Raw genomic sequence first — 144,179 nt, forward strand, 5'->3', positions numbered from 1 at the left:
TGTGCGATGTTGTGAATAGCGTCAAAAACCAACTTCCTACAATGGAAAGGAACAAAACAACGCAATCAGCTATGCGCAGTGTCAAAGCAGATAAGAAAGCTGCATTCCCGTCCTTTGCTTCGAAAGGAACTAATGTAAGTTCTCGTCCGTCTCCTGTGCCGTATGTTGATTCTTGCAAAGTCGTCTGCAACTACGTAGTCAACTCCTTGCAGGTGACGGATATCGGAAGTGAATTGTACAGGAATGCTAACTTGCGAAACTGCCGAGGTGAGCAGGAATTGTGAGGGTATTTAAACATCAAAGAAACAGGTTTATTGTCTGAAAAGACAGTGAAGTGGAATGCCGCACTTGTGGTCGGAAATGTCAACTGGTACGTAGATGGTAACAGTTTACAGTCGTAGGCACTCCATGTAGTCTGAGCATCAGACAACTTGAGGGAAAAAATTGAGGGGCTACCATCACCCTTTTACCTTCCGTTGTAGCACGACCCTGTAGCCACCTTACTAGCGTCTACGGCCACAGCCAAAGGCGCTGAAGGAAGAGGGTTAGCAAGAAGTATTGTGTTTCGCAATGAGGATTTGCTTTGTGAGAAGCAGATAACATTTCAGGTTAGAATTCCAGAAGTGTTGCCAGAAGGTGCTGCTGTGAGCGCTGCCTGCACCACCGCTGCTTGTGGTAGGTGGCACCGGTAGAAATCAGTCATGCCTAAGTGTTGACGTAATTGCAGATATGTTTTGAGTAGGGGAGCCGATTAATACAAGTCCGCCTTATACTGTAAAGATTTAATACTATGGGAGTCACCCAATTTCCAAAAAAGCACACTTCCTGTCTGCAAAGCAAGCACTGTTTGTCTTCAGTCCATAATCTGAAAGCCTCTCAAAGATGGTCCTTAGGTGAATTTCGTGCTCAGCAGCAGATGCAGAAAAAATTAACACATCCTCAATGTACACAAAGCAGACTGTGGAGAACCTCGCTGACAAAACGTTGCCATGTTTGTGCAGCATTCTTAAGGCCAAATGGGATCCAAACGTATTCAAAGAGCCCAAAAGGCTTGACTGCTACTATCTGGTGCCACCAGAATTTGATGATAGGCCTTATAAAAGTTATATCTGCGAGCTTGACAGAGTGGCCATAAAATCATGTAAGTGAGGAATGGTTAGCACTCTGGCGTGGTGCGCGCATTCAGGATCTAACAGTCCCCACACAGACCTCTTACACCGTGTTTCTTTCAAACTAGATGGGGGGAAGCCTCCCACGAGCTGTTAGAACGTCTGATGACCTCCCCTAGCCAGGAGTTCTTCAAACTGAGCAGCATATTTACCAGGAGCCAACTGACGGGTCTTGTAAGCAACTAGTGCTTCCAGCATAGTGGGAATGGATGTATGGTAATATGTTTTACTCAAAATTGTTGTACTGGCTGGTGTTCTTCTGAAAGGCCCGAAGTCCTCTAGTGTGGGGTATGGTTGATGGTTCCTGCTGAACTGGAAGTGTTTCATAGTATATCCATTTACAATTGCATTGTTCATGTACAGTGCAGCCTCCAATATGGACACAGTTATGTCATAACAGTGGGAAAAATCCACACTATGTATGGGCTCAGTTACGTCCTATATTAAGAAAATCTACTGAAAATTTTGTGAGATTCCTAAATTTACGAATGCATCTTGGTGGCTGAACATAGGAATTCTCGAATTGTTTACTGCTATAAGCCACGATTTGACAGAACTGCTTCTTGATGTTGCAGGGAGCACACTAATGTCTGAATCTGTATCAGTCAAATAAAAGAGCTTGTTCCACCTATACTTGAGGTACAGCCGATGTGACGTTGGATCACTGTGAGGAACAGAGGGCCCATCAGCTGTGTCTAAGACAGGTAGGTTGCCAACACAAGGGAGTATGCTGTTTTCGTGTAGTAGAGTACCGGCGGCATTCCTTCTTTATGTGGAGGCAGAATTGTTTGCACTAGTAGGTAGGCACTGTACAGCGGAGCTATTGGTAATGCCTAATTCCGATTGCTGCCCCCAATTGCCTAATCACACAGCTGTATGTTTTTGTGCATCAACTGTTCAAAGACTGAATGATACCAACAGAGTTTGGCATTCATAATTTTACATAACATTGTTGGAGAATAGCGATCTTTATTGTCATAAAATTGTTTAAAAATGGTCTTGATCGCAGCTGATGTTAACTTCCGACCAGTTTCGGCCTTTTAATTACTGGCCATCATCACCATTTGCACTGTAATAACAATCTAAAAGTGCTATATCACATAGAGAAATCAATGATGTAAAAGTAAATTCTAAAACAATGCGTCATTACCCAGCTGGATTACGACGATGGCGCCAGACCCGCTGTGAAGTCCTCAGTAACTGATGCTGATGGCCGAGAAGCCATGAGTTATATAGGGTAGAGAGAGTGCACTCCACAACCTAAGGCATCGCCATCAGCCAATGGGGAACAACTTACATAAGTTTCGTATTAATACGCCATACATTTGGTTTTATTACGAACAAATAGAGTAGCTACAGAATTATCTATCTTATAGTGCTAATTACTTCCTCCAGACTACACCCTGGAGCTCAGTTAATGAACTGCACTAAATTTTAATGCATTTTATGAGGCTGGCTGTAGCATAGATCATCAACCAAACATGAATACAAACTCCTTTTTTGATTAGTTAAATATAAAAGAAAAATATTTATAAATGAAGACTCAGCCATCAGAATCAGTTACAGTGACTGAAGTCTCCACAGCAGATCAGGCGCCATCGCCATCATCCAGATGGGTAATGATACATCGTTTTAGAGTACACTTTTACATCATTGACTTCTGTAATACAGCTCTTTTGCATTGTTACTAGGCTACAGTGGAAAGTCTGACAATGGCCAGTAAATAAAAGACCAAAACCGGTCATAAGTTATATCAGCTGTGATCAAGACTGTTTTTAAAGGGTTTTGCATGCTGGATGACGTTACCTAATGCAGTGTGCCATCTGGTAAGCTGAGTGCTGCAAGAAATGTCTGGAGCTCCTCTGAGTTGCTGCTGAAGAGCGTAGTGAATTCAGTTGTTTTGAAGTGAGAGCTGCTGCGACTTAGCAGTGGCATCCACAACCATACTGGTTCAATTTGTGAGGGCTCACTTGTCTCCTTGAGGATAGAGCATGATAAATTTAATTCACGATCAGTAATTGCGAGTCAAAAGGTGAGAAGGTATGGGGAATTGCTGTGTGTTTCACCGCAAATGTTAACTGACTTGTCCAAATCTCTTTGAAAGTGGCGTCAAAAATCTCAGTTGAGGAAAACAGTGATTGTAGATGATGCCAGGAGTAGATGGTGCATTTCCACAAATACGAGGGGAGACCCAAAAGTAACAGGAATCGTAATGCTGCACATCGTGTACTTGTAGTAGCAGGTTGCGCTTCCAGAGGGTTGTAGTAGGAACTCTGGTGAGTCATTCTGCCACGTGGCGTCACCCAACAGCGAGAAGTGTGGTTTCTTTGGCAGTTCTTTGAGTGTACGTACAGTGCAGATGTGACACGAGGAAATGGCTAGTTCTTACGAACAACGTGCGACAGTGAAGTTTTGTTTCTCGCTCGGCAAGAACGCAGCAGAAACTGTTGCTATGATTCAGACAGCCTATAAAGACCATGCTCTTAGTAAAACGCAAGTGTACGGATGGTTTTCTCGGTTTAAGAAAGGAGAAATTGTGGTTGAAGATCAGCCCCATTTCGATCGACCTTCAACTGCTCGAAGCGAAGACAACATCGACAAAATCCGTCATCTCATCAGTGAAGATCGACACAGGACAATCGACCAACTCGAGAACTTGTCCGGGTTGTCCTGGAGCTCAATTCAGCGCATCTTGACCATCGATTTGGGGATGCGAAGAGAGGAAGCAAAATTCGTGCCGAAGCTTCTTACCGGAGATAAAAGGGATCGTCGCGTTCAAGCCTGTCTCGAAATGAAGAATGCGTTCAAAGATGATCCACTTTTTTTAACAAAATCATTACAGGTGATGAGTCATGGTGCTATGGGTATGATCCAGAAAGTAAACAACAGTCAACACGATGGAAGTCTCCTGGCTCACCTCTACCAAAAAAAGCTCGACATGTGAAATCGAATGTGAAAACGATGTTGATCTTTTTTTTTTTTGACATCAAAGGGATCGTACACTCTGAATTTGTCCCTGAAAACCAGACAGTAAACCAACAATTCTATTTGGAGGTTATGAAACGGCTTCGCAGAAGTTTGTCGCCAAAACGTCGGGCTTTGTGGGATTCTGGCGTGTGGTTCCTGCATCACGACAACGCTCCCGCTCACACGTCTCTCAGCGTTCGCCAGTTTTTGGCCTCAACGAAGACGACTACCTTGACCCACGCGCCCTATTCGCCGGATTTAGCACCCTTGGACTTCATCCTATTCCAGAGGATGAAAAGAGACTTGAGAGGGAAGTGGTTTGTGGATGCGGAAGACGTAAAACGCAATGTCATGAAAGTGCTAGTATCAAAGAGGACAAATTTAAAAGGTGCTTCGAACACTGGAATGAACGTTTGGACAATTGTATTAATTCTAATGAAGAGTACTTCGAAGGAGATTAAGGTTGTATTTGAAAACAATAAAGTATACGCTTTCTAGAAAGAAATTGCGGTTATTATTGGGTCCTCCCTCGTAGTTTCACCTTGTAGCACTTGTTGAAAGCAGATGTTTGCAACTTGGCACACTTGGTGAAATACACTGTTCTTGTTTATATTTATATTCAGGAGACATTCCAATGAATTGCGTGTTGTCATCTAAAGTGCCATAGGTCTCAAAGGAGAGGTCAATATGTCGGAACCAATGATCAGGGTGTTGCAGCATATGTGATGGTGCGACGAATTTAGTAGATGGCGCGGAGGGCGCGATGCAGCTTGACAGCGAACCATGTGTGGGCTGTATATGAAGTAAAGCGTCTCCCACTTACCCAGAAGTTAATACTGGCTGTGGAATAGTCTGAAGGTCTCCTGTAAAACACGGTAAGTGTCTTGGAGGTGTAGTGACTACATTGATAGGCGAAATGATCCTGCTCTTGATTAACTTATCGTCTTTTATTTCAACACAAACGGATCACTGGTAAAAAGATATCGTAATTGAAAGTTTTATCATTACTAACATCATCAATTCTATGACATTTAGTATGGATATAGATTGAACCCTAAAGAGGAACATAGTCAGCTTTAGAAAGTATGTAGTACAAGATATTTATTGATGTGAAGAATGTTACATGAATTAGTGAAAAATATTTACTCTTTGATAAAGCTACTTACACTTTGACTTTCGATCTTCATCACATTTATGAACATCCGTTTTTGGGTTGGTACATGCTACATATTACACTTCAAATTAATTAATACAAATCTTATACAATCTTCAGTGTGTTTAATGCATACTTCCACACTATTTGTTGCATAATGTACACATTGTATAATGTACAGCTACTTCAGTAGAACAATGTGTAGAGGCACGCACCTGCCCTTGCCCCTCTGTACGAAATGCTTTTAGCAGGGCTGCACACATGCTGGTGCTCCATGCATTGGGACAGCTTGGGAGGAAGGGGGGGGGGGGGAGAGTGGGGCACACATAATGAGCTAATACTTACCCAAACAGACACACAAGTAAGAACAGCTGATGTTATATGTACAATAGGTTACTTACTCCCTGACAATCATCAAAACTTTTGTAATTGTGTCAACAATATATTTCCTGTGTGAAACGGCGACAAAGTGCATCATGTGGAATAAACAGCCCTCTCTGGTGCTGTTGTATGCTTTTAGTTTCATGTGTGAAATGTAATGTTGCTTTGTTGTTTATAGTGTTTGATGTATTTTACCTGGAAGTGCAAATATAGTTACTGGCACCAAATGTCTTTTACTCACTATTATTTATTCAACTGTGTCGACTCTAATAGGTTATGGGCCCAGCGATGCATTTGGAATAAGTATATACATAATATAATAGTGACAAAGTATTGGAATATTTCCAAGTAGTGCACTTGCATGAAGTACGAGTTATCCTCACGAGACGAAAGCAGCTCTTTTGTATTATTCTGCGGTACTATTATTTACTTCTAAGAAAAAGGTCAAAGTTGCCATTAAAATGAACGCATCACAAATTCTGCAGATTAAAAGACTTATGGGCTGCAAACACTGTGCAACGTGGAAATTTGCAGTAGAAGCATATTTATGTTTGGACGACCTATGAGCTGTGGTGGATGGACAATGAAATCCACAAATCAGAATTATTCAAGTAAGGATAGGAAAGCAAAATCAAAGTTGATATTACTGGTTGACTCAGTGAATTATGTTCACGTTGAAAAAGCTGCGACAGCAAAAGAAGTCTGGGACAAATTACGAAGTGCATTTGAGAATGGAGGTCTTACAAGGAAAGTAGAACTATTGCATAAGTTAATTACCACTCAGCTGGACAAATCCAAGAGTGTAGACGAAAACGCCAACAAATTAATAGTCATGTCGAACCGATTGAGAAACATTGGGCTTGAGAGTGTTGACGAAAGGATAGGGACAGTACTGTTGGCAGGACTGCCCCAAATGTATGCGCCTATGATTATGGGGCTGGAAAGCTCAGATATAACAGTCACGGGCGACAGTGTTAAAATGAAAATCCTGCAGGATCTAAAGAGTACTTCAAGTTGTCATATATTGGAGAAGGAAACTGCATCTGCTCTTTATTCAAAAAACAAAAAGAAGAAATCATTGAGGTGCTATAGATGTTAGAAGCATCTCAGTGCAGGGAAAAAGTAAACCCCACATCAGACATGCAGCAAAAGCGGTATATTTCTGATAGCCCAGAGAGAAGGACCAATAATAAAGGTAAGGCACTCTCATGTTTCTATTCTGTTGGAGATGTGGGTAATTGTCAACTGGAATAGATTTTAGACAGAGGTGCATCTGTGCATATTGTTAAAGACAAATCCCTTCTTTATGATTTTAAAGATAAGGCTCATATGGCAATATCTACTGTTGATGGCAACAAGCTCCAGTGTCATTTGGCTGGGGAACTAGACCTACATGCAAGTGTAAATGGTGAACCCGATACAGTTACAGCACATGATGTTCATTATGTAAAAAATGTTGCGACTACCTACTGTCTGTAGGGATGTTGTCAAGAAGGGAAATACAGTCATTTTTCGCATGCACAGAGCAAGAGTAATCAATGAAAACAGTGAAGTTATAAGTACTGCAAGTAACAAAAGGGTTATTTTTAAGTTGGATACCACTGACAATAAACATAGAAAAGTTTGTTATTCAGTATACTCAGAGGAAGGTTTTTTATGGCACCACAGTATTGGACACCTAAATAGAAAGAGTATGTCTTTAATAAGGGATATGGGAAAAGGAATACAGAATTATAGTGTATACAAGGACCCTTGTGAGATATGCATAAAAAGGAAACAAACGAGGCTACATTGTAAGATTTGTAAAAGTAAATCTACAGAGGTCTTACAGTTAATCCATACAGATGTATGTAGCCCAATGGAGTGCGAATCCATAGGTGAGAGTTGTTATTTTCTTACGTTTATTCATGATATACTCATGTTTGTTTTCTTAGTTCCAAAGACCAAACGAGTGATATTTTTGAGGAATATCTTAATATGGTCGAAAGGTGGATGGGAAACAAGATTAAGATCATTAGGTCTGATAACAGGAGAGAATATAATTACCAGAAACTGAAGACACTTTGGTAAAAATGGGAATTAGGCATCAAACTACTAAAAGGTACAGCCCATCCCCAAATGGGGTTGCTGAGAGGGCTAATAGGACCATTGTAGAAAAAGCAAGGATCATGCATGATAACTGATGTTGGATTATCAAAAGATTTTTGGGCAGAGGCGGTGTCAACGACCGTATATTTGAACAATAGATCATCTACAAAAGCATTAAAGAATAAAACCCCCTATGAGTTATAGTTAGGAAAGAAACCTGACCTAAGCAATTTAAGGGTTTTTGGGTGTGATGCAACGGCGCACATTCCAAAATGGCTAAGAGGAAAATGGGACCCAAAAGGTAAAAAGTATATTTTTGTAGGCTATTGTGAGAATTCAAAGTGCTACCCATTAATGGATCCATTGAATAAAAGGGTAGTTACAAGCAGAAATGTAGCATTCTTTGAAAATAAAAAGGACTCTGATGAGAGCAAGACTGCTAAGTTGGCTGCACCTAGTTCCGAGATTGAAACCTTATGTGAAGAAAGAGAAAGTGAAAAAAGGAAGAGCATAGTCAAAGAAAAATGGAGACTATTTATGATTACAAGGAGTCTGAGGACGAAGAAAATGAAGAGAACAATGTAAGGCGTTCTTTTCGTGTACCAAAACCAAAAGAATATCCAGATTTTGAGATGTATGCGGCCAAGTCTTTTAATGATGAGCCAGCAACAGCAGAAGAAGCAATGAGTAGCATGAACTCTCAAGAATTGAAAGAAGCGATGGAGAGGGAATTGGAAAATTTATCTCATAACGAAAGCTTTGAATGGGTAAATATGCCAGCAGATAAGAAACCATTAGAGGCAAGATGGGTATTCACTTTGAAGAGCCCTGAAAATTCATCACCAAGATATAAAGCGCGACTTGTAATAAAAAGATATTTGCAAAAACAAAGAAACTTTTTCACCTGTAGTCAAGTATGCCTCATTGCATTATCTTTTAGCCTTTCAGCAAAACGAAATTTAACAATTCACCATATGGATGTAAAAACAGCATTTAAATGGGAAATTGGAGAAGGAGATATATGCCATTTCACCAAGAGAAGTCACGAAAACCAGATCGGAAAGGGACAAGATTTGGCGTTGGCGAAACAGTATTTATGGACTTAAAAAGAGTGAACATTGCTGGAATCGATGTCTACATAAAATTCTAATAAATATGAATATGAAGCAATCGAAGGCAGATCCCAGTATGTTCTATAAAAGGGGAAGTGAAGAGATTATAATAATGGCAATATGGGTGGACGACTTCTTTATCCTGACTCAAAACGAACGCCAAATGAGAATTTTTAAGAAACAGCTGCAAATCAAGTTTAAGGTGCATGATTTGGGAGAAGTTAAACGTTATTTAGGTATGCATATCACTAAGGATGAAGAGGGACAAGAATTGTGCATAAATCAATAATCATATACAGAAACAAAATCTTAAAGAAATTTGGCATGAGTGATTGTAAAACCGTAAGTACTCCAATGGAAGTAGGGGTGTAGTTAAATATAAATGAGATAGATGTGGACTGTGCTAAGATTGTTCCATATTTAGAAGCATTACGGAGTCTGACATATTTGTCTCAAATGTCACGACCTGACATTGCTTTTGCCACCAATGCAGTGAGCAGATATTGCAGAAACCCAAAGGTAAAACACTGGAAAGCTGTGAGAAGCATATTCCGATATCTAAGAGTAACATCAAACCACGAATTAAGATACCACAGAGAAGGTAATGCAAGACTAGAAGGCTACAGCGATGCAGACTGGTTGAATGGATTGGGAGATAGGCACTCCACAACTGGCTGCTGCTTTAAATTAATGGGCGGCCTCATTTGATGGTCCTGTCAAAAGTAAAAAAAACTGTTGCATTGAGTACCATAGGGGCTGAGTACATGGCACTATCTTACACCATACAGGAAGTATAGCGGTTAAGAACATTAATGTGTGAAATAGAACCCAATTCAATATTGGAACCAATAACGATCTTCTGTAACAACAAAGCAGCCATTAACCTAGCTAAGAATGATGTCATTAGTGCTAGGACAAAACATATTGATATAAGGCACCATTTTATTTGAGATCACATACAGCGACAGAACATCACTGTGGACTACCTGCACACAGAAGACATGTTGGCTGACCTTCTGACAAAATCTTTGGACAAAGAGAAGTTTGAAAGGATTGTGTGGCTATTTGGTTTATCTCATGAAGGCAAGCCACAAAAATATGTTCAGAGGGGGGTGTTGGAATTGTGTGAACAATATATTTCGTGTGAGATGGCGGCAAAGTGCATCATCTGATATATAATAGACCTCTCTGATGCTATTGTACACTCTAAATTTTATGTGTGTAATGTTGCTTGGTTGTTGTGTTGGTTGTATTTTACCTGGAAGTGCAAATATAGTTAGTGGAACTAAATGTTTTTTACTTAATGTTATTTAGTCAAGTGTGTCGACTCTAATAAATCAAATCTACTGGCATGTGAGTGCTGCCCTAGGTAACAGCTATTTTATTAAATGTACAGATGGAAGTTAATAATTCCTACCCATGTCCTTTTACATATTACAGTAACAGAAATTCTTTTCTGGAATACGAGTTTCCAAGGAGAAACGTTTTCATTTAGTTTTCATATCTCTCTTTGTTGTCTGTCAAACATTTCATTTCACTGTGTAACTTATCAACAATTTCAGATGCAGCGTTCTGCATTGCTTTTTGTGCTAAAAGGAACCTTAAGGGGGTAGGACGTCAAACAGGCCGACTTGGAGCAGTAGAGGCACCACAGGACATTTTATTTTATACTGACTATACTTTTACAAATAAATTCATAAAACTTTGTCAGCATGACCAGGAAGGATTCAGGATTCACACTCATAGCAGTAGAAGTGCAAAAACATAACAAAATAAATTTTTTTAGATATGAAATTTCATCATTTTTTTCACTTACTATTGGCTGCATTTGTTGCTATAGGTACATTTTTCTTCACAAGTAAGAGAAATTCTTTGATGAATTTTGCAAAGCATACAAACCATACATACAGGTGTATGAAACTCTAGAATTTTCCAAAGCAATTAAAAACTGTGGTAAAAATTGAGATAATTAACTACAAAATTGGATTTTTTTCTAAACATAAAGTTTAAAACGTAACAGCTCATTCATTTTTTCATAAACTAAATAGATTCTAGAGTTTTAGGAACCTGTAAGTGTGGTTTGTACGTTGTGCAAAATTCATAGAACAGTCTCTCTTACTTATGAAGAAAAGTGTACCTATAGCAACAAATGCAGCGAATAGTAAGTGAAAAAATGATGAAATTTCATATCTAAAAAAATTGTTTTGTTATGTTTTTGAACTTCCGCTGCTACGAGTGCGAATCCTGAATCCTTCATGATCATGCTGACAAAGTTTTATGAATTTACTTGTAAAAGTATAGACAGTGGAAATTTAAATGTCCTGTGGTGCCTCTCCTGCTCCAAGTCGGCTCGTTTGACGTCCTACCCCCCTTAATGTGGAATAATGAACGTCATTTTTCCTTCTAGTATTGTAACTATGTGTATCATTATCCGTTTGGAGCTGCACTGAGTTATTTACTATGAACTTCAAGATGGAATAAAAATACTGTGATGCAGTAGTCAGAACGCTCAACTCCTTAAACAGATGTCTACAAGAAGATTGTGAAAAAGCACCATATATTATTCTTACATGGAGCTAAGTATTGTCAAGCACATTTTCTACAGTGTTTCAGCAAATAGATGCAATTTCGTTTCCACAGTTGAAGATTGAGTTGGCCCAAATAAATACTACTCAATTCATCACATACGATATCTAGTGTCAACAGATGTTATTGGTTTGTGTCCCTTTACAAACAAAATGATTTTTAAAACAAAATTTTAAATGCCCATTCGATAGAGCGGTCTCATACTAGTCTTGTGCGATATTTGTATCACTCATAAGTATTAATAGGTGCAGTAAAAAAGGAAGAGTTACCAGTACTGCACCAACAACTGAGTAATGCTACTGCATGGTGGTAGCAGACAGCATGGGGCAGTGCAGCACATGAGTCACTACAAGAGCACTGGTTATTCCTCATATTTTACTGTCTGTATTAACAGATATCTATAAAATGAACGTCACACTAGACTAATCATGGACAGCATAATAGGATGAGCTCAATGAGCTCATAAAATTTCGTTTTATAATCGCTTTGTTTGTAAAGGGGAATAAATCGACGCATTCTGTTGACAGTGGGCATCGTATGGATGACACAATGAGCTGTATTTGTTTGGGCTGACTCCATCCACACGCGACAAAACCGAAATGTTTGCAAATATCTGCCAAAACACCAGAGACAGAGTGCCTGACAACTCCAAGGTAGACACACCCTGTATATATATAGCACAGTTATTTTTATATGTGGTACTTTAACATGTACAGGTATCAGTGTGTTGATTGTTTTTCTGTGTGTCAAACAGTATAGCCACAAACACGTCACATGATTTACTACCTGATGTCCTTTGTATGGTCCCAAAAGCACCACTAAGTGGACTACACGTTTTGGTACAGACCAACCATTTTACATCCACATGTCACGCTCCAACACCTGATCTCCACCCCAGAGGAAATTAAGCATTAATTGCTTGCTATTGAAACTTTGAGACACCAGCCACCCTAAAAACATACTACTGCTAATAGCTATAGCAGTTAGTCTGCAAATGAGATAAATACTAATGTAATGTTGTTCAGTACACCATCCTCCGTCACCAATAGAAATATCTGCACTTATATCCATTACACCCTGTATACACAGTGTGAATTACCTAAACCTTGTACCTAGATATTGTGGAAATGGAAACTGCTATTGATGTGTGGTTTGCATAGAATGGATTGATAGTTAGGGCCTTGTATTGGTAGCCAAAAAACAGATTGTAATACTTACAAAGTGTATTTTTGTGAAAACATAAACTTTTTTAAATGGAACTATGTCTACTGACACTAAATAACTAAACGTATGGTTTATTAGAATTTCAATTGTGTTTGCTGCAGGATTCTAGTGCGAGTTGTTTACAAGTTATCGTATTTTGAAAAGTTTCCCCACCAACACTTTTTTCTGCCATTCAAACTGTGTAGTTGCTAGTTATGATGTTGCTATGTTTGCTTACACTGTGCTTGTGTGATCCTTGAGTGCACTACGATTTGCTGCTCAGTTGTGCGACAATTCAGGCAGTGGGTCGTGAGTGGATGATGGGGTTTATCAATGCAGAAAAAGTCAACGTGTTCATGGTACATGGAGAGTGAGGAAAGCATGTAGTTCATTCTTCAAATGGTTCAAATGGCTCTTAGCACTATGGGACTTAACTTCTGAGGTCATCAGTCCCCTAGAACTTAGAACTACTTAAACCTAACTAACACACCCATGCCCGATGTAGGATTCGAACCTGCGACCGTAGTGGTCGCGCGGTTCCAGACTGTAGCGCCTAGAGTCGCTCGGCCACCCCGGCCGGCAGTTCATTCTTGTGCGGTGTATGTGACAATAGATGTCAACTGTCTTGGCAATTATTTATCAACCTCTCCAACCAGTTACGTGACAGTGGTTACATGATATATAGACAGCGTGACAGGAGGAAACAAATGACGACAGGAGATAGGGAAATGCAAGTTCTTGCTGCTGTTGTAGTTGATCAGCACTTTACATCCTGCAAAAGCGCATGAGGAAGTCGCACGAGTCATGCAAGTGTCCTACACGTTCTCCATCGACACAGATTCCATCTCTATCACTTCTCTCTGTTGTGGACTGGCAAGACAGCCAATCCACTAGGAGGAAGCCGAAAGGCACGTGTTTAAGCTCACGCAGGCTGGCGTGGGGTCTGGAACAGGACAAGGACTTTAGACTTCAGAAAAAAAGGAGGTAACTGGTAGAATACTTAACTTTAATCCATTATCGCTCTTGACGGTACATGTTTTACAGCATGAATAGTAACTGGTAATGGCGCCTTGCTAGTCGTAGCAAATGACGTAGCTGAAGGCTATGCTAACTATCGTCTCGGCAAATGAGAGCGTATTTTGTCAGTGAACCATCGCTAGCAAAGTCAGCTGTACAACTGGGGCGAGTGCTAGGAAGACTCTCTAGACCTGCCGTGTGTCGGCGCTCGGTCTGCAATCACTGACAGTGGCGACACGCGGGTCCGACGTATACTAACGGACCGCGGCCGATTTAAAGGCTACCACCTAGCAAGTGTGGTGTCTGGCGGTAACACCACACTCTCTCCATAAACAGGTGCATGGAAACGATTAGGAGAATCATGTTAACTTCTGCACTCCAGATGAATCACGTATATTGTTTAGTGATGAAGCCACATTCCACAGTCATGGGCAGATAAATCTCTGAAACATATACTCTTGGTCTGTTGACAATCCCAGTTGGCTTTGTCAGGTGAAACGTCAGCGTCCATGGAGTGTAAACATGTGGTATGGTACAGTGAACCATCAGCTCAAAGATCTGTGTTTCATAGATGGAACACTGCATTCACACGTTCACAGATTCCTAATTGATCATCTTCCACTGATACTAGCAGACATTGCAGACTAGGAAGAACCTGTGATACCAACGATGTATTACTGCAGCCTGTTCGAATATCTCTGCTAAAATGCTAGCATGAATGTAACTCGTTCCATATCACTCTGGAAGTGTGTATTGCCACTACTGGTGGTCATTTCGAACACAACCTTTGAAGGTCAGTTGTTTCATTGCTGCCCAGAATCCACATATCTTGTGTATGCACTTATGATGTTTTTTAGTGTGTGCTACCACAGGTATTATACAATGTCGTTGTGTAAAATTTTCAAAATACGATGTCTCCTAAACCACTCATACTAGGATCATGCAACAAACACAAATGACATTCTAATTTACCTTAGTTTTAGTTTGTTTGTGTCAGTAGACATTGTTCCACTTAAAAAGTGTGTGTTTGCACAAATAAACTTTCTAAGGGTTATTACAACCTGCTTATTGGTTAACAATTTGAGCCCCTGACTATCAATCCACTCTTTGAAAACAGCACTTTCCATTGCCACAATATATGTGGTGCAAGTTTTAGGTGATTTACCTTATAGAGATATGTGTGTGTGTGTGTGTGTGTGTGTGTGTGTGTGTGTGTGTGTGTGTGTGTGTGTGTGTGTGCATGACAAAACACATGCTACAAGAATATGGAAATGAAGTCTGTTCAAAGAAACTATCCTGGTATTCACCTCAGTGATTAGGGAAAACTATAGAAAAACCTAATCAAGATGGTTGGACCCAAATGAAAAGCCTACTCATAGAAACTACATTTAACTGTCAGGCACTATTTAATGAAAATTTACTGCTCACGCCAATATTGTAGCAACAATAGGAATAACGATATCCCTGCAAAGAACGAAGAGAAACTCAACACACCACCTCTCGACATCATACTCATATCATATTTCTTTTTCCATAGGTATGGGCAGGTACAGCTACCAGTGCATTTGAAAACGAACATGCATGCAGAAAACAGCAGTAACAGGCATCCTTATAAGCTATTTTATGCAAGACTTGCCTGCTATTATAAATTAAAAACAAGTATTCTATACAGGCACATAAGAAATGAGAGTCAGGTGGTGCTTTAATTTACTTTTTCAGGTGGACAACACTTTGCTATTCTTTGTGTTATGTGGGAGCTTATAGTAAAGAACACTTCATGAAACAATTATGTCTTTATCCATTAGTTTTAAATACTTGCTTTGCAAGTGGTTACCATTTCTGTTTCTAATATTATCGTCACATATACCCCCACTGAAATTGATTTAGTGGTGAAGACTTACCGAAAGAAAGGCTTCTTATATGTATAGTGGTGGGAAAGTTAGTATTCTAAGATCTTTAAATTTATTTCTATGGGCATTTGTAGGAGATACATTTAATGGATTTCTTTTGAACCTTTAAAATTTTTTCATGCACATCTGCAGCTCCACTGGAAATCATACTGCAGTATATTAGTTGTGGTTATATGAGACTAAAGTACATTTTTTGTTTACTATACTAGCAATTTTCCTCAGAAGAAATACGTAAGAGCTAATTTTTTAGCAAATCTTGTCTATGTGATTTTCCTAGTCATGTAACCATTCAATGCCATACTCAGAACATTATAACTGTATGCCTGCTGTAGGGCTGAGTTTCGAAGACTAAGTCTAAAGCTGTCAGTATGGAGTAGTCTGCTGGCATGTATATTGTTTTGCTTCCATTTATTACAAAAAATGCTTTTTGAAGTTCATCAACTGTGACACAGCAAGTAATAATAGCAGAGTCATTAGCATATATTAATGACTTTGTCTTGTTCAACAATATTTACATCATATATACACTACTGGCCATTACAATTGCTTCACCAAGAAGAAATGCAGATGATAAATGGGTATTCATTGGACAAATATATTATACTAGAACTGACATGTGATTACATTTTCACGCAATTTGGCTGCATAGATCCTGAGAAATCAGTACACAGAACAACCACCTCTGGCCATAATAACGGCCTTGGCACACCTGGGCATTGAGTCAAACAGAGGTTGGATGGCGTGTAGAGGTACAGCTGCACATGCAGCTTCAGCACGATACCACAGTTCATCAAGAGTAGTGACTTGCGTATTGTGATGAGCCAGTTGCTCGGCCACCATCGACCAGATGTTTTCAATTGGTGAGAGATCTGGAGATTGTGCTGGCCAGGGCAGCAGTCGAACATCCTCTGTATCCAGAAAGGCCCGCACGGGACCTGCGACATCGGTCATGCATTATCCTGCTGAAATGTAGGGTTTCACAGGGATCGAATGAAGGGTAGAGCCACAGCTCGTAACACATCTGAAATGTAACGTCCACTGATCAAAGTGCTGTCAGTGCGAACAAGAGGTGACCGAAACGTGTAACCAATGGCTCCCCATACCATCACGCCGGGTGATACGCCAGTATGGCGATGACGAATACATGCTTCCAATGTGCTTTCACCGCGATGTCGCCAAACACGGATGTGAGCATCATGATGCTGTAAACAGAACCTGGATTCATCCGAAAAAATGATGTGTTGCCATTCGTGCACCCAGGTTCGTCGTTGAGTACACCATCGCAGGTGCTCCTGTCTGTGATGCAGTGTCAAGGGTAACCGCAGCAATGGTCTCCGAGCTGATAGTCCATGCTGCTGCAAACGTCGTCGAACTGTTCGTGCAGATGATTGTTGTCTTGCAAACGTCCCCATCTGTTGACTCAGGGATTGAGACGTGGCTGCACGATCCGTTACTGCCATGCAGATAAGATGACTGTCATCTCGACTGCTAGTGATACAAGGCCGTTGGGATAAAATACCGCATTCCGTATTACCTTCCTGAACCCACCAATTCCATATTCTGCTAACAGTCATTGGATCTCGATCAACGCGAGCAGCAATGTCGCGATACGATAAACCGCAATCGCGATAGGCTAGAATCCGACCTTTATCAAAGTCGGAAACGTGATGGTACTCATTTCTCCACCTTACACTGGGCATCACAACAACGCTTCACCAGGCAACGCCGGTCAACTGCTGTTTGTGTATGAGAAATCAATTGGAAACTTTCCTCATGTCAGCACGTTATAAGTGTCGCCACCTGCGCCGACCTTGCGTGAATGTTCTGAAAAGCTAATCATTTGCATATCACAGCATCTTCTTCCTGTCGGTTAAATTTCGCGTCTGTAGCACGTAATCTTCGTGGTGTAGTAATTTTAATGGCCAGTAGTGTATATAAGGTCTGTAAAGTCATAGTTCAAGTACTGAACCCCAAGGTACTCCAAACTTGACTTCAAAAAATCCAAAGCAATATTATCTGTGTAACCTCAGTACTTTGCTCTCTCTGTTCCACAATAGCTTATATGCTGACTTTCTTCTTACATTATAATGGTGAAGTTTCTGCACTAGTGTTTCTTGACAAACACAATCGCAATCTCTAGAAGGTCAAGAAAATACTTCCTGTTTTTTAATTTAATGCCTTTGAAATGAAACGTAAAATGTTAGTTGACCTACATTACCCATATACAAGCCTTGTCTGACTTAGAATATTGTATCTTTCTTTTAAGTTAAATAACTTGTCTTTTATTACTGTAGCCAGTATTTTTAGCAAGACATGGTTATGGGCCTACGGTTTAATGGGTCAGTTTAGTTACCTACCATATATAATGGAATTACTTTTCTCTTTTGTAATTATTCAGGAGAAGTACCTCCTTCTGGAGTTAGGTTTACCTAGAAAGTTAATGGTCCTACTATCTACTGAACACAATGTTTAATTACCCTTGAAGATATACTGAGTAGCCCTTCTGTGTTCTTAGTTTTCAAAGGTTTACTATTTATTATTTATTTTTTACCCATGTGTTGGGAATGGAAACAGGCTTTCTGTTACTTCAGAAGTGTTAAGTTTTACCTTGCCTTTGTGGGCTTTGTAAACTGCAACTTTGCATACAATTCAAAGGCTTTTTTGTTGCGACGAGATCGTTGCACGAAATTTCAATCTCCAACTTTCCGGTCTGAATAGAAAACTATTATGTTGACACTCACTGACTTAGGGAGACTTGATATTTTTAATAAAATAAGTGAAATCACAGCTCACTTGAAATGATTTAAGTGTTAGTTTTTCCCACATACTGTTCGAGAATAGAACATTAGAAAAATAAAGTTAAAATGGTTTAGTGTGGCCTCCGCCAGGCACTTAAGTGTGAAATGTAGAGTAGTAATATAGATGTAGATGTAAAGGTACCATGGAAGACGATTTTCTGCAGGAAGTGAATAAGTGCTCTGCTAAGAACTATTAATAATATGACGGTTTTTTTCGACGTTTTGACGACATTAACTGTTTCTTTAAATTTCATTATGATTTCTTTGTATTAATTATGATTTGATATTGAAGTAGTCACAGAATAAAACAAGACTTTTCATTTTTAAAATTTTATTAACCTTCAAAATAAACAAATGTTCCATGAAAGTACTAGGACCCTGAAAGTGTTGCATCAGGGAAAGTTTGGGAACCCCTGCTATATACTGATGACTGGGTTTGAAAAATTAGTATCATTCTTTCTTAGAGTTGTCATTCCATGCCCTATACTCGATTAGCCTTTCCTTTCTGTATTTTTGTAAATCCAGAGAGTCTTTGGATATTCTCAAAAATTTAATAGAGTTGCTGAAGTACCTAGAATTTGAATCCTTCAGTAATCTGTTGTAGCTTTTCTCATAACACTCTATAACTCCTTGTTGATTCGAATTTTATTTTTTAGATATACAGGGTGTTACAAAAAGGTATGGCCAATCTTTCAGGAAACATTCCTCACACACAAATAAAGAAAAGATGTTATGTGGACATGTGTCCGGAAACGCTTAATTTCATGTTAGAGTTCATTTTAGTTTCGTCAGTATGTACTGTACTTCCTCAATTCACCACCATGATTTCATACAGGATACTCTACCTGTGCTGCTAGAACATGTGCCTTTACAACTACGACACAACATGTGGTTCATGCACGATGGAGCTCCTGCACATTTCAGTTGAAGTGTTCATACGCTTCTCAACAACAGATTCAGTGACCAATGGATTGGTAGAGGCAGACCAATTCCATGGCCTCCATGCTCTCCTGACCTCAACCCTCTTGACTTTCATTTATGGGGGCATTTGAAAGCTCTTGTCTACGCAACCCCGGTACCATATGTAGAGACTCTTCGCGCTCGTATTGTGGACGGCTGTAATACAATACGCCATTCTCCAGGGCTGCATCAGCACATCAGTGATTCCATGTGATGGAGGGTGGATGCATGTATCCACGCTAACGGAGGACATTTTGAACATTTCCTGTAACAAAGTGTTTGAAGACACGCTGGTACGCTCTGTTGCTGTGTGTTTCCATTCCATGATTAATGTGATTTGAAGAGAAGTAATAAAATGGGGTCTAACATGGAAAGTAAACGTTTCTGGACACATGTTTACATAACATATTTTCTTCCTTTGTGTGTGAGGAATGTTTCCTGGAAGTTTGGACGTACCTTTTTGTAACACCTTGTATACCAATTTCAGTTCATATCTGGCGCTTCTAATTTCAGGAGCAATCCAATATTACCTTCTTTTTTAGTTATTTAAGTTTTGAAGTCATATCTCCTTGACAAATCCTTCTATACCACAGATTAATTCTTGAATACGAATAAATAAATCTATGGGTATAATATACGCATTTTATGCAATTTAAGGGAATGGGATAGGCGATAAAAATTTAAGCTTAAAGAAAAAAAGACCTTGATTCATGTATGCATTTCTTATGCACTTGACACTGTCCAAATTATAACGTTTAGCGTGAGGTTGATCAATGGAACAGGCAACTAACTAACTAACTTCCCACATGTGAACAGTGAAACAAGAAGCTGAAATATCCAACCAGTTTTCTGTCTCAGGAATTTTATTTAGCAAATTCCTATTCGATTTATTCTTCAATCTTACTTCCATGAAAATACAGTCACTATGTCCTATGTGGCCAGTTATTTCTGTTAGCAGTCTATAGTGATCTGATATTGCAGTCTTTATAACTTGCTTGTACCTTCACGTTCTGCAAAACGTTTGTAATAGAATAGTCTGTCAGTCAATCGGAAGTAAGATTGTATACTTCTGGTTTAAATTTCAATGCTGGTTAGAACACTCTACTGCCAAGTATACGTTAATATTAACGTCTCTTTTCATCATAATTGGACTGAATACTTTCATTAAAATAAATTTATGATTGAAATCGTGTTCAGTGGGAAGGGGAGTCCAGCTGGAACACAACATAACATCCGCCCGTTTGATCGACTGTTGCGCAAGCACTGCCTTGCCCGACCCTCTCCTGCCCTGTGAAGCCTGTGTAATCTGGAAAACCATTGCTTCTTGTGCCTGCAGAAAACGTAGCACAGTGACACGTGTAGTCCAAGAAACAGCTGTGACTGGGTCCGTCCGACCCGTATTACTCAACCAAACGTCAATTACGTGTTATTTTAATCGAAGTACATATGGGTGTGAGAACTCTATTGGTTAGTTATTACAATTTTTCTAGTCTATCTACGTACAGCGATTGCTATAATCAGTCGATGATTATGTTTTTTTACATGTGGCAATATCTCATTTTCCTTTCAGTTTCCCTTTATGCATGATCCAGTGACCTCAGTACTTGTAGAGATCACTAGCGTAATCGGTTGTATCAATGATCTCTGCGTCTTGTGGAATCGGCTACATCTTTGATAGTATTTGCCTCTGTGCGACATTATTTTGTTTAGCGCGGGAAATTGATGTGGATTGTGAGAATTGTGTACATAATGCGTGATATGGGAAGAAGTATTTGGGATTCTCACTTTATTAATGGGCATTTTGATATTGTCATTAAAGCGATCCCCTGAAAACTCCTCAGTGCAGTAATTTAATAGCTGTAAACTAATAGAAACAAGATAATTACTGAAATTTTAATTTGAAGTATGGAAAAACTGAAGAAGCGTGTTATAGAAATACGAAGTATATCAGATGACGACGTTGAGACAATTATTAAACCACTGTCTGTAGTCATAGAAGACCCTAAAGGTGATATTAATAGGAACACCACTGAATTTACTATTGCTGATACTCGTCATTGTGAGACATTGTAGCTTTCATGATTTTTTTTTTTTTTTTTTTTTTTTTTTTTTTTTTTTTTTTTTTTTTTTTTTTTTAGGGGCGAGGATAACACGAAGTAGGAACAACAAGGTAATACCATCACAGATACAGAAAACACCTTCGCGGAGACAGTCATCTCGTATATCAAGAGTCGCACCAATAGTAGAAGAAGATGAAGATGATGACGAGGAAGATACGTTCGTTGATAACGCCAGAATTGCACTTTCTGTCGTGTCCGATACGCCAAAGGGAGGTGAATAAAACATAGACAAATGACTTATTGTATTAATATGTCAGCGCTTTTGAACATTCCTATGTTTGTACACTTCTGACATTATCAGCGTGGGCAATCTGTAGTATCGTGAACACTGAATAAATTTTCAGCTGCCAAGATCGCCGAATCATTTATTTATATAGGTGACCTGTTAGGCAATTCTCTGACGAAGCCATCCGATCTAGAAGACAACAGAGAATTCCCGAAACCGGTCACCTATATGATTAAATGATTTTAGTGATCGTGATAGTTGCAAATTTATTTTGTGCTCACATTCCCATGTTTACGCTGCTGCAAGCTTACTTATTAAGTTTTCTAACCGAACCCTCTCTTAAATAATACAGAGTAATAAGTGGATATTAAAGAAGGTCTCAAAACAACTCATTAGCCCCAATAAAGATTTGTTCTTCCAATGTGGCTATGATCATCGAAAGCTGGACGAAAAGTTATTATTTGTTTAGCGTACAATATTGCGGAACAAAGTATTAGTCTATAGATATAAGACAGTGGTACTAACGGAAAGTAGATTAAACATCTGAATCTGTCAGTTTAACATAGAGGACACAAGCAAATATAAATGTCAGTATGGTTAAGCACTAAAATTACTCCAGGGAGATGAAATGTCCCTAGACTAACAAGTGGCGATAGCCTTTGATACAGTGGGCAGTGATGTCTCGTAGAGTTTAACTTCTGTTCTGCAACAAAGTGAGTACTGAAATGATTAGTGTATTGCTTTTTTTTATTGTTTCTGTATGTATGCTTTGAGAAAAACAACCACTTTGAAAAAAGCTGCTGCTTCTCCTGTACCACTCAGCTGGATGTTTTCATCTGACATTGGTACTTCCAAGAAAGCAGTTGTGTAACTTTACAAAGATCACTACCAGCTGACTATATACTGGCAAAGTAAAGATCCATCTGATATTAGGATTAAGTGGAATCTGCAGTCTTTAGTCCAAGTACTCTGATAAATTGCAGGAAGAGTGGCTAGGCAGGTATTCTTTTACTGTTTGGGGCTTTCCTGTTTCATGCCTGATTGTCACTGGAAACCTTTTCTAGATTTTTGCAGCAAAATATAAAACTCACATTGTGAACCATAGAGAGAGATCTGCACTATTTTCTTGTCATGTACTTCCATGGAATAAATACTTCTTTTCACTTTTGGTACCATGTCCCAGAAGATTATAGCATATGAGAGAAGTGAGTGAAAGGATACTAGCAGTCCTGTCTGCAGACTGACGTGGCAAAAGATATTTATGAGTGCAAAGTGTGCAGAACTGAACTTTCTGATGATGTTGTGTGCGTGTTGCTGTCAGCTCAGCCAAAAAGGTAATTTTCATTATTTAGTTCTACTAATGCAAAGTTGTTGAGGTCATATATTGCTTACTCTGCATAGAAGTCCTTATAGAAACGTGATTGAGCTGCTGTTAAAAGCTTATAGCTTTCAACCCTGTCTCACTTTTTTCTTGCTGACTTCCTTTTATTTTTGTTAACTTTTACATCTGCAGTCTGATTGCTGTACAGATTTTAGATAGCATTTGCACTGTGTATTTTATTTCTTTTAGGTCACTTGGTTAAAAGTTTTTTAAATCTGCAAATGCCTCAATACTGAAAATTATGATTCCACTCATCTGCTTTGACCTGTGACATTATCAAATTGGCAGATACACCTGTTCACCTGTTTCAACCGTATACAATATGGCAACCATAATGCCATGGATATACCTGCAAACAAACGTAACATGCGAAATATTTAATGCCAGTAACAAAATTAAACTAACGGTACAGCTGTGGTAAGTAGGTGGAATTGAGTGGGGTCAAACTAAATATGCAACAGTAAGAATAATGATACCATTCCAAACCAGATATCAAGCCAAAGATATTCATGAAGAGGCAAAGTTAGTTCTCTTTGCTGATGATACAAATATAGTAATCACACCTGACAAACAAGAATTAACTGATGAAATTGTCAATAATGTCTTTCAGAAAATTACTAAGTGGTTCCTTGTAAACGGACTCTCACTGAATTTTGATAAGACACAGTGTATACAGTTCTGTACAGTAAATGGTATGACGCCATTAATAAATAGACCTTAATCAGAAGCATATAGCTAAGGTAGAATATTCAAAATTTATAGGTGTGTCCATTGATGAGAGATTAAATTGGAAGAAACACATTGATGATCTGCTGAAACATTTGAGTTCAGCTACTTATGCAATAAGGGTCATTGCAAATTTTGGTGATAAACATCTTAGTAAATTAGCTTACTACCCATTTTCACTCATTGCTTGCATATGGCATCATATTTTGGGGTAATTCATCACTGAGGAATAAAGTATTTATTGCACAAAAGTGTGTAATCAGAATAATAGCTGGAGTCCACCCAAGATCATCCTGCAGACATTTATTTAAGGATCTAGGGATATTCACAGTAGCTTCTCAGTATATATATACTCTCTTATGAAATTTGTTATTAGCAACCAAACCCAATTCAAAAGTAATAGCAATGTGCGTAACTACAATACTAGGAGAAAGAATGATCTTCACTATTCAAGATTAAATCTAACTTTGGCACAGAAAGGGGTGCATTATACTGCCACTAAAGTCATTGGTCACTTACCAAATAGTATCAAAAGTCTGACAGATAACCAACAAGTATTTAAGAAGAAATTAAAAGAATTTCTGAATGACAGCTCCTTCTACTCCATAGAGGAATTTTTAGATATAAACTAAGAAAAAAAAAGTTGTTATATTAACTTAATTACGTTGTTAAATTAACTTAATTATGTCATGTATTGGAAAATTTGACTCATTCCACATCACTATGAAATATCGTATTCATGATCCATGGACCTAGTATTAATCTAATCTAATCTAAACAAAAAATTCTCAACATCCCATGCAAAAAATGCAAAAAACAGAAACCATTAGTATTGTAAATGTTGCTTAATTAATACAGCTGAACCGGAGCACTCAATACCAGGAACCTACACACAACACAAAAACTAGTATCGCAAATTTCATTTGGCCTATGCATCTCAAACGAAGGTCTTGATATCAGGAACCCACATATAATTCAAAAATCTGGTCTCGCAAATTTCACTTGACCTATGTGGCAGCTAAAATGAAGCCCACAGTACCAAAAAATCAACACACCTAAGCCACAAAATCCATTATCTAAACCTTCACTTGCCCATCCATCTAAAATGACATCCAGTGAAACACTAACTGAAAAACCCCAAAATTCATGAAAACTTGTATCACCACCAATGTCAATATACACAAACAACTGTAAACATAAACAAACATACTATGCGTATTATTTGCGTAGACCGTGTTGACACTCGGCACAGTTGCTGATGAGAGCAACCGTAAATGGGAAATGCCTTTATGATCACTCCCGTGAGCCAACTTGATTTGTGTGGATAATATTATAATAAAAAAATAATAAAAAAAATAAAACCAAACCCACTGTCACCTAAATCTAGGCTGGCCAACCCCCTCCTCTCTACGTGCAGAACCTAAAATACAAAACAAAATCACCCTTAAGCAGTCAAAATAACTGTAGGAACTTGATTGTTTACACCACATAGGCCAAATGAGACAAGCAATGATATGCTATTAAATTTCTCTAAAATATCCTGTACTGACTAATAAAGAAAAACACTATGAAATTTCCAGCCATAACAAACACACAGAATTAATAATACAAACACAAGCAAGAATCTGTCACCCACAATATGCAAAATCAAAGTAACTCACTGATAAAACGGCGTAAACTCATCCAGTGACAACCTCACACACGCAGCTAAAAATGTCAAATGACTCGCTAAGATATCTAACAACTACTTCAATACATAAACATCCAACGCAAGAGAGTACCACCAAATTGTACAACATGCCATCTACGATCATGACGTGACTCAAAAACTGTTTTGGCTGACGTCACACAACACAATTACGTCATGGGCTAAAGCAGACTGGTGTAACTGCAACTTTCGGTTGGTCCACCAATGCTATAACCATCCTTCTGCTTATTTATTTATTTTTGTTTGAGGCTTTACCTGTGTTCCAAATATTTACTTCAATTGACTGTTCATGCTGGTGGGGAATGCAAAAGTTGTGTAAACAGTCTCCTTTGTAGACTAACAGCATTTTTTCAGTATCCTGTTAATGAACTGAAGTCTGCCACCCACCTTACGTATTACTGAGCTTATGTGATCATTTCGTTTCATATCCATATAAATTCTCACACTCAGATATTTGTATGAGGCAAGAAATTTTAATTGCGAAGCTTTGATATTGTTGTCATATGATTCTGTGATTTTTTATGAAGTGCATAATTTTACATTTCCCTACATTTATAGTAAGTTTCCAGTATGTGTACCAGTTTGAAATCTTATCAAGATCTGAGTGAACGTTTCTGCAGCTCTTTTTCAGACAGTACTACATTGTAGATAACTGCATCAACAGCTACAAATATTGCATGCTAGGTCATTAAAATACAACATGGACAGTAATGGTCCCAACAGACACCCAATGGGTAAACCTGAAGTTTCTTCTGCTTTTGTTGCTTACACTCCATCCACATAATGTGCTGCATTCTGCCTACAAAGAATTTTGTTTTGAAGAGCCAGGGACTGCTAGTTGTGAGCCTTGTGTTAGTCAGACTCCTGCTGCTGTCTGGTACACACTTATAGAGCAACAAGTCACGTATTCAGTTGCTTCAATGTTTTCTTAGTAGTGTATTTCTTAAATTTTATGCATGCTTTTTTTTCTATTTAAAACGTGTAATCTCATGGTTTCTAACTGTAATGTGTTGCCAGGCAGTCTGTAGCACAATTTTCATTTCTGCTGAGCAGCCAGCATCAAGGCTTATAAGGTGTAGTAATAAGCATTACTGGTGTAGTGAAACAATTGAAAGAGTTGCAAGCAAATAAGTCGCCAGGTCGTGATGTAATCCCAATTTGGTTTTACAAAGAGGACTCTTCCACATTGGCATCTTACTATGCTTGCATTTACCACGAATCTCTTGCCCCGTGCAAAGTCTTTGGTGATTGGGAAAAGGTGCAAGCAACTCCTGTATGTAAGAAGAGTAAAACAATAGGCACACAAAGTTACAGATAGATGTCTTTAACATTGATTTGCTGCAAATTCCTTTAACATACTTCCAGTTTGCATGTGATTAATTTCCTTGAAAGGGAAAAGCTTCTGTTCACAAATCAGCACAGTTTTTGAAAGCATCGCTCATGTGAAACGCAGCTTGCATTTTTCTCACACAATATCCTGTGAAGCGTGGATGAAGACTACTAGGCAGATTCCATATTCCTAAATTTCCGTAATATGTTTGACATGATACTGCACTGCCGACTGTTAATGATGATATAAGCATATAGAATAGGTTCACAGATATGTGAGTGGTTTGAATACTTCCTAAGTAACAGAACACAGTATGTTGTCCTTGATGTTTGGAACGTTCATCAGAGACAAGGGTATTGTCAATAACTGCCCAGGATGTGTAATAGGGGCATGGTTGTTATCTATACACATAAATGATTTGCTGGATAGGGTAAGCAGCAGTCTGTGGTTGTATGTCAATGATGCTGTGGTGTACGGATAGGTGTCATCGTCGGAGTGACGGTAAGAGGGTACAAAGTGACTGAGACAAAATTTCTAGTTGGTGTGGTGAATGGAGCTAGCTCTAAATGTAGAAAAATGTAAGTTAAAGCAGATGAAAAAAAATGAAGTTTGAGTACTGCATTAATAGTGTGCTGCTTGACATAGTCATGTTGATTGAATACCAAGGCATATTTTGGTCCACTTATAGCTTTTAAATATGACCAGAATTGCTTTGGGTTTTATGAGAAATCTTTTGATAAGATTTTCATGCAGCAGTCGTTAAGACTACACATGTTGGTCTCTTCACAGCCAAACGCTTTTCATTCAGCATCTCTCTGTTGTTTTGTTTCACACCTATTAAGCAGTAGGCTCTGTTTCTTCAGAATTTTTTTTTGCATTGTCTGTATATCATGAAGGGATAATTCTGCCATGTACATATCTGTCAAGTGTATGGTAACTACAGTGCCAAGAGGTAAATGTTTTGAGTTCCTCTTTGAGATTTGGCATGACTGCCTCTATATCTAACATATTAAATTTTTATCATGTAATTGGATAGATAAAAAATCTGCTCACCAAGTGGTGGCAGAACATACACATAAAAGGAGGTTATAATTAGGCAATCTTTCGGAGCCAGTGGCTCTTCCTTCAGGCAGAAGGGTTGAAGGGGAGGGGAGAGGGACAAAAGAAAAGGACTGGAGAAGCCTAGGAAAAGAGGTAGATTTCAGAAAAGTCACCCAGAACCACAGATCAGGGGAGACTTAGTGGGTGGGATGAGACTGATTATTGGGGACTACACTGAATGAGATTTGAATACCGGAGAGCTTAAAGCTGTAAGACAGGGTAGTATGCAAGACTAGAGTACTGCTAAAACATTGTGTACAAGTTAATAAGAGTGAGAAGCTAAGTGCATTGCACGTAACATAGGTGGGAGGGGGACAGAGAAAAATACACAGGTGAGAAAATGAAAGGTCTAGAAAACTAAAGTGGAGAGAAGAAAGAAATAGTTACTGTGAAGAAATGCTGAGATAATGTAAATTAAGTCCGTATGGGTGGCAAGGACCAAGGCTGTGTTGTGGGGCTGGTTCCCATCTGTGGAGTTCTGCGAAACTGGCATCTGGGGGAAGAATCCAGATGGCGTGTGTGGTGAAAGAGTCACTGAGGTCACAATAGTCATGTTGTAGAGCACACTCTGCAGCAGGATACTGTGTGTCGCCAGTATACACACTCTGCCTATGCCTATTCATCCCAGCTGATAATTTGGTGGTAGTCATGCCGATGTAAAAGGCCGAACAGTGTTAAATAACAGCTGGTATATGATGTGTGTCATTCCACAGATGGCTCTCCCTTTGATAGTACCCTATGTTTTGCCAGTTACAGGGCAGGTATAGGTGGTGTTAGAAGGATGCATAGGGCGAATCTTGCAGTGGGGGCAGTCACAGGAGTAGGAGCCATAGGGTAGGGAGATGGGTGCAGAAGGAGCATAGAGTCTGACAGGAAAATTGTGGAGATTGGAAGGGCGATGAAAAACTACTTTAGGTGTGGTGGACAAAATTTCAGACAGAATGGATCTCATTTCAGGGCATGGTTGTAGGAAGTCATGGCCTTGTCAAAGTAACTGATTAATACATTACAGGCCATAATAATACTGAGTGACCAGTGGTGTGCTCCGAAGTTTTTTTTGGAGGAATCAGCAGTACCAGGATTAGATGTGATAACCTTGAAAATCTGCTTTTGAACTAACTGGTGGAGTAATTACGTCCAGTGAAGGATGAGGTGAGGATGATGGTGTATTTCTCTAAAGAATCTGCATCAAAACAAATACATTTGCCTTGAATGCCAAGGCTGTATGGGAGAGAACATTTGACATGGAAAGGCTGGAAACTGTCAAAATGTAACTGCTGTTGTTTGTTAGTAGGTTTAATGCAAACAGAAGTGTGCAGCTGGCTTTCAGTGAGGATGAGATCAACATCAAGGAAAGTGACATGGGATTCGGAATAGGACCATTTGAAATTTAATTGGCAGAAGGTATTCAGAGATTCTAGGAATTTTAACAGGTCAGCTTAGTTTAGTTATGTCATGTTCTGTAGATTATTTTATCGATATGATATGGAACAAGTCAGATTTCAAGATATACACACACACGTGAGTAGTGCTAATATTAATATTACTGAAATTTTTAGTTCTACACATGCAACTAAATTTAGAGGTACAATTTTTTTTTTACCACTTCTGAAACAGAAATTCATCCTTGGAATAGGAGTTGTCCAAAAGAAATGATTTTAAGCTAGATTTAAAACTTGATCTGCTACCTGCCAGACACTTTTTGTTGTTGGGCAAATGATAAAAGATTTTTGTTGCTGAATATGTACTCCTTCTTGAGCAACTGACAGCTTCAATAATGGAGAGGAAAGGTCATTTTTCCCTCTAGCGTTGTAAGTATGAACATCACTGTTCTTCATGAATTGAGATGGATTATTTATAATGAATTTCATTAGTGAATATACGTACTCTGATGGTGCAGTTGAAAATACATAACTCCTTGAATAGGTGCCTACATGACGTCCTTGGGTGAACACCACTAATTACCCTCACTGCTCTCTTTTGTGCAGTCAATACTTTATGTTTAAGTGGTGAGTTACCCCAGAAAACTATTCCATAAGACATTATTGATTGGAAATATGCAAATTATGTTAGGAGGCTGATCTGTTTATTACCAAGACTAGCGATTATATGAAGAGCGAAAGAAGCTGAACTTAATTGTTTGAGAAGCTCAGTAATATGCTTCTTCCAGTTCAAGTAGTCATCAATGTGAACACCCAAAAATTTGGAAAAATCTACCCTGTTAACTGTGCCCTGTTCATGTGCTACATCAATTGTCGTTATGACTATTCGCTGTACAGAACTGGATATAGTGAGTTTTTTCAAAATTAAGGGAGAGTCCATTTTCTGAGACCCACTTAATAATTCTTTGAAAGACATCCTTAACAATATCTTCAGTTACTTTTTCTGGAATGGGATTTATTATAACACTCATGTCAGCTGCAAAAAGTACTAGTTCTGCTTGCTGAATGTGAAGTGAGAGGTCATCCGCATGAATAAGGAACAGCAGAGGACCCATAATTGAACACTGTGGGACTCCTGTTGTGATAACTCCCCATTCAGTAGGATTTACCACCTTCCCAACATTATTTGTGTCATTCAGCACAACTTTTTGTTCTCTGTTCGTCAAGTATGATTCAAACCAGCTGTGTGTGTAGCCTTCAGTTCCACAAAACCTGAGTTTTTCTAAGAGTGTGACATGATCCACACAGTCAAATGCCTTGGAAAGATCACAAAAAGATACCAACTGGCGATAATTTGTTATTTAGGGCTTGTGCTATTTGATGGGTAAATGCGTAGATAGCATTCTTGGTCGAGTAACCCGTCTGGAATCTGAACTGTGACATGCTGAGTAAATTATTTTCACTTAAATGTGAGACTACTCATGAATACATAACTTTTTTGGATATTTTAGAAAATGAAGTTAGCAATGAGATTGGTCTGTAATTATTCAAGTCACTCTTGTCCCCTTTCTTATGAAGAGGTTTGAGAATTGCATATTTCAGTCTGCCTGGAAAAATTCCCTGTGCCAGTGAAGCATTACATATCTCACTAAGGACTCTACATATTAAATTAGAACAACACTTCAAAATTCTGTTAGAGACTCCATCAACACCACATGAGCTCTTGTTTTTCAGTATGTGTATAATTCCCTTAATTTCAGTAAGGGATGTTGGTGCCATTTCTAAAAGGCCTAAGGTTAAGGTCCTGGGGAATGGCATTTGTAATGTATTTTTTTGCTTCTTCAGCTGAACCCTTTAACCCTATTTTTGCTGCTACATTCCAAAAGTGGTTGTTAAAAATACTTGCAACTTGTGAATTATCACTCACAACATCATCATTTAGCTTTATTGCTATGGTATGTTGTGCACTGCAGGCTACCCCGTCTCCTGTTTGACAATGTTCCATATAGTTTTAATTTTATTATCCTCATTATTAATTTCTGTCAGAACACACAAGCTTCTTGACTTCTTAATGACTTTCCTTAAAATATTACAGTATCTTTTGTAGTAAGCAAGTAACGTCAGATCCTGACTTATTCTGGCCTGTCCATATGTTTCCCTCTTCCTCTTACACGATATCTTAATTCCCTTAGTAATCCATGGCTTACTTGACTTTGTAATGGCTTTTTTGGGTAACATTTCAGGAAAGCAACTGTCAAATATTGAGACAAATTTATGGTGGAATAAATTGAATTTGGCATCAGCATCATTTTCTGTGTATACTTCATCCCATTCTACCTCTTCAAGGCTGCTCTTAAAACTCTGTATCCTGTTCGCATCAATAAGCCTCCCTGCCTTGTATGAGCCTACCTGAAGCCTGTAAGGTGCTTTGTGTGTTATTTCCATTAACTGTGCATCATGATTAGATAGCCCAACAACACAGGTAAGGCACGTGTCACGCTGGACTGTGTGTCTTCATTAAGGACTAGACATCAGTGCAGGTTGTTTATGAGTAGTGCACACTTTGTATTTGCATTCAGTGGCCAAGGTTGACGTAAAATGAAGACCAAGCAGAGTTCCAAAGAGTGCCCGATTAGCTGGAGCATCAGTAACCAAAACAGCCAACATATTAAAAGTTTCAAGAGCAACTGCTTCAGCAGTCATGACAGCCTACACAAAACATGCAAAGACATCATTGTGTAAATGTAATAGTGGGCACAAATCAAAACTAAATGAGAGACTAACACTAATTGTGTCAAAACAACACAAAACTACGGTGGCTAAAGTGACTGCAGAGCTCAATAGCCATCTTTGAGACCCTGTATCTGTTGACACTGTCTGCCAAGAACTCTACAAAGCGAATATTCATGAATGAGCTGCTATGCAGAAACCATCAGTGACAACAACCAATGCAAAGAAGCGTAAAACATGGTGTCAGGAGCATAAATCATGGATGACTGATGGAAACATGTCATATGGTCAGAACGAGTCAATGTTTCTGTTATTTCCAACATTGGCTGGGTTTGCATCTGTAGATCGCCAAAAGAAGCCTACAATCCTAATCGCTTGATTCCACCTGTTAAGTGTGGAGGTGGAAGTGTGATGGTGTGGGCAGCTATATAATGCTATTCTGCTAGTCCCATCATTACTCTCAAAGTCCGTGTAACAGCCAGCAATTGTGTTAATGTTTCAGGTGATCAAGTGCACTCCATGATTCAAATGTTTTTCCCCAACAATGATGCCATATTTCAGGACAATAATGCACCCATTCACACAGCCAGCACTATACAATCATGGTATGGGGAACATGCAACTGGACTGCAGCATCTTCCCTGGCCAACACAGTCCCCAGACTTTAAACATTATCAAACTCCTGTGGGCGGTATTGGAGCACAGACTCTGGAGCAGATTTCGGCCTCCGTCGTCACTATGATGATTTTACAAAAAAACCTCATGTAAATTGTGCCAATTCTTCTTGAGGTCATATGGTGGGAACAGAAAGACAAACATTCATTTTATGTATATATGGATGGGATTATTAATGCCAGTATCCACAATCAGGAAAATTTTGCATCAAGATACTTGTGCCCTGAGTTAGCAGCACAGGAGTTAGAAGAGGTTCTGATTGAAGAGTGGCATAAAATTCCACTGGAGACTATACCATCAGTATATGCCAATATTTCAAGAAGAATCACAGCTGTATTATGGGCAAATTGGGGTCCAGCCCCTTATTAATACACCTTTTCCAAGTAAGTACAGGTGTTCACACTATTTTGCCTATACCCACAGATTAGCTGGGAAAGAGCAAGAGATTGCTGCATTTTAAACTGTAAAATAGCTTTGTGTAGAGTCGGATTACATCCAGAAATAGGGACTTTTAATGTTAAGCCTTTTGGATGAACTCCAAGGGACAGGCAGGTTTCAAGAAACAGAATTTGCAGCCTTAGTTTTGATAGTGCTAAAGCATGTTTTCGAAAAGAATGGATGTCGTATGTGATGGGATTCATCAACAGAATTTGAGGACAGTTTGGAGTGTTAGAAATCATGGGAGTCACCAAAAAGATATGCAGAGCATGGATAAAAGATAGAAAAATGGAAGAAAAGCAAAGAAAAAATTTGGAAAAAATTAAAAAATTTATACAAAAATTTTGAGAATAGACAGTGGTTAACAATAGGTAATGAGTGGAGAAGAATTTCTCACTGGAAAAGTGTCTATATGATATGAAAAAAATGATTGAAGAAGAAAAAAAAATCCGTTGGGAAAGTCGTAAAAAGAGACAAAATTTTGAAAACTGGGTAAAGAGAAAGAGAAATCCATAAGAGAAAACATAAAATAAGTATTACTTATGTTGGCTGCATTTTATACCTCTAATCATTGTTGCTACAACTGCCTCATGGTCACTGTTACCAGTTTCAATATGAACATCCTCAAACTGGTAAGAACTACTTATTCAGCCAGCCACTGTGGTTGAGCGATTCTAGGCACTTCAGTCCGGAAGCGCGTGGCTGCTCCGGTCGCAGGTTCGAATCCTGCCTCGGGTGTGGATGTTTGTGATGTCCTTAGGTTAGTTAGGTTTAAGTAGTTCTAAGTCTAGGGGACTGATGACCTCAGATGTTAAGTCCCATAGTGCTTATAGCCATTTGAACAATTTGATTTTGACTACTTATTTGCAATATTTTTTACTATGTTTGTAGACTAAAATGTAAAACTCAGCTTGCCCTTTTGTTACGTGATATTCAGCGAACCGTGGACAAAGGGCAACAGGCAGATTCCATATTCTTAGATTTCTGGGAAGTGTTTAACACAGTGCACCACTACATAATGTTAATGAAGGGTTTAGGTTCACAGATCTGTGAGTGGTTCAAAGACTTCCTAAGTAACAGACTTCTTAAATAATTGTCCTGGCCAGCAAGTGTTCATCATAGGCAGGAGTATTGTCAGGAGTGCCCCACAGAAGTGTGATGCTCACACAACTGTGGTATTTTCGATTAAGCTACACACACGCCCAGTTTGTTCTAAATGGCAAGCACCTCAGTGAGCTCAGTATTTGTTTGCTGGATACATGCTTGATGAACCCCGGTTTCCTGACCTGGTTGCAGTTGAATGCCACCAGTCTTGTGTAACTGTAAGCCGTGGGTGTGCTTCAGTGATCGCATTGCAGTGGAACATTGTGTCACAGGGAACGGGGATGTTGTTTAACTGCCCAGATCATGAGGATGGTAAAGAGAGAGAGAGAGAGAGAGAGAGAGAGAGAGAGTGTGTGTAGCGTGCACACACACACACACACACACACACACACACACACACACACACACACACACACCATTTGAATTGTTTGCATATATAAATTCTGTGCCTATCAGAAACATATACGAGGGCTCTTCAAAAAGTAAGGTGACTTTCCGAATTGTGCGGGCAATGTACATTTGATTATTGATCTTTTTTTTTCTTATGTTGGTACACATGTCCTACACCTATTTTCACTTTCAAGTGTACAGCATTCTACATTTGCTTTTTGACAGATAGAAAGGTGATATGTGTTTTAGTGTGCTTGGTGATTTTCGATTATTATAAAAAAAAAGGAGCAAAGAATTTGCATCAAAATTTGAGTGAAAAATGGAAACAAGTGCTTGAAATTTTGACAGTGGCATACGGTGAGTCTGCTCTAAATAAAAAAATTGTTACAATTGGTACAAGCTCTTCCAAGATGGCCAAGATGATGCCAATGATGAACCTCGCTCTGGATTCCCCAGCATATCAACAGATGATTGCCGTATATGGACTTGACGCGACATGAATATGATTCCAAGCAGAGCATGAGAAGGATTTTGCCTCACTTATAGTAGCAGGCTACCATAGGTCGAAAAATGGTTCAAATGGCTCTGAGCACTATGCGACTTAACTTCTGAGGTCATCAGTCACCTAGAACTTAGAACTAATTAAACCTAACAAACCTAAGGACATCACACACATCCATGCCCGAGGCAGGATTCGAACCTGCGACTGTAGCGGTCGCTCGGGTCCAGACTGTAGCGCCTAGAACCACACGGCCACTCTGGCCAGCTGCAAACAATTCACAGCAGATAAATTCTGTATTCTCATAATGTTATGATAAACTCTTCTTCATAGTCAATTTCCCCTTCCAGTAAAAGTAATCATTAGACTTAGTTCAGAGCAGGCAAAAATGAATAAATTCCTTATCGATGATAGCTAACTGTACTGAAATAAGAGCCACTGACTAGCATTTGACGTGAACTCTTATTAAGTTCAATATAAATTCTGAAAATCTCAACAAGCTCATGGCAAACAATATAATGTAAACCTAATTACATTAACATTAATAGAAAATGATAGATTTTAGTCTCTTACAATTCATAAAATCTACCAGACAGTAAGAATGCACTTCTCTGAGCAGCAATGTCACAAATCAGCTCATGACCCTTCACCTGTAGGTTGAATGAAAACCTTTAGTTAATGTTATGTATTTGTGGCATAAGAACTGTGTGTCTGTAATTTCTTATAATTGTATTTTATTATCTTATTTATAGCTCTCCTTGGAGATGATAACGTCAAGGGGGAACAGATGTTTGGATTCCAGACACCAAAAAGGAGGAATGCTTTGGCACAGAAAGCTTTGGAATCTGTGCAGACACCAGACCGGGAAGGAATACCTAAGGCACATGGACTCAATGGCCAGTTCCAGACACCAAAAAGAAGAAGTGCTTTGACATCTGTACAGACACCTGACCAGGAAGGGGTAACTAAGGCACGTGGACTCAGTGGCCACGCCACCCCAACTAGTTCTCATACTCGGAGTAAAACCAGAACCCCTCAGCGAAGACTCTCTGTGTGCACTCCACTGAGGAAACTGCGGACACCGTCGAGGCAGGTTCAAACTCCTTCAACTCGACTGAGGCAACTTGATGCGGATACAGCAAAGACACCCTATAATTTGCGCAAGAGAATTGGAAAAAGTGAGTGAAATCCTTATTTATACATTATTGCAAAACATTCTTGATAATCAGTGATTCATATACACTTCTATTATATCATATTTAGTCTTTAAGTTTTCTTCTTCTTTCATGTCTTGTTCTTCGTCTGATAGAGGGAGATATTTGATGTGATTTGTTATGTCTAAAGGAGGAAACCATTTGATTCAGTCTGATCGCTAGTATGTCTGTCACTCATTTCCTTTTGATAATTTCTTTAGCTTGAGCAACTGATGATTCAGTTTAATAATTATTTTGGTCATGACCTTTGGTAGCCAAACTCTTCCATCACTCTTTTATTTCATCTTCACATTGATTTCTCACCAGAGAGACTGCTTATGTTTAAGAATTTCATTTATTTGATGCAAACTTTTATTTGTATTTACAGATGTAGTTTTCAGTCAAAGTAGCTAGCCATCCATTTAGTTCATAACATTCTCCATTTGCAGTGAAAGAATAAAACATCGTTTTCATATAAATTAACATTTCTTGTATACTATATAATCGTATATATGCAACATAAAATCACCATGCTCACTGCCCTTAACTGGAATGTGGAGATGAACTGCCATCATTTCCACATTGTAATAACATATTCAATATTTCTCATTTACATAGCGAAAGGAAAATTTTCTCAAGAAAACTATAAAGTTATGAGACAAAATTGCTGACCAGTGTTTGTCTTCAGGAGAAATGTCAGTACTGCCGATAGTTGCATATGAAAATACATACACTACCCTAGCTTTCACAAATGCATCTACATAGATACTCTGCAGTCATCTACATAGATACTCTGCAGTCCACCATACGGTGCGTGGCGGAAGGTACTACATACTACTGTTAGTAATTTCCTTTCATGTACCACTCGTAAATAGTGATGGAAAAACGAATGTGTATATGCCTCCATATGAGCCTTAATTTCTCACATCTTAGCTTCTTGTTCCCTATATGCAGTGTATGTTGGAGGCAGTAGAATCATCCTGCATTCAGCTTCAAATGCCGTTTCTCTAAATTTTCTCAACAGTGTTCCTCGAAAAGAATGTCAGTTCGCTCCAGCACTACTTCAGACGTCAGTCAGTCCCATGCCAAGTCATGATGCGGCACTTCTGCGTGCTTTTGGAAGGTCCTACATGATATTAGGCAGGTGTATCAGTTTCTTTGCCTCTTCAGTGTAGTATGCAGGCTGCGTGTACATGATTTGTTAGTGTGTATGGCTGCAAGTTTGTCATCTGCAGAGTAGCAAATAGCACAGTGCCTTAGAATGTGGTAAAAGTGAACCATCCACCCTTTTGGTTGGCTGTGTATTCCCTGCCTCTGTTTCATTTTCAGTACAGTCATAAATACGTTTTCCACCCAAGTATTTCCCATGATCCATTACTTGCTGAGCATCCCCTAGGTTTTGAATGATATTTGAATTGATAGTCCATGTCTCACTGTGTAGTCATAATACAGGTTAATACTTGTTGATTGTAAACTTTATTTCAGGCACATCAGATTATTCATTTTGGAAGCAGTATGCTGTTTACCGAAACAGTTATGTGAAACTTTCACTTTTCTGTGTTTAGTTTACTAACCAATGTGTTTTCTCCAATTGGCCTGAATATTGAAACTGGTTCTGTGATTAGTCAGTTTGTACTGTTTTCTTTTTGGGCTTTCATTGTGATCTTTCTGTGGAGTGCACCATGCTGTAGCAGTGCTTTCCTGATAAGTATGCTGTCACATAGCTGTTTATGTGGCCATTTGCTGCAACTACAACAGCTGTATCTGTAACGGTCGTAGTGACTTTTTTGGAAGATGAATCAGATAAAGCTGTTTTCAAAAATATGACATTTCCTGCTGTGTATAAATTTCTATTAGAATGGAAGGAACCATTTGTCTGAACTGAAACCAGATTTAGAGAAATATTTTGACCTGGTTTATTGAATCAAAGTAGTTAGGATAAAGGCACTGTAAGGTATGTACAACTTGAACAGGAACCAGACTGCAGTGGCTGGATGTGAAAGAGAACCAGTGGTGGAGAAGGGTGACAGATAGGGCTGTAGCTTATTCTCAGTGCTGTTCAATCAGTACAGAGGGCAAGCAGTAGAGGAAACCAGTGAGAAATTTGGAAAGGAAATTGATGTTCAGGGAGAAGAAATAAAAACTTTGAGGTTTGTCAGTGATAACTGTAATCCTGACAGAGAAGGCAATGGATTTAGAAGAGCAGTTAAACAGGATATATAGTGTCTCGGAAAGAGGTTTTAAGATTTATTTATTTAGTGTATGGCTTCCATCACTTGAATTAATTACTTATGAGTAGTCTACGGTACAGATATCACATTTGACATTTAAGTCATATATAAAGAGAAAAAAATATATAGACTTACATAAAATATGTACAACTACAAAATATATGAGAACTTAACTACAGCCGAATGTCCACGTCGATAATGTATTCTACCACCTTTTCAGCAGTGTACAAGAATTTGGAAGTCACCCATGAAGGCTGTCAGTGGGAAATCTTCAACTGTATGTTTTACAGTTTGCTTAGGAGTGCTACAGTCACACTGGGGAGAAGCTTGTTTTTGCCCCATCTGTACAAGGAGTCAGCACATCTGCTAAAGTTTGTTCATATTCTATTTAGAGTAGCCCAAATTTTGTGAGACTTGTCAATTATAAGATGAACTGTAATGCAATTAAAATAAGAGTAATGGAATACAATTGAATTAAAACAGGTGATACTGAGGGAATTACAAAGGGCGTTCAAAAAGCTTTGCGCAGTCGTCTCTAATTTTTTTTATTTTTTGCAGGAGGAGAATGAATTTTTTTGCGAACATACTTGAAACATTTAGCTATACATTGAGCCTACTCAATGTAGCCTCCATCAGCTGTGATGCATCTGGACCAACATTCTTTCCGTGATGTAAATGCACTTTGGTAAAATTCTGGGGACTGACTTTTACACCATCGCTTGACACAGGAAATAAGGTCTTTATCACTATCAAATGTGTTACCATGCAGGTGGACCTTCAGACGACCAAAGAGGTAAAAATCAGATGGAGCCAAGTCGGGACTGCAATTAGAAGAGGAACAATTTTCCAACCCATTTTCCTGATTTTCTTTTGCATCATAAGGGCTGTATGGGGTTTGGCATTGTCATGGTGTGGTCTGATGAGCTGACCCTGAAGCTGTGGTGTGTGGGTCTTGATGGCATGTCGCAGCTTGTCCAATGACAAACAGTAACGATCCCACTTAAATGTGGAACCAGATTCCAAAAAGTCAATGAAAATGACACCACACTGATCACAGAAGGAGGCCATCACCTTTTGGCGTGCTGTTCATGAAAGTCGTGGTTTCTTCTTCCGAGGGGAATCCGGATGATGCCACTCCATGGATTGGGTTTTGCTCTGAGGTTCAGACAAAAACAGCCATTTTTCATCCTGAGTAATGATGCCATCAAAATGCTGTTTCCACTCTTCAGTAAAGTTCTTCATGAGATCCTCACACACATTCTTCTTCATTGTTTTCATTTCTCTTGTCAATAATCTAGGCACCCAACGTGCAGATTTTTCTGTACCGTAGTGACTGTACCAGTGATACCACACTACCCAATGACAAACAAGTCATTTCAGCAAGCTGTTGTGTCATCACACATCTGTCATTTTTGATGATTTGATCAATGGTTTCCTTATTCACATCACTCACTGCCATCGATAGTCTACTGCATCGTGTACTGTCCAGTAGAGAGAAATCACCTTCTTTAAACCTCTGCAACCACCGCTGGATACTGCTGCAATCCACTGTGTCCTCCCCATAAACAGGGAGCAAATTCCTGTGAACCAATGTTGCAAAGTCATCGCCGGTCTTGAAGAGGAACTCCATCACAGACCGTAGTTGCAACCTGACATCTACTTCGTGGTTCATTATGGCTCACCTGTAAATAAAAGAAAATACTTTATATACCTAAAAACAAAGATGATATGACTTACCAAATGAAAGTGCTGGCAGGTCGACAGACACACAAACGAACACAAACATACACACAAAATTCAAGCTTTCGCAACAAACTGTTGCCTCATCAGGAAAGAGGGAAGGAGAGGGAAAGACGAAAGGATGTGGGTTTTAAGGGAGAGGGTAAGGAGTCATTCCAGTCCCGGGAGCGGAAAGACTTACCTTAGGGGGAAAAAAGGGACGGGTATACACTCGCACACACACACATATCCATCCACACATATACAGACACAAGCAGACATATTTAAAGACCAAATATATGTCTGCTTGTGTCTGTATATGTGTGGATGGATATGTGTGTGTGTGCGAGTGTATACCCGTCCCTTTTTTCCCCCTAAGGTAAGTCTTTCCGCTCCCGGGACTGGAATGACTCCTTACCCTCTCCCTTAAAACCCACATCCTTTCGTCTTTCCCTCTCCTTCCCTCTTTCCTGATGAGGCAACAGTTTGTTGCGAAAGCTTGAATTTTGTGTGTATGTTTGTGTTAGTTTGTGTGTCTGTCGACCTGCCAGCACTTTCATTTGGTAAGTCACATCATCTTTGTTTTTAGGTATATTTTTCCTACGTGAAATGTTTCCTTCTATTATAACCATATCAAAGAAAATACTTTTATATACCAACTTATAGCTAAATGTTCCAAGTATGTTCACAAAAAATTTCATTTTCCTCCTGCAAAAAATAAAAAAATTAGAGATGACTGTGTAAAACTTTTTGAATGCCCTTTGTAGATTTGAAAATGAAATAAGAAAGATTAATTTTGCTATTTGGACAGCAAAATAACTGATGATAGCAGAAGTAGAGAAGGTATGAAATGCAGACTGACAACAGCAAGAATAGCGTTTTTGAAAAAGAAAAATTTGTTAATATCTAATTAAAATTTAAATGCCAGGAAGACTTTTCTGAGGATGTTAGTATGGATTGCAGCATTGTACAGAAGTGAAATGTGGATGCTGAACATTTCAGACAAGAAGAGAATAGAAGCTTTTGAAACTTGGTGGTATAAAAGAATACTGTACTGAACATTTGATGGATACATTGAATAACCAATAAGGAGACAGTAGATTAGATTCGAGGAAAAAAGAAATTTATGACACAGCTTGACCGAAAGAAGGGATCGGTTGATAGTACCCATCCTGAGGCATCGAGGCATCGTCAGTTTGCCACTGGAGGGAAGTTCAGATGGTAAAAACATAGAGAGAAACCAAGGCGTGAATATAGTAAGCAGATTCAAATGGCTGGAAGTAGCAGTAGTTATGTGGATATGAAGAGACTTGCACAGGATGAACTGACATGGAGAGTTGCATCAAACCAGTCTTTGGAATGAAGACAAGACAGCAACAGCAACAACACCAACACCAAGAACAACAACAAGAGAAACTATAGTGTTTGGATGGATGGTGAATGTTGAACACACACAAAAGTAACATCACCCATATTCCAAGAAAGTTCAACAGAAGTGCCAGTATTGTCAGTATAAATAAGTGATTTACAAGTTAGTTTGAACAGACTTCCAGCTGATGAGCTGTTATCTATCATTAATAATTGTAAGGAAATGAAAATGACTTGTAATGAATTTCCACTTGGTACAAGGGAGGGCAGTTTGCATTAAAAGTAGATAAGTGTAAAGTAATGCCTGTAACAGGGAGAGAATCCAGTAATATTTGAGATTAGTGGTAAATTAATGGAGCCCATAACATATGTTAAATATTTAGGGGAGCTATTGAAAACTAATATGGAATGAGATGAGTGAGTCGTTTCAACAGTATTGAAGGTGAAACTTAGATTTGTTGGAAAGGTTTTATGAAAGTTCATTGTATCAGTAAAGGAAGTGGCATACAGTATATGCTAATCCAACTAATTCCAGAGTGCTACTCCAGCATTTGGAAATGTGTGTGAATTCCTAAGGAACGAAACTGCTGAGGTCATCAGTCCATAAACTTAAACACTACTTAACCTAACATAAATTAACTTATGCTTAGGACACAACAAACAAACACACACACACACACACACACACACACACACACACACACACACCTGAGGGAGGATTTGAACCTCTGGTGGGAGGGTTCGCGCAATCCGTGACATGGTGCCTCAAACTGCGTGGCCACCCCACGTGGCCAGCATTTGGAGCTCTTATCAAGCAGGCATAACAACATTCAACAACTTACAGCACAGGCTGCTAAAATTGTGACAGGCATAGCTTTTACAAAAGTATGAAAAGTCCAGTATGTATGGGTTGTGTATGTATGTACGTTTTCTGTCATACTGGCTTCACTGCACCACACCATACTGACTGCCCTATAGGTTGATGTCAGCCTGTGTAAAGCATTTACCTCAGTATTAAAATATATTTATCCATTTTTTGAGCCTCTTGCAAGATTTGTGGGAGATAGATTCTAAAAATGATAGAGAATGTCTAGGTAACACTGTAACGTCAAACAGCAGTAAAGATTAACCTGTGTAAAATAAAAATTCATTTCAGAAGTTCATTAAAATAAAAAAGAAAGAATGAACAGAACTTAATTTGAGGAGGTACATCTCTCAGTATTGCTGATAGAAACGCTTCATATGAACTTTATATTAAGGACAGTACTCATAGCTTTTGGAACACATATATTACTTCTTTTGGAAGGAGAGAGGTATTATTGTGAATAAGTTAAGGGGTGTTCCGCCTGTTTCTGGAACCTCATAACAGATGGGATCCCCCTAACTTCAGTTCTGGGTGACCTGTCACTGCCCCCTCCACCCTCTATGTTCCCTTTCCAAACCCCCTCTCCTTTCCTTTCCTCACTTAAGTAAAATCTGTTCTGTTTAACTGCACCCATTCACTATCCTTTTTTTTTTTTTTTGACTGTGTTACAAAGATTAGCAGTGGAATGAGGTAAAATGTTCATTCAGTGGCACATTAATATGTGCAATCATATTTGGTCTACATTCTGCGACCATTAGTTGATCTTGATGACTGGAGGAACAACTCCTGTCTCTCTCTCTCTCTCTCTCTCTCTCTCTCTCTCTCTCTCTCTCTCTCTCTCTCTCTCCTCCCTTTTTCTCTTTCAAAGTCCACTTGAATTTGAACTTCAAGAATTTATATAATTCTCTCATCAGTATAAGGAAAACAACAATAAAGTTGTGACAGTAACATGATCAATAAGCTAGAATTAAAGACAACTGGGTACTATCTGGGATGTCTTATGACAGTCATGGCAGTGTGTTTTATAGTTGAAATATAAAAGATCCGCAAACAGATCTCCCGAGCAATACATTCCTCCCCGTCCAACAACAATGTTCCTACCCCCAGACCACACATAAGCATCCCCCTTGTCACCCAATATTATCCTGGCCTCGAAAACATCAACAAATTACTCCGCCAGGGATATGACTTTCTCAAGTCAACCCCTGAAATGAGATCATACCTTGACAAAATTCTCCCCACACCACCCAAAGTTGCCTTTCGTCGCCCCCCCTAACCTCCATAACATCCTTGTTAAACCCTACAATATTCCCAGACTACCTTCTGTACCCAGCGGTTCCTACCCCTTTAACCGACCCCGCTGCAAAACGTGCTCCATGCATCCCCCCCACAACCACCTGCTCCAGCCCCACTACTGGTAAAACATACACAATTCAAGGCAGGGCCACGTGTGAAACTACTCATGTCATTTATCAACTGACATGCCTGCACTGCACAGCCTTTTACATCGCTATGACAACAACTAAACTGGCTGAACGCATGAACTGACACAGACGAACTGTCCGCCTAGGAGATGCCCAATACCCAGTAGCGGAGCATGCCCTCCAGCATAATTCTAGGGACCTAGGAACCTGCTACACCGTATGTGCCATTTGGCTTCTCTCACCCAACACCAGTCCCTCTGAACTGCGGAGATGGGAACTTGCACTCCAACACATCCTTTCATCCCGCCATCCCCCTGGACTGAACCTACGTTAAACTACCTCACTCCCATTTACTCTTCAGTCTTCTCCTCTTTCCCTTTCGTCTTTAGCCATTCACACATCTTTTAATCCTACATAGTTGTGTTTATCTTTATACTATATACCTCTTTACTTCTGTATGCATCCTCTTTGGTTTGAAGCTGGCATAGTACTTACAGTAGAATATCTTTGGCTTCCCTCTGACAACCATGCCTCCATCCTTGCTACCCTCCCTATTTTCCTTTCCCTGTTGCTTCATAACCTGGGTTGTGAGTAACTGAATCTCCTTTCCTTTCTTCCCTTTCTTTCCCCTCTCTCCTCCCTGATGAAGGAACATTTGTTCCGAAAGCTAGGAATGTAAATTTTCGGTTCTGTTTTTTGTGTATCTATCGGCTGTACTGAGCTGAGGTAAGTACTGGCCAGCCCCTCTATCTCTTTGTTAGTATTTGTTTCACATCTTTATATGAGATTTTCCATTAATCATTTAAATATAAAAGATCGTAGTTCATGCAGTTGCACTATGTCATTTTAAGAACTAGGTAATAATAGTGACTACTGAGATGCCATGTAAATGTAGGTGCTCTGTTTGAGATTAACAATTCTCTACTTAGTCCTGTCACCAACCACAGTATCTGGCAGAGAGGTGGTATTTGTTGCATTATAGACAGAATGAGTGAACAGAGCTTTGCCGTTATGGGTACACCTTGAGAGAAATCTTTGTCACTGAGAACTAGTCGCCAAAACCGTGTCGATAAAGTAAACAGAGATGGTGGAATGTCATTAATGAAGATAAGATTATTGGCCTTTTCCCAAGAGAGACAATAGATTCGGAAATAAACAAACTGCTCTGCTGCGATGTACACTACTGTTTGTAAAAAGTGAAACACTCAGGAGCTGTGGTGTGGAACATGCCACGGTAAGAGAACGTGTGGAACAGTGGAACAATAAGTAATTTAAATGGCAGAGTGCATGAAGGCCCAACAACAGCATCCTCTTTTGTGTGACTGGACAGATCAGTGTTACCCAATTCTCAGTTGGTGTGGAGCTGTCATACAAAGTGGAAACATGTTACCAGGTGCTACTATGCCTAGCTGACATCACGGGGCAGAATATCAGCATGTGTGTTTGAACGGGGCAGAATGTTTGGTCTCTGGGAGGAGAGTCTTTTGTTCCATGACACTGCAGCTCGTACAAGGCACGCTGCTTCAACAATCAGGCATAAGTGGAACCAGTGGAGAGGAGAGGGGCTCACACGTTGCTGACAGGGTACTGGATAACACAGTGCGACTGTAGTGTGAGATGATCGCCACATTATCTGCTTGGCCATAAGAGACAGGACAGCATCGTCCATAGTGTTGGTGCAACGTTTGAGCACTCAGTAGGTGTGGTCATGTGCGCGTTGATAGTTCAGTTTTGTCTTCTGTGGCATGGACTGGTGGCACACATGCTATTGTGTAGATTCCCATCGACTATAACCCGCCAACGCGGCAAACTGCAATTGGTACTTGAATGCCAGCACTGAATGCTACTCTGGCAAGTTGAGTGGCAAAATATAGTTGCTGTAGTAAGAACAAACATGATAGGATTTATAGGAGCTACATGTAAGATACAGGTTGTGCATAGCACTGAACACATTGACTGAACGACAGTAATACAGTTCAGAAAAGGCTGAGAACTTGTTTGTGATTGCTTAACTAATACTGTTTCATTGACGGTTCATAAGAGTGTGCCATGGGGCTGACCAAGGTGATCTCCCATGAGAGGGCGTAGAGCAGGATCTGGGACTGTGTTCCATAGTGACATCCTCATTGACGTCAGTGGATGGTGCCAGAGGACCCAGCCATAGAGGCAGTGGTGGCTGCAGTGTAAGGTGCAGCGGGGGCTGCACCGGCGATGGCGTTTGAGAAGTGGGGGCGGAGGCAGGAACCCCAGATGGTGATCTGCCAGGCAGTGACCTGCCGCTGCGGTGCGAACTGAACCGTCTGTGACACAGGAGCAGTCATTGGTGGTAATGGGGACATGGGAGGCAGTGGTTGAAGTGACTAGATATCCGCCTGTCTGGAGTGTGGATGATGCGTAGGTGTTAGCCCCAGTGATGCTCAATGATAGCAGGAACCCAGTTTGGCCGGTGGCCAAAACCATGAGCCCAGACAGGTGCGCCCATCGTGGAGCCGGCAGTGCTAGAGGGTGTGGCGTTGGATGCAGCAGGTGAAGCGAGGACTGTGGTTGGCGTCAATGTAGCAGATCTGCTGAGCTCCTGTCCCACCAGAGTGAAACGGTACAAGTTCAAAAAATGGTCAGAAGCAGCTTCACAGGATCTGCCAGCTACATACTTCCGCATCTGAGTTTTAAATGTCCGAACCATGAAGTCGGGCTCCCCATTAGATTGAGGATGAAATGGGAGCTGTGAGATGGTAAACATCATTGGCCTGACAAAAAGATGTAAATTCTCAAGAAATAAACAGGGGCCAATTTGGGTAACCATGGTATATGGAAGTTCCTCAGTTGCAAAAATCTTAGACAGGGCTGAAATAGTGGCCGATTTGGATGTGGACAGACAATGCGCCTTGTAAGGGAACTTGGAACAGCCATCCACTACAATGAACTAATACTGATTTAGGAAGAGTCCAGCGAAATCAACGTATAGATACCCCCCACAGGTGCTGCGATGTTGGCCAGAGGGAAAAAAAAGATGCCTGCAGAGCTGCCTGTAGCTGTACCTAGTGAGTGCAAGTGGCAAGAAGCCATGTAATGTCCCCATCTATGCTGCCCAGCCAGTAGACATGCCCACAGGGCAAAGCTTTGGTGTGAGAGGTCCCCCAATGGCTAACATGCAGAAACTACAGTACACTGCGGCATAAGGAAGTGGCAACCTGGGGAACAACATCCTTCGTAGCTAGCAAAAGAACCCTGTCAAACACAGAAAGGCAGTGTTGGAGGGAGAAGTAATTATCCAAGGGATCTGAGGCACAGCCCGAGGATTTTTTCGGACCATTGGGCTGCACAAAAGAGAGAACACGATTAAGTACAGGGTCCTCAGCAATGGGTGATGCTATTGTGGCAGTAGTGGTGGGAAAACCATTGACCGTGTTCTGGTTCTCATTGTCTGTATAGAAACAAAGCAGCTCGTCTTGATTGAATACCAAGTCCAGCTTGATTGAAAGGTGGGATAAGGCATCGGTGTTGATGTGTTATGCCATCAGCCATTAATGGATCTGATAACGAAAACAGGAGAGGAAGAGAGCCCACCACTACAAACAATGTGCTACCATGTCCAGCATGGAAGCTGAAGGATTAAAAAGAGCAACCAACAGATTGTGATCCATGATCAAGTGGAACTTAGAACCTGCAAGAAGTTGTGAAATTTCTTGAGGGCAGTTGCTGGAAGCTTCCTTTTCAATCTGAGAATTCTGCTGCTGAGCAGGAGTTAGAAGCATTAGCAATGAGTTGTTCAGACCAGTCTGCTTATTTGTGCGCCAACATCGCGCCGAGAGGCACCTGTAACCAGCACAAGATGCTGACCTGGCTGAAAAGTGGTCAGACACGGGACAGATTGAAGCTTAGATAAAGCAAAACAAATGCTTGGTCACAAGCTGGGGGCCAGAAAAAAGGCACAGCTTTACGCTAAAGTGCGTGCAGGGGCTGAGCAACATTGGGTGCATCCAGCAAAAACTTATGGTACAACACATCTTTACCTAGAATGCCTGCATCTTCTTAATGGAGGGCGGCCGCAGCAAAGCCACAATTATGTCAGCATGGTGACGCAACAGCTTTACCATTGTGCAAGAAACCTCAAAACCTAGGTACTCAATTGACTGCTGAAAAAATTGAGATTTAGCAAGATTGTACCTTAGTCCTGCAAACTGCAAAACAGGAAACAGCAATCAGAGGTTGCTAAGGTGGTATTCAGTGGAGGAACCCAAAACAACTATATTGTTGAAGTAATTGATGCAGCCATTTTTGTAAAAAATGCTGAAAAATTGCGGGCGTGCTAGTGATACCAAAAGGCAAGCATTAATACTGGTATAGGCTGAAAGGTGTATTGACAACGAGAAGGCACCTAGTGATCTCATCCAAGGGGAGCTGGAGATATGCTTCCAACAAATCAATCTTGGAAAAATAGTGGCCACCTGATAATTTTGGGAGCAACTCATCAGAGCGGGGCAAAGAGCATGTATCTATTACGGACTGTACATTAATCATGACACTGAAGTCGCTGCAGAGGTGAAACTCACCCATTGGCTTCCAAATGATGATCAGTGGTGTAACCCATTCACTGGAGGAAATAGGCTGAATGACATTTAGCGTCATCAGACATTCTAATTCAGCCTTGACAGTGTCGCACAATGCGACAGACACCTCCTGAGCCCAAAAAAGTAAGGGCGGGCAGGCTCTTTCATGGTAATGTGGACTTGAACACCGGTAGCACAACTGAACCCAGGGGAAAACGGAGGTGAAAACTCAGATCAGAGGGAAACCCAGTTGTGGGTAGGGAACTTGTTCTAACACTAACTTTACCTCATTGTCAGTAGAGAAACTGGAACAGTTAAATGCAGCTGACCTGAACAGGTCTGCAGTGTGAGAATGATCCACAACAAGGAAGGTGAGGGGATAAAAAACAGATTTGTGAGAGACAGGGGTGGAGAACAGCTAGGATCGGAATCTGCTGTTAATGGTAGCTAATCAAATTCTGTGAAATCTGTGTGATGGGAGGAGAGTCCAGGTCCATGTACAGTCGTGCGTTTACTGAAGTCACTGCAGCTCCTGTGTCCACTTGCATTTTTAGTGGTTTATTTAACACACTCAAGCCAATAAACACTTTGTTCAGGAAGACAGCCATTTTAGAGGTGCAGTTTATGTGCATTGGTACTACTGTGTCCGCCACATTTGAAGTGGAGTTACACGCCGATGCAGTGCAGCCTTTCTTTCAACACTTGTTCCAAACAGCCCAATGCTTAGGGCACACAGCACGCTCATGTTGGATGAAGCAGCACAAGCAAAACGGAAGGGCGGCGTGTGGCTGATATTGTGATGTGGCCTGTTGCTGGTGTGGCTGTAACTGACGCTACCTCATGCTATGTTGAGTCGAAGGTTCTACTGTTGCAGTGGCTTTCCTGTCTTCCTGAACACTTGCAGCTTGCTGAACTGGGGTTGATTGAGTAACTTCAATACCTCCCCCCGCAAAGCAATCTGATCACCTGCGGCCCATGACTCTTCAAAGGTCTGTGCTATATTCAGCACATCTGTAAGCATCAGATTCTCACATTGAAGTGCTTTTTCATGGACTTCCCTATCCAGAGTCAGACGAATAATATCATCATGTACCATGTGATCAGCGTGGGATTCGTGATAGATACTAGTGACAAACTTACAGTGACAGCTCAGCCCGCGTAATTCTGCAGCACAGGCTTTGTAAGATTGGTTTGGTAAAATTCTACACACATTCCCATGACATGCATTCTGTTACAGTAATAGGTTGGGAGAAGCTTGCACATTTCATCAAATGATAAGCTGGCCAGGTCTTGTAAAGGCACAAGTTGCCACAGCAACTGATAAATGTGTGGCGAAAGCCAGGAAAGAAAGAAAGCCCTACACAGGTTTGCATCACCCATTTGAAAAACCTGGAAATGTTGGCATAACCGTATCTCATAGGAGTCCCAATCTTCAGCCGATTTATCGTATGCTGGAAAGGGCAATGGTGACACAGATGGGAGAGTAACCTGCTGCGAATACACAGAGGCTGCCTGACTGGCAGCAGTGGTGAGAGCCTGCTGTTGTTCCGGGATACTTTGCTGCTGGGCTATGATACATTGGAATGTTTGTCCCATCGAGATGAGTGTCGGGTGACTTAGCACTGACACTAGCACGCAGAGAAAACGTAACCCTCACTCATCGCCAATTTTGCTAAAGCAAGAACAAACACGATGTATTTGACATAGTATGTTATAGAGTAGCAAGTAAGTTACAGCATAGCACTGAACAAATTTGCTCGACAACAGTAGAACATGCTACAGAATAGGCCAGGCACTCATTTGTGATCGCTTAAACAATGCTGTTTCCTTGGTGGCTTACCAGAGTGTGCCAGGTGGCTGACCCACCAGGTCGCCTGTACAATTGGGCCTGTGAACTGTACGGATATGCGATCTTTGAAATTTCGCTCTTCATGAGTGAACGTTTTTAGATGAATCCCACTCAGACTTGCCCTGAAGTGATGGCCACATACACGTTCGATATCCCTGTGATGAACGCAGTTGGACAGACTGTATTGCTGAGCGACATAGCAGACAAATGTCGAGTATGTTGGTTTGGGGCACCATTGCCTACAATGCGTGATCTTGCCTCCTATGTCTTGAGGACAATCTGAACAGCAGCTGCTACATCAGGGACGTTTTACAGCCCGAGTCACTGCCCCTCCTGCAGGCCATTCCACATGCCAATTTCAGCAGGACAATGCCCGGTCGCATGAGCCGAAGAATGTGCAAGCCTTCTTCAAAGAATGACAGGTACCAATGCTTCCCTGGCCTGCCCATTTGCCTGACATGTCGCCCATCGAACATGTCTGGGATATGGTTGGACAGCAGCTTGTTCGTTCGGGTCCTCCTGCAGCCACATTTGATGCTTTGTGGACATGCCTACTTGCCGTGTGGCAGAGTTGCTCTTCTGGTGCTCTTTGATTCTATGCCATGTCATCTAGCGGCTCTGATTGCAGGACATTTTGGCACTAGTCCGTACTGTATTTCCACAGTCGTAGTGCATGTACAGATCTGTAATGCTAATTGTTGGTGTAGCGTCCTATCCTTAACTGGTGGAATAAATTTCATTGTGGTCACGCATCTCAGTTTTGGTGTTTCACCTTATTCAAAAAATAGTGCATAATCTATTGACAGTTTTGTCACCCTGCTGTTTTGTGAGCAAAGAAAAAAAGATCAATACACACGTAAATTATGTAGCACGTAGCAGTGAAGTTCTTCTGTTTATTAATGGTCTTTCACACTATTCTCCGTATTTATGTTGTAGAGATTGTACAAATGACCAAGGATGATGGCAGTGATAGTGATATTTCTTCAAGTGAAAGTGAGTACTGCCCCAGTGATGAGAATGAGGAAGATATTGCAGAGAATGAGGAAGAAAATACAGAGAATGAGGAAGAAAATAATACATCTGCTGGAGATACTGATTCTGATGATGATCGGAGGTCACATGAGAGTGAACGTGCCAGTCGTAGTGCAGCAAGAAAGGAGAAGAGAATACTGCCACAAAATTCAGGCTTACTGTCAGCTTGTAACATTAAAGAATCTGATTATGTAAGTATTTATTTGCTACATGAAATTCTCAATCTTTCAAGTGAGCCATGTTAATAAGTGGTTCTTCAAAAATTGCATGCAAGTAAATGTGCCTTTAGAAGTTATGGGAACTTTTATTATTATAAAAAATTTAAATAAAGCCTTTCTAAAAATGTGTTAGTGTAGGCCTTGCATGCTGTACTCATAATAAACAGCTGCTGTCACAATCTGGGCTACTTGTATTGTGCTTTGGAAATTTTCTTCTGAAGTGATACATTACTGTGTTTTTAATTTGCTGTCAGCCGTGCAGGAATACATATGCCAAAATCTTAACAAAAGGAAGACTTTTTAATTGTATTTTCATCAGAAATAATAGGTCAGAATGCGGCATAATAATAAATAATGCTTAAAAAGAAAAGAAAATTTATTCAAAGTCATTCAAAATTCTAATGTCAAATGATTTATTTGTAACAAATTTTAATCACACAATATCACCATCAGGTTCAGTATCAACATTTAAGCATTTGTGCATTATAACAAAAATGAAAATCTGTGCAGATATTCACGGTTTGCCAAAAATAATGTAACACATGACTGAAACAAATTGCAAATAAAGTATTTGACACATCAGGCTCAGGTTTCAATTTATAAGCGTGTAAAAATAAAATAAATATGTAGTTATATAAAATAATAATGACATTATAATGTTAAGCACCTTGTAATGTATTTTATTCATGGCTTGAAAAGTGCGTATATTTTGGAACACTAGGTTTCTTCTTCAGGAACCATGGATCTTGCCAAGGTGGTATGGCTTTTGTGCCTCCACAATACAAATAATTCCACTAAAGGTGCAATAACAACAGAGGGCTATCTGTGGAGAGGCCAAAGTAACCTGTTGTTCCTGAAGAGGGGCAAAGTCTCATCAGTAGTTGCAGGGAGCAGCAGTCTGGATACTTGATCTTGCCTTGTAATGTTAGCCAACATAGCCTTGCTATGTAGCTACTGTGAACGGCTGGAAGCAAGGGGAACTTAAAGCTGTTAATTCTCTTTATACGAACCTCTACTGTATAGCTTAATGATGATAGTATTTTCTTGCTTAAAATATGCCAGAGACCAGGACCGGTTTAAGACCCAAGAAACACAAAGTGCCACTTGGGGCACCAAGCTGAGGTGGGTGCCAGGGGTAAGATTTGTAATCAGTTATATCACTATTAGGCAAATTGACACAGATGAAAGTGTATGAGGTTTGGGGGGGGGGGGGGGGGGGGCTTGCCAGACAAGAAGTCAATTGCAAGGAAAAAAATTCTTGAACTGGCCCATCTCCAAGGTAAGATATTCCCCCATTTGGATCCTCAGGTGGGTACTACTCAGAAGGATGTTGTTATTAGAAAAAAAGGAAAACTAGCATCCTATGTGTCATAGCATGGAAACTTAGGTCTCTTAATTGAATAGACAGACCAGATTTTTTTTTTTTAAGGGAATGGATAGGTTGAGGTTATAAAATAACGAACGTCTAATAATGAATAACAAACCAGGAATGTGGGTAAGCTATTGTGAACAACATAATGAATGCATTATCATTGTCAAGGTAGACATAAACAAAACACTCACCTCAATTGTACCAGTTTATGTGCCTAATACCTCTGTAGATGACAAAGAGAGAGAATGAATATATGATAAGATGAATAGATTTGTTCAGATAGTTAAGGAAGATGAAAATTTGATAATGGTAGGAACCATTTGACAGTAGGGAAAGGAAAAAAAAGAAAGAAAAAAGTTGGAGAGTATGGACTGGGGGAAAGGAATGAAAGGGAAGCTGCCAGGTAGAAGAGCACAATTTAAGCATTAGTAACACTAGATTTATGAATCATGAAAGAATGTTGTGTACATTGAGACCGAGAGACACAGAAAGGTTTCAAGTAGATTACATAATGGTTGGACAGAGATTTCAAAGCAGATTTCAATCTGCAAAACATTGTTGAGGATTTCAAAGAGAACATTAGGCAGTGCTTGACTGAAACTAGAGTAAGGAACACAATAGAAGACAAATGGGTAGCCTTGAGAGATGAAATACTGCAGGCAGCAGAGGATTAAATATACAAAAAGGAAAAAGGTAAAGCCATGGGCAACACATGAGATATTGAATTGGATTTACAAAAGGGGAAAATATGAAAATGCTGCAAATGAAGTTGGCAAAAGAGAATGCCGAATCTTTTGGTAAGCTGTTCATCCAGCTGAGAGGATTGTCATCTGCAGTTGTAATTATGACCAGTGATTGTCTTAATTACTTTGTATTATTGAAAGAATATTTAATTCTTGTTTATACTGATGTTGTTGTCTTCAGTCCTGAGACTGGTTTGATGCAGCTCTCCATGCCACTCTGTCCTGTGCAAGCTTCTTCATCTCCCAGTACTTACTGCAACCTACATCCTTCTGAATCTGCTTAGTGTATTCATCTCTTGGTCTCCCTCTACGATTTTTACCCTCTGCCCTCCAATGCTAAATTTGTGATCCCTTGATGCCTCAGAACATGTCCTACCAACTGGTCCCCTCTTCTCGTCAAGTTGTGCCACAAACTCCTCTTCTCCCCAGTTCTATTCAATACCTCCTCATTAGTTATGTGATCTACCCATCTAATCTTCTGCATTCTTCTGTAGCACCACATTTCGAAAGCTTCTATTCTCTTCTTGTCCAAACTATTTACCGTCCATGTTTCACTTCCATACATGGCTATACTCCATACAAATACTTTCAGAAATGACTTCCTGACACTTAAATCTATACTCGATGTAAACAAATTTCTCTTCTTCAGAAACGCTTTCCTTGGCATTGCCAGTCTACATTTTATATCCTCTCTACTTCGACCATCATCAGTTATTTTGCTCCCCAAATAGCAAAACTTCTTTACTACTTTAAGTGTCTCATTCCCTAATCTAATTCCCTCAGCATCACCCGACTTAATTCGACTACATTCCATGATCCTCGTTTTGCTTTTGTTGATGTTCATCTTATATCCTTCTTTCAAGACACTGTCCATTCCATTCAACTGCTCTTCCAAGTCCTTTGCTGTCTCTGACAGAATTACAATGTCATCGGCAAACCTCAACGTTTTTAGTTCTTCTCCATGGACTTTAATACCTACTCCGAATTTTTCTTTTGTTTCCTTTACTGCTTGCTCAATATACAAATTGAATAACATCGGGGGAGAGGCTAGAACCCTGTCTCACTCCCTTCCCAACTGCTGCTTCCCTTTCTTGCCCCTCGACTCTTATAACTGCCATCTGGTTTCTGTACAAATTGTAAATAGCCTTTCGCTCTCTGTATTTTACCCCTGCCACCTTTAGAATTTGAAAGAGAGTATTCCAGTCAACATTGTCAAAAGCTTTCTCTCAGTCTACAAATGCTAGAAATGTAGGTTTGCCTTTCCTTAATCTATTTTCTAAGATAAGTCGTAGGGTCAGTATTGCCTCACGTGTTCCAACATTTCTGTAGAATCCAAACTGATCTTCTGATACTGATATTTCCTTCAAAATTGTGAGATGTTCTTCCTTGTTTCTTGTGTGATATTAGCTCATGGATGAAAGTGGTTACCTGGAGATGTTAATCCTTTATCTGGACTCACTAGAGGAATTCGTGTTAAAGTTTTCCAATTGTTAGTATCTGTGCTGAGATATTGAGAATCGGAATAATTTCCCAAGGCTCCTAGCTGTCAGCAAGCTTTATAATCTGTGGTGGGTTCTCTTTGGCATGGAGAGAAAAGATTGCACATATTTGCACTCTGTAACCTTTTATCGGGTGTTAAATATGCTGATGTTTCCTTGCTGAACCCACTGTTCTCTTCCCATCTCTGTTCTGTTGTACTCTACTATTTTTTTTTTCTTCATAGGTATCTGTTTACTTGCTTATCACTTTCATGTCATTGTAGCTACCTTTATAGCATTAGTGAACCTTTTCATGTCACTGTAGTTAGCTTTATAGCGCTAGTGAACTTTGGCAATTGTTTGCTAGAAATTCCCTCAGCCACCCAGTCTTACAGGCTGCAATTTACTGTGTAACTCCACTTTTATGTCGCTGGAATTAATGTTTTCCCATTGTTTGCATTTTTTCACTGCACCTGTCAAATTCCGTATGTTCATAATGTCAATTAGAGCCTGTTTTTGCATTAACATAGTCATAATTTTTCCTTAATTTATGTTTAATGAAAGAATGTTAGCTGAGAAAAAAAACCTGACATAATTGACAGAAAATGTCCCCTTTTAGTAGTGTTTCCAAACAATATATGGTTAACTTTCTTCAGCCCTGGCCCCTGTACCCAGTAGATCTAGATCGGTAAAATTCAGAATAGTTTTTGGCACTAGTGCTTTGTCTCGTATCCCCATCAAGCTTTAGTCAGCTTGGGTGGCTGATGGAAGTAACTGTTTTGACAGAAATCGGCAGAAGACATTCATTTGTTTCTTGCCGCAAACAACCTTAGTATTTGATGACATGTGCTATACAAAAAGTAGTATACTGCCATTATTTTAGCCATATTGGTTCAGTATTAATGGCTCCCTGTGATTATGATCGTAAGCAGAAGATATTCGCTTCCCATTGCCTGTAACTAACAGTATAGTTTAGTGTATGGTTTGTTTATGACTGGACAAAGTGTTGTATGCTAACTAAAGTTGACTGTGCTGACTGTACTGACAAGCTGTCTTTACGGAAAAAGGCAAATCAATTTCAATTAATGTAGCTACTTCTGTCAGCCACTGTGGTAGAAGTTGATTGTGCATACTGTGTAGCATTGCTCGTAGCTTTGTGTAGGTGATCAAAGTGTTGCGTTGCTAGCTCTTTATTTCAAGTATTTTCTGTCTCAGTTTTAACAAGGTAAATATTATGAAAAGAGATGAGGAAATTCTTTCCATAGAAGAGAAAGTAAATATTCCCAGAAGAATTGAGTTCATCACAGAACACGTTACTTTAACTTAGGGATTTAGGGATAGCTCTGCCTGCACTGAATACCATTATCAAAAACAGAGTCTCTGTTTGGGAAAGTGTAAGTAAAAGTGGACCAAATTGAAAAAAAAAGAAGATAAAATATGCCAGTTACTCTCAATATATGGACCTAGAATGAATTACGAAAAACTGGTTTCAGACAGCATATGCTTCGAATATCCTCATTGACATTGTGACGATGTGCGAAAAGGCATTGAAGGTGAGCTGAATGCTGGGAATGGGGGACTTATCCATATCCAAGAGGTGGATCGGTAGGTTCAAGAGAAGCTGTATAATGTGGTGTGCAAAACTATATGTAGTGAAGGAAACTCTGTAAACTGTTAGTGAATGGGAGAGTGTAGATTACAAGAACTTATAAGGCCCTATAAACCAAAGGACATCTTCAGCATAGATCAGTCTTGTCTCTCTTTCAGCATCATTCCAGACAAAACATTTGTCTTAAAGGTGAAAATCGCCATGGAATGAAACACGGTAAAGTTTGCCTTACAGTAATGCTAAGCCTGCGTACTATTGGCTATGAAAAATTAAAATTTTTGTGACTGGTAAACAAAAAAATACAGGTTGTTTTAAAAATAGTCTTGATGCAAGAATTGGAACCTATAACAGGAATATTCTCCTGTTTGTAGACTGTTTTCCTGCACATCAAAAAAATATAAATTGATGCAATGTGAAGTTAGGCTTCCTGCCACCAAACTGCACAGGCAAATTGCAGCCCTTCAAGGTGGTCAGTATGCATGCCTTTGAAACATTACAGAAAAGTCATGGTGCAGAAGGCATTAAATTTTGATGAAAGCTGAAAAACAGCCACCCTCTTTTAAGGTGCCAATTTTAAATCTTTTCCACCATATTGTCAAGGCATGACCAGAGGTTAAGGAGTCCACGACCTCCAACTGCTTTTGAAATGTGTGATTCATTCAAACAGATGAAGAAAATGAATCGGACATAACAGATGTGAGTAATAACAGTGATACTGAAACTCTGCTTACTTTATTGTGGGAAAAGCTGCAGTTTGAGCATCCATTGCAAGATTTTGTACATGGTAATGACAGTGTTGATACTGTCGAAAATATATCTGTTGAAGATGTGACTGACATCCACACACAGGAAAATGATGACATTATATGGAGTGGTAGTGATAATGATTGTGATCTATTGAGATGTAAATGCAGCAATGAAGACAGTAAAAAAGTATATTTCTGCTGCAGACACATTCTATTGTGTTTATGGACCTGAGAACCATATTGAAAAAAATTCACCAAAATAAATTTAAAGCAACCCATAGTTTTGAACTTTTCATAAACAGTAGGAACTACTGTATTATGTTAAAAATGTCACATTTATGTAAATATAATAGAGGGAAACATTCCACGTGAGAAAAATATATTTAAAAAGAAAGATGATGAGACTTACCCAACAAAAGCGCTGGCAGGTCGATAGACACACAAATAAACACAAACATACACACAAAACTCTAGCTTTCGCAACCAACGGTTGCCTCGTCAGGAAAGAGGGAAGGAGAAGGAAAGACAAAAGGATTGGGTTTTAAGGGAGAGGGTAAGGAGTCATTCCAATCCCGGGAGCGGAAAGACTTACCTTAGGGGGAAAAAAGGACAGGTTTACACTCGCACACACACACATATCCATCCACACATACACAGACACAAGCAGACATTGTAAAGGCAAAGAGTTTGGGCAGAGATGTCAGTCGGGACGGAAATACAGAGGCAAAGATGATGTTGAAAGACAGGTGAGGTATGAGCGGCGGCAGATTGAAATTAGCGGAGATTGAGGCCTGGCGGATAGCGAGAAGAGAGGATATGCTGAAGGGCAAGTTCCCATCTCCGGAGTTCTGACAGGTTGGTGTTAGTGGGAAGTATCCAGATAACCCGGACGGTGTAACACTGTGCCAAGATGTGCTGGCCGTGCACCAAGGCATGTTTAGCCACAGGGTGATCCTCATTACCAACAAACACTGTCTGCCTGTGTCCATTCATGCGAATGGACAGTTTGTTGCTGGTCATTCCCACATAGAACGCTTCACAGTGTAGGCAGGTCAGTTGGTAAATCACGTGGGTGCTTTCACACGTGGCTCTGCCTTTGATCGTGTACACCTTCCGGGTTACAGGACTGGAATAGGTGGTGGTGGGAGGGTGCATGGGACAGGTTTTACACCGGGGGCGGTTACAGGGGTAGGAGCCAGAGGGTAGGGAAGGTGGTTTGGGGATTTCATAGGGATGAACTAAGAGGTTACGAAGGTTAGGTGGACGGCGGAAAGACACTCTTGGTGGAGTGGGGAGGATTTCATGAAGGATGGATCTCATTTCAGGGCAGGATTTGAGGAAGTCGTATCCCTGCTGGAGAGCCACATTCAGAATCTGATCCAGTCCCGGAAAGTATCCTGTCACAAGTGGGGCACTTTTGGGGTTCTTCTGTGGAAGGTTCCGGGTTTGAGGAGATGAGGAAGTGGCTCTGGTTATTTGCTTCTGTACCAGGTCGGGAGGGTAGTTACGGGATGCAAAAGCTGTTTTCAGGTTGTTGGTGTAATGGTTCAAGGATTCCGGACTGGAGCAGATTCGTTTGCCACGAAGACCTAGGCTGTAGGGAAGGGACCGTTTGATGTGGAATGGGTGGCAGCTGTCATAATGGAGGTACTGTTGCTTGTTGGTGGGTTTGATGTGGACGGACGTGTGAAGCTGGCCATTGGACAGGTGGAGGTCAACGTCAAGGAAAGTGGCATGGGATTTCGAGTAGGACCAGTCAGAACTCCGGAGATGGGAACTTGCCCTTCAGCATATCCTCTCTTCTCGCTATCCGCCAGGCCTCAATCTCCGCTAATTTCAATCTGCCGCCGCTCATACCTCACCTGTCTTTCAACATCATCTTTGCCTCTGTATTTCCGTCCCGACTGACATCTCTGCCCAAACTCTTTGCCTTTACAAATGTCTGCTTGTGTCTGTGTATGTGTGGATGGATATGTGTGTGTGTGCGAGTGTAAACCTGTCCTTTTTTCCCCCTAAGGTAAGTCTTTCCGCTCCCGGGATTGGAATGACTCCTTACCCTCTCCCTTAAAACCCAATCCTTTTGTCTTTCCTTCTCCTTCCCTCTTTCCTGACGAGGCAACCGTTGGTTGCGAAAGCTAGAGTTTTGTGTGCACATTTATGTAAGGCATACAAATTAAAAGTACCGTATTTACTCGAATCTAAGCCGCACTCGAATCTAAGCCGCACCTGAAAAATGAGACTTGAAATAAAGGAAAAAAAATTTCCCGAATCTAAGCCGCACCTGAAATTTGAGACTCGAAATTCAAGGGGAGAGAAAAGTTTTAGGCCGCACCTCCAAATCGAAACGAAGTTGGTCCATTGTAATATGAGACACAATTTAGGTCGAATGAATGACGATACAGCTACAGTAGTTTGGTTCGCGTCGTAAGCTTAGCAGTTAAGCTTTACCACGTAGCCATTGCTATGCGTCAGGCGCTCCGTCCGTATTTATACGGGTACCCTTCCTTTTTCACGTGCTTCGTCTGGTTTGAATCGATTGCTTATTTTGCTTTGATCTGATAAATGCCGTTTTCTTTGCTATAGGAGTTTGCGTCACTCTTAAGCTGAAAATGCATTACTGCACTGTGTCATGCATTGTTTGTCGCATTCTGATAGTGCGTGTTTACGGCCTGTCGTGGCACGCGGCATGGCTTGCTTTTGTACGCGCTACCACCGCGTACAATTAAAAAAAAAAAAAAAGAGGAATCGTCTCATTAGCGAAACAATGGCAAGAGACTGCTATTTGTTGTTACTTACACTGCTGCTTTCTTTGATAATGATCAAGATCAACAAGAATCAAATAATAGACTGCGTATGATAGAACATGTTCTGAACGAGAGTTAGGCGAAAATTTTTCTCCGTTTGAAAATCTTTGCGGCCGCTTCTTTATTACATCAAATTCTGCACAGAAATTAGAGTCATCTTAGATTTAAAAATCTAGTCACTTGCCGTGCTTCATTCCTGACTGTAAGAATAATATGAATATAAACATGACACGATACGTATATTCTTCCGCGTTTGCTGTTGTCTCACTCTAATTTCATAGTTTATTAGGCAGACAGGATTTAAATGAGATAGCAGCAAACACGAAAGAATACATGGCAAAATGTTTATATTCGTATTATTCTTACGGTGAAGAGAATACTGTATGTGATTCATATTTCATCAGATTCCTATTAGCAACCATCTCTTCTCACAGATAGGAAAAAATTCAGAACGTAGAGTTGGCCATATTGACAAACATCCCAAACAGTCTTGCCAGTCAGATTTTCGTAATACACTGAAATTGTGCTACATTCGAAAATGAACAATATGGAATTTGTATTTACTTCGTTGAATAATGTATGAAAATGCAGTGGTCGAAACTCGCGGCAGAGAAAAAAAGCTCGTCTTCCACATTTTTTTTTTTAAATTTATTTACTGACGCAGAGGTTTTGGCGCCAGTATTTATCTTTGTGCCTACAAAGCATGCCTGCGTAGCGCTACATATATTCGACGGCAGAAGTTAGTTGTGGTGGCACGTACCAACATTTTTCATAACTTCCGCTTGCTTTGCACTCGATTCTAAGCCGCAGGCAGTTTTTTGGATTACGAAAACTGGAAAAAAAGTGCGGCCTAGATTCGAGTAAATAAAAGATTTAGTGATGTTTTATAAAATTTTTACTTAAAATGCTTAAGTGTGGTTGGTAACCACCCACCACCCCTCCCATAATCTTGGTTATAGTGACACTGATCTGTGGCATAGTCCAAGATCTAGTTAGGTTTGAAATTGAAAGTTTAGTTACATGTTTCCTCCCCCTGAACCATGGACCTTGCCATTGGTGGGGAGGCTTGCGTGCCTCAGCGATACAGATGGCCGTACCGTAGGTGCAACCACAACGGAGGGGTATCTGTTGAGAGGCCAGACAAACACGTGGTTCCTGAAGAGGGGCAGCAGCCTTTTCAGTAGTTGCAGGGGCAACAATCTGGATGATTGACTGATCTGGCCTTGTAACAATAACCAAAACGGCCTTGCTGTGCTGGTACTGCGAACGGCTGAAAGCAAGGGGAAAATGCAGCCGTAATTTTTCCCGAGGGCATGCAGCTTTACTGTATGGTTAAATGATGATGGCATCCTCTTGGGTAAAATATTCCGGAGGTAAAATAATCCCCCATTCGTATCTCCCGGCGGGGACTACTCAAGAGGACGTTGTTATAAGGAGAAAGAAAACTGGCGTTCTACGGATCGGAGCGTGGAATGTCAGATCCCTTAATCGAGCAGGTAGGTTAGAAAATTTAAAAAGGGAAATGGATAGGTTAAAGTTAGATATAGTGTGAATTAGTGAAGTTCAGTGGCAGGAGGAACAGGACTTTTGGTCAGGTGAATAGAGGGTTATAAATACAAAATCAAATAGAGGTAACGCAGGAGTAGGTATAATAATTGTGGTGTCACCGCCAGACACCACACTTGCTAGGTGGTAGCCTTTAAATCGGCTGCGGTCCGTTAGTATATGTCTGACTCGCGTGTCGCCACTATCAGTGATTGCAGACCGAGCGCCGCCACACGCCCCAGTTGTACAACCGACTTTTCTAGCGATGGTTCACTGACAAAATACGCTCTCATTTGCCAAGACGATAGTTAGCATAGCCTTCAGCTACATCATTTGCCATGACCTAGCAAGGCGCCATTGCCAGTTATTATTGATACAGTGAATAATGTACTGTCAAGAGCGACATTCACAATTAATGGGTTAAAGTTAAGTATTCCACCAGCTACGTCCGTTTTTTCTAAATTCTAATTTCCTTGTTCTGTTCCAGACCTCACGCCAGCCTGCGTGAGCTAAAACATGTGCCTTTTGGCTTCCTCTAGTAACACGGTGTTGGCTCTCCGGCCAATCTACAACAATAATGAATAAAAAAGTAGGCGTGCGGGTAAGCTACTACAAACAACATAGTGAACGCATTATTGTGGCCAAGATAGACACTGTAGTGGTTAATAACAAAAGAAAAGAGAGAAGAAAAGAAAAGGTTGAAAATGTGGGAAGAAACGGTGAATAAAAAGGGGGTTTTAAAATCGTAAATGACCATGAAAAAAGGAAAGAATGAAATGCAAATCGGACTTCGTGTTACAGAAAAGCTATAGTTGGGGTGGTCCTTGTGGCGTTTTTGAGCAAAAGTTAAACCAATTTCCACTACAAAACTTACTGAAAAGAAACAGAGAATAGCAAAATGTAACTGACAGGGGGAAGTGGCGTATATGAGAGATCATCCTTTACCAGGTTAACTTGTCTTCTTTTGGGCGACGTCCAGGTCTTCAAAAATCTCCTTCATTTCTGCGTGAAAAGTCTGCTCCGAAATCTTGCAATCGTCCAGGAATCACTAATTTATACCAATTAAAATCATCTTGATACTGTATGCAATTTAATTTACTTTGCTACTTCCATCCTCCGAATTTCTTAACAACTTCCACAATATGTCTACACATTAAAATCAGATCAAGACTAGCTAATAAGTTTTTTTGTCTTCATCAGATCACGTCTGCCATAAGCTTTGGCTATCAAGAGACAATTGAAACCGATAGAAAACAAAAAAAGAGTTACAATTTTAGTATTTTCTCTGCCGTCTAGCGCTCATACCGCTGCGACGGGATATTTTTTATCTGAGGGAACAAGTGTAGTGCGGCGGAATTCAAAGTCCCGCTACATCACGAAGCCCACGCCTACTACAGTTGTACAAGTTTATATGCCAACTAGCTCTGCAGATGATGAAGAAATTGAAGAAATGTATCATGAAATAAAAGAAATTATTCAGATAGTGAAGGGTGACGAAAATTTAATAGTCATGGGTGACTGGAATTCGGTAATAGGAAAAGGGAGAGAAGGAAACATAGTAGGTGAATATGGATTGGGGCTAAGAAATGAAAGAGGAAGCCGTCTGGTAGAATTTTGCACAGAGCATAACTTAATAATAGCTAACACTTTGTTCAAGAATCATAAATGTATACATGGAAGAATCCCGGAGATACTAAAAGGTGTCAGATAGATTATATAATGGTAAGACAGAGATTTAGGAACCAGGTTTTAAATTGTAGGACAATTCCAGGGGCAGATGTGGACTCTGACCACAATCTATTGGTTATGAACGGCAGATTAAAATTGAAGAAACTGCAAAAAGGTGGGAATTTAAGGAGATGGGACCTGGATAAGCTGACTAAACCAGAGGTTGTACAGAGTTTCAGGGAGAGCATAAGGGAACAATTGACAGCAGCGGGGGAAAGAAGTACAGTAGAAGAAGAACGGGTAGCTCTGAGGGATGAAGTAGTGAAGGCAGCAGAGGATCAAGTAGGTAAAAAGATGAGGACTAGTAGAAATTCTTGTGTAACAGAAGAAATATTGAATTTAATTGATGAAAGGAGAAAATATAAAAATGCAGTAAATGAAGCAAGCAAAAAGGAATACAAACGTCTCAAAAATGAGATCGACAGGAAGTGCAAAGTGGCTAAGCAGGGATGGCTAGAGGACAAATGTAAGAATGTAGAGGCTTATCTCACTAGGGGTAAGATAGATACTGCCTACAGGAAAATTAAAGAGACCTTTGGAGAAAAGAGAACCACTTGTATGAATATCAAGAGCTCAGATGGAAACCCAGTTCTAACCAAAGAAGGGAAAGCAGAGAGATGGAAGGAGTATATAGAGCGTCTATACAAGGGCGATTTACCTGAGGACAATATTATAGAAATGGAAGAGAATGTAGATGAAGATGAAATGGGAGATATGATACTGCGTGAAGAGTTTGACAGAGCACTGAAAGACCTAAGTCGAAACAAGGCCCCGGGAGTAGACAACATTCCATTAGAACTACTGGCGGCCTTGGGAGAGCCAGTCCTGACAAAGCTCTACCATCTGGTGAGGAAGATGTATGAGACAGGCGAAGTACCCTCAGACTTCAAGAAGAATATAATAATTCCAATCCCAAAGAAAGCAGGTGTTGACAGATGTGAAAATTACCGAACTATCAGTTTAATAAGTCACAGCTGCAAAATACTAACACGAATTATTTACAGACGAATGGAAAAACTGGTAGAAGCCGACTTCGGGGAAGATCAGTTTGGATTCCGTAGAAATATTGGAACACATGAGGCAATATTGACCTTACGTCTTATCTTAGAAGAAAGATTAAGGAAAGGCAAACCTACGTTTCTAGCAATTGTAGACGTAGAGAAAGCATTTGACAATGTTGACTGGAATGCTCTCTTCCAAATTCTAAAGGTGGCAGGGGTAAAATACAGGGAGCGAAAGGCTATTTACAATTTGTACAGAAACCAGATGGCAGTTATAAGAGTCGAAGGACATGAAAGGGAAGCAGTGGTTGGGAAGGGAGTGAGACAGGGTTGTAGCCTCTCCCCGATGTTATTCAATCTGTATATTGAGCAAGCAGTGAAGGAAACAAAAGAAAAATTCAGAGTAGGTATTAAAATCCAGGGAGTAGAAATAAAAACTTCGAGGTTCACCGATGACATTGTAATTCTGTCACAGACAGCAAAGGACTTGGAAGAGCAGTTGAACAGAATGGACATTGTCTTGAATGGAGGATATAACATGAACATTAACAAAAGCAAAACGAGGATAATGGAATGTAGTCGAATTAAGTCGGGTGATGCTGAGGGAATTAGATTAGGAAAGGAGACACTTAAAGTAGTAAAGGAGTTTTGCTATTTGGGGAGCAAAATAACTGATGATGGTCGAAGTAGAGAGGATATAAAATGTAGACTGGCAATGGCAAGAAAAGCATTTCTGAAGAAGATAAATTTGTTAACATCGAGTGTAGATTTAAGTGTCAGGAAGTCGTTTCTGAAAGTATTTGTATGGAGTGTAGCCATGTATGGAAGTGAAACATGGATGATAAATAGTTTGGACAAGAAGAGAATAGAAGCTTTCGAAATGTGGTGGTACAGAAGAATGCAGAAGATTAGATGGGTAGATCACATAACTAATGAGGAGGTATTGAATAGAATTGGGAGAAGAGGAGTTTGTGGCACAACTTGACGAGAAGAAGGGACCGGTTGGTAGGACATGTTCTGTGGCATCAAGGGATCACAAATTTAGCATTGGAGGGCAGTGTGGAGGGTAATAATCGTAGAGGGTGACCAAGAGATGAATACACTAAGCAGATTCAGAAGGATGTAGGTTGCAGTAGGTACTGGGAGATGAAGAAACTTGCACATGATAGGGTAGCATGGAGAGCTGCATCAAACCAGTCTCAGGACTGAAGACCACAGCAACAACAACAACAACAACAACAACTACAACAACAACAGTTGCATGTTGGCAAAGCCAATGAATGTGAATGTGAAATAAATATGGAGTGACAGACTGATCTTTAGTGTAACTCAATCTCTCTTTACGCACATCATATTTAATGTGCTTTATAATATTTCACAAATTTTTGTGACAAGCTCTTGAATGTTTAGGGTACTATCTTCAGCTGTTGACATGACCTTTCTTAGAATTTTAGCAGGACAAATTGCACTAAAAATGAGGGTTTATTTAACAAGAAAGTTTGCCAAACAGCTGTGCAATCTGAGAAGTTACTTCATTTTGTATTCACTGCCATTTGCAACAATTCAGTATGCTGTCTCTAGGCCCCATATGCATGTCTCAAAGATTATTGATATTGACATGCTGGTGCCACCTGTTTCTGGATGTTGCAAATTCTCAAATCCTTCCTTCAAAGGAAGGGCCTGAAGATGGCATATTGAATTGCTGAAACTGGTAGTGAAAATAAAATAAAGTAACTTCTCAGATTGCTTGGCTGTATGGCAGATTTCGTTGTTAAATGTTTGACCACCCACAGTCCCATGTCCACAATTGATCAACAGCGGAAAATGATGGTTTTTGTGTAGAACTTTAGTAATTAGTAACACTTAAATGGCATATTTTTCTAGTATGAAAGTATAAATATTAAAATTGCAAAATACACCAATTACCTCACAGACACTAAAAACAATAATACAGCAGTTGCTCAATTTGCTGTATCTGCCTCTTTCCAAAACACATCATTTTTAGCACCGCTTATTGTGCTGAAGTATCAGGGAATATCACATTGACAGCTAAACAAAGCACCAAAGTCAAAAAATGTTTATTAGGTAATAAACTAATCTCTGTTGGTTATTTTGATCAATTTTCTGTAAATATATCGGACATAAATTATGAAAATGCAGGAGATTGGGTTTCTCTATAGAGCTTTCACCATTTAAAAAGTAATTTCCCACATTTTATGCCATTTCTTGAAAGTCCCTTGAAAAGTGTAAAATAGAATTTCACTGAATTTTGCTGGTACTTCTTTGCACCTTCTCAAATGTCTTCAGCAAACAGAGCTTTCCACTCTGACAGTGATGTTATTCATTGTCATCTATACATACTGTAATTTTCATTTTATATGTTATTTTGTTGAGGTTTAGTTTATAATTTATTTATATTTTTAGTATTTTTGGCTTTTTGTCTGCAAATGTTGTAATCAGTATGTACTGCAATTTTCAGAAACTTGAGCCAGAGCAATACTTCAGCACTCATTCGAACAAAAAGCACCATACATCAGGCCGGCTTCTCAGTTCTCGACTGAGCCAGGATGTTCTGCAAAAGCTGTTATCCGAAGTGCCTGAGAAACACAGCAAATGTATTGCTAAACTTTGCAAGAATCATCTGAGACTCTTTCCAAATTGGCACTTTGCTCTCAGGTATACAACTGAATGAAATTTCCATACAGTCTGTACTTTATTGCAAAAGACATAATTTGTTCAGCCTGACTGAAAATATTGCATAAGAAGCACATTATTTTCTTACAGCTTGTTGTATTTTGATACCTTTAGTATTGTACAGTGCCTAGTAAATGAAATAAATTGTTGGTCATTAAAACTGCAACACCATGAAGGTGATTTGCAACAAATGTCAAATTTACAGGTAGTAGTACATGCTGGGTTCTACAAACGATCAGCATTTCATTGCAATCACATAAAATAGGTAGTACCAACTCCAACAAGTGCTATTATAAGGAAAGATTACGCTATATGGTTGTCATTCAGAGATCACATTGAAATGTTGATTGTTTGTGAGAAAATCTTGTTACGCTTGTATTGAAACAGAAATGTCTACCAGCACGTGTGTAAATTCAACAGCAGTGGGGTCGTAGTATGTTTGTCAGGATCCTGTAACTTGTGCAGATGTAGAATTGATGTGTTACGGAAGGCATACTGAACACCATGCAGCACCTCAGTGACCTATCAAGACAGGACAGACATACTATTCTCTCAGCTGTGCAGGATTGTACACCACCGTCATGTACCTTCAGCTATGAAATGGGCTCGATGCAGTGAGACAAGTATCCATCTGGCCAGTGGGATGACATCTAGAGCAACACGAGCTGCAGCACAGCGACCATTGTTCCAGCTTCCTTTGTCCTGGAAACAGAGATAGGTGCACAGACAGTTTTGCACCCAATAACATTAGTCATAGGACTGGCAAAACCTCATCATTTGAGATGAGTCCTGGTTCTGTGTATATCATCATGGTGGACATATCTATGAGTGAGGACTCCGAGGAGACAGAACTGTGCCAAATTGCATTCATAAGCATCATACGAGCCCAAAACTGGTGTTATGAAGTTCCAGTGGGTACACAACATGGCCACCTCTTGTTCCTGTGGCTAGTAATTTGGACAGCAGCTGTTACATTTCTGATGTGTTAAGGCTGGTTTCTGTGGCCTAGCTTTTAGGTTTCCGTAACGTTATCCATCAAGAGATAGTGCAAGATTGCATGTTACCCATCGGGCCTTGCTGTTGTGACATATCTCGGTACAGAGCAGGTTCAACTGTTCCCTGGGCAGCACATCTCTCACTATTGAAGACATCTTGTCACGGGTTACTGAGAGACTTGCACACCCCTATTTGTCAGCCACTATGATTGATGAATTCTGGCATAGAGTTGAAGCATCCAAGCTCAGTTCAACTTCATGCCTAGCTGAGTTACAGCCATTGTAGCTGCCATAGGTGGCAGCTCTATGTACTTAAGTTTTGCACCCTTTCTCTCTCAAATTATCTACAAATTTAATCTTTTATTCTTCCAACTGTTCTTTACATGTAAAAAAAAAAAAAAAATCATTATTTGCTCATTATTTGCTGTCATTCATGATACTGTGATTTTAAAGGCCAACAGTGTACATTATGTTATAAAAATCATTCATTCTTCATTCACTCACACTTCATGTTCCATAAATATCATCCGAAAGAGGTACCTTGGGGGATGGGGAATTGGTCAAATTGTACCATAAGTGGCAGGAAAACTGTCATATTATGAAGAGAGAATGGCTAGCGCGTACTTTTCTTCATGAGGCAAAATTCCTAGCATTGCCAATAGACGACTTTAAAAGTAGAAAGAATTTCAGTTAGCTTTCATAACTGTTTCTTCCACATGGAGGGCAGTGGCGTAGGCCAAGGATAATATGGAAAGAGGATTAGGTCACTCAAATCCCATGTTGAATGGGACCCACCACAAGTGTCAGTGACACCCCCTTTCAACCTTCCCCAAAATATCACTTGTTCTTGTGGTAGGTTTACAGCATGTTTCAAGAAACCCAAATGCCTGGCACATCACACAGTGCCTTCAGAACTTCCCACTGTGTGCTAGTTTCCTGGAACTGCGGAGATGGGAACTAACCCTGCATGTATCCTTGTATCCCATCACCTAACTATGACTCCCCTTTTCTCTTCATATTGGTAAAATTTTGTCTTCATCTCTCTCTCTCTCTCTCTCTCTCTCTCTCTCTCTCTCTTGTTTTTCTGCTCCTCTCTTTGTCTTCCAATTTTTCATTGCACTATTCATTCCATTTCTCATTTCTCTTCCCCTTCATCAGTCATTATTTCTTGCTCTGTATGTCTGTCATCTCTGGACTGAAGTAAGTACTGGTGCACTATCTGTGACCTTCATCTCTTGGATACCCTCATTCCGGAAAGACGTCAGTTCTTCTCAACTTCAGGTCTGAGTGATATCGCTGGACATATGACAGCATACTGTCTATTCTCATTGTAAATAATCTCCTTTCTTACTGTGTAACAATAACCAATATTCTTTCACAGATATCCCTGGATTCTTATGGATATTGTGTGAACAGTTAAATTTTTTTTCTTCAAATTAGGCCTTTTCTACTGATGATATCTTATCATTTTTTACACTTGCAAATAAAGTACAACGAATTATAATTCGTGATAGCTTACTTTGATTAAAATAATTTTGTGATTGATCCTTCAACAAGTTGCACAATAAGCATAAGCTATTGCGTGACTGCACTTTTTTTTTTCAGACTTGCGTACTTATTCTTAACATAGAGGGAATACAAGAAGGAAGGTTAGACTTTAAAATCCTATCAACAGAAGGAGTACAGGGAACGCAGTTGCACTGAATTATATTTACACAGCAGTTCAGTGCAAGAGGTTCGAAGTGAAATAATTCTCTTCAGGAGATGTGTCCTCTATCGTGTGACTGTGAACCCTGAAGTTCATATACCGACATAATGTTCTGAGTTGTGTTTTGTTCTTGGTTGCTCTGAGTTAGCAGTGTCTCCAGAAAGGAGTAGAGAGGGTCATTTCAGATACCAGATGGAAATAATTATTAGAGGACTATTGCCCTGAATGGGCAGATATTGCAACATGTTTAGAGATCCGTAGAGTGAGAGAGAGAGAAAATAGTGTGCAGTCCATATCCCTCAGGGCATTTAATAAGAGAACCATTTATATAGTAAAATTATACAAAAAATCCATTGTAAGAATGGTCTGGATCCGAACGACCGCTACGGCCGCAGGTTCGAATCCTACCTCGGGCATGGATGTGTGTGATGTCCTTAGGTTAGTTAGGTTTAATTACTTCTAAGTTCTAGGCGACTGATGACCTCAGAAGTTAAGTCGCATAGTGCTCAGAGCCATTTGAACCATTGTAAGAACGAAGAAGAAAAAATAAAACCGCAGATAATAAATCCAGACCATCTTACCCAAGTACTCGAAGGAGGAGGAAACACATAGAGCAGGACTTCAAAAATTTTTATGCTTCTAAGGGAGATGTGTTCCATGGCCTGCTTACTTATGTACGTTTTGGGAAAGGAGCATCCAATCACAGTGAAGTAACTTTTTTTGGAAGAAGCTGGCCTTCTGGATGCAGCAAATCATCGCTGGAGATATATAGTTCATGGTTTACTGTTAAAATATAAAAAATTAACATGTGGAAGTTAATGATGGAAAGAGGTGATACTGTAACGATGATTCTAGTTTTTGTAAATACAGCTCTATCAACTTAAAACTTTGTTTTGTTACACAGCATACAGATACGCTACACTATGATTAAAAAGGACAGAAGAAGTGGTAACTGGCATCATTCTAGCACCCATAACAAAATGTGCTACACCAATTCTTCTTCATGCATCTCCATTGTTGGGTTTTATAGAAAATTTTATTTGGTCATTGTGAACTGAAGGAAATTGCCAGTTACCGTGAAATCATGGATGGAAACAATTTCGGTAGTCTTATCAACCCACTTGCCTACCCAGTTTAACCCTCCTACACATAAAATATATTTGAAAACAGTTTCCTTAGGAAACAGTGAAATATAATTATAAGAAACCATGTAAAAAGCCATGGCTCAATAAAGGGATAAAAATATCTTGTAAACAGTAAAGGGAAATGTGTCTTATAGCTAGGAGGAGTAATGATCCCGAAATAGTGAAACGTTATAAAAACTACTGCACTATATTAAGAAAAGTTATTAAAAAGTCCAGAAGTACATGCATTCTGTCTGAGATTAGCACATCTGATAATAAAATTAAAACAATTTGGAATATTGTTAAAAGGGAAACAGGGCAACTGAGAGCACAGGAAGACTGTATTTCTATTAAACCCATGAAAAGTTTGTCAACAAGAAGTCAGAAGTAGAAAACATTTTTAATAATCATTTTTTAAGTGTTGTAGAGTAAATAGGATCCAGCTATTCATCAGAAAATGCAAGGCAATGTGTGGAAGAGGCAGTACCTATTCAGTTTGATAAAACTGAAATCCAACCCACTTCTCCTATTGAAAGTAGGAAAATAATAAATTCACTCAAAAGTGAAAGCTCACATGGAATTGATGGTGTTTCCAACAGAGTACTAAAAGTTTGTTCCCAACAAATAAGTAGGATTCTCAGCCACATATCTAGTAGCTCACTGAAACATGGCATTTTTCAGATAGACTGAAATACACTATTGTTAAACCATTGCATAAAAAAGGGAATAATTTGATGCTAATAACTACCGCCCAATCTCACTTCTGACAGCTTTATCAAAATTCTTGTAAAAATGACGTACTAACAAAACGTCTATTTGGTTTTCAGAAAGGCTTTTCAACAGAAAATGCTATATATGCATTCACTGATCAAATATTAAATGCATTGAATAACTGAATGTCACCCATTGGGATATTTTGTGATCTGTCAAAGGCTTTTGATTGTGTGAATCATGAAATTCTTCTAGACGAGCGAAAGTATAGTGGTGTGAATGGGACAGTGCATAAATGTTTAATTGATACTTAACTGGAAGAATGCAGAAGGTTGAAATTAACAGTATAGATAGTCTGCAAAAACCAGCAGAGTCCTTTGACTGGAGAGGCATTAAGAACGATGTCCCACAGGGTTCAGTCTTAGGTACACAGTTTATACAATTCTGTACAGTAAATGGCATAATACCATTGATAAACATAGACTATAGACAGAAGTCTGTTGCTAAGGCAGAATACTCTATTTCTGGGTGTATTCATTGGTGAGAAATTGAATTGGAAGAAACACATCGATGATATGCTGAAATGGTTAGGTTCAGCTACTTATGCTATTAGGGTTATTGCAAATTTTGATGATAAACGTATTAGTAAATTAGCCTACTATGCCTATTTTCATTCACTGCTTTCATATGGCATTATATTTTGGGGCAGTTCGTCATTAAGAGAGAAAGTATTCACTGTACAAAAGCGTCTAATCAGAATAAGCCCACCCAAGATCACCTTGCAGACATTTATTTAAGGAATTCAGGATATTCACAGTACCTTCGCAATACATATATTCACTTATGAAATTTGTCATTAATAGCCCACTCCAATTCAAAAATAACAGCAAAGTGCTTAGCTACAACAGTAGAAGAAAGGATGATCTTCACAATTCTGGATTAAATCTCACTTTGGCACAGAAAGTGGTGAATTATGCTGCCACAAAAATCTTTGGTCATTTGCCAAATAGTATTAAAAGTCTGACAGATGGCCTACCAACATTTAAAAGCAAATTAAAAGAATTTCTGAATGACAACTCTTTCTACTCAATAGATGAATTCTTAGATGTGAAGTAGTAACAGTAAAAAAATAAAAAAAAAATTAATTATTTTTTGTAAAGAAAACTTTTTTTAAGGTGACACTTTCCACATCATTACGAAATGTCATATTCATGATCTATGGAACAAGGATTAATGTATGTATGGATACAGTAATCAACTCCTGCAATTGATGATAATCTGTACAAAGTCATTTAAGCCTGACAGGATGCTCAGCAGAAAATTTATACATGTATTTCATAATTAGTTTCATAAAATATAGTATTTCATTATTAAACATTACATGTGTATTTTCACTATTAAAACCTTCAAATTTTAATTAGAATTAAATAAATGTTTCATTTGCCAACAGTTGTTTTAATTGTATTTATCCACACTAATTAATCTATATGAAATGCACCATCTCATCTTATACTTAAAACTATTAATTAATACATGTTTACTTAATTAACACTAAGGCTTGAGCAGATTTCTATTAAAGTATTTTCAAGATAGTCTCAAATGCTACTAAACAATAATTAGTGTAAGTTGAAAATCAAGACATCACTAAAAGTGAACTATATAATAAAAATTTCCACATATCTTGTTCTTCACTAGTCAGGATTATCTGATATCACAATAAGTGAATCTCCTTTTAATAAATTACGTCAGGGACAGCTGGGCACTGCTGACACACAGGCAGTCTCGCAGCCGCACTGTAGCATTTGTAATTGCATTCCACTGGCCGAGCACACACAGCTAGAGTTGACCAAGCAGCTGGTGCATGTGCAGAATGCATGTGATAGTCCCATCTGGCAGATAGCCTACACTACTCAAAACTTCCTGCGAATGTAATGAGGGGTGGGCAGGGGGTGACCTTGCCGCATGGGGCAGTGTTGTAACAGCCTGGAATAAGGCTTGTTTCTGTGCCTAACATTTAGTCTCCTAATGCTGGAGATCCTCAGGGGGAACTGCCAAATTCTGTTCTCTGAAACTATAATTTTATTAAGGTCCAGTCATTACAATGCTATGATGTACTGAGAGGCTAAGAAATTCAACTTTAACAGAAAAGGATGTGGGTCTTGCTGTTGAATAAAACAAACCACTAACTCTCTTTTCCTGTACAAGCTCCATAAAATATGTTGGTGTAACTCTGCAATCTTTGGAAGTGGTCAGATGACTTCAAGGCACAGTTATGTATAAATGCTTTTGGCAATGTCTACTTGCTGAAGTTTGAAAGCTAACTAACAACATGTTTATAGCCCCTGAGGATGCTTCCAACATTATGAGACAACATGTTAGTTATAGAAACAAACCTTATACTACAGCCTAATGCCTGTAACAGAGCAATTATAAAGATTGTTTTAGGATTTGTAGTGAAGCTGCCTATATATGCTGTGGCTGAATTGTTTTAGAAATACAGGTATATTGCTGAGAGTTCCTCTGTATCACTGTCATTTTACAAAATAACCACAAATAAGAGCCAATGATGTGAAGAGCAATAAAAATGCATGCTAGTCAATGTAGAATAATTGATCAAGGATGTTGCAAATTAAGTTTCATTATGTGAATGCACCCCCCATGAACCATGGACCTTGCCGTTGGTGGGGAGGCTTGCGTGCCTCAGCGATACAGATAGCCGTACCGTAGGTGCAACCACAACGGAGGGGTATCTGTTGAGAGGCCAGACAAATGTGTGGTTCCTGAAGAGGGGCAGCAGCCATTTCACTAGTTGCAGGGGCAACAGTCTGGATGATTGCCTGATCTGGCCCCTGTAACACTAACCAAAACAGCCTTGCTGTGCTGGTACTGCGAATGGCTGAAAGCAAGGGGAAACTACAGCCGTAATTTTTCCCGAGGGCATGCAGCTTTACTGTATGGTTAAATGATGATGGCGTCGTCTTGGGTAAAATATTCCGGAGGTAAAATAGTCCCCCATTCAGATCTCCGGGTGGGGACTACTCAAGAGGATGTCGTTATCAGGAGAAAGAAAACTGGCGTTCTACGGGTCGGAGCGTGGAATGTCAGATCCCTTAATCGAGCAGGTAGGTTAGAAAATTTAAAAAGGGAAATGGATAGGTTAAAGTTAGATATAGTGAAGTTCGGTGGCAGGAGGAACAAGACTTTTGGTCAGGTGAATACAGGGTTATAAATACAAAATCAAATAGGGGTAATGCAGGAGTAGGTTTAATAATGAATAGGAAAATAGGAATGCGGGTAAGCTACTACAAACAGCATAGTGAACGCATTATTGTGGCCAAGATAGACACGAAGCCCAAACCTACTACAGTAGTACAAGTTTATATGCCAACTAGCTCTGCAGATGACGAAGAAATTGATGAAATGTGTGATTAGATAAAAGAAAGTATTCAGGTAGTGAAGGGAGACGAAAATTTAAGTCATGGGTGACTGGAATTCGGCAGTAGGAAAAGGGAGAGAAGGAAACGTAGTAGGTGAATATGGATTGGGGCTAAGAAGTGAAAGAGGAAGCCGCCTGGTAGAATTTTGCACAGAGCATAACTTAATCATAGCTAACACTTGGCTTAAGAATCATGAAAGAAGGTTGTATACATGGAAGAACCCTGGATATACTAAAAGGTTTCAGATAGATTATATAATGGTAAGACAGAGATTAAGGAACCAGATTTTAAATTGTAAGACATTTCCAGGGGCAGATGTGGACTCTGACCACAATCTATTGGTTATGAACTGTAGATTAAAGCTGAAGAAACTGCAAAAAGGTGGGAATTTAAGGAGATGGGACCTGGATAAACTGAAAGAACCGGAGGTTGTACAGAGTTTCAGGGAGAGCATAAGGGAACAATTGACTGGAACAGGGGAAAGAAATACAGTAGAATAAGAATGGGTAGCTTTGAGGAATGAAATAGTGAAGGCAGCAGACGATCAAGTAGGTAAAAAGACGAGGACTAGTAGAAATCCTTGGGTAACAGAACAGATAATGAACTTAATTGATCAAAGGAGAAAATACAAAAATGCAGTTAGTGAAGCAGTCAAAAAGGAATACAAACGTCTCAAAAATGAGATCGACAGGAAGTGCAAAATGGCTAAGCAGGGATGGCTAGAGGACAAATGTAAGAATGTAGAGGCTTATCTCACTAGGGGTAAGATAGATACTGCCTACAGGAAAATTAAAGAGATCTTTGGAGAAAAGATAACCACTTGCATGAATATCAAGGGCTCAGATGGAAACCCAGTTCCAAGCAAAGAAGGGAAAGCAGAAAGGTGGAAGGAGTATATATAGGGTCTATATAGTGGTGATGTTCTTGAGGACAGTATTATGGAAATGGAAGAGGAAGTAAGGAGTATGTAGAGGGTCTATACAGTGGCGATGTTCTTGAGGACAGTATTATGGAAAGGGAAGAGGAAGTAGATGAAGATGAAATGGGAGATGTGATGCTGCGTGAAGAGTTTGACAAAGCACTGAAAGACCTGAGTCGAAACAAGGCCTCAGGAGTAGACAACATTCCATTAGAACTACTGACAGCCTTGGGAGAGCCAGTCCTGACAAAACTCTACCACCTGGTGAGCAAGATGTATGAGACAGGCGAAATACCCTCAGACTTCAAGAAGAATATAATAATTCCAATCCCAAAGAAAGCAGGTGTTGACAGATGTGAAAATTACCGAACTATCAGTTTAATAAGTCACAGCTGCAAAATAGTAACATGAATTTTTTACAGAAGAATGGAAAAACTGGTAGAAGCCGACTTCGGGGAAGATCAGTTTGGATCCCGTACAAATTTGGAACACATGAGGCAAAACTGACCCTACGACTTATCTTAAGGAAAGGCAAACCTACATTTCTAGCATTTGTAGACTTCGAGAAAGCTTCTGACAATGTTGACTGGAATACTCTCTTTCAAATTCTGAAGGTGGCAGGGGTAAAATACAGGGAGCGAAAGCCTATTTACAATTTGTACAGAAATCAGATGGCAGTTACGAGAGTCGAGGGACATGAAAGGGAAGCAGTGGTTGGGAAGAGAGTGAGACAGGGTTCTTGCCTCTCCCTGATGCTATTAAATCTGTATATTGAGCAAGCAGTAAAGGAAACAAAAGAAAAATTTGGAGTAGGTATTAAAATCCATGGGGAAGAAATAAAAACTTTGAGGTTCGCCAATGACATTGTAATTCTGTCTGAGACAGCAAAGGACTTGGAAGAGCAGTTGAACGGAATGTACAGTGTCTTGAAAGGAGAGTATATGATGAACATCAACAAAAGAAAAATGAGGATCATGGAATGTAGTCGAGTTAACTCGGGTGATGCTGTGTGAATTAGATTAGGAAATGAGACACTTAAAGTAGTAAAGGAGTTTTGCTATTTGGGGAGCAAAATAAATGATGATGGTCGAAATAGAGAGGATATAAAATGTAGACAGGCAGTGGCAAGGAAAGCATTTGAAGAAGAGAAATTTGTTAACATCGAGTATAGTTTTAAGTGTCAGGAAGTCGTTTCTGGAAGTATTTGTATGGAGTGTAGCCATGTATGGAAGTGAAACATGGACGATAAATAGCATAGACAAGAAGAGAATAGAAGCTTTCAAAATGTGGTGCTCCATAAGAATGCTGAAGATTAGATGGGTAGTTCACATAACTAATGAGGAGGTATTGAATAGAATTGGGGAGAAGAGGAGTTTGTGGCACAATTTGACTAGAAGAAGGGATCTGTTGGTAGGACATGTTCTGTGGCATCAAGGGATCACAAATTTAGTACTGGAGGGCAGTGTGGAGGGTAAAAATCGTAGAGAGAGACCAAGAGATGAATACACTAAGCAGATTCAGAAGGATGTAGGGTGCAGTAGGTACTGGGAGGTGAAGCAGCTTGCACAGGATAGAGTAGCATGGAGAGCTGCATCAAACCAGTCTCAGGACTGAAGACCACAACAACAACAACAACAACAATGTGAATGGAATAATGTGAAGGAATGAATTTGTAGTTAAATGTAATATTGTGCAGCTTTTTGTTTCATTAATTCTGACAGCAGTTCATGGAATAGATGAACTGTCAGTAACACATTTATTTAAATTTAGATGTAATTGTTAATAGAAACTGTAGCTCTAGTTTATGGCAGTTACTTCATGTGTTACTAAATACTTTGATTTCTGTGAGTCCCTAGATATTCTCCTTCATTTACCATTTCTTGCCTCCTTCAAGTAGTCACCTTTGTTATGCTGTTGTTTAAAATTTTGTAATTGTAACTTTCAGGGAAGGCTTCAGTATCCTTCTGTATGGTGTGGGATCAAAACGGAAGCTCCTGCAGTCTTTTCAGGAAACAGTTATGGATGAGAGTGATGTGCTTGTTGTCAATGGATTTTTCCCAAGTCTTTCAATCAATGAGGTGAGTGTTATCAAATGAAAAGTTAGTAAGTGAATTAAAACTCGAGAATAAAGGACCAAAGAAGATGAAATGCCAGATAAAGTGGGTCTCGTTGTCATATTTTTCTGTTGGAGGAGACAGTTATCTTTTGAGGTTTATTTTTAGTTGTAACTTTGATGGGCCACTGTTTTCAAAGCAATACTCTCTTACCAGTCAGATTGGGTTTTTGGTGGTTTGCAGTGCTTAGTACACTTGTTTTTTCTACTTAGTAGGAATATTTTCAGTTATTTTGGATAAAGCCAAATGAAGTTCTTACAAATGTGTCAGTTGCTGTTGTACTTAATGGAAAAGGATTCCATCTCTGTAGATTGAGCCCACTTCACGTATAGGCACAGTGTACTAACAAAAACTGTTTAAAGGGTCTATATTTGTTTACCACCTTCAGAATACAATACTTGTTCCTTGCTTTGCTTTAAAAGCTGGCCGTTTGCATGAAAGCCTAAAACTGGAGTTTGTGAATGTTGTGTTACATTGTTGCCTTCCTTCCTAATCAGAATATTTATATTTATTGGTGAAAAGAAAACAGTTATGCTGTTGAGACAATTGACAAGAAAAAATTATTTTATGAGGCCTTCTTTGAGTTGCTCATCAAATATTAACTCGTGTTTGATTTATACAATGGTCTCACTGAAATTTTTGATACATTGAATCAGAATTCCTACACACACACACACACACACACACACACACACACACACACACACAAACAAAGCAAATCTTATGCACACACTACTGCCAACTCAAGCATCTTGGGTCGGAATGCAGCTATCAAGTGGGATGCAAACACCGATCTGGAGGGGTGGGGAAGAGGAAGGGCTCATTGTGTACAGGTGAGGAGAGAATGGAACGCTGTTTAGTGGAGTGTGGTACTGGACTGCCAACAGGCACAGCACCAGGAGGTTGTGGGGCAGGGAGGTTGGGGGAAAAGGAGCAAAGAAGGAGAGGAGCAGAGAAAGAAGAGCGAATGCACTGACAGTGGGTTGCAAATAGACAGGGTGGGAGATGGGAATGGGAGGAGATGATAGGACAGCACCGATGGAAACTGTTGGTGGATGATGTGTCACCATAGGTTGAGGCCGAGATAAATATGGGAGCGGAGAATGTGCTGCAAGGATAAACTCCCACCTGCGCAGTTCAGAGTAGCTGGTGGTGGAGGGAAGGATCCAGATGGCTCAGGTAGCAAAGCAGCCATTGAAATCAAGTATTTTATGTTCAGCTGCATGTTGTGCCACAGGTGGTCTACTTTGCTCTTGGCCACAATTTGGCGGTGGGTGAAAGCTTTATGTAAGTGTCTTTTAATTGTGTCTGTCTGCAACTTGACATGTCTTCTTTATGGTAAATAGCAATTTGTCTTTTCTTAAATTGTTGATATTCCTATCTGGAGTTTCCATTGTTTGAAATAGACTTCTGCTTTTTCAGAAATGTATCATTCTAAATCACTTTACTTCAAATTACCAAATGAAGTAGTGTGATTGATAGGACACAGCTAATTTCCTTTCACATATTTATCCTTTCATAGCTTGTTGTAACCTTGTCATCGAAAGGGCATTAAAATCTAATAATGCTTGCTTCCACTTACCATGTCATGCTCTGACACATTATTTCAAGCTACTTACTGAGATAATTGTGATGTGGTTCCTTGCAAACATTATTTAAAAACACTTCTTAAGTAGACACAGCTACTTCTGAACACTCAAAATTATTCTCACGAATACTTTACATTGAGACAGGTTTGAACTGCAGAGTAAATTCCCATATTTATGGGCCCATGAAATCACAAGAAGTGTCCATGTTAGGTGTAGTGTTGGCAGAAGAGCCAACACTGTGGGGCAAGAGGAGGCCGAAATGCACGCGTCAACTCACGCATGTGTGCTTAGGTCTGAAACAGGATACGTAATGAATGCTATAAAGAAAAGTACGTAGCTGCTGGAATACTTAACTTTAATCCATCATTTGTATACAGCATTCTTGATGATACAAGTGAGACTCTCTCTAGAATTGGTTAATGGCGCATTGCTAGGTCGTAGCCATGGACTTAGCTGAAGGCTATTCTAACTATCTCTCGGCAAATGAGAGAAAGGCTTCGTCAGTGTAGTTGCTAGCAAAGTCGTCGTACAACTGGGGCGAGTGCTCGTACGTCTCTCAAGACCTGCTGTGTGGTGGCGCTCGGTCTGTGATCACTGACAGTGGCGACACGCGGGTCCGACATGTACTAATGGACCGCGGCCGATTTAAAGCTACCACCTAGCAAGTGTGGTGTCTGGCAGTGACACCACATTAGGTGCCATTGCCAGAGTGAAAGAAGCAGGTAGGCCTCATTTTCTTAAAAGTGGTTGAACAGCTTAGGAAGACATGCTCCATATTGCAAATTTGTAGTTGTTATCCTAAATTGTTGTCACCATTGTCTTCATGGTCGTATTCTTCTTCTTCTTCTTCTGCTGCTGCTGCTGCAGTCCAGAGACTGGCTTGAAGCAGCTCTCCGGGTTAATGTACACTGAGGTGACAGTCGTGGAATAGTGATATGCACTTGTACAGATGGTGGTAATATTGTGTACACAAAGTATAAAATGGCAGTGCATTTGTGGAGTTGTCATTTGTTCTTGGTGATTCATCTGAAAAGTTTTTGATGTGATTATGGCTGCACAGTGGGAATGACAGACTTTGAACTCAGAATGTCAATTGGAGCTAGATGCATGGGACATTCTATTTTGGAAATTTTTGGGGTATTCAATATTTCAAGATCCACAGGGTCAAGAGTGTGGTGAGAATACCATATTTCAGGCATTACCTATCATCATGGACAGTGCAGTGATCGATGTCCTTCTCTTAACAACTGGGAGCAGTGGTGCTTGCGTAGAGTTGTCAGTGCTAACAGGCAAAGAACACTGTGTGAAATACCCACAGAAATCAGTGTGGGACGTATTCATTGCAAAGATGTTACTCACTGTATGTTTCTACTTCACTCTAGATGTCTTACTTCTCTTCCAATGTTGTCTGCTAACATTTAACTTCTTTGGTGATAATACTCAGTAAATGCCTGAAGATGGCCTTGTAAGCCGAAAACCGGTTAGCAATAAAAATAATATTGTAGAACAAAAGCAAACTGGTGCTTTTCATTTATTATTATAATGTTGTTCTACCAAGAACCGACGGAATATTCTGTTAATATGATAAAATGTGCCACAACAGCACAATTATCCGTCTTTTATAGTAGATTACTGAGACAAAAAGCTAAATCAACACAACACATTTGGTTTAACAAACAGTGTTTGCAACACAAAATTACGCCAAAATACGTCTCCATAAAGTCAAGAGGAACATCCGCCGCAGCAAACAAAGCCGTTGACGTCGCGAGATACACGTGGATAAAGGAAGAAATGAAGAAATGGTATCGTGTTTGTGACAACGTGTGTACACATCTAAAAGTGGTACATATGGCAATTACATCTAAGTTACACCCGTGTGAGTTCGATGTTTTCGATCGAGAAGTTCGTCAAAGTGTAAGTGATCTTATTCACGACGTATTTTTGCGTCAGAACAAGAAATTATCTATGATTAGGAACGTGAGTGAACCTCTAACCTCAAAATGTAAACAAAATTTTTCGCAACGGGTAATTAACTTATCGAACTTGGTTCTGTCCCCAAAGGAACAAAAAGTGCTTGAAAAAGGTTTTAAATATGCTCCTCCCCACCCTCCATCAGAAAAACAACTAGATGTTATGAAAGTTGATATTGAATATGCCTTAACGAAAGACACCACTGCAAAATATATAGTTGCCAATGCACTAAAGAACGAAACCAAATTCGTGTGTAACATCCCACGGTCTATTGACTTTCACACCCTCAAGTCCTTAAAACAGAAATTACAACACCAAGGTATCGTTGCTACAAAATCTGATAAAGGCAACAGTATTGTGCTTTTGAACAAATGTGATTATGTGGATAAAGTTAATGATTTTCTGAATACCACAGGCTTCCAAGTCCTTCCTAAAGACCCTATTAAATTGTTCAAAGAGGATGTTAAATATGCAATCATTTCATGCAAAAGCATATTCTCTGAATTTGAAGTAAAACTGTTAACTAATATGAACCCGGTGCCTCCCAGAATGTACGGCCTTCCTAAACTGCATAAACAAGATATTCCTATTCGTCCAGTTGTATCATCGTTCACTGCTCCATCTTACAAACTAGCCAGTAAACTTGATGTCCGAATTAAGAGCAAGACTAAATTTAAACCAAAGCATGGTATTTCAAACTCTGTGGACCTAGTAAACAAGTTAAAAGGTATATCTGTCTCACACAGTGATAAATTAGTATCCATTGATGCCAGCAGTTTGTTTTCTAACATACCAGTAGCAGAATGTATTGACATTCTGACAGAGCTGATGCACAAGTCTAATGTCAATCCTGTGGAATTGAATGACTGGAGACTGGCCACACAGACCTGCCCTGCACAGAATTATTTCCAGTTCCAAGGCACTCTTTATAAACAATTAGATGGCTTAGCTATGGGTTCCCCTCTTAGTCCACTGTTGGCTGAAATATTTATGGACCATTTTGAACAAAATTGTCTAAAAACAGAACCTTTGAGTGCAAACATCAAATACTGGTTTAGATATGTAGATGATGTCCTGTGTATGTGGACTGGTACTACAAGACAACTCAACACATTCTTGAAAAACCTAAACGGTCAACATAAAAATATCCAGTTCACTATGGAAATTGGCAACAAATCCATAAAGTTCTTAGATCTCACCATTGACATCAGTACACACACACACATTGTTTCAAAATTTACAGAAAAACAACTACTACAGACACAGTAATACCTTCTTGCTCACAACACCCCATAGCTCACAAACATGCAGCTTTCCACTCAATGGTACACCGTCTCATATCCATCCCCATGTCCAGAGATGATTTTAAAGCAGAGTTAGATACAATAAAATTTATTGCCTCAGCCAACGGCTACAATCCAGTTCTTATTGACCACATCTTGCACAGGAAACAAAAACGGAAAATTATACCCCTCCTCTATGCCCCACCTGCTTCCCCATCCACTGTCTGCAAGAAATGGTGTACTATACCATTTCTAGGTCAGGTATCACAGACTATAGCCAAAGCACTGAAATCCTGCAAGTATAGGGTTTCCTACTATGTCAGGAACACTACAGCCCAGTGTGTTTTTAATAGCAAAGATAAGATCCAGTTATTAGCCAACAGTGGGGTATACAAAATCAGCTGTTCTGATTGTGACAAATTTTACATTGGTCAGTCAGGCAGAGACATATCAACTAGGCTGGCTGAACATGAACGCAGCTGGAGGTTGCAGAATTCAGACTCTACATTTGCTGAGCATGTACTGAGTGAGGGTCACAACTACCAGCCAGTGTCCCATGTACTTCACTTAGCAAACAAAGGCCATAAACTCAACCTGCTGGAAGCCCTGGAAATTAACAAACATCTTGCTCACAGTCCAGATCTCATCCTAAATGACCAGACACAACTCAACACTTCCCCTCTCCTAAACTTCATATAATCATCTTTGTTGTTCATTACTTCCCACACTCTCTCTTCCTACATATTCCCATTTTCCTCTAGTCATTAAGTTGTTTTATTTGTTGCAGTTGCCTTTGTATTCCACATATGCTGTAGTTTCAATAGTTAAGGGTTTGCTTTTAACTTGTACTTGTATTACTGTCCATGTTTAACTCCCCTTGTAGTTGTCTCATCAAATACTGTTCATATTTTACTTTGCTCATTTATTTAATGTAAACTGGTATACAGCCACTGCTTTGATTATAATGTTAATGTTAAAATGTTGTACCACCACACTCTCAAACTGTAGGTTCCCTCAAACACCTCAATTTTCCTGCATTTATTAATTTCTGTTTATTGTATTGATATGGCTTAAGTTCCTCGTGTATTCTGTATTTACATTGACAACTGTCTCTTCTTTTTTTAATTGGTTGTGTATTACTCTCCATGTTTCATACCTCTTGATGCAGCCTTGCCTAGTACTAATTTTATCTTATTTCAATAGTTTTGTTTATCAATAGAAACTGTTATGTAGGCATGCTATTCTTATTTTGTGCTAAAGATTTTCCTGTCAACTCCGTTGTTATTTATGTACTGTTCAGTTTTTACTATTTCATTGCAAAGATGTTACTCACTGTCTGTTTCTACTTCACTCTAGATGTGTTACTTCTCTTCCAATGTTGTCTGCTAACATTTAACTTCTTTGGTGATAATACTCAGTAAATGCCTGAAGATGGCCTTGTAAGCCGAAAACCGGTTAGCAATAAAAATAATATTGTAGAACAAAAGCAAACTGGTGCTTTTCATTTATTACGTATGATAAACATATCTGTTAGCACAGTGTGGCAAAATTTGGTATTAATGGGCTTTGGTAGTAGATGACTTATGCGAGTGCCTCTGCTAACAGCATGACTTTGGCTGCAGCATCTCTCCAGGGCTCATGACCACATCAGTTGGGGCCCCAGAGGACTGGAAAACCATGGCCTGGTCAGATGGGTCTTGATTTCAATTGTTAATAGCTGATGGTAGGGTTAGAGTGTGGTGCAGACCCCACGAAGCCATGGACCTGGTTTGCCAACAAGGCACTGTGCAAGCTGGTATTGACTTCATAATGGTGTGGGCTGTATTTACATGGAATGGATTGCGTCCTCTGGTCCAAATGAAATGATCATTGACTGGAAAAGGTTGTGTTCGGCTGCCTGGAGGCAATTTGCAGCCATTCATTGACTTCATGTTGCCAAACAGTGATGGAATTTTTATAGATGACAATGCACTGTGTTACTGGGCTACAATTGTTCATGATTATTTGAAGAATATTCTAGGTGGTTCGAGCAAATGATTTGACCAACCGGATCGCCTGACGTAAATCCCATTGGACATTTACAGGACATAATTGAGAGGTCAGTTTGTGCACAAAATCCTTCACTGGCCACACTTTCGCAGTTATGGATGGCTATAAAGGCTTCATGGCTCAATATCAGTATGGAAAGTCTAGATTGCTACTCGCTTCAAAGGGAAGGTACTGAGTCACAGGCAGGAACAGTGAAAAAGTATGCTAGTCATTGTATTAAGTTCTTCATCATACATGGACAACTCGAAGACATTTACACGAGCACAAATTACACACACACACACACACACACACGGGCACTGACATCTCCTGAATTGAGTTGGACATAAGCACCAGAGAGGACAGTGACCAATTGTGGTGTGTTTTTTCTGTGCTTAATGAAGGACTAGTTCAATAGCTCAATATATCCAATATTCTTTTTCATTGTGCTTGTCTATGATTCAACATCTCTGCTGTGTGGTGAATAACAATCTATCCATTCAATATTATTGCTTTTCTATTCAGGATTTTCATTTATTTTTCCATTATTTTCCTTTTATATCTGTACCTGTAAACCCCTAGTTCTGTAAAGAATGAAAATGCCACCTATAAAACAGCTTCAAATATTTGATCACTTTACGAATGAGTTAATGTATTAAATATTTGACACTAAGCATGTAAGTGAGAAAATTTTTATAAAAGGTTTGTAATTATGCTCAAAGCCTGTTTGAAGTTGCCAGGTGCTCTCATTGTGAAACCCTGTATTAATATAGTTTGGGTAATTTGCACTCCATTTTTAGTAGAAGCAAGTTTTTCATGCATCTCAGTGCTTATGATGTTACAGCTCCTTAATAGTGTGTGTAACAAAAATGACACAATTTTGCAAGTGTATTCAACGATATATGTAGACATTGTCAGCAAAGTGTGTTGTGAATAGATTCGTAGTAAGATACTAATAACTTAAAATGTCATGCCCGATGTTGGTGTTTTACTGTGCACCAACAGAAGCTAGTTTTTCACATTTTAAATGTCTATGAAATCATATCTCCTGGACGGTGTGTTGTGCAATGATATAATTGTGCAAGTACATTCAGTATTATTTGTGTGTACTCTCTGAAAACTGCATTGCAAGAAGAGTTGATAGAAAAGATATGACACATAAAAATGTCATGTCTGATGCTGAAGTTTTACTGCTTGAACAGCGAAAATGTAGTAAGCGATAAACTTGTTTCCTTTCTTCATTTCACAGAGGGTGTAGGGGAGAAAAATTTACACGATGGTATGAAATTGTGCATAAAGTTTATTGGAAGTCACTAAGTGCTCTCATTCTCAAAAACTGGTTGATTGTAGTATGGGTATTTGTACGCCATCAGTTACGCTTCTTTAAGAGAAACACAGTTTGTAACTATAATACTGGCTTTTAACTACAGAGCCAGCGCGGCAACGAGAGCCATAAATAGTATGAAGTTGATAGGCAAACTCTCCCTAGAAACAACCCTACGGCTGTTTGAAGTCAAAGTTGAACCTGTTGCAATTTACGGATTGGAAAACATATGGATTCATCTGAACAATAGAGAAGCTGAAGGTGAATTACTTAAAAAGGGTGCTATGTCTCTCCAAATGCACACTCTTGTGGCTTGTGTATGAGTTGGCCAGAGGGCCCTTCTTCATAGAAGAGCTGCAACTGAAGCTATTACTACCAGTGACGACAGCCTACCAGGATTTATTGATGGAACTACATGAGAAGAAACACAAGATATGGAAGGATTTATATGTTACAGACACCGTGACAAACTGTGAACGGACACAGGGAGAATACGAACTCCGCCACGTAGTGACAAGACTCTCCGTGTGTGGATTTCACCACAAACTGTGCAACACCTAGAGTTTTCATGGACCCAGCACGAGCTGTATATGTGCGAGGTGTGGTGACCAGTGCGTTAGATATCGTATGTTAGTCTGTAGGATGATAACAGAATTGCTGGTGAAATTATGTAGTGACTAAGGAAAATAATAGAGAATAGAGAATAATTCCTGTACTAAATGGCCAGTTTGGCTGCAATAAATCTATTACTTTAATACTTGCTTTATTATGTTAATCTTTTCACATAAAATTATACCTCTTAATGAGTAGATCATGACAGCATTTTAAATTTGGTGAATAATTATGTGAAATATTGAAAATCAGTTTCTTTTTACCCTTGGAAGCCATCAGACAGGCAGCCTGAAATTGATGCCAGGTTCCGGGCTAATTGCTTTGTAATGTAGACAGCTGCTGCATCCTGTACCCACTTCAGTCCTCTTACTGTGCTCCAGTGTTGGTCTCTTTCCAGAACTACCCCCAACCCTACCCCCTTTACACCCCCCCTCGGTCTCTCTCTCTCTCTCTCTCTCTCTCTCTCTCTCTCTCTCTCTCTCCAGGTGCTGCATCCTGTACCCACTTCAGTCCTCTTACTGTGCTCCAGTGTTGGTCTCTTTCCAGAACTACCCCCAACCCTACCCCCTTTCCACCCCCCCCCTCTCTCTCTCTCTCTCTCTCTTTTTCTCTCTCTCTCCCTCCCCCACTACCCCCCACTCCCCCAATCTCTCCCTCCCTCCCACCCTCCCTCTCCCCCTCCCTCTCCCCCCAATCTCTCCCTCTCCCCCCAGTCTCTCCCTCTCCCCCCAATCTCTCCCTCTCCCCCCAATCTCTCCCTCTCCCCCCAATCTCTCCCTCTCCCCCCAATCTCTCCCTCTCCCCCCAATCTCTCCCTCTCCCCCCCAATCTCTCCCTCTCCCCCCAATCTCTCCCTCTCCCCCCAATCTCTCCCTCTCCCCCCAATCTCTCCCTCTCCCCTCAATCTCTCCCTTTCCCCCCAATCTCTCCCTTTCCCCCCAATCTCTCCCTCCCCCCCAATCTCTCCCTCCCCCCCAATCTCTCCCTCTCCCCCCCAATCTCTCCCTCTCCCCCCCAATCTCTCCCTCTCCCCCCAATCTCTCCCTCCCCCCCCCAATCTCTCCCTCTCCCCCCCAATCTCTCCCTCTCCCCCCAATCTCTCCCTCTCCCCCCAATCTCTCCCTCTCCCCCCAATCTCTCCCTCTCCCCCCCAATCTCTCCCTCTCCCCCCCAATCTCTCCCTCTCCCCCCCAATCTCTCCCTCTCCCCCCCAATCTCTCCCTCTCCCCCCCAATCTCTCCCTCTCCCCCCAATCTCTCCCTCTCCCCCCCAATCTCTCCCTCTCCCCCCCAATCTCTCCCTCTCCCCCCAATCTCTCCCTCTCCCCCCAATCTCTCCCTCTCCCCCCCAATCTCTCCCTCTCCCCCCCAATCTCTCCCTCTCCCCCCCAATCTCTCCCTCTCCCCCCCCAATCTCTCCCTCTCCCCCCCAATCTCTCCCTCTCCCCCCAATCTCTCCCTCTCCCCCCAATCTCTCCCTCTCCCCCCCAATCTCTCCCTCTCCCCCCCAATCTCTCCCTCTCCCCCCAATCTCTCCCTCCCTCCCTCTCCCCCTCCCTCTCCCCCTCCCTCTCCCCTCCCTCTCTCCCCTCCCTCTCCCCCTCCCTCTCCCCCAATCTCTCCGTCCCTCCCTCCCTCTCCCCCAATCTCTCCGTCCCTCCCTCCCTCCACCCAATCTCTCCCTCTCCCCCCCAATCTCTCCCTCTCCCCCCCCAATCTCTCCCTCTCCCCCCCCAATCTCTCCCTCCCCCCCAATCTCTCCCTCTCCCCCCAATCTCTCCCTCTCCCCCCCAATCTCTCCCTCTCCCCCCAATCTCTCCCTCTCCCCTCCCCTCCCCACAATCTCTCCCTCTCCCCTCCCCTCCCCCCAATCTCTCCCTCTCCCCTCCCCCCCAATCTCTTCCTCTCTCCCCCTTCCGACACCAAATTAACTATCCCTTATACTTCAGGCTTCAGGATATGCCCTACCAACCTACACCTCCTCGTAGGGAGGTTGTGCCATAAAACTGTTTTCTCCTCAACTTGGTTTTTATTTAACTTTTATTTATGTTCATTGTATAGCCTCTTATCATGACTCTATCAATTCCATTCAGCTGACTTTCCATGCCCTTCAGCATCTCTGACATAATTTTAATGTCACTGTCAGACACTAAAATTTTAATTTTTTCTTCTCTCTGAACTTTAATTCCTTTTCTGAATTTCTCCTTAGTTTCTGCTTCTGCTTGCCCATTTTACAGATTGAGTAACATGGGGGTATGCTACACCTCTCTCTCACTTTATGCTAAATTATTTCTTCCTCCATTTATGTTATTTGGCACTTAGAACTGCAGTCTTGTTTCTGTACCATTTGTGGATAACTTCTTGCAAGTTATCATTATTATTTTGCTTATTTCTACGGTCTTCTGAAACCCATAGCAACATCTACCAGTTGTTCTCTCTTTCTGTAAATAATTTCTTTTAGTATTTTACCACTGAGCAAGTGCCCTGGCACTGATGACGATGTTGTTGTATTTTGTGTGATTGTAACTCCAAATGAATGCACTGTGAATGGGCCATTGTTATCACCATGTGTGACAGTCACAGGTGTGTATATTGTGATGGTATTAGGTGATTTATGGGCATTTTTAAAATCAGTTCTTCGCTCAGCCTCTACTATGAAATCAGTGTGCTTCCATACGCTTTCTGACAGCAGTTCCTACTAATCCAGTTATTTAAGTGTACAACATGCTCTAGGTTCCAAAGTTGCTCATCATATTTGAAGTACAAATATACCAGAAAAATTGCACCTAAAGCTTTTCAGGGAAACTTTCTACAAATTTTTGCTTTATATTGCCACCACATCCTTCAGTCACTGGTAATGTGATACTTGTTTTAAGGATGTACAGTTGCTAAGCTCGTTAGTGCAAGGATGCCCAATTGCTGAAGTAATTAGTGCTGGAAGATGACATTCTAAGATATTGTACAGTATTGTCATCTAGTGCCAAGGAAAAAGAGTTATCTTACAATGGCAGAATCATCTGTCCAGAAAGAATGGCAGCATGGCTAAGACATATCCTAATTATAGTTTTGGCAATGTAGATAGTGTGGCACAGACTAGTGGTGAAAATGTTGTGAATGGTTTTCAAAGTTATAAGCAAGTGGACATTTTTGAAGAGTTTCTTAGTTATAAGTTGTTAAATAGTGTTATGAAAGGAACTATAAAGTGTGCAAAAGAGGGGAAAAACAAACCACATATTTCTCCCTCAGTACATAGGTTGATAGATGACTTTGATGGTGCTGCCTGTTAACAATATAATAAATGTCTTGAACTTTAAACACTTCCTTTTGTAGATAATAATGAAGTGAATGTCAATGAAAGTGTTCGAGGTAAAAGATCAGAAATTCAGTTACCACTATGGACAAAAACATGGAAGAAGCCTGGAGATACTGACAGGTTTCAGATAGATTATATAATGGTAAGACAGAGATTTAGGAACCAGGTTTTAAATTGTAAGGCATTTCCAGGGGCAGATATGGACTCTGACCACAATCTATTGGTTATGAACTGCAGATTAAAACTGAAGAAACTGCAAAAAGGTGGGAATTTAAGGAAATGGGACCTGGATAAACTGAAAGAACCGGAGGTTGTACAGAGTTTCAGGGAGAGCATAAGGAAACAATTGACTGGAACAGGGGAAAGAAATACAGTAGAAGAAGAATAGGTAGCTTTGAGGAATGAAATAGTGAAGGCAGCAGACGATCAAGTAGGTAAAAAGATGAGGGCTAGTAGAAATCCTTGGGTAACAGAAGAAATATTGAATTTAATTGATGAAAGAAGAAACTATAAAAATGCAGTAAACGTAACAGGCAAAAAGGAATACAAATGTCTCAAAAATGAGATCGACAGGAAGTGCAAAATGGCTAAGCAGAGATGACTAGAGGACAAATGTAAGGATGTAGAGGCTTATCTCATTAGGGGTAAGATAGATACTGCCTACAGGAAAATTAAAGAGACCTTTGGAGAAAGGAGAACCACTTGTATGAATATCAAGAGCTCAGATGGAAACCCAGTTCTAAGCAAGGAAGGGAAAGCAGAAAGGTGGAAGGAGTATATAGAGGGTTTATACAAGGGCAATGTACTTTAGGGCAATATTATGGAAATGGAAGAGGATGTAGATGAAGATAAAATGGGAGATGTGATACTGCATGAAGAGAGTGACAGAACTCTGAAAGATGTAAGTCGAAACAAGGCCCCAGGAGTAGACAACATTCCATTAGAACTACTGACGACCTTGGGAGAGCCAGTCCTGACACAACTCTACCATCTGGTAAGCAAGACATATGAGACAGGCGAAATACCCTCAGACTTCAAGAAGAATATAATAATTCCAATCCCAAAGAAAGTAGGTGTTGACAAATGTGAAAATTACCGAACTATCAGTTTAATAAGTCACAGCTGCAAAATACTAGCAAGAATTCTTTACAGACGAATGGAAAAACTGGTAGAAGCCGACCTCGGGGATGATCAGTTTGGATTCCGTAGAAATGTTAGAACACATGAAGCAATACTGACCCTAAGGCTTATCTTAGAAGCTAGATTAAGAAAAGGCAAACCTACATTTCTAGCATTTATAGACTTGGAGAAAGCTTTTGACAATGTTGACTGGAATACTCTCTTCCAAATTCTGAAGGTGGCAGGGGTAAAATACAGGGAGTGAAAGGCTATTTACAATTTGTACAGTAATCAGATGGCAGTTATAAGAGTCGAGGGACATGAAAGGGCAGCAGTGGTTGGGAAGGGAGTGAGACAAGGGTGTAGCCTCTCCCCGATGTTATTCAATCTGTATATTGAGCAAGCAGTAAAGGAAACAAAAGAAAAATTCGAAGTAGGTATTAAAATCCATGGAGAAGAAATAAAAACTTTGAGGTTCGCCAATGACATTGTAATTCTGTCAGAGACAGCAAAGGACTTGGAAGAGCAGTTGAACGGAATGTACAGTGTCTTGAAAGGAGAGTATAAGATGAACATCAACAAAAGAAAAATGAGGATCATGGAATGTAGTCGAGTTAACTCGGGTGATGCTGTGGGAATTAGATTAGGAAATGAGACACTTAAAGTAGTAAAGGAGTTTTGCTATTTGAGGAGCAAAAGAACTGATGATGGTCGAAGTAGAGAGAATATAAAATGTAGACTGGCAATGGCAAGGAAAGCATTTCTTGAGAAGAGAAATTTGTTAACATCGAGTATATATTTAAGTGTCAGGAAGTTATTTCTGAAAGTATTTGTATGGAGTGTAGCCATGTATGGAAGTAAAACATGGACTATAAATAGTTTGGATAAGAGGAGAATAGAAGCTTTTGAAATGTGGTACTACAGAAGAATGCTGAAGTTTAGATGGGTAAATCACATAACTAATGAGGAGGTATTGAATAGAATTGGGGAGAAGAGGAGTTTGTGGCACAACTTGGCTAGAAGAAGGGATCTGTTGGTAGGAAAAGTTCTGAGGCATCAAGGGATCATCAATTTAGTATTGGAGGGCAGCGTGGAGGGTAAAAATCATAGAGGGAGACCAAGAGATGAATACACTAAGGAGATTCAGAAGGATGTAGGCTGCAGTAGGTGCTGGGAGATGAAGCAGCTTGCACAGGGTAGAGTAGCGTGGAGAGCTGCATCAAATCAGACTCTAGACTGAAGACCACAATGACAACAACATGGACAAAAACTATCAGTTGTGAGAAATTTTTTATGCAAATCTTTCTGCTAGTAAAGTGATGGGCATGTTTTATGGTTGTAATTTTCTGGAGCAATTTTAAAAATGAAGCCCATTAGATCTTGACATAAATGTTGGGCTTTGTGTGGAGGTAGTAGCTATTATTATAATTTCGGTCTCTACTGTGAGAAAGATGCCCTTGACATTTTCGACATATGAAAACTTGAGTTGTGAAATGAATTGTAACGTATATCATTGACACATACAGCCATGTTATATACCTTGATACCATTTTTGGTTCATTTGACCTTTCTGTAGAACTGAAAAGATAGGATTCTGCGTGACAGGTACAAGAAGACAAGATGACTCTTCATTGCCTTTTGTTACAAGACATGTCCTGTCATCCTGCCAATTTTCCTTGTTAGTATTTTCCACATATCCACCTGAAAATTTTGAAACTTTTATTTTTATATTGTTATAAAATAAAATTGAATTCCCACACAGAAACAATAATAAACTCTCCCTAACTCATTGGCGTTCATTTGTCTGTAGTGTAGAGCTGCATTATAATATGTACTGGTGTATTGCTGATGTTCTCAGTAATGTTTCCAACCTTACAGTCCTTGGGCATAGGCCTGGGCTGTTTGGATGCTACACCTCTACCAAGTTGTGAAACGGTGAGTTACAGTGCTGAACTCGGATGTGGGGGTATTCAAATAATTGTTCAACCTTGCCTAAATTGTGGAGGCAAATACAGGGGTAGTTTCCTAAATCGGCATATGGCTCTTCATTGCTCAGTCCTTTTGCAGCGTGTAAACATTCAATTTTTGTTGAGTTGTGCATCATTTGCCTTATTGAGTTCATTCGTTTAATGCATAATAATTTCCCATGCTGCCTTTCCATTTTCTTATGACTTGCTAATGAGTTTTACTGTATTACTTGCACTGCATCTTTGAGTCTTGTTTGTAGCTTTTCCTCTGCATTAAATAAAACTCTTTCGTCTTACCACAAGATGCTGTGATTGAAGATGATGGCCACTGTTTCTATCATTTGCACAGTAATAGTTTTTGACCCATTTTAAGTCACAATGTGGCAGGTATCTTTTTAAGAAAGAAACCATTCATTCATTCATTCATTCATTCATTGTGTTCCATAGGTCCCAACAAGGAAAACTTTCAGTACTTCATCAAAGAAAATATTTTTACATCTATAAATATTGAGTCCTATATCTTACTTGTCATACAGTTTTGTAAGAAACACTGCTGCTTGCAGTTTAGCTAATAAAAATTTGCAATTGTTGAATATAGATAGCCAGATAATTTAGAGAGAGAGAGAGAGAGAGAGAGAGAGAGAGAGAGAGAGGCTAATGAGGAATTTTGTTTTGAACTTGTAGGGGTTCCAAATTTATTGTTGTGTTAGATGGAAGCTTGTTGAAAATCTTCCCACCAGAGTAAATAAATCCATTTTGATGTCTGGGAAGGGGAGCAAAATCTACATAAAAATTATTTTTATGTCTTGTATAGTGACTGTTTATATCACAGTTTAGCTAAACCTGATTTTTTATTAACAGCAGCAATAAGTGTTGTTTTACTTTTTTTTTACATTAAATGTGCTGTCCCAGAAGATAATTCCATAAGACAACAGAGAGTATAAAATATTCAAAATAAGCCACCTCTAATTGCCTGTAAGTCAACAATAAGAAATTTTTCTAAGTGACTAACACACTGAACTGAGCTTTTGAGTTAGGTTATCTATGTGTTAGCTCCATTTTAACTTTTTTCAGCCGAACCCAAGAAATTTAACACAGTGTGTTTCATTTAGTGTATGGCCATTAATGTCTTCTTCTGGTGCGAACACATCATAAGACTAAGATTTCATCCGTACAAGCGGGATGCCATTAATGCCATAACACATCAGTTTAAAGGTCAAAAGGTAAACTTCTGTGTCATCCTTTGTCAGTGGTGTCATTCAATGCAATAGGGAGGGGTATGTGGAGAGTGCATCACTTTCGCAGTCATTGTCAATTTTCTTTACTGTGGAACTGCTGCTAGTCAGTTGAAGAGCTCCTCAGCTAGAGCACTCTGTACCAGTTCTCACACCAAGGAAAAATCCCTAGCAGTACCAGGAATCGAACCTGGGTCCGTCATATGATAGTCAGCCATGCTGACCACTCAATTATGGAGTCAGACAACACTTTAGTTTGCCATGTAGAGAGATTTGTGATCTATGCAATCAAAAACCTTGGCAAGGTCACAGAATAAATCAACAAGATAATTTTTCTTGCTTCGCTCTGCTAGGAGTTCATTTGTGAGGTGGTGGTGTTGGTTTCTTTGTGGAGAATCTTTCACGAAAGCCAAACTGAGAATCAATTAACAAGTACTGCCCACTCAAATCAGTTGACAGTCTGTCATAAGCCACTTTCTCAAACACTTTTGAAAAGATTCTAATGAGTGATACAGGTCTTGAATTACAGGTGGTTTGCTTATCTCCAGCTTTGTAGTTTCTTTTTGAGAAAACAAGGCTCTGTGTGGATATGTTTAAGAAAGAGCTAAGTTTTCCATTAATACCATCTGCTTTATAAATTTCTCCCCAGTCTTCTTCTAGTAATTTCTATCCAAACACTGTGTTTAAGACACTGTTTATTGTTTTGCAGCACAACTGATAAATATATTTATTTCTAAAATTTGACCATCATGGCCATATAACACACAGTTAAATCACGGCAAGTGGTTGGGTGTGGAAACAAGTCATCAGTAGCTGTTGCATTATTTGCTTCAATATTTGCAAGGAATTTTACTGTAGAAAATAATCCAAAGCTGGGCATCAACATCTCTAGGTGGTCTCACTCAGTACTTACTGATACAAAATTGATTATGAAATCTCCACAGCCTAGTGAGTGATTCTCCAGTTAAGTCTGCATAACATGCTTAACACTGTTTCTGTCTGCCAAGAACGAAGTGCTCGAATTGAAAAAGTTATAAGATCGGGGTGCAATCTTTCAACCCTATTATTCAATCTATACGTAAAAGAAGCAGTGATGGAGGGAAATGAAGATTCATGAATGGAATTAAAACTTCGGGTGAGAGGATATCAGTGATAAGATGATAAGATTCAGTGATGATATTGCTATCCTCTGTGAAAGTAAAGACCTACAGGAACTCTTGAATGGAATGAACAGTCTAATGAGTGCAGAGTATGTAGCGAGAGTGAATCAAAGAAAGACAAAAATAATGAGGAGTAGCAGAAATGATATTAACGACATTAAACTTAACATCGAAATTGGTGACCATGACGTAGAGAAAGTACAGGGAGTCTTCTACCTTGGAAGCAAAATAGCAAGTGATGGATGATGTAAGGAGGACGTAAAAAAGCAGACTATTGCAGGCAGTATCAAACATGGGCTTTAATTTGAGGAGGAAATGTGCAGCATTGAATGGTTGTCAATTGTGGAATGTGGGATAGCAAAAACAAAAAAGAAAGAAGAGAATTGATGTGTTTGAGGTGTGACACTATACAAAGATGCTGAAAACTGCATGGACTGATAAGATAATGAACAAGAATGTTCTCTGCTGAGTTGGCAATGAATGGAACACATAGAAAACACTAATAAGAAGAAGGGACAGGATGACAGTACATGTGTTAAGAAATGTGAATAATTTCAACAGCACTAGAGAGAGCTGTAAAGGGTGAAAACTGTAGGAGCCATCAGAGATTAGAATACAATCAACAAATAATTGAGAACATAGTGTGCTGCTCTGAGATAGAGAGTTTGGCACAATGGAGGAATTCATGGAGGGCCACATCATATCAGTCAGAAGATTGATTTTTTGGGGGAGGGGGAGTGGAAGCTGATTCACACAGCTTAAGATACTTTTGCTGCTAAGGGTAGCAGTTAATTCTTGGAAATGATCTTACATATGAATGTGTTAAGTTGTGATGTGTTTGTTACTGTGCTCCTTGCACCATACTACTAAATTTCCAGCAAAAATGGCAAATTTCGATACATAATTTCAATGGCACACCCAGCAAATGAATCTCATCACAATTGAGATTAATTTAATGTGTGTGTCACAGTAATGCTACTGATCTCACAGCACACTGCTGAAATGCATCATGCTAATTAGACATTAGTGAAGATGACTAAAGCAGCAGAAATTATTTCATAAACTTACATTATAGTCATAGAGCTCGAACATTTCCACATAACATGGATAAATTTAGGCTTAAGATATATCTTTCCAGTGGTCTGTACACTGACGATTCTAAAAGGTGGATTAAAGTTATAAAACCTGCAATTTTTTTTCCTCAAACTTATCACACAAAAACTGTAAAACTTGTCACTTCTCGATGTAATCTCCCTGCAGCTGTGCACTTTTTTTTCCCCCACAATGTGGATGTCATAATTCTGTGGCTACTGCAAACACTTCTTTAGGAGCCTGATTTGACAACTGAAAAATTGGTGATGAAATAATGGCACAGCTAGTGAATGTGTGACCATGGAGAGAAACTTTCATTGTTGGAAATAGCCAAGCCAGACCAGATAAGTAGGGATCATTAATAACCTCAAAAGTTATTGTCATAAGGAAACTGCAGCATTGCATTTACCCGAAGTGCTGGTGCATTGTCTTGTTGAAAGAGCCTTTGCCAGGTATTTTTCACACAGTGCTGGAAGGAACTTGGTCTTCATTAGATCTTGTAGGATGCGCCTGTGACCATAGTGCCCTTGGGTGTGTGATGAGCAAGGATTATGTGATCACTAACCCAGAAGATGGCTGACATCAGATTTTCAGCAAAGCCACTTACTTGAAATTTTATGGTGACAATGAGTTTGTACTTCCATTGAGATGACAGGCACTTTGTTGTATCTATGTCTCGTCCATTGTCACAATCAGTGGAAAGGAAGTCTCATTCAACCCATCATCATGTGTCAGCATTGCTCAGCTATATGCTATGTGCACTGCCTTCTGGTCCTCTGTCAGCTTCATGGCACCCACCTGGAGGACACTTTTCGCATTTTCTGGCTTTCATGCAGAGCGGTACGCACAGCTCCCATAGAAATATCAACTTGTGCAATGTGTTCTACACTCATTTGGCGATCCTCCAAAACAACTTTCACCACTTGCCCAGTAATTTTGTCAGACCAACTGGTGCGAGGTGGAGATTGTCTTGGGTGGTTGTCATGTGGTGTTCTGCCTGTTTTGAACTGTTGCACCCATGAACACACATTAGATACATCCATGACACAATCACCACATGCTCTACTCAAATGGCAATGACCTTCTCTCGGTGTCACACCGTGCAAATTGAGGAAACAAATGATTAAATGCTGTTCTTGTAATGAAAAGTTCATCATTTTAAGTAACAGGCATCATTCTCACCACTCCGTTCTAGAGTTGTGTGTGCCATACAGTGCTGCCATTCTGTCACACATTTACAATGAGTGCACACATGTTTGTATCTGTTTCCAGACCTGAGGGGGGGGGGGGGGGGGAGCTGAGGTGTTGGAACTTGAATGCACTTCCCTGACCTACTATTGTGGTGCACATTCAAAAATCTGTTCATCACAATGTTCATTAACCTGAAGGGTCTGGAACTTCAGTACATCTTTTACATAAATAGCCACTCCCATTTCCTTCTTATTAGTTCTACACCAGTGTGCTACTAGCTTGTATCCATCGGGACGAATCTGTTCAGATTGTTGATGTTGATCTCACTGCACTGAGGCAGATTCAAAAACAGTTGTATTGTAGCATATCCAGTTCATGTTGTTAGGATTGGCTGCATATCATGCTCTAGTCAGTGAAAGATTAATATTTGTGTGTTTGGTCACTTTGTGAATATAATCACAAAACACTTTTCTGGTGACATGCTAGCCCATTTTTAACAACTGTTCATCCACATTTTTAACTGTCTTAGATAAGATACTAACAGCACATTCAGCTATGGGACCAGATGTGTACAAAATATCATCATCAGTATATTGAAGAGCGGAGCAAATAAATTGAAGGGGATTCATCTAAATCCCACTATGCAATGTATGGAACAGTGAGTTAAAATGGTTCTTGTGGTAGTAACGTAGGTCCAGTTATTTGTTTTTCATTTGTATGTAAACCATTCTCTTTTGTAGATATGTTGAGATTCCAGTAATTTGGTATCCTAGTTTGTCCCAATTTCTCATGCAGTGTTGGTATTTGAACGTTGCTGTTTGTCGATAAGATATGGAGGAAAAATACAATCAATTACTTTCTTTCTTTGGAGTCAACAAAATACGTCTGAAGAAATGGTAGATAAAGTGCAGAACTATCCGTGACACTTGAAAAAGCCAGACTGAGACTTCAATTGCAATTCATTGCAATCCAACCAATATCCTGGACAGTTTTCAATGGGTCTTCATGAGTGTTCCATACATATGAAGGCAAGGCACAAAGGCCCATAAGATGCAAAAATTCTAGCATCCTTCTCAGGTTTTAATATGGGAATAATCATATGAATGGTCCATTTCTCCATTAGCTCTTGTTTAATTGAAGATAAAATTAAATAAAGTGTGGCTCAAGGCAAGTTCCTGTGTACTGTATAATAAATAATGTCAAGCCTAAGTGCAGTAACCTGAGAGGGTTTTAAGGCGTTTTTTCATCTGTAACATGTAAATGAATTAGGGAGAGTGTGACTGCTATGTGCTGCCTGTGGAATTAGGATCGATAAGATAGTGTAGCAGAATGTTCCAGCCACAGATGTTTGCAATCTGGCAGTATTTCTGTGCAAATTGTTTTAATATTTGCACTTTTTGTGAAGCATCAGTGATGCTAGTATTGTTGTTTGCACATTGCAATATTCAGGCTAGGATACTTTCTTGTGATGCTTAAAGTACTTCTTTTGATGGCGTTCTCCCTTCTGTTTTCCAGATATTTTTGAAAGTTCTGTTCCTTAGATAATACATTTTGTTGCATCATCATATTAGCAGAAAGGGAATTGTAAAATTATTATCCTATACACACAGAGTGCAGTAACTGTGTATCCATTCTGTGTACTGGCACGAAGACTTCTTAAGTAATAGAACCCAGTACGTTGTCCTCGATGGTGAGTGTTCATCGGAGGCGAGCATATCATCTGAGTGCCCCAGGGAAGGGTGGTAGGTCCGCTGTTGTTTTCTATCTACATAAATGATCTTTTGGATTGGGTGAATAGCAATGTGCGGCTGTTTGCTGATGATGCTATGGTGTATGGAAAGGTGTCGTCATTGAGTGACTGTAGGAGGATACAAGATGACTTGGACAGAATTTGTGATTGGTGTAAAGAATGGCAGCTAACTCTAAATATAGATAAATGTAAATTAATGCAGATGAATAGGAAAAAGAATCCTGTAATGTTTGAATACTCCATTAGTAGTGTAGCGATTGACACAGTCACATCGATTAAATATTTGGACGTAACATTGCAGAGCGATATGAAGTGGGGCAAGCATGTGATGGCAGTTGCGGGGAAGGCGGATAGTCGTCTTCGGTTCGTTGGTAGAATTTTGGAAAGATGTGGTTCATCTGTAAAGGAGACCGCTTATAAAACACTAATATGACCTATTCTTGAGTACTGCTCGAGCGTTAGGGATCCCTATCAGATTGGATTGAGGGAGGACATAGAAGCAATTCGGAGGCGGGCTGCTTGATTTGTTACTGGTAGGTTTGATCATCATGCGAGTGTTACGGAAATGCTTCAGGAACTCGGGTGGGAGTCTCTAGAGGAAAGGAGGTGTTCTTTTCTTGAATCACTACTGAGGAAATTTAGAGAACCAGCATTTGAGGCTGACTGCAGTACAATTTTGCTGCCGCCATCTTACATTTCACAGAAAGACCACCAAGATAAGATAAGAGAGATTAAGAGAGATTAGGGCTCGTACAGAGGCATATAGGTGGTCATTTTTCCCTCGTTCTGTTTGGGAGTGGAACAGGGAGAGAGAATGCTAGTTGTGGTACGAGGTACCCTCCGCCACGCACCTTATGGTGGATTGCGGAGTATTTATGTAGGTGTAGATGTACTGCATGAGTGAAATGCAGACGTCACATTAATGCTGAGTATACAGAACAGTCACTGAACAATGGCATTACAAATTAGGCCATAATTGTAAATATATTTCACAAAATATTGAGAGAAGGATTACTGTCCACTTACAAGAGGAATATGCCACGGGTGAGAGAATTATCTCATTCACTGAATACACATTGTGTTCTGGAGATCTCATCAAGGAGGTGAATAATCAGATCTTTGAAATGAAAGGATGTGTTATAAAGAGAATGCTAATAAACTGTTCTGCCTACTATGCTAGCTGCTGATTAATCATGGTTCTGTTTGTGTTATAACAACAAGAATTGGAAAATAATTTAAGTTTTTTTGTCACTTTCTTCTTGGCAGGAAAAATACAGGCACGCTCTGCTCTTTCCTGGAGTTAAGAATTTAAGATTAGAGAAATTTATTTGTGTTATGATTAATTGTTTTTATAACTAGGAAATAAAACTTTTATATAGTTATACTGGTTGTTTGAAGAACAATAACTACTTTTTCACAATGTTAATGTGTTGCCTATTGCTAGAACACACAGATATGTATATACTGCAACTCCCAGAGTGCCAGAGGGAGAGGAAGAGGGAGTCTATTAGTTTGTAAGCATCTTTGTTTTTTTACTGAAACAAGCCAAGTGAGAAATATTTAAGCTTTGTTGCAAAATATTAATATCCCAGCAGAAGGCTGCTCCACCTACACATGTTTTTACTTTATTAATTGAAAAAGATTCACCATCTTGAGGATATTAGTGTTTGAAACTTTGTACATAAAGAAAAATTATTTGTGTACTGTGTGTATGAGGCTTTTATGGCTGGGAACATTATTCATGGCAGTAACAACAATAATTTTCTAGCTTAAGACTCACTTTATCTGAATAATTTGCAAGAGCAGTTCTTGAGTTCATAAGATATCGTTTGGATGGAAAGGAAAGATTAGAGTGCCACATAAAGGGAACATTCATCTTCTGCAATTATGTTCATTCATTCCTTTGTTGTTCGCTCTGTCTGCTCATGTACCCCAAGGTTACTTCAGCGAGTTATTGAAAAACAACTAAGGTGTATTACTTCTGTAAATCTCTCTCTCTCTCTCTCTCTCTCTCTCTCTCTCTCTCTCTCTCTCTGCTCTTGCTTCTGTTGTGTACCCCTTCTCTGTCATAAATTTAAAAATACAAATTTGATTATGTAGATTTGACTGAGCTAATTTGAAGTTTTAGCTGATAATCAACATAAATGATCTCTTCAATTTACAGGTTGTCAATATGATAGCTAAAAATATTCTTGAGTTATCAAATGTGCCTGCTGACCTCTATGAATGTTTAGAACTGGTCCAGAGCTGGTACTCTGGCATATACAAGAATTCTTTGTACCTTATTGTGCATAATATTGATGGCGAAATGTTGCGCAATGACAAATGCCAAGATGTTCTGAGTCGTTTAGCTAGCACTCCAAATATATACCTGCTAGCTTCTATAGATCACATAAATGCTCCCTTAGGTAAGTTATTTATTTACATCTGATTTGACTGGAAAACATATTGTTAGAAAGTTCTGTATGTGATTGTGCATGCATCACAATACTGGAAAAAGTTGTGATAAATTTGCAGATTTTTGTGGGGGATTAAGCATATTATCGAAGTACAGTTATAATAGCATGGCATGGACAGCATGTAATGATCAAAGGAGTGATTGCAGTATCATGATTGCAACAAACATTTATTGCAAGACAGCTTTCAATTTAATGGTGCTGCTAAGGTGATGTCATACAACTTGTAGATGGTAACATGTAGCATTATGAGTGGGCATAGGGACAAGAAGACATTTTACTTATTAACAATAAAAACTGTGCCATAGTTATTAGCTCCATTTTATTTAATGATGGCTGAATTTCCCTTCCTGTTTGATCCAAAGTGTGTTCATTAAGACCATTTCTGGGCACCTTATTTGTCATTTTATGTAAAGTTAATACATTAAAGAAAGTCTGGAGACATTTTAACTGTATGAAAATGAGTTATGCTGCAGAGAATGATATAATGCTGTGCCACAAACATTATGCATGTCATAGCTATAAGAGGATCATTAACTGAATGCAGTGGTGCATGATATTATGATACTACCAATTAAAATATTATGGTGCTCCATCAACAAACCTTAAGTTTCTTAGCTACCCAGGTAGGTCTATGCTAGTTCTATAAGATGGAAAAATTCATTATAAGGGGACAGAATGGCTAGCTAGTACTTATCTTTATGTGGGAAAATTTCAACACTACCAATGCACACGTTCAAGGTACGAAGAAAACTATAGCTATCTTTATAATATTTAGATATTTTTCTTAGGGATGAAAGAGGACCCATCTGTTGTAAGAACAAAGATCTTCGTCTCCCCCTTGTTGTCACACCAGGTGTATTTGGTAGGCAGCACTCAACTTCTACTTCCACGTAGATATTTGAATAAACGTGTGAAATAGTAGCATCACAAACTGGAAACAGATAGATTCTTCATAAGCTAAGGCAGGCAAGTCATGATACGGAAGACTAACACAGTCCAAGTCCATGCACATGCTCCAACCATTCTTACATTGGCTCAGGAAGAAGACTTAGATGGTACATGGCTGCAGACTTCATGCCAGGCAGCTTGCAGCATCACTGCCTGACATTGTAGCAATTACACAGATTGATGCTGCAGTTGCCATACTGATGTACAGTAGGGCTACTGAAGTGGGTCCACTGCAACTTGAGGTCTGAGTGATTTTTGTCTCCTTCTTAAACTTCCCCAGTCTATCCCTCTTGCTTCCCTAGGGAGGATGAAACTGGTATGAAAGACAGGTATTCTTATTTTCTACTGTAAATGTGTCTATTGTCAGTGATGGAATTTTGCACCCTGAAGGTGAGTACTGACCACCTGTTCTGTCTTCTTATAATTTTACAAAACTTTCATTTTTCAGTGTTAGTACTTCATGAGATTCAACAAATGGCCAAGACAGTTTCTGTAAACTGATTTGAATTTCTGCTCTGAAAGACACTGTGTTGGTATATTGGCTGGCACAAGTCTGCTTAGTGTGATGTCTCTTGTATTGTGTGGCTTCAGATTAATGTATGTTTTACTCCGATGAAATTGTCATTACATACACTTATTTTTACAGAATCTTGCTGACATTAGTAAGTTCATCGGGACCAACATTGTGCATCATTTCGAACTCTGGTGGTTATTCAAATCATTACTGAGGCTGTCATACTGAGTGCCTAGCAATAAATGACACAATTACCTGTAGCTTTAATCCCATCTATCTTCGTTGTTCTTGCACAGTGACTACCATGTTCTTGATAATAACAGAAAGATTGATAATAACAGGAATATCATAAATACTTTCCTATTCAGTCTTTTTTATCATAAGTCATAAATATAAAACAGATACCTGACATTTTCTTCATATTTTGTTATAACGCATTATTTTATAGTTTTTTTTATGACAGAAGCTAGTATGAGTTGTACTTCAAATTCAGTTTTGATTTTGCAGTCTGGGATCAAGCGAAGTTGAGCAGCTTTAACTTCACATGGTGGGATGTAACAAATTTCCTTCCATATTTCATGGAAACATCATTTGAATGTTCTGTGATGGTGAAAAATTCTGGGAGCCTGGCACTATCATCATTAAATAATGTGTTCAAAGCTCTCACAACAAATGCACGCAGTATCTTCCTGCTCATTGCCCAGCGCCATATCGAAAATAAAGACAACAGTAATTTTCGAGGTAAGCCTGAAAACTCAAAACAGTTTGTTAATGTTGTCAAACAGTGGAAAATCCAGGATGGAATGTAACAATATGATGAAAAGGTAAGTTGCTACTCATCATATAGCAGAGATGTTGAGTCACAGATAGGCACAACGAAAAGACTGTCACAAATAAGCTTCTGCCAATGAAGCCTTCGTCAAAAATAGACGACACAAGTGTGGCTTCAGCTGCCAGAGACTGGCTGAAAGCTTCTTTATGACAGTCTTTTTGTTGTGTCTATCTATGACTCAGCATTTCTGCTATGTGGTATCAACTTTCCTTTTCATAATTTTGTTAATGTTGTAATTGTTCTGGAACTTATTACTAGAATTTTTGAAAAAGAATGAACACTTCAGTTCTTGACTCGTAAAAACTGAAACTTTATTGACAGATCTAACTGTTGTTTCCTCACTTTTCAACTATTGCAACCCTTAGAACATTCTGTTATACTTGAAAAATTTGTAAACTGACCAATTGAGAATGTGTAAAAAATGATCAAGAGTTCATACACGGAACTTTGTAGAAACAGATTTTTTAAATAGATAGAATTAGTTAATAATGAAGTAAATAATAAACACCAAATAAAAAGTATGTTAGATTTACTTTAATAGACTCTTTTTTACTCCACTGATAAATATTACTTTTAAAAATTTAATCTCTAAGGAGGTGAAAACAAAACTGGCCATTCTTGTTGTTATACCGTAGTTGCGTTTTTAGAAAGGTGTTAAAATGTTCTGTTGCCTTTGATGAGCACCATGAAGTTACCTTGTAATTAGTCAAAAATTCAAGGTATATTTACTGTCAGGCGTACACAACAGTGAAACCCATCTACCAAAATAAAAATAGGCTAGTCATGTGTGATTACTGTCCCATTTCACCCATCTAATTTCTGAAATTTTAGAGACAGTGGCTTGCAGTAGAACAGTGACAGCATAACTTATTAACTGCATCTCAGGTTGGCTTTCATAAAGGGTTCTCTACAGAGTAAACTGTATATGATCTCACATTTGAAGTCGTACGAGAGCCTTAAAAAAATGCTGTCGGTATATTATCCTGTGCTTTGCTAAGGCTATTTATTGTCAAGATAATATATTCTACGTGGGAAACTAAAGTGTTTAACTTTAATGGTATCCATCTTCTATTGATACAATTTTACTTTTGTAACAGGAAGTGTGACAAACTGTTTGACAGAAATGAAAATCTGTAATGTTAGCTGATGACAAATGCCTTTTGGTCAAGGGTCCAGGCTCATCCTTCAAAGACACAAGCCACACAGCCAAATGTGGTCCACAACTGTTTTACAGTAACAAGTTTGTTGTAATCACACAAACTTATATTATGAAATTCCAACAGTCAAAAATTCCCTCTATCATCTGAACTCGACATTGGTGATCCTACACTAAGTGAAACCCAGTGCAAAATTTGTTGGGGATGCTGTTGGATAACAAATTAAAATGGGGTCAAGTTAACAAATTGAAGTCTAAATCACCATACTTGGTTCTGCATGTTTTGCAATTAAAGTATCTATGGTCATGTTGATTTGAACATCACGTTGCTGGCTTTTTGCATGTTTTCACTTCATGTTGTCTTAGAGAATTATCTTCGGAGCAATGCACCTAATGTAAATAGTCTTTTTTTCTTCTTATGATTCCTTTCTTCCACAATCACAGTGATGCAAGTAATATACACTCCTGGAAATGGAAAAAAGAACACATTGACACCGGTGTGTCAGAGCCACCATACTTGCTCCGGACACTGCGAGAGGGCTGTACAAGCAATGATCACACGCACGGCACAGCGGACACACCAGGAACCACGGTGTTGGCCGTCGAATGGCGCTAGCTGCGCAGCATTTGTGCACCGCCGCCGTCAGTGTCAGCCAGTTTGCCGTGGCATACGGAGCTCCATCGCAGTCTTTAACACTGGTAGCGTGCCGCGACAGCGTGGACGTGAACCGTATGTGCAGTTGACGGACTTTGAGCGAGGGCGTATAGTGGGCATGCGGGAGGCCGGGTGGACGTACCGCCGAATTGCTCAACACGTGGGGCGTGAGGTCTCCACAGTACATCGATGTTGTCGCCAGTGGTCGGCGGAAGGTGCACGTGCCCGTCGACCTGGGACCGGACCGCAGCGACGCACGGATGCACGCCAAGACCGTAGGATCCTACGCAGTGCCGTAGGGGATCGCACCGCCAGTTCCCTTGTCCGCCGCTCGTGGTCTCGCGGTAGCGTTCTCGCTTCCCGAGCACGGGGTTCCGGGTTCGATTCCCGGCGGGGTCAGGGATTTTCACCTGCCTCGAGATGACTGGGTGTTTGTGTTGTCCTTATCATTTCATCATCATCCAGGAAAGTGGCGAAATTGGACTGAGCAAAGGTTGGGAAATTGTACGGGCGCTGATAACCACGCAGTTGAGCGCCCCACAAACCAAACATCATTATCATCACCGCCAGTTCCCAGCAAATTAGGGACACTGTTGCTCCTGGGGTATCGGCGAGGACCATTCGCAACCGTCTCCATGAAGCTGGGCTACGGTCCCGCACACAGTTAGGCCGTCTTCCGCTCACGCCCCAACATCGTGCAGCCCGCCTCCAGTGGTGTCGCGACAGGCGTGAATGGAGGGACGAATGGAGACGTGTCGTCTTCAGCGATGAGAGTCACTTCTGCCTTGGTGCCAATGATGGTCGTATGCGTTTTTGGCGCCGTGCAGGTGAGCGCCACAATCAGGACTGCATACGACCGAGGCACACAGGGCCAACACCCGGCATCATGGTGTGGGGAGCGATCTCCTACACTGGCCGTACACCACTGGTGATCGTCGAGGGGACACTGAATAGTGCACGGTACATCCAAACCGTCATCGAACCCATCGTTCTACCATTCCTAGACCGGCAAGGGAACTTGCTGTTCCAACAGGACAATGCACGTCCGCATGTATCCCGTGCCACCCAAAGTGCTCTAGAAGGTGTAAGTCAACTACCCTGGCCAGCAAGATCTCCGGATCTGTCCCCCATTGAGCATGTTTGGGACTGGATGAAGCGTCGTCTCACGCGGTCTGCACGTCCAGCACGAACGCTGGTCCAACTGAGGCGCCAGGTGGAAATGGCATGGCAAGCCGTTCCACAGGACTACATCCAGCATCTCTACGATCGTCTCCATGGGAGAATAGCTGCCTGCATTGCTGCGAAAGGTGGATATACACTGTACTAGTGCCGACATTGTGCATGCTCTGTTGCCTGTGTCTATGTGCCTGTGGTTCTGTCAGTGTGATCATGAGATGTATCTGACCCCAGGAATGTGTCAATAAAGTTTCCCCTTCCTGGGACAATGAATTCACGGTGTTCTTATTTCAATTTCCAGGAGTGTAGATTATATAGCATCTTTTGCAACTGTAATAAAAGTCCTATTTAGACCATATGTGTTTCTCTTTATTTCAAAGTGTTGTCTAGATGTTCTCATGCTTTACATTGCTAATATAAGACAGTATTACATTACAATTACTACTCACAATTTTATGCTTCTTACTTCAGTCCTAATGTTATTCCATTCGCAGGTGCTCAATTGTTAGAACATTACAGTTCACTGACAGTGAATACTGGGTGGTTATAATTAAACTTTCCCTGTTTCAAACATTATAACACTGGAACTAATTATCATACAAGTACCAACCTTGGTAGCATTAATGTCAAGGACATGGTGAAAAAAATAATGCAGAATCAATTCAATTGAAACACTTTCAATGTGCTGATATAGTACATCATACCATTACATACTGGCACCATTACTGCTACAAAAAGGGCTTAATATGACGCCCATCAGTGTCCATAAGAGTCGGAAAGCACAGGATTGCATTCTTCACAGCAGAATAAAGCATGTCCGTAGGTATGCTGGCTACCTCTCTTGATATGCTGCGCTTCAGATCAGCATACGTGTGAAAGTTTCCTTGGTAAATTCTGTCCTGCGGGTAACCCCACAACCAAAAATAACAGGAAATGAGATCAGGTGTTCTCGGTGGCCAATTTGATCATTTCCAAATGTGTTTTGGAGATGCAGGTGAACTATACGAGTGATTTGTGATGGTGCCCCATCTTGCATGAGAGCTGTAGAGTTCAGTGCATCTCTCTTCTGTAGAATGGGTATGACATGCTATCAAAGAATATTGTGGTAACGCTGGCCAGTCACACTGTATGTCTTTGGTCCTTGAGTGCCAGCCTGTTAAAAAAAGAATTGGCCAATGACAAACGTAGCTGTGAAGCCACACCATATGGCGACACATTCACCATATATAGGATCTTCATGACTGGAGATGAAGATCCCCACACTTGGCAATTCTCTGTGTTCACCTCAGCTGTCAGAGAAAAATGAGCTTCGTCTGTCCATAGGATGGTCCAGGGCCAGCCCTCGTCAACTTCAATCTTTGTGAGAAACTGGAGAGTGAATTCAACACATCATTGTGTGTCCTGTGGTGCAAGCTGCTGTACAATATAGATCTTGTATGGATACAATCTTCATATAGTTAAGGCTAACCGGCCATTGACCACCTTCTTCTGTGCGGATGCACATGTATTGCCCAAACTCTTATGGGACTCGGTAAGATTTTCGGCCGCGAGTAATGAGTGTAATGGGCAGGAGCACTAAGAATGTAGTGTGTGGATATTAAGTTGGGAATGTGGGTCTCACGGGGAGCATGCAAAGGATAAATCTCTGCAGTCGCACTATCCTCTGTGCCCTCGGTGGCTCAGATGGATAGAGCGTCTGCCATGTAAGCAGGAGATCCCGGATTCGAGTCCTGGTTGGGACACACATTTGTAGCTGTCCCCGTTGATGTATATCAATGCCTGTCGACAGCGTAGGGCCTTGATTTAATTATCATTTCATTCTAGAGTGCTGCATGGCCAGCGATGGTATCTGTTTTTTCGGATATGTCCAAAAGAACAGATACCATCTTCATATCGATTACATACTATCTTCTCGGTGTATCCAAGGAAATGAAATTCTGACACAAAATTTTTGCCATATCGATACATTACCAGTTGTACAGTCACCAGTTAGCAGCCACTTAATTCTATTCTCGGAATAGTGCAGGAAATGCCTTGTTTGTACACATAATAATACTTAACCTGAGAATAAATGCGAGGCATCTAAACCAGTGGTTCTGGCAGGATTAGTGAAGCTAACTGAAGAATAAGTTTTGGCAATGGCAGGAATAGTTACAGAATTAATTATGACAAGATTCTTTGAACGAGAAGGAGAAGAAATGGGGACATCACACAAATTAAATGGAAGAATATGACGATACCAACTTTATGTAAACGTTTCAGACTACTCCTTTTTGGTCTCGTATTTGAGAAACTGGAGCATATGAATGAAATGTGAAACTTTTTTCTAACCTAAAACTTTTCACTTGTAGTAGGCCTAATAGGTATTTGATGTTGGTACATCGTGAATTATGTTCTGTTATTTATGTGAATCAGGTATATAAAAATGAACATTTGTGCCAAAACAGTCTCACTTATTTGGTTTGTATTACAGTTGCTGCAATATTAGAAAGGCCTGCTTTTTTTTTATCTACCACACAGTGACAAAATAGATGTAACCAAATTGAGAAACCACACCAGTCTTGGGTACTACTCATATTAACAGCTTGTTCAATATTAGACTACAACATTTTGATTTTTCATGTAGCAAAATGTTCGACGAACTTTGATGAGGTAATATATTATTTCACAGAAGGGCAAGAACACTGTGTAAAGCTGTAACAGGAGTAGAGAGGAAAAAAAAAATGCTGGGACATAAGGATTGAAGAAATGTGTAATGTCTTGCTTGTCTCTCATCTTTACTGCTTTTATGACTCATATTTAATTTTATGTCACACGAAAGAGGAAGTTATTAGTTAAACAGCAATAAAGAATGCAAATTTTCTGAAGCATTCTTATTCTCCCGGCCACAAATAACCCTACCCAGTATTAATTGTGAGTTTTTTAAAGGGGGGTAGGATGTCAAACTGGCTGACTGGGAGCAGGAGAGGCATCAGAGATCTTTCTAATTTCCACTGTCCTGAATGTAGGTTGGATGGCTTCCATTACAAAATATACACATTTGAATTCCACAGAGTGAAATACAGTGACGTGCAATAGAAGAATGCTGTGTGAAGAGACGTGGCACTGTACTTTGGCACATTTAGGATCGAATAACATGTCTTACATTTCCTTAAACATATGTGTTTTATAGGTATAACTCTTCAGAAACACAAAATAAACATATCTGTGAAAAATGTATTTTTAAAAAATTTTTGACGTCCCTTCTCAAACGCTTGAGGGGGGCATCCACTATCAAGTTTTTTCCCCAGTTTGGAAATATCATAGATACAGGGCTGTAAAGTATACCATGCATGGCAGAATGACGCTATCCAAAATCGGCACCAAGACAGCTGTGGTATGCCATGGGCTGTAGGTGACAGGTGTGAATGACAGCTGTAGATACATGTATGGGCGAATAGACATGTAACTGTTGGCAGCAAAAGCTGGAATTTGAGTGCCAGTACCACAACTGTATATCCACTGAGTGGTGACAGGTGGCAATTTCAGATGAATCACATTTTGTGCTCCATCAGATAGGTGACAGCTGGTTTGTATGGTGAGAAACATCTGAAAGCAAACACCCTGCAACAGTTGTTGGAAGGGTCCAGGTGGAAGGAGGAAATGTTGTGGTTTGGGGAATGTTTTCATGTCATTTCCTGGATGACCTCATCATTGTGGAAGGCACATTAGATCAACACAAGTATGCATTTATCCTTGGGGACCATGTCCAGCCCTACAAGTAGTTTGGATAGATAAAACAATTACCCACCAAGCTGTGGAAAGAGAACACACATATAAAAAAAGGTTTTATTTGCGCAAACTTTCAGAGCCAGTGGCTTTTCCTTCTGGCAGAAGAGTTGAAGGGGAAGGAATGGGGGTGAAAAAAAGGACTGGAGAGGTTTAGGAAAAGGGTTGGAGTTTGGAAAAGTCACCCAGAACCTCGGGTCTCCGGACAGGATAAGAATAAAAGACTGATTGTTGGGGACTGCACCGGACCGATTTGAAAACCTGGGAGCTTAAAGGTGGAAGACTGTGTAATATGCAATACAGATATTACTGTTAAAACACCGTTCACAAGTTAATAAGGAGCAAAAAGCTAGGTGTATTGTGTGTAACAGAGGTGAGGACGGTGAAAAATAGACAGGTCAGAAAATGAAAGATGTAGAAAACTAAAATGGAGTGAGTAAAGGAGTAGTTTCTGTGAAGAATTACTGAGACAGAGGAAATTAAAGCAAATTAAGGCCAGGTGGTTGGTGAGAACCAAGGACACTGGTGTGTGGGGAAGAATCCAAATGATGCATGTGGTGAAACAGATCTGACTTCCAGCCCTAAACGTTCATTTGATCATGCTGCTTTGGGGAAGGACCTCCTTTCCTTTACAGGTAATATCCATTGGAAATATCATTTTGCAACCCAACTCCAAAACCTTTCCAACAGCAAATCTGACACTGAACCCTATCTTGAACAGTTCAGACCATGATCCCAACTTGATCCACCGCCACTACCTCAAGATCACCCCTTCCAAGCTTTCCAAGAATTCCTCACATCCAGCATTGCTTCACAACCCTTCCTCAGTCCCCTACAACATGATCTTAACCTGCCCTCTGCAGAACTCCAGGATGTACATTCCCTAAAAACTGATGACTCCATCATTATCCTCCCAGCAGACAAAGGATCTACAACTGTAGTATTTGACCAAAAGGAGTACATTAGTGAAGGTCTAAGCCAGCTGTCTGACACCCTACATACAGTGTCTGCCATCCCTGTGATTCAAACTGACCTGCAGTCTCTCCTAAAAACCTCAGCCCTCTCACAAGGACTAACCTCCAACCATAGAACTTCTTACTCCACCCAAACCACGGACCCACACCTTTTACCATTTTCCTAGGACTCCTGGCCATCCTATAGTTGCTAGCTTGAAAGCACCCACTGAATGTATATTTGCCTTCGTTGATCAACACCTGTAATGTGAAGTACAAAGACTTCCCTCCTGTATTGGAGACATCAACCATTTCCTAGATCCTCTGAAATCTGTGCCTGTCCCACTTCCACAAAATACCTTGCTTGTAACCATTGATGCTACCTCCCTCTCTACCAACATCCCCCACGTACATGGTCTGTCTGCTGCTGAAGACCTCCTCAGTAAGTGCCCACCTAATTCCAAACCTATGACATTCTTCCTGTTCACGTTAATCAACTTTATACTTACCGACGACGACATCATCTTTGAGGGCAGACGTACAAGCAGATCAGGGGTATGGCCATTGGAACCAGGATGGCTCCTTCCTATGCCAACTTTTTCGCATGGATTGCTTGGAGGGGGTTTTCCTAAGATTCATAAGCCTTCAGCCCATGGTTTATTTTACATGCATTGATAACTTTACCATATGGACTCATGGTGAGGTTGACCTGTTAAAATTCCTGGAATCTCTAAATGCGTTCTCGTAATTAAATATCACATGGTCCTATTCTGAATCCCACACCACTTTCCGTGATGGCGATCTCATCCTCACTGAAGGCCAGTTACACACTTCTGTCCACATTAAACCTACTAACAAAAAACAGTACGTACATTTTGACAGTTGCAATCCTTTCCACGTCAAACGTTCCCTCTCATACAGCCTTGGCATTCGAGGTAAATGTATTTGTTCAGATGCAGACTCTTTCCAGCAGTACACCACCATTCTCATCTCAGCCTTCAATGGACATAATTACCTTACCAGCCTAATTCAAAACCAGATTTCCTGGGCCATCACATCCAATCCTGGTACTGCTGATACCTCCAAAAAACAACTTTAGAGCACACCACTTGTCACTCAGTGTTATCTTGGTCTTGATTGCATTAATCAGCTACTTCGTCAAGGCCATGACTTCCAAAAATCATTCCCTGAAAAGCAATCCATTCTGTCTGAGATTTTCCCCACCACACCTAGAATAGCTTTTTGTCATGCTCCTAATCTCTGCAATATGCTTGTCAGACCCTATGTTCCTTCTGCACCCATTCCCCTGCACTATGGCTCCCACCCCTGTGACAGTCCCCACTGCAATACTTGCCCTTTGCACCTTACTACAACCACCTATACCAGTCCTGTAACTTGCAAAACATATGCTATCAAAGGGAGAGGCATCTGTGAAATGGCATATGTTGTATACCAGCTGTTGCGTAAACACTGTTCAGCCTTTTACATCAGCATGACTACCACCAAGTTATCTGTTAGGATGATTGGGCATAGGCAGAGCACAATATCCTGTTGCAGAGCATGCCTTACAACATGACAGTAGTGACCTTGGTGCCTGTTTGACTATATGCACCAGCTGAATTATTCCCCCAGACACCAGTTTCTCAGAACTCTGCAGGTGAGAACTAGCGCTACAATTTGTCTTTGGTTTTCGTCACCCATCCAGCCTTAATTTACATTAATTCCTTCTGTCTCAGTATTTCTTTCCAGTAATTACTTCGTTCTTTGCTTCATTTTAGTTTTCTACCTCTTTCATTTTCTGATCTATTTTTCTCCAGCCCCCTCCTGCCTCTGGTACATACAATGCTTTTAGCTTTTCACTCTTATTAACTTGTGCACTATGTTTTACCAGTAATCTCTGTCTTTCATATTTCCTCATTTTCCATATTTAAGCTCTCAGCTTTTCAAATCTTATCTGGTGCAGTCCCCAACAATCAGCCTTTCCTTCACATCCTGTCCAGTAAGTCACCCCTAACCTGGGGTTCTGGACAACTTTCTCCTAAACCTCTTCAGTCCTTTTTCTTCACCCCTCCTCCTTCCCTTTCAATCTTTTTGCCGGAAGGAGCCACTGCCTGTGAAAGGTTGCATTCATAAAACCTTTTTTTGTATATGTATTCTCTTGACACTGCTTGGTGAGTAGATTTTTTATCTATCCAACTAAGTTATATTGTCAAATATTGATTAGTTTCACTGTTATATTACAGTACAAGTAGTTTGTTTTTTCTTGGCACATTGGCATCTACCAGCAGAACAATACAACATCTCCAACAGCTTGTAGTGTATGTGCATTGTTTGAAGAGCACCAGGATTAGTTTACTGTATATTTCCCTGGCCACCAACCTCCCCGGATTTATGTCCAATCAAAAATCTGTTGACCCACCTTGATCAGGCTGTTTGTGCCAAGGAACCCAGCACAGCTGGCCCAAGCACTGGATTCAGCATGGCTGTACATACATGTCGGTACCTTCCCGAACCTCAGTGGTTATTTTCCTGCATATCTGTCCACACTGCAAAAGTTGTTATTCAGGCTTTTGACAGGTGGTCACATTAATGCGACTGGATAATGTGCACGTAGTTGTGGTAACATTTGCAGGGTTATTCCATGTTCATGTGGTTTGTGTGTCAAGTGCTACTTGAAATGTACACATAGTAATTTGTCTTGGGAATGTAATGCACTGATGCACAGATTAAAAAGGAAATTGTTGAATAGTAACATTTTATACTATCTCAATTTTAACCGGCATTTTTCTATGTCTGTGGGCATTTGTAGCTACGGTCTGGGGCAGGGATATTCTACTAGAAAAGCTGATGGACGGTAACTTTTATGAGTTGAACATTTCTTTTAAAATCTTTCATAAGACTTATAGCATTGAAAGCTTTCCTGAGTAAAATTTTATTTAAAATTTGAATGTACACAACTTGGCTTTCAATTACATCCAGTTTGACAGTGGCAGAAGCCATTTAATAACTTCTAATTTATTCATTTGTAGTCTTATTTCCTTGTCACTTATGCTGTCTCCCAGGAAGCCTATTGCCTTCGTCACAAACTCTGATACTCATAGTAAATGTTCATTCAACCAGTTTCTAAGTCTATTACTGCTTTGTGCACTAAATTTGTATTTCCTGTTCAGTGATATTAAATCATAGTATTGAGTCATGTAATCTGTGCTTGAGGAAGGTTCCTTTAATGCTGGAAGTTAGTTCAGTAAATGGAGAACACAGTTCAAATAGCACAGTAAGCTTATTTCATTAAAATGTTAAGGGAATTAAAGTTAAAGTAGATAAATTGCTAATAGGTTTTGACGCTGGTATTATTTTTATCTCAGAGTTTGTCACACAGGGAAGAAATACTAAGGCTTCCTTTGGTAGGGAACATCTCATTTGATTTCTGTGAAAAAGAGTTTGTTACAAAAGGAAGGAATGGCTATTTATATAAAGTGTAATTTTTTATTTAAAGAAGTTGACATATCAAAATATTGTAAAGACCAAATATTTTAAGGTTGTGGAGCAGATTCTGAATTTTCACAGAAGAAAGAACTTTTCTTCATAATTCAGATACCCCATTTCAGAATACAGGGTTTTCCTCTCCAGACTTGCTCCTGTGCCAAGGTTGATTCTTAAGAGGCACATGAAGTTCATTTTGTTGGGATTTCATTATAAACTGTGTAATTGATTCTCCAGAGAAACAAGGGTTATTGGACTTAATTGAATCATACAGCCCAGTACAGACAGTGAACTTCCCATTCATAATTCAGGGAAACAACAGTATGATTGTAGGCATTGCCTGCAATTATTATTGTTCTCTAATAGAAGGGCACAGTGTGAGAAAAGCTAGTAATGCCATGTCAGATAATGATGCACAGGTAATAATACTGAAAAGAAATGAGGCAGAATAGTGAACAAGGGATTTAGAAATGTGAGTTTTCTTGCAATGCAGACACTTAAAGCAACTCTCAAAGGGGAAACTTGTCAAGAGTTCTACAATGCATACAACTTCAATGATAAGTATAATACATGTCTTCACGTTTGTCACTTTCCTTGGTAGCTCTTTCTCACTGAAAAATTGCAGGCAAATTAGAATATCATGTAGGAGGAAATGGGTGCTGTATCGTAATATGATGAACTGTCAGATTAAGGTAACAGAATTTCACTACTGCAGAGTACTGATTAATGCAATCAGACAGGCAAAACAACACATTACACAAAGAGAATAAATAGCTCTCACAGTGGAATTAAAATTACATGGCCAGTTGTGAAAAAGGTATCAGGGGTGAATGAGGGTGTTCAACATATTACACGAGACTGGAACTGTTAGTGATCTCCAGAGTGGCACAAAATATTTGATAACCACTTCTTGTCAATACTTGGCAAGTTAATTCAAACTTTTATTGATGCAGGTAAATATACAGAACTCTTGGCAGTTGGTTGTCTGAGAAACTGTGTCACATGCAGTCACAAGAAACGAGCAAAGATAAAACTGAATTAATTATTAGAAGAGTAAAGACTCCTATTGGGTATGAAGAAATTTCAAGTGGAATTCTGAAGATCAGCACACCACACATTACCTCTGTATTCGGTCATATGTGAAGTATGTCTTTTAGGTGTGGTCAATTTCCTGGCAGACTGAAATACTTGCTAGTGAAACCAATTTATGTAATAGGTGTTAGAGAGAATGTAGACATCGACTGTCCAGTTTCTTTGCTGCCAGTGTTTTTGAGAAAGTAATGTATAGGGGAGTAGTAGTACATCTTACTCACAAAATCTTTTGTCAGACTCACAGTTTGATTTCAAGAAATGGGGTATCAGCAGAAAATGCAATTTACTCTTTTTTTGTATGAGTCACAATCAGTGTTAAATAATAAGGTGATGACAATAAGTATTTTCTTTGATTTAACAGCAGCATTTGACTGTGTGGACCCTGCAGTACTCCTGCATAAGTTGGAAAATTATGAGATTAGGGAGAAAACTTAACAATGGTTCACTTAATAACTGGGAATTAGCAAGCTGAAGAGACTCTTTTCCAGTGTCAACAAACAGGGAAGAGGTTTGAGTCTGTTTCGGATCATATAAAGTGGTGGGGACGGAGGGAAAAGGAGGAGGAGAGTGGGGTGCCACATGGTTCTGTTCTGAGTCAGTCCATTGCTTTTTTTTTGTATATATCGATGATATACCACTAATCGTAACAGATGACACAAATTGTTCTTTACAGGTGACACAGGTGTTATTGTGAAAGATGTGAAAAGTAATAAGAACGATGTAAATAGTAGGATAGTGAGTAAAATCAGCATGTAGCTTTCAGAGAACAGGTTAACACTTAACTGTAACGAACTGCAATGCATACAGTTTCTGGCATGAAACTAATATAAAAGCGAAGTTTTATTATCCAAAGGTGGACAAACAGTCAGAAAAGTTGACATTTTACATTCTTAGGACTGAAGCTAGAAGGAAGCCTTTCTTGGAACTGCCATGTTCAAGATCTTGTGCAAAAACTGCATGCTACGGTCTTTAGTCTAATAGTGATTTCCAATGTCTCTGGCAATGAAACACAAAGGCTTGTTTACTTTCCTTACTTTCACTCTGTTATCTCATATGGCGCAGTACCTTCATGTAGGCCATTGCTCAGGTGTGTCTGCCATCCCTTTACATATATTCCATCATAGGTTTTGTTATTGACAATATTGACTAATTCAGAAGAAATTGCAATATTCGTTAAGTGAGTAATGTAAAGAAAAAACGCTAACATTTCCTTAAGCACTAAAAATATGGGCACTATCCAGCTGGTTTCACTTTCAGTAGACTTGCAGCAAGACTGAAAAAAATGGTGTGATAAGCCCTAAGTTTAATTAAGAAGACACACGATCCGTATTAGTTAACTGTATGACCAATTAGATTTATAGTGACCATTTAACTGTTTCCTCATATTTTTAATAGGTCCTTTAAACACCACTTATTGGTAATCCAGCAATGAACATTAATATACTGACAGTAGAATTTAACTTAAAATAAAATACAGACAGTAAATATAAGTGGTGTTCAAAAAGAAGCCAGCCAGAGTCTAGAATGTTCAAACTGGTGACAGATGGGTAATATCATTGTGTGTGTAACGAGGTGTGGTTCGGACCAGAGCGTGGAAGTTCACAGCCCATCACTAGAGGGATGCGTGCATGTCACGTGACTATACAGAGCTAGCAGCAGCATGCCAGCCACATTGCAAACAGTGACATGGAGGCGTCAAAAGAAGAGCAAAGAGGTGTAGTTCATTTTCTGACAGCAGAAGGAGTTGGAGGAACGGACATTCATCGATGACTGTCACAAGTGTGCGGTGAATGCTGCAAGTCCTTTGCAATGGTCAAGGTGTGGCACAAGCGCTTCAGGGCAGGACGGCTGTCGTTAGCCGATGTAGCACAGTCTGGAGCACCACACTGGATTACCGATGACATCGTCCAGCTGTGGATGCACTCATTACCTAGGAACGCCAAGTGACAGTGAAAGCCAAAGCCACCATGGTTGGATTGAGTGTCGGAAGTGTTCACACCATCATGAAGGAATGACTGCACATGCACAAAGTGTGTGCCCAATGGGTGCCCCACGGTCTTCAACCACACCAGGAAGCATGTCAAATGGCCCACTGTCTTGCTCACATGCAGCGCTATGCTGGGGAAGAGAATGCGTTCCAGGCACGAGTGGTGGCTGGAGATGAATCATGTTGTCATCACTTCGAACCAGAATCAAAATGACAAAGTCTCCGGTGGAAGTATCCAGGGTCACCACCACCACCAAAAAAAGCCAAGACAATCCACACAAGTGCAGGAAAGGTTATGCTGATGTTCTTCTTTGACCAAGATGGCCCCCTTCTGTTTCACTTCCTGCAGCATGGGACAACAGTGAATGCCCAGCATTACTCACAAACCTTGACCACCCTTCACCAAGTGACCAAATCAAAATGACCAGGCAATCTCATCCGTTGAGTCGTTCTGCTCCATGACAATGCAAAGCCTCATACAGCCAACACAGTTGCGGCACTCATGCAGAAATTCAAATGGGAGGTTCTCGGCCACCTTCCATACAGTCCAGACCTCTCTCCCTGTGATTACGCCATTTTTGGTCCCCTTAAAAAGGCTCTGAGGGGCAAACGATTCGCCTCGGATGATGACGTCCAGCTGTACGTGTGGAACTGGTTGACATCGCAGCCCTGGGAATTTTATGAGACAGCCATTCACCACCTTGTGTCACAGTGGGACAAGTGTCTCAACACCCAGGGTCTATACTTCTAACATAGAGGTACCAGTATCTGTAATTATGCCTCCAGCTCATTTCTTTTTGAATGCCCCTTATGCATAAAACATCAAACAGTATGAAAATTATTACTGTGTCAATAGATAATATTGAAATTGTGGGCTCTGAAAGTTTAGAAATGCACCAGCTGTCTTTCTGTACAGATGTTAACAAACTAAACAAGAAATTGCCATATTTAATAGCCACTTTACATAGCACTTGTGACTGGCATGCGGGAGTTAAATTGATGTATTTTTGTATAATAAATCTTTCTGGTATCAGTGAAATATTGTCTACCTTCCACAACCATTGCACAACATTCTTTCCCCCTTGTTTGATAGTAGAGCCATGGTCATTGAGGGTAATATTCATTATTTTATTAACAAACAAAGACGAGAAGTAATGAAAACTGTTTCAGATATTTACCTTGTAAAAATTTTTCAGGCGTTTTGTTCCGAGATCTGTACCAAGCCTGTCGTGATGCTCTTCTTGTAAGCTCAGACCTGGCTCTCCGTTCGCAACTCACTGATTTTTTGGACCACCACATGCTGAGATCACGCCGTGGAGCTGATGGTTCTGAGTACCTGCACATCCCAGTAGAGAGTTCAGTTCTGAATCAGTTTATGGCACAACATAGTTGTGATGATTGATGTCATAAACATTCCTGAAGGAGGAACTATGTGCTAAAAACAGAGCTACAGCCCTACAAAGAGTATGTTGTAAAGAGTATGTAAATAGTTTTTTTTTTTTTGGGACTACAGATTTTTAGAATTATTTGTCATGTCCATCACTGTTATTGACCATGGCGCATACACATAAACAGCTGTAATAGTCTCACAAAGATTTTTCCTTTGAGGTGTTGGCGATACTGAGAGACATATTACTTCTTATTTGTTATACATTTTAGTTTACTGGAATGTGTTTTTACAGTTCTGACATATAATCAGATTGCATGATACTTTGTCAGATGTTTGCGAAGTGAGTGTTTTATAAAAAAAAAAGCAGAATTGTGAAATTATTTTTTTATTTATTATACATCTTAGTTTCCTTGGATGTATTTTTATCATTGTGACACACATTTTGTATATTTTTAATCTGACTGTGAATGTGATTGTTTTACAATAAAAAAACTGAATTATGGATTGTATTTATTTATTTCTATAAATTCGTCATGAAAGAGTTGCTCCCTCTTGTTACATCCAATGATACAAACATGTAACTAAACTTCAGAAGCATTTAGCACATTTCTTAATACTAACAGGTAAATTTAAGGCACACAAAACATGTATATAAAAAACTGTGAGTCTGCCTTATTGCAGGATTAATATGTATTTTTTAACACACACTTGAATTTAGTTCTGTTCTGACATATATAGTGAGCCACAAAATTATTAAAAGATATACAGTGTAATGCAGAATTGTATGCTTCACATTACAGAGACTTTGTTGCAAGAATAAGTATTACTTGCAGAATTGGTTTGAAAAAAGTATTTTTTTTAAAAGTTAAGTAAGATGAAACATGTTCAGGTAAATTTACCTGTTACCTAAAAGGCTTTTTCCTTCCAGAATTGATAAAGCATTGATTTTTCTCACCTTTTGCCATCTGTCATGTTTGCAAAGTGTATGCCTTTTGCAATGTGCAGTAGTAGATTATATTTCACAATCCTGTAAAACTCTTGCTAATCACACGGAATGCATGGCAACAACTATATAAAAAAGGACTTAAAGAATCCTCTGTTGACAGATCTGAAAAGCAAATTCCTGATCATTGCTGAAAACTGTTGTCGACATTGTTGTCATCAAGAACATATTGTTGACTATTTTTGGGGTTTTAAGAAGTCAGTGTAAACCATTCCATTGATTACCACTTGTGCTCTTGGTTGAACTGATAGCCTCATGAAATAACTGGAGAGATACCAAAAATGTTGGGAATAACCCATATAAAATTTGGTGGTGTACAGTTTTAATTGATGAGTGTTGCTCTTAACACTTAAACAGCATTGCCATACAACAAGTAACTATATTGCTGTAAAACCAGATTTTGTGTTGCATTTATACGGAGAACAGTGTTTGCTTTCAAATGCAGGTAGCTTGAACATTTACAGAGTGAACACGCTTCGGGCACCTCACAATGTCACAGATTCTGTGCACTTTACACACACTGATTTGAAGTAACAAATAATCCAAGGCTGTATGTGAGCATAGTGATTCAAGAACTAAACCAGAAGTACAACCAGCAAGAGCATTTACTCTTGCACAAAAATCCTTCCCACATGCCACATAACAAATCCTGCACAAACTATAGAGTACCTCGGTTTAATTTGTAATGATTTAAGAAATGTAAGATTCCAAAATCCATTGTTAGAAGCTCACACTTATTTATTGATGAAACGAACTTTCATAGATGTATGTGTATTTGTAGCAGATAATATTTTTTTTAATGTTTTACTACTACCATTGATTCACAGTACAGGATTCAAAATTGTGTAAATTAATCTCATCACTGATAGAAGTGACAAATGGCTGTGGAGATCCTGTTTTCATTAAATCATGGAAGAAATATTTATCTGCATATAATGAAGAAAAGTGACTTGAAAATTATGTAGACCAATAGTGCAGATACATCTCAGTGGTACTGAATGAATGTTTGTAATGCCTAAGCAAGAAATTACGACTGTACTGCGTAATGGTGATCCTTCATAAATCTTAATACATGAAGGAAAAATATATCTAAAAACAAAGATGATGTGACTTACCAAACGAAAGTGCTGGCAGGTCGATAAACACACAAACAAACACCAACATACTGAAGGGCAAGTTCCCATCTCCAGAGTTCTGACAGGTTGGTGTTAGTGGGAAGTATCCAGATAACCCGGACGGTGTAACACTGTGCCAAGATGTGCTGGCCGTGCACCAAGGCATGTTTAGCCACAGGGTGATCCTCATTACCAACGAACACTGTCTGCCTGTGTCCATTCATGCGAATGGACAGTTTGTTGCTGGTCATTTCCTCATAGAAAGCTTCACAGTGTAGGCAGGTCAGCTGGTAAATCACGTGGGTGCTTTTGATCATGTACACCTTCCGGGTTACAGGACTGGAGTAGGTGGTGGTGGGAGGATGCACGGGACAGGTTTTGCACTGGGAGCAGTTACAAGGGTAGGAGCCAGAGGGTAGGGAAGCTGGTTTGGGGATTTCATAGGGATGAACTAAGAGGTTATGAAGGTTAGGTGGACAGCGGAAAGACACTCTTGGTGGAGTGGGGAGGATTTCATGAAGGATGGATCTCATTTCAGGGCAGGATTTGAGGAAGTCGTGTCCCTGCTGGAGAGCCACATTCAGAGTCTGATCCAGTCCCGGAAAGTATCCTGTCACAAGTGGGGCACTTTTGGGATTCTTCTGTGGGAGGTTCTGGGTTTGAGGAGATGAGGAAGTGGCTCTGGTTATTTGCCTCTGTACCAGGTCGGGAGGGTAGTTGCGGGATGCAAAAGCTGTTTTCAGGTTGTTGGTGTAATGGTTCCGGGATTCCGGACTGGAGCAGATTCGTTTGCCACGAAGACCTAGGCTGTAGGGAAGGGACCGTTTGATGTGGAATGGGTGGCAGCTGTCATAATGGAGGAGACAAAAGTCATGTGATACCGATATGCAAATATACAATAGGCGGTGGTATCACGTACGCAAGGCATAACAGGGTGACGCTTTGGTGGAGCTATCATTTTTACTTAGGTGATCCATGTGAAAAGGTTTCCAACATTATTATGGCCGGAAGAAGGGAATTAACAGACTTTGAATGCGGAATGGTAGTTGGAGCTAGACGCATGGAAGTCTCTTTTTTTTTTTTTGATCAGTCTACTGACTGGTTTGTTGCGGCCCGTCACGAATTCCCTTCCTGTGCTAACCTCTTCTTCTCAGAGTAGCACTTGCAACCTACGTCCTCAATTATTTGCTTGACATATTCCAATCTCTGTCTTCCTCTACAGTTTTTGCCCTCTACAGCTCCCTCTAGTACCATGGAAGTCATTCCCTCATGCCTTAGCAGATGTCCTATCATCCTGTCCTTTCTCCTTATCACTGTTTTCCACATATTCCTTTCCTCTCCGGTTCTGCGTAGAACCTCCTCATTCCTTACCTTATCAGTCCACCTAATTTTCAACATTCGTCTATAGCACCACATCTCGAATGCTTCGATTCTCTTCTGTTCCGGTTTTCCCACAATCCATGTTTCACTACCATACAATGCTGTACTCCAGACGTACATCCTCAGAAATTTCTTCATCAAATTAAGGCCGGTATTTGATATTAGTAGACTTCTCTTGGCCAGAAATGCCTTTTTTGCCATAGCGAGTCTGCTTTTGATGTCCTCCTTGCTCCGTCCGTCATTGGTTATTTTACTTCCTAGGTAGCAGAATTCCTTAACTTCATTGATTTCGTGACCATCAATCCTGATGTTAAGTTTCTCGCTGTTCTCATTTCTACTACTTCTCATTACCTTCGTCTTTCTCCGATTTACTCTCAAACCATACTGTGTACTCATTAGACTGTTCATTCCGTTCACCAGATCATTTAATTCTTCTTCACTTTCACCCAGGATGGCAATGTCATCAGCGAATCGTATCATTGATATCCTTTCACCTTGTATTTTAATTCCACTCCTGAACCTTTCTTTTATTTCCATCATTGCTTCCTCGATGTACAGATTGAAGAGTAGGGGCGAAAGGCTACAGCCTTGTCTTACACCCTTCTTAATACGAGCACTTCGTTCTTGATCGTCCACTCTTATTATTCCCTCTTGGTTGTTGTACATATTGTATATGACCTGTCTCTCCCTATAGCTTACCCCTACTTTTTTCAGAATCTCGAACAGCTTGCACCCTTTTATATTGTCGAACGCTTTTTCCAGGTCGACAAATCCTATGAAAGTGTCTTGATTTTTCTTTAGCCTTGCTTCCATTATTAGCCGTAACGTCAGAATTGCCTCTCTCGTCCCTTTACTTTTCCTAATGCCAAACTGATCGTCACCTAGCGCATTCTCAATTTTCTTTTCCATTCTTCTGTATATCATTCTTGTAAGCAGCTTCGATGCATGAGCTGTTAAGCTGATTGTGCGATAATTCTCGCATTTTTCAGCTCTTGCCGTCTTCGGAATTGTGTGGATGATGCTTTTCCGAAAGTCAGATGGTATATCGCCAGACTCATATATTCTACACACCAACGTGAATAGTCGTTTTGTTGCCACTTCCCCCAATGATTTTAGAAATTCTGATGGAATGTTATCTATCCCTTCTGCCTTATTTGACCGTAAGTCCTCCAAAGCTCTTTTAAATTCCGATTCTAATACTGGATCCCCTATCTCTTCTAAATCGACTCCTGTTTCTTCTTCTATCACATCAGACAAATCTTCACCCTCATAGAGGCTTTCAATGTATTCTTTCCACCTATCTGCTCTCTCCTCTGCATTTAACAGTGGAATTCCCGTTGCACTCTTAATGTTACCACCGTTGCTTTTAATGTCACCAAAGGTTGTTTTGACTTTCCTGTATGCTAAGTCTGTCCTTCCGACAACCATATCTTTTTCGATGTCTTCACATTTTTCCTGCAGACATTTCGTCTTAGCTTCCCTGCACTTCCTATTTATTTCATTCCTCAGCGACTTGTGTTTCTGTATTCCTGATTTTCCCGGAACATGTTTTTACTTCCTCCTTTCATCAATCAACTGAAGTATTTCTTCTGTTACCCATGGTTTCTTCGCAGCTACCTTCTTTGTACCTATGTTTTCCTTCCCAACTTCTGTGATGGCCTTTTTTAGAGATGTGCATTCCTCTTCAACTGTACTGCCTACTGCGCTATTCCTTATTGCTGTATCTATAGCGTTAGATAACTTCAAACGTATCTCGTCATTCCTTAGTACTTCCGTATCCCACTTCTTTGCGTATTGATTCCTCCTGACTAATGTCTTGAACTTCAGCCTACTCTTCATCACTACTGTATTGTGATCTGAGTCTATATCTGCTCCTGGGTACGCCTCACAATCCAGTATCTGATTTCGGAATCTCTGTCTGACCATGATGTAATCTAATTGAAAGTCGTTAGGGAATTCAATATTCCGAGATCCACAGTGTCAACAGTGTGCCGAGAGCACCAAATTTCGGGCATTACCTTTCACCACAGACACTTAACGACCGAGAGCAGCGGCGTTTGCGAACAGTTGTCAGTGCTTACAGACAAGCAACACTGCGTGAAAGCACCACATAAATCAATGTGGGACGTGTGACGAATGTATCATTAGGACAGTGCGGTGAAATTTGGCGTTAATGGACTATGGCAGCAGACGTCCGATGCGAGTAACTTTGCTAACAGCACGGCTGCAGCACCTCTCATGGGCTTCTGACCATACTGATTGGACCCTAGACGACTGGAAAACCGTGACCTGGTCCTGTGAAGCTGTGGACCCAAGTTGTTATTAAGGCATTGTGCAAGCTGGTGTTGATTTAATAATGATGTGGGCTGTGTTTACACGGAACAGACTGGGTCCTATGGTCCAACTGAACCGATCGTTGACTGCAGTTGGTTATCTACATCTACATTTATACTCCGCAAGCCACCCAACGGTGTGTGGCGGATGGCACTTTACGTGCCACAGTCATTACCTCCCTTTTCTGTTCCGTGCGCGCTCGAATCTCTCTAATTTTACATTCGTGATCTCCTCGGGAGGTATAAGTAGGGGGAAGCAATATATTCGATACGTCATCCAAAAACGCACCCTCTCGAAACCTGGACAGCAAGCTACACCGCGATGCAGAGCGCCTCTCTTGCAGAGTCTGCCACTTGAGTTTGCTAAACATCTCCGTAACGCTAGCAAGGTCACCAAATAACCCCGTGACGAAACGCGCTGCTCTTCTTTGGATCTTCTCTATCTCCTCCGTCAACCCGATCTGGCACTGATGAGCACACTGATGAGCAATACTCAAGTATAGGTCGAACGAGTGTTTTGTAAGCCACCTCCTTTGTTGATGGACTACATTTTCTAAGGACTCTCCCAATGAATCTCAACCTGGTACCCGCCTTACCAACAATTAATTTTATATGATCATTCCACTTCAAGTCGTTCCGCACACATACTCCCAGATATTTTACAGAAGTAACTGTTACCAGTGTTTGTTCCGCTATCATATAATCATACAATAAAGGATCCTTCTTTCTATGTATTCGCAATACATTACATCTGTCTATGTTAAGGGTCAGTTGCCACTCCCTGCACCAAGTGCCGGCATTTCGCTACAATTTTCTAATGCTGCAACTTCTCTGTATACTACAGCATCATCCGCGAAAAGCCGCATGGAACTTCCGACACTATCTACTAGGTCATTTATATATATTGTGAAAAGCAATGGTCCCATAACACTCCCCAGAGGTTACTTTAACGTCTGTAGACGTCTCTCCATTGATAACAACATGCTGTGTTCTGTTTGCTAAAAACTCTTCAATCCAGCCACACAGCTGGTCTGATATTCCGTAGGCTCTTACTTTGTTTATCAGGCGACAGTGCGGAACTGTATCGAACACCTTCCGGAAGTCAAGGAAAATAGCATCTACCTGGGAGCCTGTATCTAATATTTTCTGGGTTTCATGAACAAATAAAGCGAGTTGGTTCTCCCACGATAGCTGTTTCCGGAATCCATGTTGATTCCTACAGAGTAGATTCTGGGTTTCCAAAAACGACATGATACTCGAGCAAAAAACATGTTCTAAAATTCTACAACAGATCGACGTCAGAGATATAGGTCTATAGTTTTGCGCATCTGCTCGACGACCCTTCTTGAAGACTGGAACTTCCTGTGCTCTTTTCCAATCATTTGGAACCTTCCGTTCCTCTAGAGACTTGCGGTACACGGCTGTTAGAAGGGGGGCAAGTTCTTTCGCGTACTCTGTGTAGAATCGAACTGGTATCCCGTCAGGTCCAGTGGACTTTCCTCTGTTGAATGATTCCAGTTGCTTTTCTATTCCTTAGACACTTATTTCGATGCCAGCCATTTTTTCGTTTGTGCGAGGATTTAGAGGAGGAACTGCAGTGCGGTCTTCCTCTGTGAAACAGCTTTGGAAAAAGGTGTTTAGTATTTCAGCTCTACGCGTGTCATCCTCTGTTTCAATGACATCATCATCCCGGAGTGTCTAGATATGCTGTTTCGGGCCGCTTACTGATTTAACGTAAGACCAGAACTTCCTAGGATTTTCTGTCAAATCGGTACATAGAATTTTACTTTCGAATTCACTGAACGCTTCACGCATAGCCCTCCTTACGCTAACTTTGACATCGTTTAGCTTCTGTTTGTCTGAGAGGTTTTGGCTGCGTTTAAACTTGGAGTGAAGTTCTCTTTGCTTTCGCAGTAGTTTCCTAACTTTGTTGTTGAACCACGGTGGGTTTTTCCCGTCCCTCACAGTTTTACTCGGAACGTACCTGTCTAAAACGCATTTTACGATTGCCTTGAACTTTTTCCATAAACACTCAACATTGTCAGTGTCGGAACAGACATTTTCGTTTTGATCTGTTAGGTAGTCTGAAATCTGCCTCCTATTACTCTTGCTAAACAGATAAACCTTCCTCCCTTTTTTTATATTCCTATTTACTTCAATATTCAGGGATGCTGCAACGGCCTTATGACCACTGATTCCCTGTTCTGCTCTTACAGAGTCGAAAAGTTCGGGTCTGTTTGTTAACAGTAGGTCCAAGATGTTATCTCCACGAGTCGGTTCTCTGTTTAATTGCTCGAGGTAATTTTCGGATAGTGCACTCAGTATAATGTCACTCGATGCTCTGTCCCTACCACCCGTCCTAAACATCTGAGTGTACCAGTCTATATCTGGTAAATTGAAATCTCCACCTAAGACTATAACATGCTGAGAAAATGTATGTGAAATGTATTCCAAATTTTCTCTCAGTTGTTCTGTCACTAATGCTGCTGAGTCGGGAGGTCGTTAAAAGGAGCCAATTATTAACCTAGCTCGGTTGTTGAGTGTAACCTCCACCCATAATAATTCACAGGAACTATCCACTTCTACTTCACTACAGGATAAACTACTACTAACAGCGACAAACACACCACCACCGGTTGCATGCAATCTATCCTTTCTAAACACCGTCTGTGCCTTTGTAAAAATTTCGGCAGAATTTATCTCTGGCTTCAGCAAGCTTTCTGTACCTATAACGATTTCAGCTTCGGTGCTTTCTATCAGCGCTTGAAGTTCCAGTACTTTACCAATGCAGCTTCGACAGTTTACAATTACAATACCGATTGCTGCTTGGTCCCCGCATGTCCTGACTTTGCCCCGCACCCTTTGAGGCTGTTGCCCTTTCTGTACTTGCCCAAGGCCATCTAACCTAAAAAACCGCCCAGTCCACGCCACACAACCCCTGCTACCCGTGTAGCCGCTTGCTGCGTGTAGTGGACTCCTGACCTATCCAGCGGAACCCCACCACCCTATGGCGCAGGTCGAGGAATCTGCAGCCCACACGGTCGCAGAACCGTCTCAGCCTCTGATTCAGACCCTCCACTCGGCTCTGTACCAAAGGTTCGCAGTCAGTCCTGTCGACGATGCTGCAGATGCAGTTTTTGTGGATGACAGTTCACCACGTCATCAGGCTGTAGTTGTTTGCGAATGGCTTGAAGAACATTCAGGACACTTCGACCGAATGGTTTTTCACCCAGATGGCCCGACATGTATTCCATCGAACATTTTAGGGACTTAACCAAGAGGTCAGTTTGTGCACAAAATCCTGCGCTGGCAACACTTAAGCAATTATGGAAGGCTGTATAGACAGCACAATATTTCTGCAGGGGCTTTCCAGCGACTTGTTGAGTCCATGGTACGTCGAGTTACTGCACAACACTGGACAAAAAAGGTCCGACACAATATTAGTAGGTATCCACGATTATTGTCACCTCAAAGAACATATCGCCCACCTCCTTTGGTGTGTACGTGTACGTGTACGAAGCCACACTGACATCTGATCGTGTCTTCTGAGTGTTTCACTATTTTTTTCATGCAGTGTATATCGTCAATTGCACAGAAAAAGATCTATTAAAAGTAGGAACTGTTTTCAGAATTCTAACACAATGAGGCACTTATAAGTTGTGAATAAAGTTACTGGATGGGGCAATGAGTATGAATTACGCATTAGTCAGGGGTTGTACGTCAACATTTGTACTGACAGCTCTTGAACATCGAGGCATAGATTCAGAGAATGTCGGTTTACAGAAGAAAACACATGGCGACGTTACAACTTTCATAAGGATAGTGAGAAAGTCAGGATTTGGAGGGGTTCAGACAAGAAGATTCCATAAAAAATGTTAAAATATGGCCGGCCGCGGTGATCTAGCGGTTCTGGCGCTGCAGTCCGGAACCGCGGGACTGCTACGGTCGCAGGTTCGAATCCTGCCTCGGGCATGGGTGTGTGTGATGTCCTTAGGTTAGTTAGGTTTAAGTAGTTCTAAGTTCTAGGGGACTTATGACCTAAGATGTTGAGTCCCATAGTGCTCAGAGCCATTTGAACCATTTTTATGTTAAAATATGTGTGAATTTCTAAAGGACCAAACTGCCGAGGTCATCGGTCCCTAGACTTACACACTACTTAAACTAACTTATGCTAAGAACAACACACACATCCATGCCCGAGGGAGGACTCGGGCTTCCTGCGGAAGGGGGAAGAGTCCATATTAATAAAACTATTCACACCAGCCCTGGAACAAGTTTTCTGGTGCTTGAACTAGGAAAACGAAGAACGAATACGTGTTACTTACTGGAACACATGTGAGCAATCTTCGTTGTGCTGCAATTTTACTGTTTCCTTCTAATGGAATTAAGTAACAACCAAAAGAAGAACGGAAAAGAGCAAGTTGGATTGCTAAAAAAATCTTAACTCCGCCAGAATAGGCATGCAGGCCCCACGGTACCGAGCTGCCGCCGAGTCATTCTCAGCCCACAGGCGTCACTGGACGCGGATATGTAGGGGCGTGTGGTCAGCACACTGCTCTCCCCGCCGTATGTGCGTTTACGAGAGCGTGCGGTGGCCCGGTGTAATGTTAAGCTCTCTCTATACAGCTTAAGCGTTTTCGTGGACTTGAAGAATCCTGGTTCTGCTTTCTTGCAGCGCCGATGTCTTGTGCTAGCACCGGACGCTTCTCCGAAGATTTCATTGCTAAGAAGGAGAAATTTTCACTCTCTCGCTCTCTCTCTCCTTATTTAAAAAATACGCTACTCTTGATTGGAATATCATTCAATGCACCAGAACATATTTATTTCCACTTTGTACAAAAAGACAACTAAACTTTATGACGTAAGCCCACAAATTACCGGGCACCCAGAATCAGTTAATTACACATTTTTGAAGACAATTAATACATAAACTTTTATCGTGGCTGACTATCCACGTACAGTCCTCGTACTCTCAACAGTAGTTCAACGTCTAATAAACAGTCACTATTTCGAGTCTCTCCATTTGTTTTTTAACAATGCTACATTACTCTTTGCAGCCAGCCACGGAGCTTCTGGGCCGTATTTGCTTATTCTTGGCAGGTCGCGCTGAACACTTGCCAGCGCCGACGAATTACCTCCCTTTGCAGCTCACTTCGAGCAGCAGTTGCTAGAATACCAGGCCACCCGATGCGCATGGCAGTATTGTGGGTTTGTTTAGCTCCCATGGAAGCACCTACTCATGTTCCTTTATTAATTCGATCCAAGGAGTTTGCTTACAGTTAGCTTAAATAATGAAATCTACACTCCTGGAAATTGAAATAAGAACACCGTGAATTCATTGTCCCATGAAGGGGAAACTTTATTGACACATTCCTGGGGTCAGATACATCACATGATCACACTGACAGAACCACAGGCACATAGACACAGGCAACAGAGCATGCACAATGTCGGCACTAGTACAGTGTATATCCACCTTTCGCAGCAATGCAGGCTGCTATTCTCCCATGGAGACGATCGTAGAGATGCTGGATGTAGTCCTGTGGAACGGCTTGCCATGCCATTTCCACCTGGCGCCTCAGTTGGACCAGCGTTCGTGCTGGACGTGCAGACCGCGTGAGACGACGCTTCATCCAGTGCCAAACATGCTCAATGGGGGACAGATCAGGAGATCTTGCTGGCCAGGGTAGTTGACTTACACCTTCTAGAGCACGTTGGGTGGCACGGGATACATGCAGACGTGCATTGTCCTGTCGGAACAGCAAGTTCCCTTGCCGGTCTAGGAATGGTAGAACGATGGGTTCGATGACGGTTTGGATGTACCGTGCACTATTCAGTGTCCCCTCGACGATCACCAGTGGTGTACGGCCAGTGTAGGAGATCGCTCCCCACACCATGATGCCGGGTGTTGGCCCTGTGTGCCTCGGTCGTATGCAGTCCTGATTGTGGCGCTCACCTGCACGGCGCCAAACACGCATACGACCATCATTGGCACCAAGGCAGAAGCGACTCTCATCGCTGAAGACGACACGTCTCCATTCGTCCCTCCATTCACGCCTGTCGCGACACCACTGGAGGCGGGCTGCACGATGTTGGGGCGTGAGCGGAAGACGGCCTAACGGTGTGCGGGACCGTAGCCCAGCTTCATGGAGACGGTTGCGAATGGTCCTCGCCGATACCCCAGGAGCAACAGTGTCCCTAATTTGCTGGGAAGTGGCGGTGCGGTCCCCTACGGCACTGCGTAGGATCCTACGGTCTTGGCGTGCATCCGTGCGTCGCTGCGGTCCGGTCCCAGGTCGACGGGCACGTGCACCTTCCGCCGACCACTGGCGACAACATCGATGTACTGTGGAGACCTCACGCCCCACGTGTTGAGCAATTCGGCGGTACGTCCACCCGGCCTCCCGCATGCCCACTATACGCCCTCGCTCAAAGTCTGTCAACTGCACATACGGTTCACGTCCACGCTGTCGCGGCATGCTACCAGTGTTAAAGACTGCGATGGAGCTCCGTATGCCACGGCAAACTGGCTGACACTGACGGCGGCGGTGCACAAATGCTGCGCAGGTAACGCCATTCGACGGCCAGCACCGCGGTTCCTGGTGTGTCCGCTGTGCCGTGCGTGTGATCATTGCTTGTACAGCCCTCTCGCAGTGTCCGGAGCAAGTATAGTGGGTCTGACACACCGGTGTCAAAGTGTTCTTTTTTCCATTTCCAGGAGTGTATGTGAGTGTATGATTTTGTTAGACGCATACCCGGTATCATAGTGTTCACAAAAGCACACGCTTAGAAAAAGAAACAAGACACTTTTCAGTATCGATATAACGTATGTCATAGCCAAGGGTACTCGTAAGATGTTTAGATATCATGCTAGGTTCTTTCTAATTACCACTAACAGTCCTTCCCAGGGGATACCGCCTTGTCGAAGGCACCTTACATGCCGGACGGGGAGGCTGGTGAGCTTTGAAGAAGCCGGGGGCTATGCCGGCTGTAGCGTAGCTACTGGCAGGGTCACCCAAGCCGAGATTCGCCCCAGCGGAGGAACCAGACGGAGCGTGTCCCACACCATAAGGCAGGGGGAGGGTTCTGTAGGCTAGGTCGTTAAGCCCTCTACGTGAGCTAACGCCGAAATGAAAGCCTGAACCTCCAGGTTGGGAGTTGAGCGCAGGATCGATAGCCCTGCATTGTAAAAGCCTACACCCCAAGTAATTTAAGAATGAATGGCGGACTGACCTTACGAAGTGCTTCAAGGAACAGAAATATAGATATACCGGTTCTTACATGCTTACACTACTGCAGATAGGAGCTAAGAACAGTGTTGCGGAAAAGACGCTAAGTTATGGAATTGGAGTTGTTGCACTTCACGAGACGAGATGGAAAGGAAGCGGTGAGATTCGTAAGCATAAATTCACCCAGTGTTATTCAGGAAAAGATGAAAGGCAAGTGGAGCATGGATTTGGGTTTATAGTCTCCAAGGATATATGTAGATCCGTTATTGCTTTCATTTCACATAATGAAAGAAAGAATGCGTATCAAAGGCAAATTTCACAGTGTGTTCTTCGTGAATGTATATGCGCCAAGAGAAGAATCAGATGAAGTTATGGTACATGGTTTTTATGATCAGCTGAAGGTGGTTTGGGATGGAATATGTAGATACTACTCCAAAATAGTCCTTGGTAATTATAATACCAAACCGAACAAGTAAGAAACTTCAGGAAAGACTGCACAATGAAACTAGTAATAACGGTACAAGGGTTGCCCAGTTTGCTTCATCGAACAAGTTAAAGGCAGTAAGTATTTGCTTCCCAAAGAAAAACATCTACAATGGGACGTGGACAATACCAGGAACAAAGAAAACAAGCCAAATGGACTAATATCGGTATAGAAGAGGTGGTCACCTGATATGGAAACTGTGTGTACTTTCCGTGGAGCTATTCGTAATTCCTATTCTGACATTATCTAGTAAGAGTCAAAATGTGGCAGAAACTTGCTATGGCTGCTAAAGCAAATAGTACCACAAGTAAAAAAATTGAATATAGAACAACTGAAAGATGGGTCTACTGTTCAAGAGTCTCAGAACAGATTACGACGGGAGTTACAAACAAAAGATGGTAGAGGTCATATAGACAAAAAATGGAACTCTATTAAAATGGCATTTTTACGACAGCGCATGAAATGCTCAGGGAAACAAGGTGACTTAGAAATGAACTGGTATGATGATGACTAGACAGGCAGTGGAACAGAAAAAGGAGCAAGACTGAAGTGTTTACAGCGACATACAAGATCAAATTAAGTACCATATAATGAAAAGAGAAGAGAGGCAGCAAAGGTATGTAGAAGGAGAAAAAAGGAAGCCATAAGGAGGAAGACAGAGGAGACCGCAGAACATTACGAAAGGAACGAGAGAAAAAAATTTTATGAGAAAGTTAAAGAAGACTCAAGAGTGTAGAGCGAAAATAACAGCACATAAGGACAAAAAGGAAAATTTACTGCCAGATAAACAAGATGTTCTGGATAGATGGAGAGAAAACTTCAACGGAGTTCTGGAAGGCAATCCTACCAGAAGTGAGAAGCCACTCTACTGAATTGCATATCCAGAGATAGAAGAAATATTAGAGGAGCTACGGAAGATATTGAACTGCATAGAAAACTACAAAGCACTAGGAACAGGTGGAATGACTGCAGAACTGTTGATAAATGACGGAATTGGTCTCCATAGGTGACTTCACAAACTTATCAGTTTGATATGGAATCAGGAATGAATCCCAGCAGAGTGCACCTTTGGTGTAATCCAACCAATACATAAGGAAGGAGACAAGTTGTTGGAATTACTGTGCTGAATGTAATCTACAAGATTCTTTATAATATTATCTGCAACAAGTTAGTTCCGTACGAGGAAGAGATTCTGGGAGAATATCGATGTGGAATTCGGCCGAAAAGGTCAGTAACAGATTAAATATTTGTGCTGAGGCAAATACATAAAAAGGCGTATAAATATAATATTAAGCTTCATAACCTCTATTTATCCTTCTAGCAGACCTTCGATAGTCCTGATTGCGCAGGAATGCTGTATGGTTTGCTACTGCTTCGTACACCACCCAAGTATCTTTCTCTTATTTAAACACTGTCTCTTCATTTTAACTTACTCAGCGACATTGGCTGGTTCCAAGACTGTAGTGCGAGTGAATGAACTCGGTAAAAAGTTTAGCATTAGCAAAGGAGTCAGACAAGAGGGCGCCCATTTTACAACGCCTTTTAATCTGACTCTTGAAGCAGCCATTCGAAAACTTCAAATATCTGATTACACAGGCAAAAGTCGACCCAGATATGTGCAAATGTTAATGATGTAATAGTTATTAGTAGGAGAAGAGTTTCATTAGACAGACCAATAGGGGAGTTGACAGAAGCCACATTATATAATGACATGCAAATAATGACTTGGATAAATTATCAGCAGTAAGTTCAAATTTGAATGTGTGCAGAATTTGAATATCTGGGATTTAATAGTAGTAGGAGAAATAACATGTCAGCTGAAAAAAAACTGCACATGCAAAATGGTAATAGATACTTCCACAAGTTTAAGAAATTGTTGGCCTCTATGTTACCAAAAATACAGTTGAAACTACAAATTTATAAGCTCATGATCAGCTCATTTGTGACTTACGGATGTGAAACATGAACTGTAGGAGTACCGATGAGCAGCAGCTCAGGGTATTTCAAAGCAGGGTTCCGCGCAAGATCTGTGAGGCAGTCCAGGATAACAATGGCTTCTGGAGATCTAGAACGAAAACTGAGCCGGATCGTCTCACAGAAGGAGCTGACACTGTAAGAATAATAAAAAATAGGAGAATAGCCTGGCATGGACATGTCCTTCAGACGGATACTGGAAGAGCAACTACAACGATTTTTAAGTGGAAGCCAACTGGAAGAAGATAGCGAAGAAAGCCACGAAAGTGCTGGTTAGAAAATGTGGAAGAAGACATAAAATCTCTCAAAGTCAGAGAATGGCGGAAAACTGCGCTGGAGAGGATGAAATGGCCGAAACTTATTGAAGAGGCTAAGACCTGCACACGATTGTAACACCATCAGTAGAATAGCAGTATACAGCACACGGAATGACTTTGATGAGGAACTTTCATAAGAGAATATCTAATGCCTTTAAGACTGAGTGGAATTTATTTCTCAATTAAAATGTTTATTTTGATAGAGTGTTATGATTGGCTAGTCAACTTTTCAAAAGAGCTTACATCAAGGCAAATGGTTATTGAAAAAGTGACCTGTGCTCATTAAAAAAAAAGTAATACTAGTGCTTTAAGACAATGAACTCGTATTCCAAAGAAATTGGAAATGATTTTCCAGTCGTCCATACATTTTTAGCTTTACATTTTTTCTCTAAATTATTTTATTTTCAAATAATTTATTTTGTTCTGGGCTTGTAGAATATGATGTGAGTGTGATGACCATACACTCGTAGATTGGCTCAGTTGCGAAGTAGAATATAGGCCACAGGGCCGTCAAATGGCTAAAAGAGTATACACAGCTGTTTTGCATATCGCAAGTTGCAGGCAGAAGGGGCCCACTGGCCAACCTAGTATGTTACGAATACGTGACGCGAAACGTCGCGCTTGGCAAAACAGAGACACATAGCCAAGTATAAATAGGTGCCATTTTTTAACGAGATTCATTCAAGTGTGGCAGCCCTCCTGGGTGGCAGGGCGTGTCACACCACCAGCTACACAGTAGCAGATGGGGCGCCAGCATTCCAGTCCACGGCGAGTCATTGGTTCGACCCCCTGATGCGAACGCAGGGTCCGTAGCCAGTCAGCCAGCAGCAGGCCGCTCCACAGCTCGCTACTGCAGGCAGTCGTCCTGGCTTCCAACACATGCCGGAGGCAACCCGAGGTGATGGCCGCAGATTCTTATGCCAGACCATGGGCGCTTGTCGTCACCATGATCTCAGCCACACCAGCGAGAAAAAGCAGCATTGGCTCACACCAAACAGCGCTGAGTCGGCAAGGATGCAGACCACTGAGCCAACTGTTGGCGCATCCTGACGCCATCACAATTCCACAGCTGTCCAAGGCTGGCACAACACAGCATTGTGTTGCAAGGGCCGCTGGGGTGCTTCCTCAGCATTGCGGGGCCCTGTGATGCAGACCAAGAGGAACGAGGGCACTGTAGTTGGAAACAATAAATCACTCGGAAAGTTCTCACCAAGTTTTAATATGGTGCTTCTACCTCTTCCTACTACATTTGGTCATCCTGTACATTAGGTAGCAGAAGTTGCCACTACACTAAGGAATCTATCACATTAGGAAGTGCTGTTTATACTCCATTGAAGGTCACAAGTTCTTCGGTAGAAACTGTTCACGGTGTGAAACTCCACAAGCCTTCAAGCTACGAAATTTTGTAATCCAAATACCATTAACAGCAGTGGTCCTGTCATATTTCCCAATGACATACTAAGTCTGCCATTCCTTTTGAAACGATACGTGAGTATTCATGCAAGATTATTAACCCGATTTATGCCATGAAATGTAACGTCTAATATATTTTTGATAATATGAAATGAGAAAAAGTGAATAAATGTCTTTAATTGTCGTTTGCCCTCAATATGTTGTGCTTTAAATACCGGCATCATATAAGAAAATTAATGTGAGGAAAGATCTCATGAATTCTTGACTGAATTTAAGCTTTGCACTTGAGTTTAACCTGACTTTTCTTACAAGGGAACCTCCCTCAGATTTAGTTATAAGTTGGCACAGTGCATAGGCCTTGAAAAACTGAACACAGATCAATCGAGAAAACAGGAAGAAGTTGTGTGGAACTATGAAAAAAAAAACCAAAGTATACAAACTGAGTAGTCCATGTGGAAGATAAGCAACATCAAGGACTGCTTGAGCACAGCAGAGCCGTGGTCCCGTGGTTTGCGTGAGCATCTGCGGAATAAGAGGTCCTTGGTTCAAGCCTTCCTTCAAGCGAAAAGTTTAATTTTTTATTTTCAGACAATTATCAAAGTTCAGACACTCACATAATCAACTTCACTCTCCAAAATTCCGGGACATGTTCAGATTTGCTTGGACATATGCAGGATTTGACGGTCTACACACGGAAAAATTTGAAAACGTTATAAACATATGTTTTGACAGAGCACTGGGAAAACTGTGCGACTGTGTAACTATTGCATTCGTTTGTTGCAGTTTATGTGACAAACTCTTATGTTTTCATCACTTTTTTGGGAGTGATTATCACATCCACAAGAAAACCTAAATCGGGCAAGGTAGAAGAATCTTTTTACCCATTCGCCAAGTGTACAAGATAGGTGGGTCGATAACATATTCCTTTCATGTGACGCATATGCCGTCACCAGTGTCGTATAGAATAAATCAGACGTGTTTTTCCGTGGACGAATCGGTTGACCTACGACCATGCGACCAAATGTTTTCGGTTCCCATTGGAGAGGCACGTCCTTTCGTCTACTAATCGCACGGTTTTGCGGTGCGGTTGCAAAACACAGACAATAAACTTATTACAGTGAACAGAGACGTCAATGAAGAACGGACAGATCATAACTTTGCGAAAATAAAGACAATAAATTTATAACGCGCGGGAAGATTTGAAACAAGGACCCCTCGCTCCGCAGCTCCTCACGCTAACCACGGGACCACAGCGCTCTCACACTTGCACTCTCCTTGATGTTGCCTATGTTGCGCACGGACTACTCAGTTTGTATATTTTGCTTATTTTTTTCATAGTTCCACACAACTTCTTCCTGTTTTCTCGATTGATCTGTGTTCAGTTTTTCAAGGCCTATCCACTGTGCCAAATTACAACTAAATCTGAGGGGGGTGCGATGGGGAGGTTCCCTTGTTAGTTCTTGGAGAAGGAACCTCTGAAAACTGTCTATATTAGTCTTTGAATGTCTTGTAACAAAAATGGTTGAAGTTCTTCCAGTGTGCCGCGTCGGCATTGGGGCCGTCTGTTTTGTATCTCCATCCTTCTGTACGCATGGAGTTCGTGATCTGCGCCGTCCAATGGCGCGACGAGGTCCCTTGGCGCTAGAGGCTACGGTGGCGGGTGGAGCGGGCAGTGGCATAGGTGGGCAGTTACGATGTGACAGCGAACATGGGCCGAATGTGGACTGTGTGGTGTGTCCGTGCATCTCGTCTCTGGAATGACGCGACGGAGCTGTCTATCAGTCCTGGTGGTTTGGTAAAACAACTCCGAGAACTGTGTGAGAAGGTTGTACTCCGAGGCGTGCTTTAGCCCCGGTTGAATTGATGTCTTTTAGCCGGTGGGGCGCTCTGTCATTGTGGACACACGTTATTGTGTAAAAGTAAGACATGTCGGAAGCTGTGTAACTTCCGTGAAATAAAACTGATGCGGACAGGTTGTGATTGTGAGAGGAACTTGGACTTTTGTCACCAAGCAGAGAATAAGGGAAGATATGTTTGTCTTTTAAACCTTAGGGTACTGTTTTAGTGTATGCTTGTTCTGCAAAGCCTACTTCTTGAAGTACTCGACTTAACGATGTATTTGGCGGAATCATTTTAATGCATCCAAATTATTTGCCTGTCATGGATTCTTGTAGGCAGTACATTTCAAAGTGTTGGTCAAAATGTTACCTGGCTAAGAGTGATCTGGTGACTGCTTGACATGATCATTTTCGAAACAGAGTCTTTCTAATGCATTTATGTTAATTATTAGTTTTGCACTGTAAGAATTGCTACATTTCAAAGGTTTTATTAAATATATTTTTCATGCTATGAGATTAATGTTGATATGAGCGGTGAGCAATTTTGTGGCCTGTCGGCTAATTTCTTGTTAATGTCAGTTTTTGGTTAATTTTCTGCTGCTTGTGTATTTTTTCCATTATTTGTGAGTTACTAAGAAAGCTTACGACTCAGTTATTGACACATCGTTTGGTTCTGCTATATTAATCGTTATTAAATTATTTGTGTTTATATCGGCTCGGGTATTCATTGTGATGCGTCAGTCTGTTGTCTAGTTTGTATTTACAAAATTTATTTTATTGCTGTTTTATTAAAATTGCCCCAATTTGGTATTTATTAATAAATGTATTTCAGAATTGTAGCCCAACTAACGCTCAATCGATCGCTCGGTGTCTTTACATCCGCCTTCCTGTTACGAGGCGTGTTTTTTTAAGTAAGTACCGTTTTGAAATTAGAAAAAGACGTGATAAGATATCTCAATAATTTTATTTTTACATAAAAGCCCGTACCTTAATCTACTTTTCTACATAATTTCCGTCAATATTGAGGCACTTGTCATAACGTTGTACCAGTTATTGAATACCCTCCTCATAGAAGTCTGCCGCCTGACTTGTTAATCACTGCATCACCACTGTTTTGACTTCGTCATCTTGTTGAAGACGCTGACCGCCCAGGTGTTTCTTCAAGTGCAGGAACAGATGGTAGTCACTGGTCTTAAGATTGGGGCTGTACGGAGGATGATCTAGAGTTTCCCATCGAAAAGACGTGATGAGATCTTTGGTCTGATTCGCCACATGCGGACGAGCATTGTCTTGCAGCAAAATGATGCCCTTGCTCAACTTCCATGGACTGTTGATTTGATTCTGGTGTGACGTAGGCCACCCATGTTTCATCGCCCGTAACAATTTGGCTCAGGAAATCATCACAGTCGTTGTGGTACCGCTCAAGGAAAGTCAATGCACTGTCTAACAGTTTGGTTTTGTGCACATCCGTCAACATTTTCGGTACCCAACGTGCTCACAATTTTCGGTAATTCAAGTGCTCGGTCACAATGCCATACAAAACACTACGGAAAACATTAGGAAAGTCATCCCGCAAGGAGGAAATCGTAAATCATCTGTTTTCCCTCACCTTATTGTCCACTTCCTGCACCAAACTTTCATTAACGACCGAAGGACGTCCACTCCGTTGTTCATCATGCACATTTGTGCAGCCATCTTTAAATGCTCTCACCCACTTTCTTACCATTCCATCACTCATAACGTTTTCTCCGTAAAGTGCACAGATCTCACGATGAATATCGATCGCTTTTAGGCCTTTAGCGCTAAGAAATCTTATAACAACCCGTACTTCACAGTCGGCGGGACTCACGATTATCGGAGAAATCTTAAACAGTACACAACGTAAACAAGGAAGAATCAGACTGTAATGACATCACTGCGTAGATTAAGGTACAGGATTTCATGTAAAAATAAAATTATTGAGATATCTTAGCACGTCTTTTTTTAATTTCAAAACGGTACTTACTTAAAAAACACGTCTCGTACAAATCTGGTAGCAGAGCATCGTTTCGATTCACGGACTTCTGGGTTATGGGGCCAGCACGCTTCCACGAATTTCTACCTTCCGACATGTCTTACTTTTCCACTTGCATCCACTCCTTACAAATCTGAAGGGCGACAGAGTGCCCCGCCGTATAAACGATATCATTTCCGTGAGGTCTAACACACGCCGCGGATTACAACTGTCACACTCGTCCCGGTTGTCATTCCTCGCTCCAGCCGCCACCGCGCCCTCTAGCGCACGCCCGCGCTACCGATCTCATAGCGCCATTGGGAAATGCAGACCACGAATTCCATCCTTAAGAGAAGGAGGAAGATAGAAAATAGGCTACACCAGTACCGGCAGGGCACACCTGTAACTGTTGCCGATTTTGTACCTGATATTGTTTCAATGCAAAAAAGTAAAGAATCTGTAGTCAAAAATGTTCTTGCTTTAAACTGTCAAAGATCTGTATCCTCATCAGCGTATTCTGCACGGCCATCTCTCGTTCAGTATTACAGTTCTTCTACTAAATTTGAAGAATTCAGTCACTTGCAAATTACGTGGAGACTATTTCACTGCAATAATAGTTTTCCGATGCTGATTTGATACGTGGGATCAGATATCTCCGAATAAAGTGTGCCTATATTATTTTCTTTCCGTCGAAGTTTATTTAACAAAAGGTTGACCTTGTAAAGTTTGCAAGTTCGTATATCTGTACGCAGTTCACATCTGTGCGCTTCATTTAAGCAAATGATGAAACTCTGAACATACAAGTTCAAGGGTTAATCAAAGTATTGTTCACGGAACATACCTTGTAGTTTGAATTATTTCTGAATCTATTTTCCAGGGTACTACAGCGTCATACTTACATCTCTCTTTACATCTACTTTTTCTTCTGGCTAGTTATTGCATTTTAGTTCGTAAAGTCACAAGAATCGAAGACATTGTGACCAACAATAGTTTGTATATCTTTCCCAAATCGAAAACTCAACATTCCAAGTCGCACATCAGCAAAGAGTAACTAGTGTTGCACAGAGTAACAACTCGGCTCGCAGGCAAAAATAACTTTGATCCGTCAGACTGTTTGGTTAGCTTTCACGATGAATTCGGTTGCTGTCCCCACAGGCAAGCTCTGTTCTATGTATTCTCAGTCAGTGTGATGTAACTCACCCATAGGATGAATATGAGCCATTCGAAAATTGTGTTTGGAGAAGGCAAAGAGCAACGAAAGGAGGAAATCTTTGGAAGTGACAAAACTGAGTATTGAACTACAACATCAACTGCAAACCTCACACTACATGGCCTCAAAGTGTAATAAAATCCTCTTTTTAGAATCTATTTGTGCAGGACAAATGTGTTTGTCATTTGTTGCCTACACTACCTAATAACCGGAAAGCACAGAGATGTTGTGGTGAAGACAATAATTTACGGTGACGTCGTCTCTGCTGCCATATAATCCGAATAACTGCATTACCAGTGCCTTATCTGGATTACCGAAAATTTCTTATGGAAAGTTTCTTACGGAAATAAATGCAAGCACTGCAAGCATGCGTAGCGTAGCACCTGTGAAAATGGCATAATATATGAGTAGGGTACGCTTTTGTGTGACATGAATCTTAAGTATTCAAACATGGAGGTAAGATACTTGTGGTAGAATCTGTGAGCAAAGGTAAGGTATAAGATAATGAATTCGCGAAGCCCAAATATAAGTAAAATCCAGTAAGTCTATAACACGTGGACATTGTAATATTATTGGTATTTCCGTCCTATGAAAGCTTTGAGTACCCTTTGAAAGACATTTGTTTTGTATAATTTACATAACTGTAAAGATGCGCATCTAGCGCGGACGCTAATACATCGATTGCGCAGTCAAAGAAACATTTTAACAGAAGCTGAACTGTCGTTCCGCTTCGATCTAAATAAAAGATGACGGTAACAAACTTTTGTAGATCTTCAGATTTTAATGTACTTCTGCTTGTTATGTGAAAACGTAAAGGAGGTCGACTTCAAGTTAAAAAAGTGAGCGGTCTTGCTAGCGTGCAGACAACATTATTAATTAATAAAATTAAGGTAATTCATGTTCGAAACTGTAAATCAGCAAGTTATTGTTATCGGAGGTGTTGAACAGTGCAAGAATTGTCTTCAACGAAAGGAGAAAAGTAGTGACTGTAATTTGTGAAAAAAAAAAAAAAACCGTGAACCAAGGAGACAGCACAGGACAGGCTGAAATCTGATCGCACCATACTGTTAGAAAAGTACTTATGTAAGTTATATTGTTTATAAATAAGCCCTAATTTGCTAGTGAGAATTGTTTGAATATATTTAGTGTTTACCAGACTTCTTATTCTGTTCTTTTCCTTTATACTTTTTTATCCTCCGTGCCATATTATTTTTATAAATGTCAAACAGCCTTTACCACAGCAGAGAATACTGCGGCATCCTGGTCGTAGACAGAAGGCCGCTCCTTGTCTTCTATACAACTCATAGCTGCCCCATTTATTAATGATTTCATTTGCAAATGCAATTTTTTTTTACTATTCATTGTTAAAGGTCCCTTAGGTAATTATAAAATTCATACTGATTACGTAAAGAAATCCGGGTTGTACTTTTACAAATAATAGAAGTCTTTGCGTAATCAGAAACTAGCCTCCTTCTGACAACGATCAGGAGCCGACCAGAAGACGGACGTCTTC

General features: G+C 40.4%; 1 protein-coding gene across 2 annotated transcripts; it reads left to right on the forward strand.

Annotated features, from left to right (window-relative positions):
* The first annotated feature begins 21,032 nt into the window (after window positions 1-21,032).
* On the forward strand, window positions 21,033-120,879 carry LOC126175890 (origin recognition complex subunit 2). Of its 2 annotated transcripts, XM_049922943.1 has the most exons (9): window positions 21,033-21,352; window positions 21,483-21,677; window positions 35,907-36,332; window positions 51,290-51,576; window positions 67,109-67,305; window positions 78,163-78,295; window positions 102,129-102,372; window positions 104,393-104,626; window positions 120,184-120,879. In XM_049922943.1, the coding sequence occupies exons 1-9, from the start codon at window positions 21,250-21,252 to the stop codon at window positions 120,387-120,389; spliced, it is 2,025 nt and encodes a 674-aa protein (XP_049778900.1). In that variant the 5' UTR covers window positions 21,033-21,249; the 3' UTR covers window positions 120,390-120,879. The 2 variants fall into 2 exon arrangements, with proteins under 2 accessions (XP_049778900.1, XP_049778901.1); XM_049922944.1 differs by lacking the exons at window positions 21,033-21,352; window positions 21,483-21,677 and adding an exon at window positions 22,529-23,024.
* Window positions 120,880-144,179: the final 23,300 nt, after the last annotated feature.

Source organism: Schistocerca cancellata, chromosome 3 (assembly GCF_023864275.1).
Source record: "Schistocerca cancellata isolate TAMUIC-IGC-003103 chromosome 3, iqSchCanc2.1, whole genome shotgun sequence".
NCBI classification, from domain to species: Eukaryota; Metazoa; Arthropoda; class Insecta; order Orthoptera; family Acrididae; genus Schistocerca; species Schistocerca cancellata.

Bases quoted from the DNA above. Each gene is read 5' to 3' on its own strand.
- LOC126175890 (XM_049922943.1), top strand. From the start codon at position 21,250: ATGGAAAAACTGAAGAAGCGTGTTATAGAAATACGAAGTATATCAGAT. The intron at 21,353-21,482 runs GTGATATTAATA...TTTTTTTTTTAG, and splicing joins AGTCATAGAAGACCCTAAAG to GGGCGAGGATAACACGAAGT. The intron at 21,678-35,906 runs GTGAATAAAACA...TCTTATTTATAG, and splicing joins GTCCGATACGCCAAAGGGAG to CTCTCCTTGGAGATGATAAC.